General features: G+C 42.7%; 1 protein-coding gene across 1 annotated transcript; it reads right to left on the bottom strand.

Annotated features, from left to right (window-relative positions):
• Positions 1 to 18,022: 18,022 nt before the first annotated feature.
• PIR (pirin) lies at positions 18,023 to 113,754 on the bottom strand. The gene is made up of 10 exons (XM_060002671.1): positions 113,479 to 113,754; positions 112,012 to 112,152; positions 94,500 to 94,592; positions 73,971 to 74,054; positions 71,853 to 72,059; positions 47,907 to 47,991; positions 40,382 to 40,426; positions 31,341 to 31,423; positions 28,247 to 28,313; positions 18,023 to 18,292 (listed from the first exon to the last, which is right to left on the bottom strand). Exons 2-10 carry the CDS (start codon positions 112,105 to 112,107, stop codon positions 18,180 to 18,182), a joined length of 873 nt encoding a protein of 290 aa, XP_059858654.1. The 5' UTR covers positions 112,108 to 112,152; positions 113,479 to 113,754; the 3' UTR covers positions 18,023 to 18,179.
• Between the last annotated feature and the right edge of the window lie 6,350 nt (positions 113,755 to 120,104).

The raw sequence follows: 120,104 nt of genomic DNA, 5'->3' as shown, positions 1-120,104 counted from the left end.
ATATCTGGAGGAATATACATGAAAATATAAACAATGGTTAATTTTCTAGATCAACGGTTGTCAAACTACAGCCCCCTGGCATAATTTAGTCTGCTGCCTGCCTGTCTTTATAAATAAAGTTTTACTGGAACACAGCCATGTCCATTTACTTACATATTGTCTACAGCTGCTTTTATTCTAGAATGGGAGAGTTGAGAAGTTGCAATAGAGACTTTCATAGCAGTTTCAATCTGAAGCCACCTGTCCTTTTCTGGAACAATTCCTTAATGCTCTCCGTTGTTGTATTTTTCATTATTCCATGTATTATATTGTCTCTATTCTCTTCTTTGAAACATTTATCAGACATGTATTGGAGCCTTTTAATGACCTTACATGTGCTTTCTTATTTATCTATTTTTTCCTCTTCATGTTTTTAACGTGACAGGTAATTTAATTGGTTTCTCTTCCCAATCACCAATTCTCCAATTGTGTGAGTCTAGAGTTTAAGTTTTTAATTTCAATGACCACATTTCTAATGTCAAATATTTCTACTTTATTCTCCTTCCCGTCTGCTTTTTGTTTCATTTCTGTACGTTTTTCCTAATTTGTCATTTTTGTTTTATGAATATTAGTCCTTTATCTCTTTGAGGGTTGTAAATAGACTTAAGTATTCAAATTGTTTTATATTTTAACTTCATATATATGAGTTCTTTCCCGATTATTCATTTTATTGGCTGTCTTTCTCAGTAATCATTACCTCTACGTGCTTTGGAATTTTGTTTAGTAGTTCATCTTCATCGGGGGATTCGTTTTTTCTTTCTTCACTTAAAGGTCTGTGGGGCTTCCCTGGTGGCGCAGTGGTTGAGAGTCCGCCTGCCGATGCAGGGGACACGGGTTTGGGACGCGGGTTCGTGCCCCGGTCCAGGAGGATCCCACATGCCGCAGAGCGGCTGGGCCCGTGAGCCATGGCCGCTGAGCCTGCACGTCCGGAGCCTGTGCTCCGCAGCGGGAGAGGCCGCGGCAGTGAGAGGCCTGCGTACCACACACACACAAAAAAAGGTCTGTGGTTGCGTCCCCTGACACTCAGGGCCCTGGGTCCAGAATCTTACTGAGTGCTTATGACTCAGGGGTCAGCTCAGTTCAAGCCCTGCCTCGTCCTCTGGCTCATGTTAAGCAGTTTCATAGACGACACGGCTCCAGGCAGCCAAGAGCAGTAACTGTTCCTCTTTCATGGATCTGCTGGACTGCACTCATGGAGCCCATTACCCACTGGAACTCAACTTGTGGTGGCCTCCACCTTCCAGAACAGTCCATCAGTTCTGTAGCTTCAGCTTCATGGTTTTTTTAAAATTTATTTTTCTTGAGATACAGTTGACAGCGTGGTGTAAGTTTAAGGTATACGACATGTTGATTTCTTCAGCTTCATGTTTTTGGTACCATTTCTGCAAACGTTTGCCATTTGCAGATGTTTACCATCCTGTGATAAATTTTACATTTTATCGATCATTGCTACGGACTATAAACCATCTCAAAACATGAATGTAGACGGTCATCTTGCTTGGAAGTCCAGATGTGAATGTGAATGTGTGTGTGTACATGTGTGCATGTTTTAATAAAGGTGGGGAAATCTTGAACATGTTTATGACCTGAAGGAAAGAACCAACAGAGAGGAAGAAACGGAACATATGCATGAGAAAGCAGGGACCTAGAGGGGTTGGTGTGACATAAGTTCCAGAGACAGGTGGACAGAAGATGAATGAATGAGAGGGTCTGGAAGAGGAGGCTCATAGAGATGATGCGGGTCTGTAGATCGCAGGACTGCTTGGGACCTATGATTTCTCACTTCTTTGAGAAGCTGGAATCAAGGCAATTTTCTGAGAGCAAGGGCTGGAGGAAGCTTGAAGAGCATAGACAGGGTTTGGGGAACAGGCACTGAATCTCAGGAGCGTGCCACAGCTGCTTCATCTAAGAAATCCGGGGATGAAATTGAATAACTGCCGATCTCTCCAGTGACTCAAATTCAATGATGTGCCAACAAGGCTCGTTTTTCAATAGTTTCTCTTTTCATGATTATTCATTCCCTCTTCTAATTGGACGCCACGACTACTTCATATTCAATCCACTCTGCGAAATAAAATTTTGTTACAACACTGCTTCCCCATCAAAATAATGAAAACAATCAAATGGCTTTTTATATGTTTTAAAAATTGTACTCTACTGAGAGGATTTTTATTGAGGCAAATCCATAAATACGGAATGATGAGGCTTCACAGCTCTTACAGGTTTCAATTCAATCTGAGAAATATTCTTACACTATCCAACCATGAGAGCTCAGAGGGAAAAAAACCTCTGGATTGAATTTAAGCCATTGAATGGCTCATACGACTTACCTCATCATAAAAAATGAAGTGTTTACTGAAGTACAAGTTATTTAAGCATACTTTAAGCCTCATAATTTAAAACCTAGTTTGAAATAACTGAGAAATTGCAGTTTATTTTGCTCTTACAAGTGGAGGTATTGAAAATTCGGAATAAGCAGAGACCTGACAACCAATTCATCCCGGGGTGGGCGTATGTTTACAAAGGGTCAAGAATAACTGTTCGTTTCCAAGAGGCTTTCTGCACTAGTTGATTTCTGTATAATTAACTTTATCTACTTGAGCAAGACGAACATTAAAATTAGAAAGCGTAAGTATAGGCCCCAGTACATATTTAAACCATGGATTTCAACGGTTTTAACTACCAAACGTTTGCCAAGTAAGTTGCTCCTAATTTCTTCCTATATTCTAATGGAAGTGCTAATCAAAACTAAGATAATTAGAAAGCACTCAGCAAAAGGAAGTGAGGCATGGTTACCAGATCTCTGCTTTTTGTTACAGCAACATCTTTTTATGTGTCTGTGGTAATGAATCCAAGACTGTTAGTAATTTCCCTCCTAAATAACAAATCATTCTCTGACGTCTTGACTGCCACAAGCCAGTTTCCAAATTGTGAGGTTGAAGGTCTTTGTAACAAGATTTTGCCATTATTTCAATGCATACTGCTTCCTGAGGTACAGAATGAAGGGTAGCCACTTTCTCTTTTGTTAATTTCTAAGTTCACATGGTGTTCTCCCCGAGGAAGCGTGAGCATCTCCATAGCTCAGGCCCAGACAGTCATCTACACCAAGTGTGACTAAGATATTTGGAAAGGTATGGTGGCTGGGTTTGGAGGAGGAATTTGCAAGTATCCACGCTGTGGGGAAATCAAAGGCCTTCTGTACTCCTAATAATTTGAGCTCTCAATTTGAATGCCCTCTTCCTCCAAAAAATATCTAGTCAAGGAACATATTCAAAGAGTGAACAAAGGCATAATTTGGGGATATCAAGGAGCCTCACTGAAGAAAACAGCAGGAGGTTGGCTTTGGTGGTGGCACAGAGCAGGTTTGAGAGTGGGAGGGCTGACAAATAAGACTTGGAAAAGAGGTTGGTGCAGTGAGGTACCACTCGACATCCACTAGGATGGCCACAGTCAAGAAGACACCACCAAGTGTTGATGGGACTGTGAAATGGTGCTGTCACTTTGGCAAAGAGTTCAGCAGTTCTTTAAAAAGTTAAACATAAACTCACCAAACAGTCAACCGATTCCACGCCTAAGGATTACCCAAGAGACAGAAAATCGATTATTGGCTGCCCGGGGCTCGGAGTGGGAATGAAGGTTAATTGTGAAAGGGCACAAGGGATCTTATACGGAAGATGGCTGCACCACTCAGTAGGTTTACTAAACACCACTGAATTTTACTTCCAACAGGTGAATAGGCAAATTTTACAGTATGTAACTTGTATGACAATGTAGTTGTTTAAAACAAAAAAGAGGAAGGACTGGAAGCTTAAAGGCCAGGCTACTTATTTCGGAGGCAATGAAAAATATCAGAGAGTTGAACAATGGGATGTCACTGGACACCCATTTCATTGGTTTGCTCTTTTGTTCATTTCTTTTTTTAAAAAAAAAATTTATTTATTTATTTTTGGCTGAGTTGGGGCTTCGTTGCTGTGCGCAGGCTTCCTCTAGTTGCGGCGGGTGGGGGCTACTCTTCGTTACGGCTTCCCATCGTGGTGGCTTCTCTTGTTGTGGAGCACAGGCTCTAGGCACGCGGGCTCAGTAGTTGTGGCACATGGGCTTCAGTAGTTGTGGCTCGCGGGCTCTAGAACGCAGGCTCAGTAGTTGTGGCGTGTGGGCTTAGCTGCTCCATGGCATGTGGGATCTTCCCGGACCAGGGCCCGAACCCGTGTCCCCTGCATTGGCAGGCGGATTCTTAACCACTGCGCCACCAGGGAAGCCCTGTTCATTTCTTCTTGCTTTGGCCTTAGTCCATGCTGTTCCCTCTGCTGGGAATGCCCTCTACTCTGTCTAGCTAAACCTTTCTCAGCCAGGTGTTACCTGCATAGGGAAGCCTCCCCCACTACTCCCACCCTTGCCTAGGTCTGATCTGTCAGTCACATGGATTCCAAGCTCCCCACCCTTCTCCCCAGCGCTTATCACCACTGACGCTAATGAATTATTTGTGTCATTACTTACTAAATGCTTGTCTTCCCCACTGGGTCCTTCAGGACCACTGGAGTAGTAATGATATGTTTTATTCAGATAGCAGTAGTAAGAGCTATGAATTAGGAGGTTGGGATTAACAACATATACACACTACTATATATAAAATAGGTAACCAACAAGGACCTACCGTATAGCACAGGGAACTCTACTCAATATTTTGTAATAACCTATAAAGGAAAAGAATTTTTAAAAGAATATATATATACATAGGGACTTCCCTGGTGGTCCGGTAGCTAAGGCTCCACGCTCCCAATGCAGGGGGCCCGGGTTTGATCCCTGGTCAGGGAACTAGATGCCACAGGCCACAACCAAGAGTTCGCACACCACAGCTGAGATTCCGCACGCCGCAATGAAGAGCCTGTGTGCTGCAACCAACACCCGGTGCAGCCAAACGAATAAATAAGTAAATAAATATTTTAAAATAAATAAGTAAATAACTTAAAGAAAGAATATATATACACATATATGTATATATATAACTGGATCACTTTGCTGTACACCTGAAACTAACACATTATAAATCAACTATACTTAAATTAAAAAAATAGTAAGAGCTAAATATTTATTAAATGTAAGAATAAATAGATTCATCAAATGCTATAGAAAATTTAACCCTGAGATTATTCACTTATTCAAACTGCATCACTTACTTTTCAAGGATCTTCCTCTGAGTATCCTCCTTCCAGGTCCAAATGAAATGCCACTTTTTCCATGAAGCTTTCTATGAAGTCCCTAACTTAGACTATATTTTTAATGAGCACATTGCAGTTCCCTTACTATACTGTGATCTCCTTGAGGGTAGATCCTCCTAGAGGGTCAGGCTCACCTTTTTACGTAATAAGTACTTAATGCATATCTGAAGAAGGAATTTATGAGTAATAAATTAACACATACACGCATTTGAAAAGGAGTGATCAGGGCCAGGTTTGTGCGGTCTCTTTAATCTTTTGTATAGAGCGATGCTTCTCAAAACTTCCTGTGCATACCAATCACCTGGCAATCTTGCCAGGATGCAGATGCTGATGGAGTAGGTTTGGGGTGAGACCTGGGATGGCGCATTTTTAACAAGCACCCAGGTGATGGTGATACTGCTGGTTGGCTGGCCACACTTTGAGAAGGGTTTGTAGCAGAGGTTCTCAACCTTGGCCTCACCTTGAACCTGCCTGGGAAGAAGCCTCACAGAGACACTGATGCTTGGATCCCATCCTCAGAGATTCTCATTTTCTGGTTCTGGGCTACAGCTTTGCCATGAGGATTGTGAAAAACTTCGTAAGTGGTTGCTAGTCTTAGGAGAAGCTGGGTGAGAGACATACAGGCTATTCTCTCCGCTTGCTTTGCAACTTTTCTGTAAATCTAAAATTATTTCAAAATAAAAAGTTTCTTTAAAAAATCTATATACACTACCAAATGTAAGGTAGATAGCTAGTGGGAAGCAGCCGCATAGCACAGGGAGATCAGCTCGGTGCTTTGTGACCACCTAGAGGGGTGGGATAGGGAGGGTAGGAGGGAGGGAGACGCCAGAGGGAAGAGATATGGGAACATATGTATATGTATAACTGATTCACTTTGTTATAAAGCAGAAACTAACACACCATTGTAAAGCAATTATACTCCAATAAAGATGTAAAAAAAAAATCTTTCCAAGCGATTTGAATGAGAAACACTCATCTTGGGAATGGTGCATGCTGGTTTAAGTTCAAAAGGCCGGAGTGAGTGCCTGAGCCCCGTACAAGCCCACTGAGTGGGGAATAAATGGTAGATGTAAGCTGAGAAATAGTCTTATTCTTTAAACCCCTCTGAGTTATACCGTGGATTCAAAACACTTGGATGAGTATCTTGCTGAACTGGATTTTCTAAGCCTTTTCTTAACTCAAGTCACCGGACTGACTGTTTGTGGCCCACTTCCCAATCTGTATGACTTTTTCAAGATTGAAGACCAACAAAACTGTTTTCCAGGCTAAACAGCACGAGGAGAGCAGCTGCCTCATGTGAGACCATCCTAGATGACAGGAAAAAAATTCCCAAGGAGCCAAAACAACCCACTTCTCCCAAACAGAATTAAAGATAATAGGTACTGCTTTAACTTACTGGGACTGAATTGGGAAGAGTAAATTCTAATCCTTTCACACGGCAGTCTAGAAAATATGTGAAGGCACACAGAAATTAGGACAGAAACACAAGGCCAAGGGGAAGGGGCGTGGCTTAGGAGTACATGGCTCAGATCCATCCTGCCTCTGAGCTGTTAGAAGTTACGAGTTGCAAAAAGCTGTTCTTGGGTCATTCAAGTCCTTTGCCCTTAAGAATCCTCCTGTTCTAGACATGAAAAAGGAGACCAGCTTTGCAAAATTCCCCACTGGACCTCTCGAGAACTGTGGGTCGATGTTTCCAAGCCTTTCAAAACTGATGATTCTATTCTGTCAAACTGTTGGCAATGTGTCTTCAGGAAGTTTAGTGATAAGGGGGTGGGGTGAAGAGAATTTGTGTATCTGGAAGATCCAGAAGCTTCGGCGTGTGCGGTGGACGGAACACATTTCACACAACGTTCCCTAGATTTGCTTAGGGATTTACAAGTGTTGCCTGGGGAACCAGTCCTCTGATTACTGGGCCCTGGAGTTCAGGAAACCAGTCAGCAATTTGTTTCCCTTTGCAGTGGGTCTAGGGAGTGGATCATGTTGCAAGACAAATAATTCCATGCTCCCTCTACCTCTTAGCAACTTCTGTTTCACTGGAAATGCATTTTGCATTTCATCTTTAGCTGGATGTTTAAGGCTGAGCCCAAACCACCAACTTTTCCCTGGTTTGGGATCCAAGTTGTACCGCCACGTTCCCAGCTGTCCACAGATACCGTTCCCCCACCCCTGCTTCCCCTTTCTCACTCTCCCACCTGTCAAGGAACCCGCGCAGGCCATGTTAGACTCGCGAGGCCAAACTGAAGTTTTGTGCCTTTGCCTCTTGTGACTCTCAAGTGGAAATTACATCCCCCGAAAGGAAGCTTTGCCCGATACTGGAAACCACTCTGTGGTCTGGACAGACGGCTGATTGGTGCGGGAAGAGCATGGATGAGAATTGTCCAAAACTGGTTTTGAATGGTAGAGCATTCTGGGAAATGTGTTGGCGGTTTCTTATAAAGTTCAACAGACGCTCCCCACGCGACCCAGCAGTCCCACTTCTGAGAGTTTACCCTTGATAAGCAAGGACTTAGGTTCATTCGAAAACCTTGACGTGAATGTTTCTATCAATACTAGCTTTCTTCGTAAGAACTAAAAACCTGGAAACAACTGTCACGTCATTCAATATATGAATGGTTGCTTAGGCAAACCGTGCCACGTCCATCCCATGGAATACAACTCAGCCGTCAAAAGGAATGAATGCCTGGTATGCACAGCAACTTGGGTGGATCTCAAAGGCATAGGGAGTGAAAGAAGCCAATCTCAAAAGGTTACTGACTGTATGATTCCATTAATAACATTCTTGAAAAACCAGAAAGATAGTGATGGAGAACAGAGCAGAGGTTGCCAGAGGCTGGGAGGAGGGTGTGACTATAAATGGGTAGCAGAAAGGAATGTTTTTTCTGTATCCTGATTATGCTGGTGGTTACAGAAATCTCTGTGCTAAAATTCACAGAACTGCACATCAAATGGGAAAAATGATAATTTTACCGTATAGTACCTTTAAAAAAATAAAGTAAGCTGGCTTTGAATCCAGGCACTGCTCCCTTTTAGCTATTTGACTGTGGGCCAATTATTTAATTTCCTTAAGCCATGGTATCCTCATTTCAGAAGGCACTGCTAACAATACCTCATAGAGCTGCTGTGGAGATGACCCAAGGTCATACATGGGAACGGGTCAGATATAGGGGAGGCATTCAATAATGTTCATTTCCTTTCTTTCCTCTCTCAGGGGTGGAGCATCTGGTCCTGGGTTGGGGTTTAGAGGTGCTTTACGGCTTTGATTTCCCTTAGCAACCAGAAAGGTGAGTTTGAAAAGAGCAAGATAGGACACCTCCAACCACAGTAAATAAAAGTTAATGAGAAAACCTTTTCCAGGGTAAATCAAGGACAAACTTTCTCTTTTTCTTCTTTCTTTTTCTTAACATTTCTTGGAGGTATTTTCAGATGAAAGGCCAATTTTAAAGTGTCTACCCAAGCTTTACATACGTCTTTATAGGTGGGTGAGGGAAAAGCACCCACTTCTTCAACCTTTGTGTTTTGTCATTAGGGTCCAGCCATCCCCAGAACAGATGGTACCTAATAGTATGGGCCGTACCAACTGAGGGCAGGGAGGAGAACACACGTTGCTGATGATGATTCACATGGAGCCAACCGAGGGCCTGGTCCTACTGCTCTGAAATCCAGAAACGTGGCCATCTGGGGGCCCTCACACTCTCAGTGGCTCTTCTACTCAGGCAGTTCTATGTTTAAATGTGTATATATGAGAAACTCAGGGTGTGGGGTTCATCTTAAGACTAAGGAAAGGAATTAGAGATGCAGAGAAAGTGTGTGTGTGTGTGTGTGCATTTGTGTGAGTGTGTGTGGCACAGCTGTCTGGGTATTTTAAGGGGATACTAGACGGCTAGGATGTCTGGGACCTCCACATGCTCTAATTTGATGAATATTGTGGGTGGGTTTCTCCCCAGCCAAATTGTCTAGCATGTGGGGAGAGGTCTATGCCTGCCTTTATGTGTTTTAAATCCGTGCTCCACTCAAATGCCTCTGCTCCCGTCGGATGCATCTATGCTTAGGAAATGTGGGGACAGATGAGTGGGGAATGGGCTCGAGCGGCAAAACTCTAAAAGGATGCTCTGAATAACCCCAGGAGAATATATTCCTAAGGTCTGTTACAGTCTTTTTTTTTTAAATTTATTTATTCTCATTTTTATTTATTTTTGGCTGTGTTGGGTCTTTGTTGCTGCGTGAGGGCTTGCTCACGGGCTCAAGAGCACAGGCTCAGTAGTTGTGCTGCATGGGATTAGCTGCTCCGCGGCATGTGGGATCTTCCCGGACCAGGGCTTGAACCCGTGTCTCCTGCATTGGCAGGTGGACTCTCAACCACTGCGCCACCAGGGAAGTAAGCCTCTGTTACAGTCTCTTTAACACTGATCTCAAAGATCAAGGGCCCAACGTCTAAGGAAACCATCCAAAGCCTTTATGGTAATTAGGTTATTGTTAAAAACAATTCCACCGCCTCCATGCCTCCACCCGTCCTCTCCCTGCCCAAGACAGGAGTGTATTTCTCAGTCCCAATGATGTTGGGCCACGTGGCCTGCTTTGACCAATGGGATATTATGACATGATGCAAGCAGAGGACTGAAATGTATTAATGACCGCACAGCCCTCCATCACCGTAAGCACCTGCCCCTGCTGGCTCACTGATCCGAGGCAGATGAGAGGCATGTGGAGCAGACCCAGACTCAACCTATGGCTCCAGCCTTGACCCTCTGCCTTCCAGCTGACCAACAGGAACGTCAGTGAAAACAGGTTATCGATGTTTCGAGCCACTGAAATTTGGACTGGATTGTCATACTGCATTATTGTTGTAATAGTTAACTGCTACAGCCCTATCTCAGCCGAAGTGTAACACAATCCATTGGGTGGACAGAGGATCTTTATGCCAAACCTCATCCTCTTTTTTACAAGGCAACCCTGCCGTGCCACTGGCAGTCAGCCCAGAACGCCCGTTTCCACCTTTCTTCCTAAAGATGCAGTGGTCCCGTGCCAGCATCCACTGCTCTCCTCTCCCTCACCCATAACCACTGCACTGTCTAAGATGCGCAATGATCCCCAGTCTTGCTGTGACAGTATCGTTATGAACCAAGTTATGAACTGTTCTTTTCGGAGGGTGTCTTATATAGGATGAACTCAGGGTATTCCTTCAATCAAAATCACACTCTTCCTAACTCCCTCCAGAATGGAACAGTAAGTAACAACAAAACCTTTGCCATAGCAACATTCGACACATGTCATTTTCTTTCTCCAGAAATTAGTTTAGGCAAACCTAGATTTCAGGAAAGCAATACTTTTCTCAAAGATGTGAGTGGTATAATTATTTATATGACAATGAAAGACAAAAAAGAGACTCATTGGGCTTCCCTGGTGGCGCAGTAGTTGAGAATCCACCTGCTGATGCAGCGGATACGGGTTCGTGCCCCGGTCCGGAAAGATCCCATGCCGCGGAGTGGCTGGGCCCGTGAGCCATGGCCGCTGAGCCTGCGCATCTGGAGCCTGTGCTCCGCAACGGGAGAGGCCACAGCAGTGAGAGGCCCGCGTACCGCAAAAAAAAAAAAAAAAAAAAAGAGACTCATTAAAATTTTCATTATTACTTAAAGTTTCAGGCATTAAAATTATCCTTCTCACAGGCCAAGCTGAGCTCCTTGGCTGCTGGTAAGATATGCAAATAACTGAGACATCTTTATTTTATAAACATGTCATTTCCACTCATGTGCCCGGCACATGGTGGACATTCCACAAATGTTCACTGAACTGAATGTACAGCTTTCCTTTTCCCAAGAAAAAGGAGCCTCCTGAGCAGCAGAAAGAAACCCGAATGCCTTCCTTCCATGATTCTACCCCAGTGTCCAACCACAGTCACCTCCCATCTCAATGGTGAGTTCAGAAACATTTAGAAGTGACCAAAGTTGTGTGTAGTATAGTCATTAATTCTATTCACCAGAGTTCCAGCCTTCTACCTTCCGAGCACATGGAAGGCTTGCACTTCCTGGCCCCTGGTGGTTGGATGGGGCAGGGGGTCAAGGGGCTGTGACCGGAAGTGATGTGTGTCACTTCCAGGCCAGAGAATTTAACTGCCAGGGTGGGGCTCTCCAGGGCTTTCCTTCCCTCTGTCATGGTGACTAATGGCATTCAAGAAGGAGATGCCCAGCCAGCTTCATCCTGATGTGGAGCTCACCCTGGACAAACCAGGAGGGTCACGTGGTACAGGCAATAACTACCCCTTCTGCTGTTTAGGAGCCCCCAAGAGATATGGAGTTTGTTTGCTACCTGTTACAGCAGATCCTGGCCTAGCCTGACTGACTGAGCATCTGCCCAGAGCCCTTTGCCGTAATTTACCACATCTTCACAAACCACGTGGTGTAGGATGGAAACACAGCACTTTTCAAGGATCTCAAAGATGAAGGAAGTCATCCAGGTGTCCAAGTTTTATCCATATCTGCTGTGTGGCCAGACGCTGCTTTGCCAACTCTTTCTGTGACCACCAAGCTGGAAAAATGGGCTAAGGTGACTTCCTTCTATAACTAGCTCCTAGAAGTAAACACCTTCTAGGATAGCTTATGGCTGAAAAAATACTGCAGGATTCTTTGATACCTCCAGCCAAATCCTGTCTAATCTCCACAGGAAAATAGCACAGGGGGAATATACTGCCTGGGTATCTCAAAGCCTAGATGCCCAGTCCATCAGTCAGTAACAAATACTTTTTTAGTATCCATTCTATTCCACCTTTGCACTAGGTGACTGGGAAGCTGAAGTAAACAATGAAAATCCCTGTCCTCAAAAACCTTTCATGCTAGTGGACGGTGACAAAGCAATAAACCTATACACAAGCAAATAAAAAATGTCAGGTACTGATACGTCCCATGAATAGGATAAAACAGCGTAACGATACAGATCAGGGTTGGCCAACTCTGACCTGTGGGCCAAATCCAGCCTGCGGCCTCTTTTTATATGGCCTGTGGGCCAAGAAATCCTTCCTACAATTTTAAATGGTTGCAACAAATGGAAAGAAGCCTATTTCGTGATGCATGAAAATGATGCACAATTCAAATTTCAGTGTGCAAGAGGTTTTCCTGGAACGCAGCCACTCTACGTGATCTGCCCTGGCTATTTCTCCAAGCTCCGGAAGTACAGCTCTGGCCTCTGCTCTCCCTACTGCAGCCACACTGGCCCCACCGCACGGCCACTGCACAAAGTAAACGGAATCAGAGGGGTCCCCCGCACCCATCCCTCTGTGTCTCCGCCCCCTTCTTGATCCTCTTCGTGGCACTTTTCACCCGCCACACGTGGAATATGAGTTCCATGAGGGCTGAAACACTGCCTTATTTCCTGCTGCATTCGACACGGTACGTGCTCAATAAATAAACAAATGAACTGTCAGATGTTGGGAAGTTCTAAAGAGAGGCAAGGGAGAGCCTTTAGGAACAGGACATCACAACCAGTCAAGACTTTCATGAGGCACGGGGGCCTCAGAGAGGCTTTGCTTTATAATGTCCTAGTATCTTGGTAGAGACTGTAAGATCGAGTGGTAAGAGAGAGAAAAGAGGACTTCCGGACTTCCCTGGTGGCGCAGTGATTAAGAATCCGCCTGCCAATGCAGGGGACACAGGTTCGAGCCCTGGTCTGGGAAGATCCCACATGCCACGGAGCAACTAAGCCCACACACCACAACTACTGAGCCTGAGCTCTAGAGCCCACGAGCCACAACTACTGAAGCTTGCACGCCTACAGCCTGCGCTCCACAACAAGAGAAGCCACCGCACCGCAGTGAAAAGTAGCCCCCGCTCGCCGCAACCAGAGAAAGCCCACGCACAGCAACGAAGACCCAACACAGCCAAAAATAAATTAATTAAATAAATAAATTTATATAAATTTTAAAAAAGGGGACTTCCCACCATAAAAGCAACCTAAGAAGAAATAGGGAGATTGGGATTGACATGTACACACTGCTATATTTAAAATAGATAACCAACAAGGACCTACTGTATAGCACAGGGAACTCTATTCAATATTATGTAATGACCTAAATGGGAAAAGAATCTGAAAAAGAATAGCTATATGGATATGTATAACTGAATCACTTTGCTGTACACCTGAAACTAACACAACATTGTTAATCACCTATTCTCCAATATAAAATACAAAGTTAAAAAAAAAGAAATGTCTCATCTCACCTCATCTCAATCACTTTCCCAATTGTGGATAGTTTCCCGCCCTCTCTGTTAATCTCAAGTGGTGGGAAAGAGCTGAGCTTAGAAAGGTGCTCAGAAACAATTTACTGTCACTTGTGTCCCTCTTCCTCTACTACCTCTAGGCCACTGTGGTAATGAGAAAGGTGCCTGGGAGTTCCAGATCGTCCTACGTTACCTCCTACATGGAAGCATCTGTGTGTCCAAATACTGCATTTTCATTCCATAAATTGTCTTTATAAGACTGTCCGAAGAGCAGTTCCTTAACGAAACTCGCTCAACATACAGCTTTAATGTGATCTTTTTTCTAGAGCTTTTAGGGGTCTAAAGGCTAATCCGCCAAGTCCAAATCAGGTGGTTGTTTTTTTTGGCCACACCACGCGGCCTGTGGGATCCTAGTTCCCTGACCGGGGAGTGAACCCGGGCCTTGGGCAGTGAGAGCGTGGAGTCCTAACCACTGGACTTCCCGGGAATTCCCCAAATCAGGGGTTGTAAATTAAAAAATAAGTCATACAAGGAAGTAGTATATTCAAGCTATAAGATACAGAGGGTCCTACTGTATCCTGAATAGCAATAATAGGCTAAAGTGATATAAGAGCTTCAACCACCAGTTAAGGATAGAAAAGATCTGTGTACAGAAGCACGTAACGCAACGCATTTACCTATAAGGTCATAAATGAAGAAGAAATTAATGGAAAACATTTCAAATGTATTGTGTGCCAAGGATGGTGCCTGATACGAAAGTGGGCACGAGCTCGTTGGGCCATCTGACTAGCAACGAAGTCAACGGACTTCCCTGTGCACGACCGTAGGGAGAGCAGTGGGGGCGGGTCTGCTTCCTGGAATTAAATATGGAAGGTGCATCTTAGTCCTTGTTATTCAATTCCCTTTAGAGACAATTTCAGGAGAAGGCAAGTGACACAAAGGTTATGAAGTCTCGTGAGCCATGTGGCTTCTCACGGTACTTAGAGGTGTGGATCTTGGATTTATTCCAGTCCCAGGCCGAGTTTGAACGACTCCACCACTCAGCAACAGTCTTCCACCACTGAAGTGATGAAAGAGGGGGCTGAAAGGTCGTGTGGGGAAGAAGGAGACAAATTCCGTCAGAGAAGAGTGGGGCAAGCCTACCAGGACCCGGAATTAATCCTTCGTCACTCTCCTGGTATGTCTGCATCAGTGACTTTGAAGAGATTTAGGGCAATGGCTTCCCCTAGTGACTTAAGGGGGTGCCAGGGTTCCTGGTGACAAACAATGCTTATCAAATACACCAGAAACAGTGCTGGTCAGAAGGTCGACGTGAATGACAGGACAGTGAGGTTGCAGGTATTTATTTATCAAACGCCCAGAATGTCTACGCCATTGTACTCAGGGCTGTCACATACAGACGTGAGACTATGTGGATGGAGCATCCTAGAGTTGTGCAGTGCACGCTCTGTGCAACAGTATATGATTACCCCAACATATATAAAAGCTGGATAAAACAGACACAGAAATAAATCCCATATCTAGGTGGTTAATCTGATTATACTAGTGAGCCAGAAAGAGGCACTGGGTTTATCTTATTTCTAGAAGAAAACACATTCTGCTTAGATGATTGAAAAACTTAGCAGCTAAACAGTACGCACAGTAGATCTGAGTTGAGATTTTCCAACAGATTTATCTCAGTTCACAAATTCCATGCACTACTGACCCCAAACAGCTGTCCTAAGTACAGCTGGCAAGACTAATGAAATCAGGATGCCTTACACTCAAATGGCTTTGAGAGCAATTCTGCAGGGTATTGGTAGCCTTTTGCATGGTTACTGCAGAAAAAAAATGTTCACAGACTTGTGTAACTGTACTAGAGGCACTACTAGTCTAAGCTGAAAAAATAGGAGGATGTTCAAGGCTAGAAAGTGACCACTGTGGGGGAAGGGCAACCTCGTGATAGAATTGGCATCATTGCCATCCTTTTGGGAAAAGAGGTGGTTAGAAGAGGGGAGGGTGGAGAGAGGAACACGCTCACGAACCTACCACCATGGAGGACCCTGGACACGTCTTACAATAAATGAAACACTTTTATCTCAAAATGCACAAAATACATTCATATCCCAGTGTCCAAACCATTACCATCTTGAATATGCTTTCATACTCAATTTTGATTTAAACAAGAAGAACATTAAGAAACACATATCTTCTTGGATTTTTCTCTTAAGAGAAAGTTACGGGGGAAAAGAAAATGTATAATAACCAATATGATATACCTCCTTAGCCCTCACCACCCACTCGTATCTACACCCGAACTTCTGTTTAACTGTATGCACGTCTTTCCTTCGCATCGGAAAGATTTAATTGAGCCAGGGGTTGGGTGGACTTAAAGACAGCTGTACAGCCTGAAAAGCCTTACTTACTTCAAACAAGTCTGATTTTTTTTTCTCCTGTCCCCCAGGCTCAAAATGAGATTCCCTTTTCCCTGCGATCTGGCATTGAGATCCCACATCCAGGCTGGTGGCAATGAAGTGGAGCTGAACGACGGTGATCTCTCTCGTGTCCGTTTGGAATTTGGAAAGTTAGAAAGGTGTCGCTTGCTGGACAAGGTGACTCTCTACACCTAACACAGAGTTCAACCTTCGCAGAAATACTGTGTATCTCTTTCTGTAGTGTAAGTACATCTGTGCTTTATACATAAGAGTAAGACGTTTTCACCCCCAAGGACCAATTTTCCCCTGTTGGGGGCGATATCAACCTTGTTGAAAATGCATTTCCTAACGACAGCTACAAAATCTCAAGTCCACTTTGATTGCTCACGGCCAGAAATTCCAAAATCAATAATGATTTCGCACCACTTCAGTCAAAACAATTATATCTGAATCATTTTCAAAATCAAAAGCTGAGAAAAACAGTACAGTCTATGAAATACAATAAAACTGGGCGAAACAGTGCTCAGACAGTAACATCCCAGTTAATCCTTTTTCATTACTCTCAATTCATTGGGCTCTGACGCCTGCTCACAGAATCAAAGATTTGATTATGGTTGAGTTTTACACACGTTTCAAAAAGCAAAGGACCAAAACGACTTCAGAGAAAAGATTTTTCTAGATGGTGGCAATGGGTAATTTGGAAAACCAGATAGAAAACATCTGTAGAAAGCATGGCAGTTTTCAGTTCCCAGAAGAAATTAACTAACTAAACTAGCTCACAGATGACCTGAAAATAAACAGCCCCCAAAGTTATCTGTGTCATAAAAACAAGTCAATGCTTCATGAGAAAATCACTGTGGTACAGCAGAAAGTAACACAACCCTGTAAGTCAATTTGTTTCAAATAAAAAAAATCACTCTGCTATCTGCATATACAGTTGAGGGGAAACTTTCATGTCCTTTTACATCTCCAAAAGCCCCCACCCCCAGCGTTTTCAAAAACTCATGGCAAGAATCTTAGTAAGCCTAAGAAACAGAATACTCATTAACAAGTACAGAATATATCCTGCCCACTACGAGGAGTGTTATGCATTTTTATATTGTCTCAAAAACAGTGGCGGCAAAGAAAGAACATCCTCTGTATAAGCCAACTTAAAAATCTGCATCACATGAAAAATTGAGCTCACCTACCTTCACTGGTCCATGTTCATAACTGGAGCTCTGCACCAACTGCAGAGAAGACATCATGAAAATATTCACCACTGCCCACTGTCTGTACATTTTGAATATTCTAATATCCACTGATTACCAAGCAGTTGACCTCAGGCAGCTAGAGCAAACTGGTTCAAAAGGCATATTCTCCAGAAGGAAAGTTCGAAACCCCAGGAGTTCACAGGGAAAAACAAATAATCAGTTGTGATCAAAATCAATTAGTCAAGGTACGTTTCTGCACAATCTTATGGGGGGGAGAGAACTGAAAAAAAGTTTAAATGTTCGAACGCTCCAAAAATAATCAGGAAGTGGATATGTCTTCTACTTGAAATAAGAAAGCCTCTAAGTCCATTTCATTTCCAGCAAACTAAAAAAAAAAAAATCTTCCCCCCCTGTGCCCCAGGTTTGAGTTGTTTTAGAAGGAGGTGGTTTGGCCACCAATGTTTGCAGCTACAGAAGGCTGGGACCCAGTTGTGGATTCAAACTTTTTTCACAACCCTCATGGAAGCTTGCAGGAGCATGTGTCTTAAATCCGACACACATTTTGGCAGAAAAAGCAGGGAAGTCTTGGCCGTAATCCTGTCGTGTCCCTACCAATAGCAGGGCAGTTTTGAAAACTGACTGAAACGCTCAGAACTGCTGTTACTTTACCCACGGAGATAACCTGTAACATGAAACCCCAGCACATAGGCATCGAAACTGCGTTGCTCAGAAAGAGACCTCAGATGCTCACGCACCTCCATCAGTGACACACAGAAAGTAATCAAACGTGCTTTAAAAAACACACAGGCACAAAGACGACAAAATGTCCACATGCCCATGAAAAGGAAAACATAGACAAAATAATTTAACAGAAGTAACTTAGATTGAAATGAAGAACACTGATTTTTAAAGAAGCAACAATTAGGTTTATTTGCTTGGGCCAGGAAATATCTCACAGACGTGGCTATAGAAAACATGTCATCACTTGAGTGTGGAATTCTTGAGAGCACTGGCGAGGTCAGCTTTGGAAACTGGATGCACTGAACGGGTGGATGCCACAAAGGGCAAAATTCTAGAAGGCAGCCAGACCTGCCCTTGCCCTTGTCACTAGTTTCCAATCTTTGATTTCCAGGTTTTGGCTCTTTCAAAGCCGTTTTTTGCATTTCTGAAATCAAGAATGGCCTGAGAAATCTCTTCATCTGTGTTCATCACAAATGGACCTAGAGCAGAAAGAGACATTCAGAAAGTTCTGGGTGATGAGAGTAATTTCTTCTACCATGAAAATGGTATGTATTTCTGTAGTTCTTAATTTGAGACAAACTCAGGCATATCTGAACAGCAGAAGGTTATTTTTGCAGCATCCAATCTCCGAGGACTGTAATACAAGTTTCTTGACTACGATTGTGTATGATTATAAAGACCAAACTTCAGATAAACAAATGCAATTATATCTCACTCATCCATTGCAGGCTGCCATCAGCAATGGCAATCTCTTTATTCAAAACATTCTTAAGTTTGGTTCTATTACGACCATTTTTGTAGCTGTCAGTTCTTTTTTTTTTTTTTTTTTTTTTGCGGTACGCGGGCCTCTCACTGTTGTGGCCTCTCCCGTTGCGGAGCACAGGCTCCGGACGCGCAGGCTCAGCGGCCATGGCTCACGGGCCCAGCTGCTCCGCGGCATGTGGGATCTTCCCGGACTGGGGCACGAACCCGTGTCCCCTGCATCGGCAGGCGGACTCTCAACCACTGCACCACCAAGGAAGCCTGCTGTTTGTTAGTTCTTTTTATCGTTACTTTTTATTGAGGTATAAATGACTTACAACCTTATATTAGTTTCAGGTGAACAATATAATGATTCAGTATTTGCATATATTGGGGAATGATGGTCACAATAGGTCTAGTTAACATCTGTCGCTATACATAGTTACAGAACTTTTTTTTCTTGTGATGAGAACTTTTAAGATTTATTGTAGTTGTCAGTTGCACTAGCATTGGTTGATGTCAAGAATTTAACTGATCTGATTTTTTAAATTGGCAAATCTTGTCACAGTGTTGGTATCTCCACAGTATATGAGGCTGTGTCCTTGCATGAGGGGTCTAAGTCATTTTTGACAATTAGTAGCATCTCACTGACAATAAAAAGGAGATTATAAAAATGTCAAGTCAAGAAAGCATCACATTTTGGATTCTCTAGGGGTCAGTGCACTTTTCCTGTAAAGGGCCAGACAGTATATATTTTAGATTTTGTGTGTCAAACGGTGTCTGTCTCAACTACTCAACTCTTCTACTGAAGCGCAAAGCAGCCACAGACAATACAGAAGTGACTAGGGATGGCTGTGTTCCAATAAAACTTCATTTACAAAGACATGCAGTGGACAGATTTGGCCCATGGTCACTGTTTGTCTAATTCCTAGGGCTGAACTTGGCATTTGCTAAAAGTGTAGAAGAAGTCCTCCCCTAATCGACCAGGAGGCAAAATGTCTGTGTCTTCCCTCTCTTCACATACTGTAGGAGCATCCACCTGTTGGATAAACAAGGTCAGCTCTTATATGCCATTGGCAGTGTCTTGAAAGCGGTTGACAGATTTGTCCATTCTGTCAGTATATTTCTTCCCCCAGTCTTCAGAGGTGCCGTCAGGAACCTTTTACAAAGTGCCTCCTCTAAGAGGCTTTCTCTGAGAGACCCGGATTAAAATATAACTTAAAACTTGGAATAACACAGGCAAACTTCTTAACTACTCTTGGTGTATCAGCACAGATTCGGCACCCACTTTAGTGCTTGAGAAGGAAGACCCAGGATCACATGCTTTGATGACGCTGACGCCTTTTGGGAGATTTCAGGGAATAGGATGGCAAGAGAAAGGGAAAACAGGTAGCAGGTGTGTAAATTCATTCATTCACTCAGTGACCTATCTATCCAGGATTTATTGCGTGCTTACTGAATGACGAACATGGTGCTAGGAGCTAGAGACATAAAGCTGAAAGACAACTTAATGACAGACTCCCTCCCCTCAAGGACCTCAAATCTATAACACAAACAGATATGAAAACAAATTATTACAAAACAGTGTGATACACAGAACGATAAAAGTATGGAAAATGCAAAGAATCAGCACAGAAGGGGAGAAGGAGGTAATGTCTGCACAGGCAGACGTGGCAGAACGGCATTTTCAGGACCGGCCTGCAGGAGGACTTGAGGGTGCGGAAAAGGAGGAGGGTGGAGTCTGATATGTAGCAAGGGGCCTGAGCCCTCTGGGTTTTGGACGCCATCTATGGGAAGAAGTTTGGACATAATTCTGCAGGTGATCTGGAATCACTGAAGCGTTAAGGACAGAACAATGTAATCTGATCTGCAGTCTTTAGAAGAAAACTTTGGCATCAGGCTAGAGAAGACGCCTGGCCTGGGAGGCTGAGTTGATGGTGGAATTGTTTAAGGGTAACTGAGACACAAGACACAGGAAGCTGTGGGTAGAGCAAGGAACTCAGTCCTGGATATTCTGACATGAAGGCGCTGGAGACAATCAGATAGCTGCCTGGCAGAGGTGCTCGGTATTGTTGGAAATAGGGGTCTGGGGCTCGCAAGAGAAATTTCAACTGGAGATGGAGATGTGGACTGTACTAGGTAGGAAACAATGAGAGGGCCCTCATATGCAAAAAAAAAATCGTAAATTCAAGAGGGCATCCTGGAAAAGCCACCTTTTTAAAGGACCCAGAGAGGAAAGGGAGACGGAACAGAGAAAATGCGAGCAGGTGCTGGGCCAAGGACTGACTTCCTGCGCGTCATAATTTTGCTATAGATGAGACTTGCGGAGCACCTCTCCCCTCCCTCAATTACTTTTCTGTACAAACAGTACACTTCTGGGCTTCCATCTTGACACTTCTCTGGGGTATTCTGCTGTGATTCTCAAATCATAATGTGCACATAAATCACGTGGGAATCTTATTAAAATGTACATTCTGAGTCAAGAGGTCTGGAGTGGGGTCTGAAGCTCTGCATTTCTAACTATCTCTCCAGTGATGCCATTGCTGCTGGTCCATGGACCACTTTGAGAAACAAGGGAAGCGCTGGAAGTGTGAGTCCTCCAAAGCCAGGGGAGGAAGCTCATCTCCTCAGATCCTCAACAAGAAGAAAACCCAAACCAGAAAGTATATGTTTTTGTTTTTCTTCTTTTTGGGGGGGGGGGGTAATATATAACCAAATTGATTTATTTTTTTTTGAAATTGAGGTATAACCGACATACAGCATTATATTAGTCTCCGGTGTACAACATAATGATTTCGTATTTGTATATACTGGGAAATGATCACCACAATAAGTCTAGTTAACATCTGTCACCATACACAGTTACAGAATTTGTTTTCTTGTGATAAGAACTTTTTTTTTTTGATGAGAACTTTTTTTTTTTTGTGGTACGCGGGCCTCTCACTGTTGTGGCCTCTCCCATTGCGGAGCACAGGCTCCGGACGCGCAGGCTCAGCGGCCATGGCTCACGGGCTCAGCCGCTCCGCGGCATGTGGGATCTTCCCGGACCGGGGCACGTACCCGTGACCCCTGCGTCGGCAGGCGGACTCTCAACCACTGCGCCACCAGGGAAGCCCCCGATGAGAACTTTTAAGATCTATTCTCTTAGCAGCTTTCAAATATGCAGTACAATGTTATTGACTATCATCACCATGCTGTACATTATTTCCCCCAGAAAGCATGTTTCTTAATTGAATAAGAAAATTATTTGCTAGTTATCAATAATCCCACAAACCCTCTTTTAAACTACACTATTCATCCCTTCTCTAATTAAAGCTTTGAATTCCCTCCCTCTCCTGTAATAAAAATGGTGTGAGTTGAATCTCTCATTGTGTAGAAACTTCCTATAGTGGAGAGAGCACAAGACAAGGGTTTAGGAGACTAGGGTTCAAATCCCAGCTCCACCACCACCAATTACTTCCCAGCAGAGAAGCCACAGGGCAGAGCAAGGGGCAACCGGGCACGGTGAGAGGCGGAAGGGCAGGGTGGGTAGAAACCAGACAGCCTGAGTGTGAACCCAGCTATGTGGCCAACGAACCTCTGCACCTCCGCTTCCTCATCCATAAAGTGGGGATGAGAGTACATACCTTGTCAGGTTGTTCTCAAGCTTAAATGAATCAATATTTGGAAAGCACTCCGACCAATCCTAGTAGACAGTATATGCTACCGAGGTATCTGTTAGGTAAATAAGTGGAACATCTGGATTCCGTTTTCCTCAACAACTAGTACTGGTTCCCAAATAGTCGAGAGATGGCTGTGGTGGCCTTCAAACATGCACAGGTAAAAGAAAAACTTAAACGTCTGGGTTTGAAAGAGTTAGCAAAATAAAATTAATAAATAAAACAAACAAGCAGAATGCTTTGCCTCTCATTAGCTGAGGTTTCAGGGGCCATCTCTATGTTGTCTGGTTAATCCGAATTTGTGTGTGCTGGCACACCCAGTGTCCCCGAGTTGCAAGCCTCTGGGAGAAGATTCACAGGGGATGAATGTCGCCTATTGTAGTTGGAGTCTTGGTTTTCATCACTGATGCAGAGGACATCGCTTAACTGAAAAGGTTTCCATCCCACACATCTTTTTCCCACCTAAATTCTAGCTGCTATTAATAAAGATGATGACCCTACTCAATCTGTCGGCAGGCTTCTTCCAGAAGAACAAACTACTTCAGGGCTGTTCAACCAAAAGAAAGTGACAACTATGAACCTCTGGAGTGGAAATCAGAAGTCTGCAAAATGGAGGCAAACGCTATGGGCTAGGTGGAGTATAATTTAATGGTTTTCCCTTAAGCTACTAATAAAACAAAAAAGACTATTTTAAAAATAATCAGTGCTCTATAGAGCAGATAGATCTAATTGATATTTACAGAACATTCCACCCAAAAGTGGCAGAATACACTTTCTTCTCAAGTGCACATGGAGCATTCTCCAGGACAGATCACATCTTGGGTCACAAATCAAGCCTCAGAAAATTTAAGAAAACGGAAGTCGTATCAAGCATGTTTTCTGACCACAACGCTATGAGAATGGAAATCAACTACAGGAAAAGAAACTATAAAAAACACAAATACATGGAGGCTAAACAGTGTGCTACTAAATAACCAAGGGATCACTGAAGAAATCAAAGAAGAAATTAAAAGATACATAGAAACAAATGACAACAAAAACACTACGACCCATAACCTATGGGACACAGCAAAAGCAGTTCTAAGAGGTAAGTTTATAGCAATACAATCTCACCTCAAGAAACAAGAAAAACCTCAAATAAACAACCTAACCCTACACTTAAAACAACTAGAGGAAGAACATATGTATATGTATAACTGATTCACTTTGTTATAAAGCAGAAACTAACACACCACTGTAAAGCAACTATACTCCAATAAAGATGTTAAGTAAATAAATAAATAAATAAAAAGGTCCAGCTAAAAAAAAAAAAAAAGAACAAAGAAAACCCAAACTCAGTAGAAGGAAATAAATCATAAAGATCAGAGGAGAAAAAAATGAAATAGAAATGAAGAAAATAATAACAAAGATCAATAAGACTAAAAGCTGGTTCTTTGAGAAGATAAACAAGATTGATAAACCCATAGCCAGACTCATCAAGAAAAAAAGGAAGAGGACACAAATCAATAAAATTAGAAATGAAAAAGGAGAAATCACAACTGACACTGCAGAAATACAAAGGATTATAAGAGACTACTACAACTATATGCCAATAAAATGGACAACCACGAAGAAATGGACAAATTCTTGGAAAGGTACAATTTTCCAAGACTGAACCAGGAAGAATTAGAAAATATAAACAGACCCATCACAAGTAATGAAATTGAAACCGTAATTAAAAATCTTCCAACAAACAAAAGCCCAGGACCAGATGGCTTCACAGGCAAATTCTATCAAACATTTAGAGAAGAGCTAACACTGATCCTTCTCAAACTTCCAAAAAAATTGCAGGGGAAGGAATACTCCCAAATTCATTCTATGAAGTCACTGTCACCCTGATACCAAAACCAGAAAAAGATATCACAAAAACAGAAAATTATACACCAATATCACAGATGAACATAGATGCAAAAATCCTGAACAAAACACTAGCAAACAGAATCCAACAGCACATTAAAAGGATCACACACCATGAACAAGTGGGATTTATCCCAGGGATGCAAGGATTCTTCAATATATGCAAATCAATCAATGTGATACAAAACATTAACAAATTAAGGAATAAAAACCATATAATCGGGTTTCCCTGGTGGCGCAGTGGTTGGGAGTCCGCCTGCCAATGCAGGGGACATGGGTTCGTGCTCCGGTCCAGGGAGATCCCACATGCCGCGGGGAGGCTAGGCCCACGAGCCATGGCCGCTGAGCCTGCGCGTCCGGAGCCTGTGCTCCGCAACGGGAGAGGCCACAACAGTAAGAGGCCCGTGTACCGCAAAAAAACCAAAAACGCAAAAAAACAATAAAAGAAAACCATATGATCATCTCAACAGATGCAGAAAAAGCTTGTGACAAAATTCAACACCCATTTATGATAAAAAAAAAAACTCTCCAGAAAACGGGCACAGAGGGACCCTACCTCAATGTAATAAAGGTCATATATGACAAACCCACAGCAGGCATCATACTCAATGGTGAAAAACTGAAAGCATTTCCACTAGCATCAGGAACAAGACAAGGATGCCCACTCTCGCCACTATTATTCAAAATAGTTTTGGAAGTCCTAGCCACAGCAATCAGAGAAGAAAAAGAAATAAAAGGAATACAAATTGGAAAAGAAGAAGTAAAACTGTCACTGTCTGCAGATGACATGATACTCTACATAGAAAATCCTAAAGATGCCACCAGAAAACTACTAGAACTAACCAATGAATTTGGTAAGGTTGCAGGATACAAAATTAATGCACAGAAATCGCTGGCATTCCTATACACCAACAATGAAGAAACAGAAAGAGAAATTAAGGAAACACTCCCATTTACCATTGCAACAAAAAGAATAAAATACCTAAGAATAAACCTGCCTAAGGAGGCGAAAGACTTGTACTCAGAAAACTATAAAACACTGATGAAAGAAATCAAAGATGACATAAACAGATAGAGAAATATACCATGTTCTTGGACTGGAAGAATCAATACTGTGAAAATGACTATACTACCCAAAGCAATCTACAGATTCAATGCAATCCTTATGAAACTACCAATGGCATCTTCACAGAATTAGAACAAAAAACCTTACAATTCGTATGGAAACACAAAAGACCCCGAATAGCCAAAGCAATCTTGAGAAAGAAAAACGGAGCTGGAGGAGTCAGGCTCCCCGACTTCAAACTATACCACAAAGGTACAGTAATCAAGACAGTATGGTACTGGCACAAAAACAGAAATATAGATCAGTGGTACAGGATAGAATGCCCAGAGATAAACCCATGCACATATGGTCACCTAATTTACGTCAAAGGAGGCAAGAACATATAATGGAGAAAAGACAGCCTCTTCAATAAGTGGTGCTGGGAAAACTGGACAGCTACATGTAAAAGAATGAAATTAGAACACTACCTAACACCGTACACAAAAATAAACTCCAAATGGATTAGAGACTTAGATATAAGACCAGACACTATAAATCTTTTAGAGGAAAACCACTCTTTGACATAAACCATAGCAAGATCTTTTTTGACCCACCTCCTGGAGTAACAGAAATAAAAAGAAAAATAAACAAATGGGACTTAATTAAACTTAAAAGCTTTTGCACAGCAAAGGGAACCATAAACAAGACAAAAAGACAACCCTCAGAATGGGAGAAAATATTTGCAAATGAAACAAATTAATTAATCTCCAAAATGTACAAACAGCTCATGGAGCTCAATATCAAAAAAACAAACAATACAGTTAAAAAATGGGGTGAAGACCTCAATAGACATTTCACCAAGGAAGACATACAGATGGCCAAGAGGCACATGAAAAGATGCTCAGCACCACTAATTATTAGAGAAATGCAAATCAAAACTGCAATGAGGTATCACCTCATGCCGGTCAGAATGGCCATTATCAAAAAAGCTAGAAAAACAATAAATGCTGGAAAGGCTGTGGAGAAAAGGGAACCCTCCTACACTGTTGGTGGGAGTGTAAATTGATACAACCACTATGGAAAACAGTATGGAGGTTCCTTAAAAAACTAAAAATAGAACTGCCATATGACCCAGCAATCCCACTACTGGGCATATACCCTGAGAAAACCATAATTCAGAAAGAGACATGCACCACAATGTTCACTGCAGCACTATTTACAATTGCCAGGACATGGAAGCAACCTAAATGTCCATCGACAGATGAATGGATAAAGATGTGGCACATATATACAATGGAATATTTCTCAGCCATGAAAAGAAATGAAATTGAGTTATTTGTAGTGAGGTGGATGGACCTAGAGTCTGTCATACAGAGTGAAGTAAGTCAGAAAGAGAAAAACAAATACTGTATGCTAACACATACATATGGAATCTAAAAAAAAAATGGTACTGAAGAACCTAGATGCAAGGCAGGAATGAAGATTTAGACATAGAGAATGGACTTGAGGACACGGGTGGGAGGGGGAAGCTGGGGCGAAGTGAGAGTAGCATCAACATATATAGACTACCGAATGTAAAATGGTTGGTGGGAAGCAGCCGCATAGCACAGGGAGATCGGCTCAGGGCTTTGTGATGACCTAGAGGGGTGGGACAGGGAGGGTGGGAGGGAGACGCAAGAGGGAGAGGATATGGGGACATGTGTATGCATATGGCTGATTCGCTTTGTTGTGCAACAGAAACTAATACGGTATTGTGAAGCAATTATACTCCAATAAAGTTCTATTAAAAATAATAAATAAATAAAATAAAAATAATCAGTGTTCTTTAAATTTATGATCAGCCAGGTTTTTTTTTTTCCGAAATCACTGTGCATACCTGTAGGCAAGGCAAGGTAGTGTAATGGGATTTTAATGCATGTTAAATTTAATAATCAGATAAGCGGACATACACTATGTTTTGTAGCATTTATCTAAGTAATAGGTTGGGTTCTGGATGCTTTTAGACGTTTTTCATTCAATCAAACAACAGTATTTTGAGGAAGTCAAGACAAAGAATTGAAGTGACTATTATGAGTCCTTATTCCAGGATTTTCTGCCTCCAAGTACAGTTATCTCTATTTGTTTTGTTTTTATTGACATATAGTTGATTTACAATGTGGTGTTAATTTCTGCTGTACGGCAAAGTGATTCAGTTATACATATGTATACACATACACCCATGTATATTCTTTTCCATTACGGTCTATTATAGAATATTGAATATAGTTCGCTGTGCTATACAGTAAGACCTTTTTGTTTACCTGTTTTACATCTTCGGGTTTTTTTCTTTTATTTTTTTTGGCTGTGCCATGCAGCTTCCGGGATCTTAGTTCCCCGACCAGGGATTGAACTCGGGGCCATGACAGTGAAAGCACCGAGTCCTAACCACTGGACCACCAGGGAAGTCCCTCTATTTGTTTTTTAAAATAAACTAAGAGTGACTCAAATATTTTAGAAACTTCCAAAGAAATATTCCTAAGAGGTCGCCAGTTTTCACTAAAAATACAATAGACTACAAGGACAGTACTGAAATCACTGTTATTTATGGGAATTCCCTGCAGTCCAGTGGTTGGGACTCGGCGCTTTCACTGCCATGGGCCTGGGTTCAATCTCTGGCAACTAAGATCCTGCTAGTAGTACAGCGTGGCCAAAAAAAAAAAAAGAAAGAAAGAAAGAAAGAAATCACTGTTATTTTTGGTAAAAATAAAAACTATATTCAAGTCCCCAGTAGACCACAAAATCTTTTTTTAAGTTGAAATTCCCTATGACACTATGTAAAAAACACTATTTTTGTTTTCCCCACAGTTCAAACCTCAATGTCCTACATGTGGTAGATACTCAAGAAATGCTTCCTTAAAGGAAAGAGAATGAATGTAGAAGTGAAAACCACATATATATTTTCCTTTCACAATGGAGAAATGAAACAAAATCCTCAACTTTGTAGATGGAGAGAGGACAGAAATCCAGCTTTCTTCCCGGTGACCCTATATATGGACACTACTTTCAAAGGAAAGGAAAACCAACCAAAGAACTCGCCATCACGTGGGGCTTACCATGTTGGACAACTGGTTCTCTTAATGGCTCCCCAGCAATCAGGACGAAGTGGTTTCTCTCAGGATCCTAAAGTCAAGAAAGAGACCATCAAACAATAAACAGCCTTATTTTTGAATGTCTGATTAGGAATGAGTTGAAGTTGACATTCGGGCCAAAGGGATGATGCCCCTAATTCTAAAGATAAATTCCAGAAATATTTTCTGTGCAACGCATGATATGGAAATGCTTATTCTTTAAGACGTTTGGTAGCAATCAGAACTCAAGAATATGTCCCGAACACCAAAATAATAACCTTCTCTAATAAAGACGGAGAATTTAAATTAAGATTTTTCTTTAACTAGAAACATCTTTATGACAAACTATGTGATTGACTTGGCCTATTATAGAGCTTATAATTTCCTGCTAAAAATTTAATTTTTAAAAGTGAAGATTATTTATGCAAATCCAAAAGTAACATTTTATTACTTTTGACATTTATTACTATTAATGTAAAATATGCCCCAGAAATGTTGCACTAAATGGAACCTTACAAAAACATCCCAGGAGGCTTCCGTGGTGGCGCAGTCGTTAAAAATCTGCCTGCCAATGCAGGGGACACGGGTTCGAGCCCTGGTCCGGGAAGATCCCACATGCCGCGGAGCAACTAAGCCTGTGCGCCACAACTACTGAGCCTGCGCTCTAGAGCCCCCGAGCCACAACTACTGAGCCCACGTGCCACAACTACTGAAGCCCGTGTGCCTAGAGCCCATGCTCTGAGAAGCCACTGCAATGAGAAGCCTGCGGACTGCAACGAAGAGTAGCCCCCACTCGCTGCAACTAGAGAAACCCTGCGCACAGCAATGAAGACCCAATGCAGCCAAAAATAAACAAAAAAAATAAATAAATTTATTTTTTAAAAAAGTCCCCGAGATACCTGCTCAGGCAAATTTCTCTCCAAAAGGGTCCTATTGTGTTAAAGTCTCTAAAAGTTTTTGTTTAGAATTAAGATTAGGTTTTTTTTCCCTGAAACTGAAAAAAAATATTAATTATTAAATCCAGTGCTAGTGTGGATGCAGGGAAATATACACTTTTCTATACATCATTTGGGAGATTTTAAGTGGGTGCTGTAGTCCTTCTAGAGAGCACTTTGACAACATGACTTCAAGCCCTCCTGTCGCTGACGCCCTCTGACCCAGTAATGCCAGAGAAACCAGCAGAAGAACCTCCCATCACACTTGTGATAATATAACTATGTGATAATATATTATATGCTCCTACTCATATAAAGCTCTTTAATTAGAAATAATTCTAATGTTACTAGTACCAGAAGATTTATCACTGGATTCAACTAACATGAAGCATATGAAGAACGAAGTCTTTAATCTTCCATGTAGTTAGAAATATTTGTATCTTACAGAACCGACATTTATTTCCCCTTCTGCCTCTAACTTTAAAAAATTAAAAGGGAATTTAGGGTCGAATGGTTTCTGCAAAAGCCTTAATTTACTCCCTACAGTCCCAGGGCTGTCCATTTAGCACATCCACCCAGTGGATGCTTTAATCATTTCTTCATGTTTAAAAAACATCTGTTTAACCATTCCCAGGCCTGTATTTATTTACACATCACCTTATGTATCCATAACCCAATTTGCTGTCAAAATATGCCAATGTGAACTCAGCTGAGACTCAGAGTAAGCTAAAAAACCCCTCTCTGCCAGTCACCTGCACGCCAACATAGTTTTCATCCCTACTTTTCAAAATTCATCTTTGCAGGAGCTTCTGCACAACTGTCTCTTCAGTTCTCCTTATTGGAATGTCACGAAGTGGCCAGACGGGTTTAATAGGCTCACAAGATGGTAAGCGAACAATCCAAGGGAATGAAGGAAGGAACACAAGGAAGAAACCTGGCAACCTGGATTAAAAAAAGCTCCTTGGACTCCTAAAATATCAGAAACTTTACTTAAAAAGCAAGGACTCAACACAAAAGGACTACAAAATGGATCATATGTTCCTCTCAGTTCAACGTGGGGCTGACTTTCAGAGGGCTCCATGGGAATATGTGTGTAGATCTATATTTATACCCCTAAAGGGCTGATGCATTTTCACTTATGCTAACGATAAAATCAATCAATTGTATAAAGAAAGAAAAAGTGAGAGACAAGGAAGAGCTGCCTTCAGATTCAAGTTTCTAGGGGTAAACAATACGGACTTTCAATGATTCCTAAAGATGACGAATCAGTGTAGATAAAACCTTAAAATAAACCAGTAGAAATAACAGAAGCTAATGAAAGGGGCTGATAAACTTGTGGCATAGTTTCTTTCCCGGAGGAAGAGAAAAAATTTTCCACGTACACAGGAGATTTTGGCATTTTCCTGGGAACTAGTAGAAAGTACAAGTTAAGAAAATTAAAGCAACCTAAGTGTCCATCAACAGATGAATGGATAAAGAAAGAAGATGCAGTACATATATACAATGGAATATTACTCAGCCATAAAAAGAAACAATATTGAGTTATTTGTAGTGAGAAGGATGGACTTGGAGGGCATTATGCTAAGTGAAGTAAGTCAGAGAAAGACAAATACTGTATGATATCACTTATATGTGGAATCTAAAATATACAACAAACTAGTGACAAAAAAGAAGCAGACTCAAAGATACAGAGAACAACTAGTGGTTACCAGTGCTGGGGGAGGGGCAAGACAGGGGTGAGGGATTAGGAGGTACAAACCACTGGGTGTGAGATAGGCTCAAAAGTGTATTATACCACACGGGGAATAGAGCCAATATTTTTTAATAACTGTTAATGGAAAGTAACCTTTAAAAATTACATTAGGGCTTCCCTGGTGGTGCAGCGGTTGAGAGTCCGCCTGCCGATGTAGGGGACGCGGGTTCGTGCCCCGTTCCGGGAAGATTCCACATGCCGCGGAGCGGCTGGGCCCATGAGCCATGGCCGCTGAGCCTGCGCGTCCGGAGCCTGTGCTCCGCAACGGGAGAGGCCACAACAGTGAGAGGCCCGCGTACCGCAAAAAAAAAAAAAAAAAAAATTACATTAAAATTTTTAAATGCAAAAAAAATGTTTGAAAAAAGAGAATTAAAGATTTTTAATACTTAACCTTGTTCTCCACCTGGACACTGTCATCTTCCCCCAGCACGGCTGTGTGATGAGGTTCTATTTTTTGTTGCATGTCATCACGTCCTACAAAAAAGACGACCCACTCAATTCAGTCCTCATGGTAGTACATTTCTCATACGATTACAAACTTGGTTAACTACACGGCACCATAATATGAATTTCAAATTCAGAAACAACCAACTTAGGAATCTCCTGAAATCTCTTGTTGATGGTATTTGCTACTATTAAAGTCCAAAACTGGCTGCTTTCCAATGTAGAAAAGGACAAGGAAGTGAATCCTGTATTATGTTTCCACTTACACTTTCAATGTCATGCCTAATAGGTTAATTAATAAGCAAAGTCCTTGGCATTACATGCTAATAAGAGTGTTTCCTTGGGTCAATTATAAACCTCAAAAGATTTAAGCATGCTTAGGAAAATTAGTAAATTCCATCATTAATTCCTTTCCACAAGTATTTACTGAACACCTACAACTAACTGCCCAGCACTGTGAGAAAATGCAAAGAAGTGCAAAGCCGATTCCTCACATACAAATAACTCAAAATCTCACTGAGAGAAAGTAAATATATATTCATAAAACAGAGACTAATTCAACTGGGAAGCAGGTAAGTTGGAGAGCTAGTGAACAACAGCTGTGGAACTATGTACAAGGACCTCTGCTAAATGCTGCGGGAGTGGGGAGGTTTCAGGATAGATGTATTTCCATCCCTCCTATATTAAGGCTCACAGATGAAACAGAAAAAATAATACAAATGAAATTGTGTGTTAAAGGCAACAAGAAAGAAATAAACAAAGTTCAAAGAGAGAACAGGGACTGCAGAGCTCTGCAGGATCAGATAGACGGATAAAAGGCAAAGCTAGGATAAAGGGTGCTCTAGACAAGAGGACAGACTGTGCAAAGGTGAGGGGCTGGCAATGTGCAGGGCATGTCCGGGTGAACCTTCTATCATTGCTGGAACATTCTTCTGGGAGGAATGATGGCAATGCACACTTGCTTCAGGTCAAGGGAAGACATGAAGGCCATGCTTATCCGTATAAAACGGAGGACCTCTGAGGAGAGGGTGTGTGTGGGAAATGGTTAGATCTGTGTCTTGGAGAAATAACTGAAAGCAGAGCACAGAATAAATTGGAGAGGGCACGACTGAAGTTAGGATGACCTGTTAGGAGTTTATTCTAACAGTCTCAGCGGAAATGAATTCCAGTCTGAACTGGGAGAGTGGACACAGAAAGAAAGGAATGGGTTTGAGAGGTGGAGTGGAGAAAGAAAGATTGGGCAACAATGGGAGAGAGAAGAGCCGAAGGACACGATTCTCCCTAGAAGCAGCATCATGCAGTGGCCTGAACGGCCACAGCAGGCGGCGGGTGGGACGTGGCTGGGCCTTTCAGCTGACTGAAAACCAGACACGTGAACACACAACAGAGAGAAGACTCCGGGCAGGCTGAGAAGCCCGTTAACGATGTCTGCATGACATTCTGGACTATAAAAAAAAAGGGCATTCACCTGACACGATACAGCTAAAGCTGAATCATCAACGTGGAAGCACTTATTTAAGCAAAAGCAGTAGCTTGAGGAATTACCATGTAAACATAACTTGTGAATTTTGTGAATACTGACTGGAGTTCAAACATAGTCATATTTTCTAGAGAAGGCCTCCCTTTCACCTCCACTTTGGAGATAACCTACACGAAGCAGCAGGGTTCATTCTGATGCTTGCAAACGTGAAATAGGATTCTAACAGAGAACTCCTTAACCTGGAGTCAATGTGTTCCCAAGGGGTCCATGCATAGAATTCAGAGCAATCATGGACTTGCATGGGAGACAAATGACATCTTTATTTTCACGAACACCTAACTGAAACGTGGCCTTTCTTTCCGTCATGACTGTAGCCAGAAAACCACAGCCGTATTAGCTGGACCAATGATTTTGTTTCCAGTAGAAATCATGGATATTTTCATACCACATTAGCATTGTAAAGATCTCAAAATAAGTTTATGTTAATCACTACTTAACAATTTAAAGTAGATCTGCTTCTGGATCATGTTATTTCAAATGTCATCAGAGAAGCACACGTAGAACTGTATCACAGACTTGTTCTTTTAACCTTTTAATGACACCATTGAATTAAAAAAAAAACCAAAAAACGTTGTTCAGAGGTGGGGCCTTGGCAAATGTCAAAAGGGTTCATGGCACAAAAAGCTTAGGAACTTCTGTCTCAGAGGCAGTGGTGTGCTGGTTAATGTTTACCAACCGGCTTTCGGGGACAAGGGGAAAAACAAACCTGATTTGTACTGTGTGCCAATTTCCATGGTTTAAATGCTCCCGTTGTGGCCAATTTCAAGCTACCAATCTGAGGCCAGCGAAGAGGTACACAACCTGCTCCAGCAAGAGCGAGCCCCAGCACGTCGCTGAAGGCTTCTTCTCCCCCAAGAAGTTAGGTTAACAGATGTCACGGCAGTGAATGATAGAACTCCGCTGATTTTCCACTCATGCAAGGATGTGGCCATAGAAAGAGGGGTCTCGGAGTCTAAGAATAATCTCATTTAGATTGGGGTAATATTTTAAACTGTGAGATAAAGTAGCATTAAGTGTGCTTTACTGAGATTCCCTGGGAGCAATGAACCATGTCTTTATCTTCAATGAATTCATATGTAACACCCATTACCCATGTGGTCTACCCCTGACCCCTAATTTTATCATGTAGGATGTTTTATGATACAGAGAGCAAAATGATTTATAAAACCCCTTCACTATGTTTTAATGGAGTGAGCTGGCAAGAGACAGCTCTCAAAAATCATGCTGAACTGGGATTTCTCTGCACCTCCTATCAGAGTAGCTTGCTCGACTGCCAGTCATTGTCTATGAGAAAATCTTAATTTAGAAACAGAGTTCATATTTCCCTAAGAGCTCTCATTCTAATTTTATATGGAATGCAATTTCCGCTCATTCTACTTGCTGATCTAGGAGAGGAATCACGGTATTGATTCTGAAGAGGCCATTTGAAATGCTGCACCATAAGGCAAACTTTTTTTTTTTTTTTTTTTTTTTTGCAGTACACGGGCCTCTCACTGTTGTGGCCTCTCCCGTTGTGGAGCGCAGGCTCCGGATGCGCAGGCTCAGCGGCCATGGCTCATGGGCCCAGCCGCTCTGCGGCATGTGGATCTTCCCGGACCGGGGCACGAACCCATGTCTCCTGCATCAGCAGGCGGACTCTCAACCACTGCGCCACCATGGAAGCCCGGCAAACCTTTTTTATAGACACTGGAAAGTCAGGTTTTTAAGATTAATCATTCTAAGTGTACCTTTAGCTTCTATATTATTTTATAAAATGTTTAAAGCAGGATCACATAAAGCAAAGATTGATTCCATCTTCATGTTATTTCTATGCTGTTTCACCCATCTGGTTATCTCCTGAACCTAAAATAAGTCTCAAAGAAAATATATTTTATTGGTTCTGACTACTTTCAATTATAAATCGAGCCAAATCAGATAATAAATAGTTTCCACTGGGAAGCTTCGCCAAGATATCTAATAGCGCAGTTAAGGAAAATTTAACTGAAAACGAATTGCAAATATTTTTGTTTGCGTAAACAGTCATAAAAGGGCAAAATACTTTAAAACATTTTAAAGTTAGTGCTGCATCTTCAGTGTGCGGTTTATTGCTGTGAAACTTCTCCCCATACACAAGATTTCCTTTTTCTTCTTCTCTTTACAAGAACTACTGTCCCATTTACCCTCTGTTCTGTACATTCTGGTACTTTTATCACAGATTTTGATATCATCAATTTTGTATGTATAGTTGAAGCCTTCTTATCTGATGCAATCCGGATCATTAATTGAAAAAGATTAAGCTGCCTCCAACATTGTACTTTAAATTAAATTGTAAATGTGCATCCATTTGCCAATTTTTAGAAATTGGATTGAAGCACTGCCTTTCTTTATAAAGCATACCCATAATGCACCACTGAATTCCTTCTAGATTTTCACAGTTTCCCCTAATCTTTTACTGTCATCTCTGCCATACTAATTCTAAGAGTTTTCTTTAGCAATATACTTTTACAAAGCATTTGACTTCGGTTGCTCTAGAAATACAAACTCTTTTCAAGCTTATTTCGTTAATTTAAATATTATTTAATTAAATCGCATAATTGCAATCACTGGTGCAACTGGCATAAACAGGTTAGAGAACAATCACACCTGCCTTTAAGTCCGCTTCAACTTGCCAGGGGGAGTAGCAGGGGGCAAGTGGACCGGGGGAGCCGATCATCCTGGGCGTTCAGGCACCTCATTCAACGTATTCCGCATGGAATGAGGCGCACTGCTTAGTCCAATTCATTTTGGGTAAGTGGAGGTCAGCTCGGAGGGCTCCTAGTGTGTTTCCCCACCTTTATTGAGATCCAGGGGCTGTGTCAAACTTTTTAATACCCCCCAGAACCAGAAGCAAAGCGCGGAGCACAGTGAGCATGAATAATTACTTATTCAAATAAGTTTGAAACATTTTACTACCCACATAAACCAGTTAGTTGTCATCTCAATAACCACAAATATTTTTAGATTTCTAAATATATTTTCTAAGCCCCAACAGTATATTTGATACTGGTTCTTCTAAGGGACTGGCATGCAAGCTGATAAACTGCCCCAAGCTTCAGGGACACAGGATACAAACTCCTGTAACCTGTTGATCTCTGTGTTGATGTGTAATATCATTTTCATCTCAGCTGCAGGGAAGGGGTTTAGAGCTAATATCCTTGGGATCTACTGATTTTCTGACCATGTTGTTTTATTTTGTTTTTTTTTTAAATCATATACTGCATAAGATTTCAGCCGGGGGCTGGTCAAAGGACTTGTTGCCTCAGAAAAAGACTGCTGTCAAAGATCTTTCTCCTGCACAATTTTTAAAGCTACTATTCAACAGTCAGAAGGCTTGAAAAAAAACACAATGTATCAAAAATTAAGAAGATCCTGGAAATCCATAAAACATCTCAAATAAGTACTCTTAAATAAGGAAGTACTAATTCTATTTGTCTTATTTTAGTTCTGTTAATTCCTTCTCTTCTTCAGGGTGTCGTTAGTGGGCAATTACATGACTTCACTATACTCACCATGAACTTTAAAATATCTAACTTAGGCAAATAGTTAACGTCCAGCATTTTCTAACGTTCAAAACTCCACCTGTCCTTACAAAACTAAATCTACTGATGTCCATCTTTTAAGTACTTCCTGCGTCAATTAATATTTTTTTAAATTTATTATTTATTTGGCTGCGCCGGGTCTTAGCTGTGGCACATGGGATCTTCATTGCCGCGCGGGGGACCTTCATTGTGGCACGCGGGATCTTTAGTTACGGCATGCGGGATCTTTTTCTTTGTTGTTGTGGCGTGTGGACTCTTAGTTGAGGCATGTGGGATCTAGTTTCCTGACCAGGAATCGAACCCAGGGCCCCTGCACTGGGAGCATGGAGTCTTAACCACTGGACCACCAGGGAAGCCCCGATTAATATTTTTAACAGTCATCCTAATCTCCACTTATGGAATCTCCCCAGACTACTTTCTCAAGCCAAATTGCAGTCTCTTTATTCCAGCCCCATACATTAAGTACATATTTATAACATCTATTTCAACAGAATGGAGGTACATGACATTTAAGACAATTACTTGCTTATCAGTTCCTGCCATCTGTGGTTGCCTGCTGCCATCCTGGTTTTATAAGCAAGATAAAACTGAGGCAATAAAGTCAGAGAGCATTTTTTGGATTCTCTCTATAGATAGGTCAGTACACATTCAATAGCTATTTCTGCTTTGTTGTTTCTTTTTTTCTGGTGATGTGTTCTTGCCCTTTTGTTTTTCTCATTAATATCTCCATTCGGGGGTCAAGAGGAGGAAGGGAAGGAGATGAAATTCAAATGAGGTCACCTGGCCAGCTATTCGTTGGCTGAAGCAGGTTCCCAAGAGGGCAGTTTCGCGAGCTAGATTCTCTCCATGGTCCACTTTACCCTGGACAGATGCAAGTTCGCTCCAGCACTACAGACCGTGACCCCATTTCCTGCCAGATGTTTTGCACTTGTGGCTCATGGTCATGAGAGGTGACCAGGCCAGTGAATAGGGATGACTCAGGAAAATCCTGCCTCACCTCGAGAAAAACAAGTGGATGTGTAAGTCATTCTTACCCCTCGAACCACTGACCTTTTCACTTGTTAAATTCTTGGACTAAAGGTCTGTCAGGAAACAAGGCTCTAACTACTGATTCAAAGAGGGTTTGAAGATTATTTGTTAATCTTTCTCCCCTTCAACCTCTACAATGTCATTTAAACTGAAGGGGTTCAGAATGAGACTCCCCAAGATGTGCCCCTTTGGCACGCAGATTGTTTTGAGCTGAAGACAGTCAAGGCCCAAAAGACTCAGGAAGAGCTTCCAACCACTCTCTTAACTACCTTAAAGAATTTAGCTAAGGGGCCTGGTTCAAAGAGAGAGCTATTACCAGAGATAACTTTCATCTGAATGACCTACCTGGATGGCAGGGCAAACATCTAATTACCAAACATCTGCTCTTCTTATCGTCCTGTGAATTACTCTCCTCCCCTTTGAAGCCTCAGGTTCCTATCTCATTCTTTGGCTCAGGATGGCATCTGCCCAACTTGCCCTTGGGTCTCTCATTTTACGGGACCCCTGTGCCTATGTAATTAAGTTTGTTTTTCTCCTGTTAACCTGTCTCATGTCAATCTAACTCATAGCCCAGCCAAAAAGAACCTAGAAGAGTAGAGGAAAAATTTGTCCTTGCCTATAAAACCAAAGTCAAATGTGAGCTTTTGTAGAGCCCAGAAGCTAAGAAAGGTTTTTATGTTTTCAAATGGCTAAAAACAATCCCAAGAGTAGTAGTTCATGACACGTGACAAATATATGAAATTCACATTTCAGTGGCCATAAATCAACTTCTTTTGGAACAACCATCCCAATTATTTATGTATGACCTGTGACTGCTTTTGTGCTACAAAGGCAGGAATGAGTCACTGCAAGAGAAACCGTACGGCCCGCAATGATGAAGAGAGCTGCTATGTGGCCCTGTCCTTTCTCATTCTACACATTTCTGGTATCCTTAGCACCTCAGAATCCATGTGCTTTATTACTTTCCATTTGTGCAGATTATTTTATTTCTCCTGAAATCCTAAGTCAGGGGTGCTACCTCCATAAAAATGGCTTTTACTCCATTTTAGAAAGTACTATGTGATAACCAAGATTTTCAAAAGATCATAAAAACAAATGACGCTTCATCCCTTCCAGATGGTTAATATAGTTTAATGTGTGTGCCCACGGACTTGTGATACGACTACTAAATTGTTTTCACACTTTCTCAAATGCTGAAATAAATGAATTTTGCTTCTGAATCATAATTGAAATGCTAATCAGTGAAAGAGGAACTAAGCCCATTTCTGTGGTACAAAATCAAAATACACGAGCTTGTGGTACCACTATTTTTCAGAAGATTAATTTCAGGCAATTAAACTGCCCTTCTGGAGAATATAAAGAATGCTTTAAATGGCTTTGGGTGTAGCCTTCAAGCCCTCAGCAGACAGCATCAGTGAGCCAGCTGTCTGGGGCTGGGAGTGTGTTGTCCAAGGAGTAGCCGTGCTAGGGCAGCAAGCTCACTGCAGAGGAGGCTACCCTACAGGTTGGGGTAAAGAGCTCCAACCACAGAGGGCCTCAGAAATGGGATTCTTGGCCTGTAGCTTGGAGCGGTCAGATGCTCTGCTCCATCCCCCTCACCCCGTCCACACCACCCATCAGGGCCATGAGGGGCAGGGAAGGGGAGAAGGGAGGCTGGTTCTCCTACTGTAGGTTTTCCCAGAAGCACTGCCTGAGGTGCATATTTGAGTCCAAGGAGTCTATCTGGGAGGCAGTCCCAGGAAACACCAGTCCAGGAATTGGGAGAGTTAGACAGGAAAGGGAAGGCAGACGATGAAGGATGTGTTACCAAGGACGCTCACATGGGTTGCTTGAACATAACGCCTCCAGGAGACTCTAGGAAAAGGCGTCACACACAGGCCTCAGCGCTATCCCACCTGAGGGGCAAGGCAGCTTCCTTAGCACTTTCATCCTGCCCTGACTGGGGCAGAGTAGCCTTCCCAGGATTCAGAGAAAGCCTCAGGCCAAGAAACACAGGTACTACTGGCAGTTGGAAGTTGGTCAGTGGGCCCTGACAAACCTACAGCGACCTTTCCTGGCCTCCATGCTGCTTCTAGGAGGATGGGGAGAGTGGGAGTAGATACAGGCAGGAGCCAGCCTACTCTACAAGCTCCACTCTCCCACCACTCCTGGCTCTTCTACTACTGGGTTGGCTAAAGGCTTTAGACTGGAAAAGACAAGTTAGATGGTGTGGTTCCTGTGCTGTCACTGTACAAAGGATATGGGGTGGGGCACAGGGAGTGGAATTGACAAGCCCTTGGTTCTGGTCCCAGGTCTACCAATGCATAATTCTGGCAAGTTTAATAGCTCTCTAGACTTTACATACCTCATCTATAAAATGAGAGTTGATTGGGTCTCACACATCCCTTCTAGACTAGACTCAACAAGTGACACATGCACAGCCCCTCGGAATAAAAGAAAACCGACTTAGACATTTCTCAGAAGCACCTGGGACTGCAAATTCACCTCCTTCCACCTCCCAGGAGATAGTGTCCTGCTCCCCTTGCAGCCCATTAAAGCTTTATCAGTATGGGGCTTGCCAACATCCTAGCAAGGTGTCAACCCACATAATTGCGCCTGGACCTTACATTTGCACACAGGCCACAGTAAAATGGCTGCTGTCATGTCTGGTGTTCCTGTTCTCCTCCCTCACTGAATATACTGGAAGCTGAGAGGTGCCCTGCCCTGGGTGTACCAGGATGTACCAGGATGTACAGGGGGCTGGTGCCGAACAGGAGGAAACACAGTATTCAATTACACGAAAGGTTTCATCTTACCTTTCCTTCCTGGCAGTAGTTTAAATGATATTGCAATTGAACCCAAAGCAACAGACTCATCACTTACCAATATACACATTTCCAGATATGGTATAAATGAAGCTTGTCCACCCTGAAAAAGGACCAGCGACATTAAAAGGTTAGTGTCCATAATGCCAAAAGGAACAAAGAGATAATGATATCAAATATTTAATACTCTACATATGACATACAAATATATAAACTTATATAAGTTACAGATACAAAAGGTTTGAAAATGAAATCTCTTAGATATAAATACATTTTAAAACTTAAGTTCTGTAAACAGTTTTAAGCACAGTCCCACATGCATGCATTCACACACAAACACACACACCCCCCAAAACCTAAATGAACTGGCCTCAAGTATTTAATAGCCACCCAAGCAGGCAGTGCGCTATTCACTGGCTATATATCTATATGCCAACAGCTGTACTAACAAACAAGCTGTTCCTTCCGGGTTGAACATCATGTTAAGAACTACAGCACACCAGTCTGGCTTATCTTCAGTTCCTTGGGCCTCCAAACAGTTTTTTTGTTTTTTTTGTTTGTTTGTTTTTGGCTGTGTTGCGTCTTCGTTGCTGTGCGCGGGCTTCTCATCGTGGTGGCTTCTCTTGTTGCGGAGCACGGGCTCTAGGTGTGCGGGATTCAGTAGTTGCGGCACGCGGGCCCTAGAGCACACAGGTGGGATTCAGTAGTTGCGGCACGTGGGCTCGGTAGTTCTGGCTCGTGTGCACCAGAGTGCAGGCTCCTTAGATGTGGCGCACGGGCTTAGCTGCTCCATGGCATGTGGGATCTTCCCGGACCAGGGCTTGAACCTGAGTCTCCTGCATTGGCAGGCAGACTCCTAACACTGCGCCACCAGGAAAGTCCCCTCCAAACAGTTTTAAGTGACAACCCACTATCTGCCCTCTTGGACCGAGCACTGGATTTCCACGGATATTTACGTATTGTCCCTATGGCCCACAGGGGACGCTGCAGCGCCACTGAGGGACATGAATGTAGGAGTGGCCAGCTCAAAACAGAATCAGAACATCACTCCGTGTGCCTCTGGGAGAAAAGAAGATCTGCGAAGGGAATGCAGGGCCGAGCCCAAGGTACAAGGGCAGGACCCACACCGGAGCCTGTGAGAGAGTCAACGTGGTGGCAGAGTAAACAAAACCAAGGCAGGCATGGAAGAATCACAGAGGACAAAGTAGACTCTAGGGATGTGGCTGTGCTGGCAGGTGGGTTGAAAAGTGCAAGAGAGGCCCACGTGATAAGGCATGACTGATCAAACTTAACATAAACTGAGTCTGGTTTGGAAAGCCTGAAGGATGGCAAAACAAAGACAGACACTCAGGTGGACGCCAGACGATATTTTTTTCATCCTCCTATTTCACACTTTTTCCTCCCCGAGATTTTACGAGAATGAGTGTAAGGGCTCTGGAATTAAGTCTAACTGCTCAGAGCACACTCGCTCTTTTGCTCCCTTACTGACCCACTTGTTCAGTCTTCCGAGCTCGGCCTCCCATCATCCAGTGACCAGCTACCACTCAGGTGTACTTGCTGTGGGTGGAGACAGAAAGACGAAGGCACAGCCAGGGGTCTTCACATTGTCCAATCTGGGGGGACGGAGGTTCGTGCTAGATGCTGAAAACACATGCTAACTGTTCCCGGCCCATAAATATCATTAGCAATTCGGTATTTGTGTTTTCAGTTTCTTTTCTCTTTTATGCACTATATATTATTTGCTTAAAAACTAGAACTCAGTGTTCTATTTTGGATAGCTTTCCAAAACACAGAGAAATAATTCATCCTTGGGAAAGACTGCAAAGCATTCCATTGCAAGGACGTGTTGTGATTGACATAATCGATCCTCTCCTCGTGGTTGAAAGGTATTAAAAAATTAATGGTTTCCAAGTTTGACAGAACGTCAAAGCTCTCAATTGTTCAAGTGGGTTTTTATTTGGAATCATTTTGATTGTTCTAAACTCATTTCTCCTCCACCACCTTTGCTTCATTCCTACTCACCCTGCAAGCAGAAAACTAGTCTACACATAATTGCCTCGGTCTGTTTTCTTTCTCTTTTTATCTTTTGAAATCTTTTATCCAGAAGGACCAAACGTTTGCTTAAAGGAATGGCCAAGTCAATGTATTATGTGCATTCCCCTGTTGTTGTTCCTTGCGAAAGTCTTCCATTAGGATACAGACTCCACCTTCACCATCAATAACACAATTCATGCTACTGGCTAGAAGGCACAGTGTTACAGGGAATAAAATAGGAACAGAGGGCAATTTCCTTTTTTCCTTCTTTTTATCATGTTGTCTATCTGCACTGCACTTGCTTCTACTGAACCTAGTTTAATTCCCACTAAGCATTTTTTCTTAAAACTATAGCAAAACAAGACTCAAATCGTGTGAATGCTTACTATATGTTTATGAACTACCACATTTTTTTGGAATTCCTTCTCTGCCAAGAGCAGGATTGTATCATCAAAGAGTTCTCTTGTGAGATTTTCAGGTCCCTCTCATCTTTCTTTGTTCCCCTATCTTTCCCCCCACTTTTCTGTCCTGCACCAGGAATGGATACCATCCTGGCATTTTTATTTCTGTCTGAGGTCACAGGCCCTGCAACTGTGGTCTCCAAGCTACTGGCTCTTCACAGCTGGGAAGCTCTTTCCCCTCCCTCCCTCAGTCAATGACAACGAACAGGAGCTGGGATGAAGGTCACATTAACCCCTGGTCCTGTAGCTTGGGTTAATCGGCAACACATTTATGTCAGCCCTTCTTCAGTCCAACAGAAGACGTGGAAAACTTTTCTTTTAAACACAAATCATTTTCTGTGGCATTTGCTCTCATTTCCAGGGAGGTTCCCAATTCTTGCAAACATCCCTAGTGAGAGCGTTTCTTGGCCTACATTCCTTGCCTTAACCCAGCTCATTTTCCTTCCCCCTCAGTCTTAAGTTCATTATTTCAAAGAACTTTCCAATGGCTGCTTATACATGAATGTGTAGAGAAAGTAGAAAAACATGACTTGGTGGCATGCCACATCCATGACAAAGGTCAGCTCTGGGTTCGAAAGGGGAGAGGGGAACAGGGCTAAGGAGAGAAGAAACCTCTACCCAAACTCTGGGTCACACCAGATGCCACACCTCAAAGCAGTGCTGGTTCCTAAGAGCCTCCCCCCAGATGGCTCTGCATTCAGCTTGGGTAGGCAGCTCACTCACCATGGACCTCATGCCTGGCCTCCTGGACAGGAGGCAGACCCACCGGCTCTTCCCTTCCCCCTCCTCATTCCACCAAATTATTTGTTAATTTTTCCTTTGAAATAATTTCAGACATACAGAAAAGTTACAAAAATAGTATAGAGAATTACCATACACCACTCACCCAGATTCTCCAAAAGCTAACCTGGTATCACATATGCTTTAACATTCTCTCTAGAAATATACATCATTCTTTACTTTCTGAAATATTTGCGAGTAATCTTGGAGACATGATACCCCGTTACCTTGAAATAATTTCCTAAAAACAAGGATATTTTCCAACGTAACCCTAGTGCACTTATAAAAATTATGAAATACAGTATCAGTTTAAAAATTATGACCATTAATACAATACTATTAGCTATGTACAGATATTCAAATTGAGCTAGTTGTCTCAGTAATGCTTTTTAGGGCAAAAAGAAAAAAACATGTCTAGGCCAGGATGGAATCCGGGTTCACATGCGGCATTTAGTTGTCATGTCTAATCTCCTTTCATCTGAAATAGCTCCTCAGTCGTTTTCTTCATTAAAAGTACAGACCCATTATTTTGTAGAATGTCCCTCAGTTTGGGTGTCTGTGATGTGTCCTCATCATGAGACCACATTGTTTGTTAATCCCTTTCCCTCTCAACTTTAGAGACTGGTTTTTGTTTGTTTTCTATACTTTAATATTTTAGTTCAGAAAAGCACAAAGGATGAAACAATGAACATAGGCATTGGCATATTTATTTCATATCTTTCTTCTCTTTTAGGTGAGAGAAACAGCCCCTAACTGATACCTCCGATCAGTTTTCTACACGCAGAGAACGTGACTTTGTTGCAGGAGAAGGGGGCACGAAAGAATGGTCACGTCCCAGGTCTCATCCGAGCCCCTGGGACGGGCTGCCAAGTGAGGGTCCTTGGCTTCACAAAGGAAGGAATTCAAGAGGAAGCTGAAGTAGAGTGAAAGCAAATTTATCCAGGGAGATATGTGCTCCATAGACAGAGTGCGGTCCATCTCAGAAGGCAAGAGAGGCCTCTAGGGTGTGGGGACGTTAGATTTTATGGGCTGGGTAATAGGCTAACGAGTGGGAGGAGTATTCCAGCTAATTTGGGGAAGGGGCGGGGATCTCCAGGAATTGGGCCACGGGCCATTTTTCTGGCCTTTTATGGTCCGCCTGGGAACTGTCGTGGCAACTGTGGGTGTGTCATAAACATGCTAACGTATTACAATGAGCGTATGATGAGGCTCAAGGTCTACAGGAAGTCAAACCTTCAGCCATCTTGGGCCTAGTAGGTTCTAACCAGTTTTTGTTGTACGTATCTGCTTCGACTGTCACATCTCTCTCTCTCACTCTGACTCCCATCTCCGTCTTTCATTTATACAGATCCTTAGGATTACATCAGCCCACCTGGATCACCCAGGCTAATCTCCCCATCTCAAGATCCTTAATTTAATCACACCTGCAGCATCCCCTATACCATGTAAGGTAACACATTCAAAGGTTCCAGGATTAGGTCGTGGACATCTTCGTGGGGCCATTATTCTGCTTACCACAGAATAATGCGATAAGCTATATGTTCTCTAAAGAAATTTTGTGGACTGATGTACATATACTCTAAAGAAAAGTTAAAAGTTGAGGGAAGCAAAATTAAGTTTTTCGATACCATAACATCCTCCATTTTTTAACACTCCAGATCATGCTTTTAAATGCCGAGTAGCAGGGATACTGTGAAGGAAGATGGAGAAAACAGAGTGCTTGTTGAGGGCCCAACTTTGATGCAGTCAGTCAGAAGACAAAGGGGACAGGAGGACCAGAAGGCGCAAGTTTCTCGGCAAAGATTGATATTTTCCTAGAAATACAGATTTACGTCCTTCTCAATGAATGGTAACACATGGTGCTATCTGTATATCAGTTTGCAGCGAGGGAAATCAGACTGCTTTGCAAGAGATGGTAAAAGTCACTGCAAAAAAACACAAAACACGAAACACAACTACTTATTCTTACTTTAGCCAAGAACCAACATGAAAAATGTGAGAGGAATCTGGTACCGTCAGGGACTCAACAGATTGGATTCTTTGTGAGTGATGCACCATCTAGCTCAATTTCTGATATCAAGTGCCTTCCAAATCATCACTGCATGAAACATCTGTTTTCCGCAAGATTAGCACAGCCCCACAGAAATGTGCCTTGCCCAAAGGAAATAAAGAGATGGTAAAAATCGATTCCAATATTATTTATGGGATGGAATTCAGATAAAACCTGTCCGACTCATGAGAAATGTTGCCAGTCTCCCTTAACTGGATGTCCCTTGGGACATATGCTTTTTTCTGGTGTCAGAAATGGGATGGTAGCAGTGTATGCCTCTATTTCTATCCCTTTAGTTTGGTGATGATACAAGAAAGTCAACATTAAATTAGTTAGATTGCAAAGCTTATGCCAAAAGCCAAACAAAACCCAGACATCCACGTCAAATCCCTTTACCGTGAGTAGCAAAACAATCAAAATATTATAAACAAAACACGATCAGGACCCAGCCAATGGGCTACACATTTCAAGGAATATTTGATGCAACAAAGCACTCAAATAAAATGAATTTAGACAGTCCTTGAATTTTATACTGGAATTTGACTTGGAAAGGCGGATAAAAAAAAAAAAGACAAAAGGTGAGCTTGACTTGAATGGTTTGATAATAAAACTTGTACAGTATAATTTTACTAGCCAGTATGTTGGATTACAGGCAGCCAGTACTATTGAGTCTGTAAATAGTAAGTGCTTTATAATACCTGAATTAATTGTTTGTCTGGCACTGGACAGGGAAGCCTCAAACGTTAGACTTGTCACCTAACGCAATGAAGGCGTGTATGACTGTATACGGGGGTGAGGGCACGGTGGGGGGGAGAACACACTGTAACTGGAAGTGACATACTGGAAAAGAAAGGTTCTTCTGCATAACTGGGTTTATAACAGACTCGTTTAAAGTGGGTTTAGAGCGACTCAGTGATATACATGCATTTCTAAGCTACTTGTTTTTGTATGCATTCCAATACAGTTTTGAAAACAAATCTCAGGTTTAAAATTCATAATGACAAGATAATCTAGAAGTACAGCTTTGTAAACTGACAGATACACATTCTCTTATGAGGCAATATATAGGGTGGCAGCGGAGTGCAGAGTCAAAATTAACATGAACCACACATGCAAGTGTTGGTGGGGTCATGGAGAAACTGCAGACCACTGTGCAGTAGCCAGGCGCAGGGAACAAGGGGAGCAGCTGCTGACAGGGAAGAGCTAAATGCATCGTAGTCAACCCATGGCGTAGAACGTCGCCGTTCAACCAAGCCATACGAGCAGACTCGGAGGAACTTCCATGAGGTATTGTCTGGTCACAAAAGCAAGATGCAAAAAATATATTTCTGGTATGATTCCATTTTAGTAAAACAAGGACAAAATAACCGTGTATGTGTGTATATTTACATGCACATAAATGAAAGTGGAGAAGAGTAAGCGTCGAGAAAAACACTGTAAGATCTAATTCAAGGATATATCTGGCATCTACTGCAGATCTGGGATATACAGGGAGGATACTGCTATGGGTGGATGAGGGACGGAAAGGGTTTAGAGGAAAGCGAACTCGAAAGTAAAAGAAAAACCCACAGCACTAAAACTGCAAGCACACGTGCTATCACATTTATTGTTATAAAAATTATGTATGAAGGTAGACATATGCATTCATGTGAAAAATCTTCCTGTACTTAAAAATGCCCAGAATGAAAGAAACCAAAGAAGAAAACAATGGGTCTGAGGTTGATGCCTAATGACCTCAGGGGTGGCCATTTTTAAAAATAAAACTGGCCTTAAACACTTGGGAGTTTTCTAACTGTTCTTTGGATTTAAACGACGACTTAAAAGTAAATCCTCCATAACCAAAGCTGTACCTCAATCAAGAATGCACTTGTTCATAACTAACACAGATCGGATTGCCCTCCAGGAACTCTGTGAGTCAAAGGTGGCCTAGAAGTCAGGAGACCTGGGTAAACGTCCTGCCGCGTCCAGTGAGTCCTCACGTGGCCTTGAGCAAGGAGCGCATGTGTTGGGTCTCAGCGTTCACAATGACAAAATGAGGGGCGGCCCCAACGGTTCAGCCCTAACATTCTCTGAATTCCTCCTGATTTTCTTAACTTGAAAAGCTCAAGCAGTATTTGCTAATTTAAACATAATTAAACGTAAACAAGGTTCATAGAACTTTGTGTTGAGGTTCAGAAACAAGTCCATTCCAGAGAAAGCAGCCCCTTGTGGGTTTTTTTCCCCCTGAAATGATCACTAAACTGCAGAGCCCATCATACCTTTAGGAATAGGCTGGGAATGCTTTGCTCCTTGGCCCAATCTGAAGTCCAAATATAAAGTTGGTGTGTGAGTGTAACTCTTGGACTGCAAAGAAAAAGGAAATCATCACCACCTTTCCAAGAATAAGATTCATCTTTACCTCAGCTGGACCCTCTGTCATGGGCCTGGAGTCTGGATCCATTAACATATACAATTCCTCCTTGGGAGATGCTGTTAGAGCAGGGAGGATGGGCTGCCAATATAGCCCCCTTCTTAGGGTCGCAGTCTAAAAGTTAGCCCTCCTAGCTTGACAAGCTGATTTCCAGATGACAGCTGTCTCCCTACAGCCATTTCTCAAATATGATCCAATGTCAATAGTTTACTGCCTAATAGCTGCTCCAACTTTCTCACTTCTACCCTTCTACTGAATGTGGTAGGTTAATGCACATCAGATGCATCTTTCTTCCCCAGGTCTCAATAAAGCCATGTCTATTTTGAAATTCAAAGAGGGCAGCCTGTAAATATTTTGATTTGTTCTAACTTGGCCCTCTTGCATAAAAAGGTGGTCCAACACTGCTGGTCTGAAAAAGCCACAGCTCAAAATGTAAGAAAGACCCACTTTTGCAGGATTTTCCATTGTAAACAGTGGCTTTGATTCGATCAACAGTTCGGCAGAGTTTGTAATTCAATATAACACCATTCTGAATCACTGGCACAGACCAAAATCTGAGGGATTATCACTGTTGCCATAAACTTTATGATGTTTCATTGTTTACCCCAAAGTCCCAGTGGTTCTGTTCTACTTATTTTTTTTAACTTAAAAAACACACAGAGATGAAAAAGTACGTAACGCCAGATTCGGCAAGGATGTGGAGTAACTGGAACTTTCATACGCTGCTGGTGGGACTATCACTTGATATAAACACTTGAGAAAACTGTATGGCAGTACATAGTACAGATGAATACATGCATAATCTATGACCCAGCATTCCAACTCAATAGGCGTGTCCCCAACAGACATGTCCACCTGAAGACATGTACTCAAATCTTGATAGTGACACTGTCAGCAATAGCCCCAAGCTGGAAATATTCCCAATGTCTTTAATGATAGAATGGATAAATGAACTGTGATATATACAAGGGACTACAATACAGCAAAGAGAATGAAGGAACCCAGCTATATGCAACAACTCAGATGAATCTCACAAGCACAATGTTGAACAAACGAAGGCAGACACAGATTGTATAACATATGATTCCACTTCTATAAAGTTCAAAACAAGGCAAAACTAATCTATCGTATCAGAAGTCAGAAAAGTGGTTACCTTGGGAAGGTCAGTAACTGAATGGGGTTTAAAAGGGTGCTTCTGGAGCCTGGCAATGTTCTGTTTCATGATTTCACGGATGAGTTCACTTGGTGAAAATCCTCTGAGCTGTACACATGATTTGTGCACTTTTCTGTGTATGTTATATTTTAACAAAAAGCCTACACTCGTTAAAAACATGCAGTGTAAATAGACCACAAAAGAAAATCCAGAGCCCAGAATTATTTACTATCCTTGATAAAGGCATCATTTGGCAGAGAATAACTATGTAAACTCCATGAGGACATGGACACATCTGCCCTTTTCACCCGGGGCCAATGCACAGGGCCTGTCACATAGTAGGTGTTGAATAAATATTTACCAAATGATGTTTCATAATGGAAAATCTCATGTATAATAACAAATTTATTTTAAAAAAATAACCAATTTATTTACAGTATACATAGCATATTCATCAATTGCTTTACCAACACGTAGCAAAATGCCTCTCTTCAGGACAAGTGACTAGGTATGGCCCAAGTGTATGTCTGTACTTTAAGTTTTAGAATAGAGAATTGTAAATAATGCTATCGGAAGATTGTTCCCTTTCCTGTAAAAGTCTCATGTATAGAAGCTTTGGGCTTTAAGTGGTCTGGTACGTGGTTTTATGTGGCTTAGGAGGACAAGCTGCATCTATACAGCTCCAAAAGCTGGAAAGGCAAATTCCCCTGCGCATACATAAATGAAAGCAGAAAGACCTGTGACATCAAGGGCAACCTGAGGCCAAAGATTCCCAATCAACCTGAAGAGCCTGGATCACACATGAAACGAGGGCAGCACCCGCGGGATGCAGGGTCTGATCCTCTAGCATCATGAAGTGTGTAAGGCACCATCTGGAAAGGATCTGGTTTTGCCTGATGAAGACTTCTAAAATTACTTCTAAAAAGATCAAGGGGAAACTTCACTTAGTATCGGATGACTCCTCTTCCTGGGCAATATTTTGCTCTCTTCCAGAAAAAGAAGGTTCAAGCATCTTTCCCAACCTCTGCCTCCAGGGCCGCTGCAGTATCCCTGCCTACAGCAAGGACATGAATCAAAAAGAGGCTCTCGGTTTAACTTTTACTAGAATTCTCCCAGAACGTAGTCATAAAAATCATTCCAACCTGGAAACCAGGAGCCTCTGATGCTGGTATTGCTTTTCCTGCTGACTAGCAAAGCCTTTATCTTCTTCTGGGCTTAGTTCACTCAATCTGAAAATCTGGTGTTGGGACTTCACTGATGTTGAAGTGTATTTCTGCTTCTGAAATCTGAAGTCAGAAAATTTTAATGTCTTCCTCCACTTTTTAATATTGTAAATTCCCTTCTGATTTCTCAGACTAGAGCTGTAGAGAAGTGAGAACGTGGCTGGGGCGAGGGAGAGCCATGAGGGCTGTGGGGAGTGAATAGGGGGCTGCTGGCTAACTGCACTACTCTTGCCCTCAAGCTCGGCCATCAGTTTTGCCCTCCTGGTGAGCTCTTTTCTTCCTGCCTCTAGCTTCTCAACCTAATCCATATTGTCCCCAAAACAGTAACCTCTCTCTCTAACGCTGCAAGGACACAGATATGCGTATGCACACACAGACACAGAATTCTGTACTTACGTATTCGTTTACAAAATTGTAAACAAACCAACGAGAGACATTATAAAGCCACAAATATATCCTCCTGCCTTACAGTGTGAAAAGGGCTACAGGGAAATATGAAATTCATTTTGAAGGTGTTTTTCACAACATCTATAGCCAAAAACAGAATTCGGATTCTACTCTCCTTTTTGTACTGAAAATCAGATCATTGACAGTTTCAATATAACATGTCCTGAATAAGCAACTACCCAAAACCTATATTATTCTATATACATATTTTATGTACATTATTCTATTTCAGTTAATCCATCCTGAGATAAAATTCAATTTGAAAGCTGTTCCCATGAGTGTGTGTATACATATATGTATGGATACACACACACACACACACAGTTTTTGAAAAGCAAAAAGGTATTGCTTTTTAAGATTTTGATCTTCCTTGGTAACTGCTGGAATAGCAAATGTAAATTCTGTTCATTTAACTCAAAGATGATAATGCCAGGCTCAAATGCACTTTGAGCAAATCTGGACTTAATTTTTCCATCACACACACTGCTGCTTTGCAACTATAAAGAAATGTCGCCATTAGGCACACTCTTTCCTGAGTTCTGTTTTGTTTCTTTTCATGTATAGTATTAAACTATTAATAGGCCCTCAAAACAGAATGAAACTTTAATTAAGCAAATCATTCCTTTTTGTCCTCAATCTATCCATTTCCACAGGATTAAAATAAATTGGTCCAAGGCAACCCAGAATAAAACATTTCTCTATAAATCTGTTTCAGCATGTACCGAACTAATGCACCTGAATTCCATCAGTGAAATTACTTTCTTTTCCCTTTTTCTTTTGGTCCTGATTAACATGCCTGCACACGTACTAAAATCCCAAGCTATTCCTCTCTTGTCTTTCTTTTCTTCTCATTTCTTAATTCTCTCTTTAAAGCATTTGGGAAACTTATCTTTAAAGGTTTTAGTCTGGGGCTTCCCTGGTGGCGCAGTGGTTGAGAGTCCGCCTGCCGATGCAGGGGACGGGGGTTCGTACCCCCGTCTGGGAAGATCCCACATGCCGCGAAGCGGCTGGGCCCGTGAGCCACGGCCGCTGAGCCTGCGCGTCCGGAGCCTGTGCTCCGCAACGGGAGAGGCCACAACAATGAGAGGCCCGCGTACCGCAAAAAAAAAAAAAAAAAAAAAAAAAAAAAGTTTTAGTCTGTATTTTAAAAGCCCAACGGCTTAAAATCTTACAGTTCAAATACCATGTAAGCAAGCCCTCTAGAAGTGAAGTAACAGAACTCTTTATGAGATGTGAAGGGTAAATTTTGGCTAACCTCTAACAACACGGGTGCTACCAAACCCAGACAAGCCCTGTCTCTCTTCATAAATATGTCAGAATTAAACCCTAAATGAGTCTAAGACACCACTCCAATAATGACCACAGAACAAGCAAGACAAAAAAACAAGGTCTACAAAACCACTTCCTTCTGAACCCGAACTACCTTCATCTTCTATCCTTCAAAGACCTCCCGCTTCCCCGGGCTTTTGGTATGATACCCGTGTTAACCTGGTTTCCTTCCTCTGCTTTTATTCTTAAATGTGATCTTAATTAGAAGATGAAATCACTTCCACATGGAAGCTATGTGGCTTAGTACGTCTTCCCAAGAAAAAGAGTGCTATGTTGCTTGCTACGTATAAGCATGGTAAAGAAAATAAAGTCTCTTTCATCTTGCCGCTGCTCCTTTCACAGATAACTGCCACCCGTTTATCCCTGAATGCTGCTCATTTTGCCATCATGCTGGCTTTCCCTAAAAGCACGGGGCAGCAAGTTGTTACATGTCAGAGCTGTAATAAATACTTTCACATCTTTTTGAGAAGTATTTCGAAAACCCTTGATGATTCAGTGATTTATTCAGGAAATGCACTTGAATTCTCAATCTTACTAGACGTTGCTTAAGCAAATTACTCTAAGGTAACAAGTGCAAATCCTCAGTATTGTATAAAAGAAAGAAACAGTGCATATACCTATTCCTGGATCCTTACTCTCATGTTGGATCATGCCCCTAACGTTGGGCATTTCGTTTTACAGTTGTTTTTTGGCATCACTGTTAACTTTTTTTTTTTTTTTTTTGCGGTACATGGGCCTCTCACTGTTGTGGCCTCTCCCGTTGCTGAACACAGGCTCTGGACGCACAGGCTCAGCGGCCATGGCTCACAGGCCCAGGTGCTCCGCGGCATGTGGGATCCTCCCGGACCGGGGCACGAACCCATGTCCCCTGCATCGGCAGGCGGACTCTCAACCACTGTGCCACCAGGGAAGCCCCCACTGTTAACTTTTGATGAATATCTTTGCACATAAAATTTTGACCACATTTCTATTTTTTTCCTTCACACTGAAATTGTACATCTAAAAGTCCAGACATTTTAATAGGGCTCTTGAGATATCTACAGGTTTATGGCCAAATGCAATGTGGCTAAAAGTGAGCTAGCTGGTCAACACGATGACATGACTGAACAGCAATTTTCCTGAACAAGTCTACTGCTAGTCATTGGCTTTTCTGGTCTCTGTAATTTTGCTATACCACAGGGCCGTTTTCCAACTCATTAGGTTCTCCAAATAGTGACTTTTTTTCACTCATCTAATCTCCTATTGTTAGAAAGTTAACTCATTCCAACAAATTCCCTGTTGTTACACATTAAATTTTTTTCCCCCAATACATCCTTGTCCAAAAATAGAATAGAGGGATTAATTGCTGGGGGAAAAAAAAGGAAAAGAAAAAAACATACCTGGAAATGCCTGAAAAAAGACAAAAAGAAAAAAAATCAGGAAAAAATTTAACCTAAAAAAAGTTTAAAGGCACAACCTCCACAGTACAGATACCAATATTTGAACAACCAGCGTCTAGCAGCATGTTTCTGAACAAAAAGATCACTTTTATCAATTGTTACACTAACTGAAATGCTTTCATCCAAATTGTTTTTGGTCATATCAGTTGGTAATTACCTGTAAAAAGTGCCCATCTCATCAAATAAGTGACCATCTTATCTTTTTTTAATCTTAGCTTATTTAAGAAGCAGAAATCGATATCTCGTTACTCTTTTAATTTGACTATTAGTTTGGGTCATATTATTATTTTAACAAGTGCTACTAAATATTATTAACACAAGAATAACAATAACTAAATATATTGAGGGCTTAGTATATACCAGGCACGATTCTTTTTTAATTTATTTATTTATTTTATTTTTGGCTGTGTTGGGTCTTTGTCGCTGCGCGTGGGATCTTCTCTAGTTGCGGCGAGCAGGGGCTACTCCTGTGGTACGCGGGCTTCTCATTGCGGTGGCTTCTCTTGTTGCAGAGCACGGGCTCTAGGCACGTGGGTTTCAGTAGTTGCAGCACATGGGCTCAGTAGTTGCGGCTCGCGGCTCTAGAGTACAGGCTCAGTAGTTGTGGCGCACGGGCTTAGCTGCTCCGCAGCGTGTGGTGTCTTCCCGGACCAGGGCTCCGTGTCCCCTGCACTGGCAAGTGGATTCTTAACCACTGCGTCACCAGGGAAGCCCCAGGCACTATTCTGTATGCTTCATGTGTATTAATTTGGCCACTTGTATTTCCCGTTTTATAAAATATATAAACCTATTTTATATATATATTTTATATAAACCTATTTTATAAACCTCATTAACCTATTTATGTTTTCATTCATTACTTAGCTCCCTCATTTAAGAAATACTGACTGAAAGTCTGGAGTGTGCTAGTCATTGGATACGTATATCGGTGAATAACAGATCTGCTCAGCCTTTGTGGTTTACATCCTAGTAAGGAAGACAATTTAACAAATTAAATATAAAATTACACATGCCGTAAGTGAAATAAACAGGGCAGAGGGGAGAAAATAAAATGGGGGAGGAATGGAAGGCATCGAACGAGAAGAGTTGGGGGTAAGAGGTTTCTGGGCAGAGAACGGAGCACAGCATGTGCAAAGGCCCTGAGGCAGTGAAGAGCCTGGAGGATCTGGACACTGACAGGAGAACCACGTGCAGACAGCAGGAGGAGGCTGCAGAGAATGGCATGAGATGAGTTTAGAGAGTTAGAAAAGACCCAGGCAGGATTTCTTTAAAGTACAATGGGAACACATTGATCCAATTTTTATCGTGAAGAGATGTCTCGAGCTGCTATGTGGAGAGCTGGAAGGGAGTAAATAAGAGAGGGGAGACCCCTGAAGAAGCTGCTGCAGCGGGCCTGGCCAAGGCTGGGCAGGGGATGGGAGAGAAGTAGATTTAAAATATATTTCGGACTAGATGTAGGTAGGGGAGGAGATGGAATAAGGATGACCGCCATGTTTCCACTCTGAGCAGTGAGTGGTGGTACCATTCACTCATTCAGACGGAGAAGCCTGGAAGGGAAACGAGTTTGTGTGTGTTTGCTGTCAAGGCAGCTGTGGGTAGGGAAGCAAGACTTCAACTTTTGCCATTTTAAATTCGACGTGCCTGGGAACCATGCAAATGGAGATGGCAAGTAGGTAGCTGAATATATGAGTCCACACAGAGCTCAGAGGTGAGGCTTCTGCTATAGATATGAATGTGGGAGTCGTTCGAAAGTGGGAGACATTTGAAACTGACCAAGAGAATAAAAAGCCTTATCACACACACAAAATTCTGTAATTCTGTACGGTGACGGATGTTAACTAGGCTTACTGTGTATCGTGGTGATTATTTCACAATATACAAATATCAAACCGCTATGCTGTACACCTGAAACTAACATAATGTTACATATAAATTACAATCCGATAAAAATATAAAATAAATGTGGGAGTTGTAAGACTATAAATGGTATCTAAGTCCATGGGATGGGCGAGATCATCCAGGGAGACGACACTCAATGAGAGAAGAGGACTCAGGACTGAGATCCAGGGAAGCTGGGTGTTTAGGGGTCTAGTAGAGGAAATGGTACCTACCCGAGAAGTGACACTGAGAAGGAGCAAAGAGCATCCAGAGACACAAGAACGTATTATCTCAGAGGCCAAAGGAAGGAAAGACAGTGTGGAGGAGGAAGCGTGCAACCCGTGCAAAGGAAGGAAAACAAAGACCTCTGGGTTTGGCCACATGGAGTAGTGACTCAGTGCGCTGATGGGGGTGGCCGCCAGGCAGAGGGCCTCGACGAGGTGGGGAAGTGGAGAGAACACGTGCCGACAAATCTTCTGTGCAGTGTGACTCAGAGAGGGGGCAGAGAACTGCAGGGTGTGGGGTTAAGGGAGTTTGGCGCTTCTCTTCTCAATTTATATGAGAGGGTTTCTTAAAAATAAATTTGAGCTATTTGTCCTTAATACTATTTGTTGGAAAAACCTTGCTTTGGCCTTTCATTTCATTTATGGCATTTCTGACATGGATTAGATCTATCCAGCTTTTCCTTCCAATGCTTTTAAACTTCGAAAGTCTTTCCCAAGCAAAGATCATGTTAAATGTTTGCCTTTTTCTAGTTCAAATTTTTTAACATTTAATTCTTTGATCTACGTCAAATTTATTTTCCTACGAGGGATGGGATCATGAGCAAAACTGGTTTCTTTTTATGAATGTTTAACCAATTGTCCCAGTTGACTCATTCTTCTCTTTTCCCCAGTTGTTGACCATCTTCTGTATCGCTAAGTTCGCACCTATACTTGCGTCTATTTTGGGTAGGTTCTCCTTCTGCCAATCACAAAAAAAGAGGCTCAGTGGAAAAAACTTCACTGACGAGCTCAGGAGACTCAACTAAGAGAGGACGATCTAGTCCATAGGAGTTCTGGGCATCACCCAGGCCATGGCCCACGGGGCTTCCCAATCTCACCTTCCTGCTGCCACTTTCCTGCTCTCACAGACCCATTCTCTCCACCACTTACACCTCTGCACACACTCAAGAAACTCACTGGCAGATCCATGGTCCCAGTGTGGAGAACCATACCTTCCCCTTTCTTCGGGAGATCTTACTATTTGAGGAAATGAAAAGTAGATTTACCACGTTATTTAAAGCCAAGTTCCAACTCTTGTTGACAATAGGCTGATGCTCTTCAACCAAAGGGTAAATGTCTTCTGTCTCCAATCCAAAGCACTCTGATTTCTGAATTCTTGATTATTTTAAAGAATTCTGATAGGGATCGGGAGAGATTAGTCTCCATCCTCAGTGCCAAAGGCATTACGGGAAGGATTAAAACCCTGTAATCACATTTAGACATATACATGAGGTGCTACGCAAAAAGAAGACAAGAAACTCTTGTGCAAAATGCCACTGATTCTGTATAGGGTGAGAGCTAGAGAGGGCCAGACCACATTTTTTTTTTTACATCTTTATTGGAGTATAATTGCCTTGCAATGGTGTGTTAGTTTCTGCTTTATGACAAAGTGAATCGGTTATACATATACATATGTTCCCATATCTCTTCCCTCTTGCGTCTCCCTCCCTCCCTCCCACCCTCCCTATCCCACCCCTCTAGGTCAGACCACATTTTTAACTTCTATCTGCCATAAAGGATTGCGGAAAATCTTGACCATCAAGCTGTCCAGCTGACCAGAAATTGTGGACATTTTAGCCAAATTATTCTACAGTCTAGTCTCAAGAGTATCCTTTTTCAAGAAGCATTTTAATCAATAGTAACACTTGAGTCCCTCTCTTCTCACCTTGTATTTGGGGTACAGGTAGTGAGGAGAGAAGAGCTAAGGGGGAAGGGAATAAAGATGCTGACAGGACTCATGGGCCTGAAATTTAATCAGAGACATGTTAATTGTGAAAGTAGAGACTTTGATTTCTTCACCCTTTGAGTCAGCATCCTTGCCTGAAATTGGGTTACAGATGTTCAATTTTTTTTTGGAAAATTAAAACCAGAGAAAGAACAAATGCCCACCCCTTATATGAATAATTCATCCATAATCCTACAAAGGCAACAGTACAATAAAATCACAAATGACCCCCAAATATGCCAACTGGGAGCCTTCCGGTCGTTTATCTCCCATCCATGGGTAATGTTTTTCAAGGCTGAGTCAGTAAATCTAGTAACAGATGCTAGAATATTCCTTACAGGGCTTTATAACACTTTTAATCTCTAATAGTTACCCTTGGTATTTACTAAGGGTCTTTAAGAGTTCTTGGAAGAAAGTGCATCGACATGGGAGACTATTTGGCAAAGACATGATTTCACAGGGCTCTGGGGACAGACGATTGTGTAGACATGAACCTTCTATTTCATGTCTAAGGGGGAATCTATTATGGCACAAGGCTTCTCCTATGTGATTGTCTGCAGGATGTTCTGACACAGTCGAGGCATCTGAAGACAAATAAGTGGCTGAAGGTACCCTTTTGGTGTAGAAAGAGATGGAGGTTCATTCTGAAGCTTCCTTCCATGAAAATGAGCTAAGGCATTCCCAAACTGGAGAGAGACATACTCGGCAAGTTTATGTACAAGGGCTGAATGGTGTGATAAGGCAGAGCTACTGTGCACATCAAATGGGACAAAACTCAGGAGACCTGAGTTTCGGTCTGGGTTCTTTCCACAACGAGATGTGTGACCTTTGGCCCAGCTGAGTTGCCGCGTTCTCATCTACAACGTGGCGGAGGTGGAGAGCTGCTCTCTCACGTCTACTGCTGCCTGACGCTCTGATTCAAATCATGCCAGAAGAAAAAGGGAGAGTAGGTCTTGCCTGGCTGGAAAAGCATCTCATACTATCAGGAATTCTAGACTCTTGCTTCCCTAAGAACTTCACTCACGTCTTAATAGCTCATAACAGCAATGAAAGAGGTGAATGAATGGAAAGCTTCCTGTCCAGCTGTTATATAAATGGGCCTGACGTGGCCCCTGTGTATGAAGTAAAAAGGGCACCCATCTTCTTTACTTCTTCACAGCAAGCTAGGACCTTTAGCTCAAAGCCCGCTGGAGCCCAACTCAAATTTTCACACATCCAATCACTTTAAATATATTCCAAAGAAACACATTTTTAGCCACTTAGAGCCTACCTACTTTCCATATCCTGTGGAACTGCCCCCAACATCTGCCGCAAATAAGGACGAACTCTCCAGCTACAAAAGACCCCGCACTGCAGTTGCCTTTTGGAGCTCTCTGACCCAGAGACTCTCCACCCTGTTGCTGAGTGACATCACCTAAACACGTAAGCCCCCTCTCCAATTCCTCTGACTCCCCAGGGAGCTCCCTCATCCTAGCCCCCTTCTGGGTGGTGGCCTTGCGCCACTGTCTCTGGAAGGTCTCTGACCGTGATGGACTCCCTTCTCATGCCACCCCGTCCAAGCACCACCTAAACAGAGCCTGTGTGTTACTGCGTCTCAGGAACCTGTCTCTTCCTTGATCAACCCCCAGGACCCCAAACTTACTACACCAAGCCATCCGACTGAAGTAAGTACACAAACAGGCTCCCAAAGTATCAGATGTGGGTCTCCCTTCTACCCAGAAATAAGAAGAGTGTAAGTTCCCTGCTACTCAGCAACAATTCTGAGAAACTGAAGAGTTGACAAGTCTGCTGAAGGGCTGGAGACCTAGGGAAGGGTTGGCACTTATCCCCCATCCAGGGCAGGGGATTGTTCATGAATTCCTGGGCGAGGAGGAAGGGGTCAGCTCCTTAGCAAAATGACTGATGGGTCAAGAATTCCCTTGTCAACGTCCATCTCTCCTCTTAGGCCCTCTCTGTCTTTAAAGTTTCCATGGGAAAGAAAGCCGCTCTCAGCAGAAAATCTCATTTCTATTGGGTTGTGCTGAACTGGTAAGGACGTGTGTAGGCTTGTGGTTAAGAGCACAGAGTCAGGGGCCAGACATCCAGTTAGAAGGCCAGCTCTGTCACTCACTACATGCATAACCCTGGGCAAGTGGCTCATCTCGCGATCTCAGTTCTCTCCCTCAGCAGGCTGTCGTGAGAATCTGACTGGACACAGTCAGCTTCCCTGGCTTCTGAGGCCTCGGCCACTTATGGAGACCCCTAGGTGCCATGGCTGCTGCCGCCTCAGCCCCTCCTGGCTGACTGTCAAGTTCTGAATGGCTTCCATCACCCCCCCAGAGTGGCGGGAGCTCCAGGAGCTCCAGAGCCTGGCCTGACAGACCTCCACGCCCAGACAGGAGAGAAGATCCGAGCCACCAGATGTGGTGTGTGGCCTCCACAGAGGCTGCCGCAGGGGGCTGGTGACACAATCAAGAAGGGCAGGGAATTAGCGTCCACAGGATGACTTTGGCCAAAGCAGGATGGAAGGTGTAGGATGACAGAAAAATTCTTCCCGTTTCTTCCTTCGTTAGAAAGTCCTGAGCCACAGTTTGCTGAACAGGCCTCCTGTGTCACCAAGCATCTGTCTTGCTTCCCCTCTCCCTCACTCTCACTGCCCGGGGGTGCCCTGCCTTAGGCTCTGTTTTCCAGAGAACCCAAGTGAAATCACGAGTAAAAGAACCGATACAGGTAAAACACTCAGAACTTCACCGTCCAATACAGTTGCCATCACCCATTTGTAACTACGGAGCACAGCAGATGTGGCGAGTGTGAACTGAGATGTGCTGTGAGTGTAAAAAAAAACAAAAGACACAGTGGATTTTACAGACTTGGTACAAAAAATATTAAAAACCTCATTATAATTTTATATTGATTATATATTGAAATGATAATATTTTGGATAATTGGCTGAAGTATACTATTAAAATTAATTTCAGCTGTTTATTTTTACTTTTTGAGTGTGTCTACTGAAAATTTGAAATGACATACGGCTCCCATTATATTTTCACTGGACAGCTCTGACTTAGAATTTGGTACCTTGTAAACCTACAAAAGATGTCAGCCATTTTCAATTCTCATCCCAAGAAATTCTAGAGATTTACTGTCAGTAAAGTCTAATGATAAAAAGGGAATGTGGGAGCGGAAACGGAGACAGATAAGGGAAAGGGAACAAATATTTATGAATTACACTCTTTGTTGCTAGGCCCATTATACACCATGCACTATGCGTCATTCTCCCTATTCAGCAGATGAGGAAATAAAGGTGCAAAAATAAATTTTCCTAAGGCCACAGAGGTATTAAACAACAGAGCTGAAATGTGGACCCGGGTCTACTGGACTCCATAGTCCATGCTCTTTTCCATCTATAGTACTGTCAAAGGATTGACTTTCTTTTTTTTTTTTTCATTTTAACATCTTTATTGGAGTATAATTGCTTTACAATGGTATGTTAGTTTCAGCTTCACAACAAAATGAATCAGTTATATATACACATACGTTCCCATATCTCCTCCCTCTTGCATTTTGTCGAAAGCTTTCTCTGAATCTATTGAGATGATCATATGGTTTTTCTCCTTCAATTTGTTAATATGGTGTATCACGTTGATTGATTTGCGTATATTGAAGAATCCTTGCATTCCTGGAATAAACCCCACTTGATCATGGTGTATGATCCGTTTAATGTGCTGTTGGATTCTGTTTGCTAGTATTTTGTTGAGGATTTTTGCATCTATGTTCATCAGTGATATTGGCCTGTAGTTTTCTTTCTTTGTGACATCCTTGTCTGGTTTTGGTATCAGGGTGATGGTGGCCTCGTAGAATGAGTTGGGGAGTGTTCCTCCCTCTGCTATATTTTTGGAAGAGTCTGAGAAGGATAGGTGATAGCTCTTCTCTAAATGTTTGATAGAATTCGCCTGTGAAGCCATCTGGTCCCGGGCTTTTGCTTGTTGGAAGATTTTTAATCACAGTTTCAATTTCAGTGTTTGTGACTGGTCTGTTCATATTTTCTATTTCTTCCTGATTCAGTCTTGGCAGGTTGTGCCTTTCTAAGAATTTGTCCATTTCTTCCAGGTTGTCCATTTTATTGGCATAGAGTTGCTTGTAGTAATCTCTCATGATCTTTTGTATTTCTGCAGTGTCAGTTGTTACTTTTCCTTTTTCATTTCTAATTCTATTGATTTCAGTCTTCTCCCTTTTTTTCTTGATGAGTCTGGCTGATGGTTTATCAATTTTGTTTATCCTTTCAAAGAACCAGCTTTTAGTTTTATTGATCTTTGCTATCGTTTCCTTCATTTCTTTTTCATTTATTTCTGATCTGATTTTTATGATTTCTTTCCTTCCGCTAACTTTGGGGTTTTTTTGTTCTTGTTTCTCTAATTGCTTTAGGTGCAAGATTAGGTTGTTTATTCGAGATGTTTCCTGTTTCTTAAGGTAGGATTGTATTGCTATAAACTTCCCACTTAGAACTGCTTTTGCTGTATCCCATAGATTTTGAGTCGTCGTGTCTCCATTGTCATTTGTTTCTAGGTATTTTTTGATTTCCTCTTTGATTTCTTCAGTGATCACTTCGTTATTAAGTAGTGTATTGTTTAGTCTCCATGTGTTTGTATTTTTTACAGATCTTTTCCTGTAACTGATATCTAGTCTCATAGCGTTGTGGTCGGAAAAGATACTTGATACAATTTCAATTTTCTTAAATTTACCAAGGCTTGATTGGTGACCCAAGATATGATCTATCCTGGAGAATCTTCCATGAGCACTTGAGAAAAATGTGTATTCTGTTGCTTTTGGATGGAATGTCCTATAAATACCAATTAAGTCCATCTTGTTTAATGTATCATTTAAAGCTTGTGTTTCCTTATTTATTTTCATTTTGGATGATCTGTCCATTGGTGAAAGTGGGGTGTTAAAGTCCCCTACTATGAATGTGTTACTGTCGATTTCCCCTTTTATGGCTGTTAGTATTTGCCTTATGTACTGAGGTGCTCCTGTGTTGGGTGCATAAATATTTACAATTGTTATATCTTCTTCTTGGATCGATCCCTTGATCATTATGTAGTGTCCTTCTTTGTCTCTTCTAATAGTCTTTATTTTAAAGTCTATTTTGTCTGATATGAGAATTGCTACTCCAGCTTTCTTTTGGTTTCCATTTGCATGAAATACCTTTTTCCATCCCCTTACTTTCAGTCTGTATGTGTCTCTAGGTCTGAAGTGGGTCTCTTGTAGACAGCAAATATATGCGTCTTGTTTTTGTATCCATTCAGCCAATCTGTGTCTTTTGGTGGGAGCATTTAGTCCATTTACATTTAAGGTAATTATCGATATGTATGTTCCCATTCCCATTTTCTTAATTGTTTTGAGTTCGTTATCGTAGGTCTTTTCCTTCTTTTGTGTTTCTTGCCTAGAGAAGTTCCTTTAGTAGTTGTTGTAGAGCTGGTTTGGTGGTGCTGAACTCTCTCAGCTTTTGCTTGTCTGTAAAGGTTTTAATTTCTCCATCAAATCTGAATGAGATCCTTGCTGGGTAGAGTAATCTTGGTTGCAGGTTTTTCTCCTTCAACACTTTCAATATGTCCTGCCACTCCCTTCTGGCTTGCAGACTTTCTGCTGAAAGATCAGCTGTTAACCTTATGGGGATTCCCTTGTGTGTTATTTGTTGTTTTTCCCTTGCTGCTTTTAATATGCTTTCTTTGTATTTAATTTTTGACAGTTTGATTAATATGTGTCTTGGTGTATTTCTCCTTGGATTTATCCTGTATGGGACTCTCTGTGCTTCCTGGACTTGATTAACTATTTCCTTGCCCATATTAGGGAAGTTTTCAACTATAATCTCTTCAAATATTTTCTCAGTCCCTTTCTTTTTCTCTTCTTCTTCTGGGACCCCTATAATTCGAATGTTGGTGCGTTTAATGTTGTCCCAGAGGTCTCTGAGACTATCCACTGGAATGTTCTTCCTAGGTGATTGGGTCGACAGGGACATCTTGAAGGCATAAGAACATCTGGCACCCTTCGTGCGCACCAGGAATGGTATTTCTGGGGTGAGCAGGCTGCCCTGGGCAAGAGCAGCCTTCTGTAGAGCTGATGTGAGCAGATCCTGACCACTGTTTATTTGAACATTCCTAACTGCAGATGAAGTGCAACTACGGCTGCCAACTCAGGACAAGGACAAGCTCTTTGGTGTCTTCCTACTTAGTGAACGACACTAACAGACCTAACTGTGCCTGGTCTCACACTCAATCAGAACCAAGATTTGCACTCGTCTGTGCAACGAGGCTGATCATTTGCTCGGGCTACCCAGCCTGTGATGGGGCGGGTCCTATAGAATGAACTGCTTTGTGAAATTCGAGATGAGACAGGGCTGCACACAGCACCCCACCTGACCTTACCCTCAAACTATGCTACTGAAAAGCCCTGGGAGAGAGAGGGATGCAGGAATTTATATACAACCAAGGTCAGCCTTAGGTAAAATCCAGGAGTAGGCAAACTTGGCCTTGGGTCTCCCTCCTCCCCAGTACTCTGCATCATCTCCTTTCACGCTGTCACAACCCCACCAGCATCTGGTTGCTTCTGCTTGCCTACGCAGCCCCCCATCATGATCCCCAAACGGCCACTGCACCCCTACTAGCCAAGCCTTTGTATAAGCCATTACAACACATGACCCCTGTCCCCATCTCTTTTCTTTGTTTCCTTTCCTACCTCCATCCACACAAGGAAAATTACTTCTCCATCCTCCGGACCACCACGGAAGTTTTACACAACCGCTGTTTTAGCATTTCTTGTATCACAGGATACTTCTAACATTGGCCCGTTTCTCCCCGCCCCCGGCTAGACTGTGACCTTATCTGAGGACAGAGGCTGTATTTTATTCACATCGTATCTCTAGGGCTCTGCACACTGTACCCACAGCAAGTATCTAATGACTGAATGAAAAGAGCTTGTAGAGAAATGGGACGCGTGAATCAAATGATAATTGTCAGTCCAAAGATCTCATGGATGGTGAAGACAGGATGGCTTTGTGGATCTAGGGCAGCTGAGAAGGCTTCACTAAAGAGAGGGGACTGGGCTGGGCCTTGGTGATGACTAGCAAGGAGATGCAGATGGTGAGTTCCTCGGCTCCACATTTCTACAGGACTTCGCACCTGACAATAACCTTTCCTCCAACTGCTCTGTTTCCCTCTTGCCCTGTGTCAGAGGAAGACCAGGAGGCTCTCTGCCTTGTGTGATATTTCCCTGCCTCTCGCCCCACACCCACCCATTAAAATACATTTATTTAAAATCTGAAAAGGGAAATTCAGCGTGAATTCGTTTGGGTGATTGTGAATTTCTCAGGAGGGACTTTTTAAAAGCATTCCTCATAGCATTTAATTAAACATGGACCATAAAAGAAAAATCAATGGAAATAAAACCCAGTGGAAAATGACATTGTTGTCACAAAGAAAGATAAAATTGCATCATTAAAAATCTTGAATTCCTAAAATGATCAAATTATATTAGGTTTCCAGAAACTGCCTCTTAGAGACAATGGCCATCCATTAAAAAAATATTTAGGGGCTTCCCTGGTGGCGCAGTGGTTGAGAGTCTGCCTACCGATGCAGGGGACACGGGTTCGTGCCCCGGTCCGGGAAGATCCCACATGCCGCGGAGCGGCTGGGCCCGTGAGCCATGGCCGCTGAGCCTGCGCGTCCGGAGCCTGTGCTCCGCAACGGGAGAGGCCACAACAGTGAGAGGCCCGCGTACCGCAAAAAACCAAAAAACAAAAAACAAAACAAAACAAAAAATTTAGTATTTAATATAACACTGAATACTCCAGTATTTTTTTAAGCTCTTTTATATTTGTACCTATTTTTCTTACACTGAAAAATCTTGATTCCTAAAAATGTTAACAAACTTACTCATTTGTTTTATTTCATAATATGTACAAAACTGTTTTAAAATTGTAGTGCCAACATTAACAATACAAACACAAGATGAAGTTTAAAATTTTATGTTTTTGCCTGTAGAATATATCCCACTCAAACTGTACAGTCAGAGAACTATGTTTAAAAGCCCTTAAAATAAATATTTTCTCTGTATGGTTATGATGCTGAGATCTTTACACGAATTTTTCGGTTCTTCATTTGTTTCCGTTCGGTTTTCATTTTAAGCTTTGGGTTTTTTTTTCCTTTTCTGGTTTTAAATACGTAAACATTTACATCTTTCAAAATTAAAAATAAGAAGACATAGTGAGAGAAGTCCCAGGTCCATCCTTATCCCCCTCCATCCCAAAGGGAATGTTTTTTTAAATATCCAGTTTTAAAATCTATCACAGAGCGCTCCGATTTATAAATAGAAACAATGAACAGAGAGGCCTTTGGAAGAGAGGAGTCCTTTCTGAGCAGGTGCTGTTTTCCCTCTGCTTGCTCTCGGGGCCAGCTGAAGCCTGTTACCCGAGCTCCCTTCGTCAGAAACCCACGGCTCCACTCGCAACCTCTGCCACTGGGAGACTAGCCATGATTCTTTTTCAAGCTAGACTCATGAACCTGCTGGAATACTTCAAAGGAAAAACAAGTGTCTGTGCTACCTGCTTTCAAGATTTATTGTTTTTTAAATGCTACCTTGAGAAGTTGTTCTTCTGGGCTTGGGAAGGAAAGAGAGGCCTCCTGTGGGAGGGGGTCAGCTTTCCGCACATCCCCAAGTGAACAGAAGCCAGCTCAGAAAGGCCAGGGAAATGGCGGGGGGAGCGGGGGAGCGGAGAACCTGGAGCCAACTGTAAAGTCGGCAAGGTCCAGTTCACATTGCCAGATCCAATTTAAAAAAATTCAGACTGCCCCTGAAAGAGCAAAATGGGTACAATGTAAAAATGTTCTAAGTTTACTGTCCAATGTCACTGCCAAAAACCCACTGCCATTTGGACGTGCTGTAAGAGCATTTCCTCGAAAGCCACATAAACTACATATTTTTTTCATCAAATTAAGGTAGGGGGATACTGACAAAATTCTATATTGATGATAAAGTGTTTCAAATGACATTTGGCCCTTGGAGTTTCCCGGATAAAAACAAAAGCTGCGAAATGTGGTACAGGCAGCTGTTTCTCTAGTTCTGGTGTAAGAAAAGGCGTGTGTGGGTACCAACGACCTGCCACAGCCTGGAGACACCCCCAGTTCTCCGAATCGGAGGTGACAATCACAGGCTTGGCTACAAATCACATGCTAGCCCACAACCAACACAGGCTGATTAGTGGGCACGTTGGGTTTTGGTGCAAGGCACACGAGCTCTCCCAATGCCTGCTGGAGCTAAATCGGGGCGAAGAAGGGGGACGGCCCACAGGGACGCACTGAAAGCCAGTATGTTCGCTACTGCAGATCAAGCCACGCCCTGAAACCCACAGGAAAGACGCTACCAAAGACAAGGAGACACTTGTCTGTGGACCCCCAAAGGGAAGCACGAACCTCCAAACCTCTGCTCAGTGGTTGGTGTCACTGCTTGAATTTAAGAAACCTGCAAGGAACAATGTGGGTCTTGAAAAACAGCCTAGTATTCATATTTAAAGAAAAGAATCAATCTGGTTTTTATTTCCCTGCTTCCGAATCCCTTATAGTTTATTTCATTTGAAAACGGAAATTAGCTAATTCCATTGTTCTCTCAACTTTTTAGTTAGCTTGTATGAAGCTTACTGCAGTCATTCTTAATCCCTATATTGTCGATCTTATTACTTCACCCTACTTTCTTATTCCAGCATTCGTTTACATTTTAACGATTTCACTTATCCACCCAGCAAATATTTACTGATTGCCCTGTATGTATCAGCCACTGTTTCAGGTGCTGGGGGCACAGTGGTAAACAAGATCTGAGCAAATTACATGACACGCTTGGCAAACTCTTTTGGAAACTGAATTTTTTAAATTTTGGTTATCCAATACATGAATATACAGTCTGCTCATCAGAAGGAAGCTTCTTCTTGTTATGACTGTGGGACACATGAACACTGCACAAAGCTTCTGCAAAGAAGTAAAAGTAGGACTTCCCTGGTGGCGCAGTGGTTAAGAATCTGCCTGCCAATGCAGGGGACACGGGTTCGAGCCCTGGTCTGGGAAGATCCCACATGCCACGGAGCAACTAAGCCCGTGCACCACAACTACTGAGCCTGTGCTCCAGAGCCTGAGGCCACAACTACTAAGCCAATGTGCTACAACTACTGAAGACGGTGTGCCTAGAGCCCATGCTCCACAACAAGAGAAGCCACCGCAATGAGAAGCCCGTGGACCACAACGAAGAGTAGCCCCCGCTCACCAAAACCAGAGAAAGCCCGCGTGCAGCAACGAAGACCCAATGCAGCCAAAGATAAAATAAATAAAATAATTTTTAAAAAAAGTAAAAGTAGCAACCACTTATAGAGGGCTTACTCGACGCCAGGGATTGTTCTAAGTTCTTTACCCATATTAACCAAGTTAATCCTCCCAATGACCCTCTGGGTCATTATAATTATCTCCATTTTACAGATGAGAAAACTGAGGCCCAGCAAGCTTACATGACTTCTCTAAAGGCAGTCAGTGGTGGAGCTGGCCTTGAACTCAGCAGTCTGGCTCAAGGTAGCCTTTTTCTGACCCCGGTGGGGCTGAGGCCTCCTTAAGGTTTGCTTCTGACATAATGTAATTTAAAACAGCAGGAGGCAAGAAGAGGCGTTTGTTGGGAAAAGAATCATGTTGCAGAGAGAACTGGCAATAAATATTCCTGATCGGCTGCCTGATAAGGATGGAATGGGGTTTGGAGAATTTCATACTCTCATGAAATAAACATGTGATTTTTGACCTTCCAGAAGTGACAGAAACTATTCAAAGTATCCCATTTTTATCTTTTCCCCCTTTCAGCCTTCACTTTACACTGTGCTGTCCTGGCAGAATCTTGCTCACAGTTGGCTGTGGCTTCCCAAGGGCTAAAGAAATGCCCAGACACATATAACCTGGGGAACAGGGACACATCTAGCTTTGGGAATATCAAAGGTCAGTCGTGCTGCGTGCAAAAGCTTATAGCGTTCTGCACAAAACCCCCTCACTACATAAAGGTTGAAGATTTGCCAAAAGCCACAGAATTGGACCTTAACATCTTCTATAGGTACCTAATCAAACTGTCCCTCCTGATAAGTGAACTCCCATGTCTTGAATCCCAGGAACATTACACATATTACAAACTGTGGTCCCCAGACCACAGCAACATCATCACCTGGGAGCCGGTTAGAAATGGAGACCCTCAGGCCTCACCCAGACCTGCTGAATCGGAGTCTGCATTTTAACAAGAGCCCCAAGTGATCCATGTGAATATTAAAATCGGAGAAGCGCTGGAATGGTCACTAATTCCATTTTCCAGCTATTTAAGGTGCTGGGAGGGGAGCTGTTGGTGACTCTCTATTGGTTATAAACACATCAATCTCTTGAAAGGTATATTCTCAGCCTCACCTCGTGATTTAACTTAAAACTACCTTCCTGATGCAATACAATCTTCAGTTCGTTTTTATGGTAGATCTAGACTTTTTACAATCCAATCATTCCTGTGTGAGCAGACATTAAGGCTTCAGATGTGCAAAACTACGCTTCTTATGACACCCAGAAAGAAATGGTCAAGAGCCCCCCGTGTGGACAATGACTCACACTGGTGTCTTTTCTTCAGAGCAGGTTAATTGCCTTTCCCAAATCCCAGCAAGTCCCTTTAGCATAGACCACAAACATAAATCTCAGCCCAGCTCCTGCCCAAGTTAACACAAAGTAATCAAAATAATAATAACAGCTACCGTTCGTGTGGTGCTTACAACACGTCTGATGCTGTTTTGACAACTTAAAGTGTAAAAAAAAAAAATCACTTAATCCTCACAGCAACCTTATTTTACACATGAGGACAACGAAGGACAGAGAGGTTCAATGGTCTGCCCTAAGCCACACAGCTAGTTCATGGTGGTGATTCTAATCCAGGCCAGCTGTCTCCAGAGTCCACACTGGTAACCACAGCACCACATGGCCTCTCAGAGCCCAAATTAATGCTGCCCAGGCTTCCAAGAGTCCCTTATTCAAATGCTCTCATAATAAAGACTGATCGGGCTTCCCTGGTGGTGCAGTGGTTAAGAATCCGCCTGCCAGTGCAGGAGACACGGGTTTGAGTCCTGGTCCGGGAAGATCCCGCATGCCGCGGAGCAACTGGGCCTGCGCGCCACGACTACTGAGCCTGGGCTCTAGAGCCTGTGAACCACAACTTCTGAGCCCGCGTGCCACAACTACTGAAGCCCGCCCACCTAGAGCCCGAGCTCCGCAACAAGAGAAGCCACCGCAATGAGAAGCCTGCGCACCGCAACGAAGAGTAGCCCCCGCTCACCACAACTAGAAAAAAGCCTGCGTGCAGCAGCGAAGACCCAATGCAGCAAAAAGTAAATATAATTTATTAATTAATTAATTTTAAAAAATAAAGACTGATCAGTTATTTAGGAGAATGTAATTCACTTCAGAGGTTTCAGTTGACAAAAAGAGAGAGGCTGGCAGCTACTAAGACATTATTTCACTAAGTTAAAACATTATTAACCTCTGGTTTCTAATTCTTAGTTGAGATTGCAAAAGCACGTGGTCTGCTGCTTGGAAGTGCTTTAAAATGTCCTCCTGCCTGTAACTGGTACCAGCTCTGACATTAAAACTGCACTGTATTTTCTATAAATGAGAAGCAGTTCTAAATGTTAAGGATTCATGATATTGCTGGCTTTGATTATGCATTAAATCAGTGGTCTAATTTCTCTTTTTAGCTGCAGATAACTCTTTTTGTAAGTGAAATCTTAAAGACAATACCAATACATGTGACTGGGTAAAGCCTTGGGCTTTGGTTGAAGTGGAGAGAAGGAAATCTCTTGACCTTTACCATCTGCCTCAGTATCCCAAGAAGACCCGTCCCTAGAGTCCTGAAAACACAGAATGAAAAACGCCAAGGGCAACACAGTGAGCCGCCTCTCCTCTGCACCAATTCAGCTCTCCTTAGACCCTCCCTGCCTGACTCTGCACAAGGTGAGGTCCTCTGCCTTATACCTGAAAGACCTCACAGGACCTGTATTCTCCCCTGTGAAGCTGAAGAGAAGGAAACTAGACGCACAGTTGAAAAGCGCACTGCCCAATGCTTGGCAAAACACGAATGGGTCACAGAAACAATGAAGGGTGACGTTTCCAACTGCAAAGTAACGTGGAGGCCTGCCAGGGCGTAGATAGCAGTCAGCTATATATGCTTATTAGGGAGTGAATTTTGATATTTTTTTTCTTCAATCACTTCTGTTTGCACTGGAAGCAAAGCAAAATAACACATACTCCTAGGCACAGTACAGGAAAAGAACTGCGGGTTACGGTGCAGGAAATACAAAAACCAGTGAAGTCCTAACCAGTAATCATGACCAACCTCTTAACCATGAATGCATCCCACTGCCTGGCCATCATCCCTGTGGGTGCATATAAACAAAATTTAAATTTACATAAATTAGTATTTAAAATAGTTTTAAGTGCTCTTTGCACGAAGAGAATGGCAAAGTGGTTCCCAATATACTGATACCACTCAACAACAGGTAACAGACAACAGGTAGCACGTGTGGAACTGGAGGTGGGGGGGGCCCTCCCAGATCCCCCCTTCCCATCCCTTTTGATCATTTCCGCCTAAGAGACCACATTACCGAGCTCACCACCAGAAGCCTGGGCTCCAGGCAAGCAGTTCTGGTGCGCAATTAACACAGTACTGGCCATACCCTTTTCCTACCAAAATCTCTTCACAAAGTTTAGCCAAAATTGATCTCATTTGATTAAAAGGTGGGACCTGGAACCGAAATATTATAAAGTCTCAGTTAAGAAGAATGTACAGGGCGTGGCGTGTATGGATTAAATACATGTTCAAGTTAATTTTTTTAAAAACCTCTCTATGACGTCGTAGTGTGCTGTCCTTACTAAGTTGAGCATAAATAATTAAATCAATCTTCGGGGAGTGGAGTCAGTTCTGGTTTTTGTTTCTTAAACGAGGCACTCTAAAACTGCACGATAAACAAAAGGAAACAGGCTCAATCTGCACACATATTAAGATGAATCTTGAAAACTGCTTTTTTACCAAATTCTTTACATGGGCTTGCTTTCCTGTAATTTTCCTAACTCTAAAGGTTTGCACGTGGCAAAATAAATTCTGGGTTCCCTTAGGTTGCATTTATTCTGACACCTTTGAAGCAAGTCCATCCCCTGGGACTTGAACCGTGACAAACCCGGTGAGAGTTGTCGACCCAGAGCGGGCCAGCCTCGTGTCGCCGCATACCTCAGCTTTCACAAACACACCACAGCGCGGCTTACCTTGACTCCCAGGGCTTCTCCAGAAATGACAGCAACGGTCACGGCCTCCTTACTGGGTTTAGGGATTTCGCTGCTTTTCAGTTCCTGGTACCGAGGCTCCACCATCTTCTGTGGGCTCCTCAAGTTAATCCACAGCTGTAGGCCGTGGACTGGCTCCTCCGAGCAAGGCATCTCGGCGTGCACGATGCCCCGGCCCGCGGTCATCCACTGCAAACACCAGACCGGCAAGAAGGAAGTGCGACCCGGCCTCTAATGAGTCCACAGGTGGGACGATTACCACTTGGTAACTAAGTCAGGCACCTTACAAGTCTGCTTTCCGAGGAATAACAAAACGACAGAGACGACTGCTGCGGCCCTTTCCAGTTTTCCAAACATGTCCCATGCTTCCGCGTGTGCGATCAAATCATCAGCTCTGGAATTCACACAAATGGAAGAACCCCCTCTTTGGCATCCCTGAGTCTTAGATTGCGCCCCTAGATGGGGAGTTGCGGGCAGAGAGTAAACTGAGAAGTGCTCTCGGGAGACGCATCTTAACAAGTGAAGAAAGCAGGATTGGGCAGGGGGAGAAGCCAATCACCAATGCAGTTATTGTACAACGGAGGCCTTAGCCGAGCCAACAGGGAGCTCTGGAGTCGGATGAAACTTCAGAATTGTCCCAAATTGAGGCTTTCCTATCCCCACATCAGCAAACCCTTGACTGTGGGCCACCCTGCAGTAGCGAGCACAACCTTGGGAGAGGCGGTTCCCGGGACAGAGGGCAGCGCCCAGAGTGGGATGCAGCTGAGAGCCATCAACAGCCGGTATTCGCAGCAGCTGGAGGACACGAGGTGGGCCTACTGGTACCCGTGGAGGCCCACGGGACCCACCACACCATAGGCAGCTGACTTCAACACGGGGAACGGAGCCCTCACCACTTGGAGGAAGTTACTGCCTCCGCTCTTCTGCAGACTTTTCAAGCGTTCATTTATTTCTTTACTAAGAGCACATGAGGGGCCAGCCCCAGATGCCAACCTCGGGATCTGAGGATAAAGGGATAGAACACAATAGGTAGGTTTCTTGCCCGTCTCAGCTTGGGTTCTCCCACAGAAGATGCTGAGACAAGGGCTCGAGTGCAGGGAGTATATTTGCCAAGTGGTACAGAAAGCACAAGTAGGGAAGAGCAGGAAGGGTGAGCCAGGCAAGGGAGAAAGCCACAAAGGGGGGTTAACGAGCAGGTTACACCTGTGGGCATCTGGGGCTCAATCCTACTGGGAACCATGCCGAGGCACGTTAGAATTGATGCATGGAGGACGGAAGAATCCACTTCCGGGGTCACAAGCAGTCGAAGCTACGCTTTACACTCTGCTCCGGGGACAGGTTACTGTTGACTTTTGGGCACGACTCTTTGCCCTTTTGCTTTTCTGTCTCTCAATCTCCTGTTCACTGAAACACCACGGTTCAAATATTTGCAGATGTCATCCCCCCAAATATGTAAATGATCCCAGAAACTACCTGTACAGAGTCCACACTTATAAAAACTGGCAAAGATGAACCAAGCACTTCCTGGGGATTTTAATGGTAACACGTCTCAGACAGGGCTAGGATGGTGGCCGGGTTTGGGTCATGCTCTTTAAGTCACAACACCTACCCCTGCAGATGGACTGGAAGATAAATAGAAAATTGTCTCAAAGGCAGCAGAGAGATCTAGAAAGATGAGGCCGGAAACTGGCGCCGTGAATGTGGCAGCAACTGGGACATCATGAGTGACCGTGACCTGAACAGCTTCAGGAAAGGTTTGCGGGGGCAGTGCTGAGAGGCCAACCCTGATTTCAGTGACTGAAGGATGGGACGGAAGAGAAGGAAGCCGAGACAGTGACTTGTGAGTACTTTTTTCAGAAACATCAGGAAAAGCCCTACGTGGGAGCTAAAAACTGATTGTGAGGGCCCAGGGAAGCATGAGAGAGGAATACAAGGGACCTGTGCAGGTTTTCAGGCGGAGTGCAAGAAGCCATAGAAAAGGACAAGTCCAAGGTGTAACAGACAGAGCAGGGGACGCGGGAAGCTACCAGAAGTGGGTGGGACGGAGCAGCCTCACCCAAAGACTATGAAACCATCAGCCATTCCTCATCTCGGCCATACCTGCAGGTCTCCTGGGTTCAACTGACCAGTGTGTCCACAGAAGTCTTCATGGGCCATGCTGCCCCCTTCCAGGAGGTAAGATACCTTTGGGAAAAAAAAAAAAGAAAAAAAAACAGAAGAAAAAGTAGGTGTTGGAGGGCTGTGAAGAGTTGTTCACTTTTTCCACTGAAAATGTGTTGACCAAAGTGTCGGGAGCAACTAAGATGGTTGAGCGAGCTGAGGGGATGAACCTCAGTGACAGGGCCACGCTAGCCTGAGCAACATCTTTGAGAGAATTTCAAGTGGGAGCCCCTTCCTCCGGGCAGATGCAGCCCTGAGCAAGCAGAGCTCCCAGCTGGGTGAGAGGGACCGCCACTCATACCCTCAGCCCGCCGGGACGAGGCCCTGCCACGGTGGGTCCCAGAGCCCAGGGTGAAAGAGAGGCAGCTCCTGTTGAAACAGCAGGAGCCTTGTTACCAAGGCCACGTTCACCCAGGTGTGTGGGACGACAGATCTCAGGCCTCCACACCTTCCTTCACAGGCTGATAGGAGAAATCCAAAGGACGTATGTCTTTCCAACACCAGGCACACACACTCCTGAGGTGCTCAATAAATGCTGGCGAGATGTATCAGATGAATTCACAGAAATTAAAGTCAACTTTTCCAGAGGCAAGACCGTACTAAATCTAAAAGCATTGTCCGTCCGTGTTGACATTCTGTGTTGTCCGTCACAGTAGCCACTAGCCACAAGTGGCTACGTTTAAAATAATGAAACAAAATAAAAAATTCAGCTGCACTAGTCACATTTCGCAGGTTCAACGGCCCCATGTGCCTAGTGGCCACCGCAGTGGACAGCGCAGATTATGACGCATTTCCATCTTTAAAGAAAGTTCTATTTGACGACACTGATCTTGGTAAATAAATCTGCGCAGCAGCAGCCATCTATGGGAGGCATTCTGTGCAGGGGGCAAAACCCTCCTGGGAGCGTCTGCAATCACAGTACCTCTTGGCAGAACGAAATTTCACCGATTCTAAACAGCACTAGAAAATCGAGCCCTTCTTATTTCATGATTTCACTGAACGGAAAAGTCAAGCAGCTCTACAATTCTCATTTTAAAAACGACTGTGATTATCCTAACTAACAAAAACGAAAAAGACACCCAACTACTTAGCGTTTTAAACTACCCCAGGGACATGGTAACATTTGAAATGTAAGGCTTAACACCGAAAGCTTAAGACGCCGTTCGTACGTTGGTGCCGGGGTCCTCTCTGTACCCCTCTATTTAGATTCGACTTTCCATTTTGCTCATTTTGTACACACTTATGAAATTCATCTGTAATGCCAACAAGAAATACCAATCAGCCACAACAGCTCTGAAAGGTGTCTGCAAAACCATGTTTACTGGCGAACCACGCGTGGCTCCCCGCCTCAGGCTTACGGGTGACAGCTCCGATCGTTTGCATCACTGGATGAAGTTTTCACATTCTAGCTATCCAAATGCTTTCTTTAAAGCTTAATGTGTTTATCCGTTTTAACCTTGGAAACTGTACTTCAAAACTCTCTTTAACCATTATTAAACGAGCAAACCAGAAAATGCAGTCTGCAATTAAAATCCCAACATCTCTTGTAATTATGTAAGCCAGATCTAATTTTTGCTCAAAGACTCATTCCACCAAATATAGCAATTTAAGTCACTACTTAAAAAGAGTAAATAATACTTTTTAAGGAACAAATCACGAATCTCTAAAACCACAAAAAAGAAAGAGTAGAAATATTATATTTCAACAGGAAAGAAAAACAAAAAAAAATACACCCAAGAGGTAATAAGAGAAGAGAAAACATCTATGAAGGTTTCAGCATATATATCAGATACTACTGTTTTACACAAATAAGATTATTTCCTCCTCCATACAAGAACGCATTATATATGTCTAGGCCAGATTGTTTTTGCAGTCTGTTTTTGCTGTATCCTAAGGCATAAAAAGTAGATCTAACTTTTTTTAATATGAAAATTCAAAAAGTTGTTTCATAACCTATAAGTGGCAATGGGTTTCTGATCATTCTCCTATACATTTGTGTATTTAGGAACTAGCCAAAAGATTATCAATTCATAGATGTAAAACTTACAACAGAATACTTTTTAAATAATAAAGATTTATGAATTCATTGAACAAATAGTCATTGAGGTCTTCCAATGGAAACGACACAGAAAGTATCAGTCATTGTTTTCATGAAGCTCATATTCTCATGCAGAAGAGAGTAACTGGGAATAAAATACGGAGTAAGGGTCCTGCTGGGTAAGTACACGGTCGTGTGAGGAGCACAGGAAGGATTTAGCTCACACTTGGGCGCCAGATAAAGCTTCTCGGAGGAAGTGAGTCCTAAGGAGGGAAGGGAGTAAGCCAGACAAAAAAAGATGGCAGTGAAGGTGGGCCAGGAGTGTGTTTCAGGCACGCGTGAAGACCAAGAAGTGAGGGAGATCATGACTCACGCAAGGAGCACGAATGGCAAGACATAAGCCTAGAGACAAGAAGGGGCCACAAAATAAAACCAAGATTGCACTAACACTAGATTCAGCCATGACCTTGGTGTCCTATATCAGTGTGACCCCTGCTCCATCAGCAGGGCAGGACCTTCCACACAGTGTTAGGGAAAACCTCCGCTGCCCTTGGTGATATCTTCCTCCCCATGGAGGGTACTCCATTAACATTAACACTCCTCAACTCTTGCTGTATCTCACCCACCCCTCCATAGTGGGAAGGAAACAGCTTGATCTGATTGGTGGACTTGAAAGAAGCAGCTGCGCTCGCATAGCTGAACCCCGCTTCTCCTCTTCCTCTTTGGGAATCAGCCTGCCACAGGTCAGGGTCCTCTTCCGCTCTTTGCCTCTGTGAGAAGGGCCAGCCCCCATGGCAGTGGCCTGCAGGGCTCCAGCACAGCCAGTGAGGTCTGAATGGAGTCTGCCTCAGTTTCAGGTGCTGTATTCAGAAGCCCAGCTGCCTGCAGATATAAGCCACATTCGACAGTATCAGCTTTATTGGAAATAAAGGTCTATTTTTGTCTGCTATCTTTCTTACTCTTTCATCTCAACTGGTTCGGAATTCAGGCTAGGAAAGCAGGCCATCGTTTATTCTGCCTCTTCATATTCCCACCTCAGGGCAACTTAAGACCTGGTCCTGTCATGCTCTTGAAATCTTATACTACAGCCTTATAAAAAACCCACCTCTTCTGGAGCAAATTTTATTTTATTTTATTTTTATTTTATTTTATTGAGTGCCGGATCTTGAAACCAAGTATTTGTAGAGCACTTACTCCAGCGCAAGTCAAGCTGGCTGACACGAGGACGCTTCGTGTGTCATCCTGCAGAACAATGTCACCGAGGTATACTGTGTACAGAATGGCCTTGGTAGCAACCTTTATCCCAGCAAGTGACAGGCAGATGGCTACAGACACTGGAGGGTCTAGACTGTGGTTAACTTTATGTATCAACTTGGCTGGGCTAAGGGATGCCCAGATAGCTGGTAAAACATTTCTGGGTGTGTCTGTGAAGGTGTTTCTGGATGAGATTAGTATTTGCATCAGCAGACTGAGGAAAGAGGATCCAGCATCGCCAGTGTGGGTGGGGCACGATCCAATCTGTTGAGGGCTCGAATAGAACACAAAGGTGGAGGAAGGATGAGCCGTTGCTCTGTCTTCTTCAGCTGGGACGACAATCTTCTCCTGCCCTCAGACATCAAAGCTCCCGATTCTCAGCCTTCCGATTCTGGGCCTTGGTCTGAATTATACCGCCACCTTTCCTGGTTCACCAGCTGGTAGACAGTAGACTGTGACATTTCCCCACCTTCCTTAATCACACGAGCCAATTCCTATAATAAATCTCCTCTCACATAATCTCTATATATCCAATTGGTTCTGTTTCTCTGGAAAACCCTGACTAGATTTTAAGTCTAAAACCCCCTCCTGGAAACTTGCTATCGTAATGGCGACAGTGCAACATTGGCTCGGGAACAAAGGAGATCCATTTGTAGGGGAAATTAACATATAATGACAGCAATTTCACATCGGTGGGGCAAGGATGCCTTTTCCAATAAACGGTATTGGAACAAGTGACTCACCAAATGAGACATGACTAAAAGAATGTTCACAACCTAAAAGTTGAGAGCTATATTGTATTCGGCGGGCATACTAAGGACCTCAAGCCCGAGAGGCAGCATCTCAAGTAAACCTGAGAAACTGCTCCGAGGAGGCCAGGGGGAGGCAGGATATATAGGGGTTTTGCAGCAAAGGGCAGGTAGTCTGTAGGTCGAAAGATTACTGTTAATTAAAGAAAACCAGATATCTCACGTTAAGGAATTTAGGGCTTTTCTACGAATGGGAAGATGCAGGAGTCTGGGCTCACTGAAACCATTCCTTTGATATGGACCTCAGCTATCTGGGGCCAGGATCCTGTGTTTTCACATCCTGAGTCTCCTCAGGGCTCACTGTGGGGAGTGGCTGCAGTCTGACGGCTGCTAGATGGCAGGTATTCTTTCATCCCTGAGTTCCCTCAGGGCTCTCCAGCTCACCAAGTCGGTGGCTGCAATCCCTGAGGATTGTGACATCCTTTGTTTACAGATATGGCAGGAAGTATTTTATTTCTCAGAGAAAAGAGAGTAAGCCCCCACTACATGCAGAAACGTGTTCCAAATGGATTAAGGATTTTAAAAATACACTTAGAAGATTTAAATCTAAGGAGACAACAAAAATCCAAAATGTCTGCACAAATCTATCTCAGCAATGTTTATTATGATGGCAAAAAGACAGGAACAATCTGGACGATGGGTTAATGGGGTACACTTAGCTAAATAATGGTACAGCCATACAAGAGGATATTATTATGCACCTGTTAAAAAGTGATACAGATCTCTATTCACTGATACAGAAAAATGAAATATTATTTAATCAAAAAAGCAGGCTACAGAGCAGTAATTGTATTTAAAGGGTCAAAGGCAACGATGCATTTAAATGGGTTCATTCAAATAAAACTGTAGCCCGTCATGCTGTCTACGCGTGTAAGTGCCTGGATGGACACGTGTCAAAATGTGAACAAAGGTCATCTCCAAAGGGTGGAAATGCAAGTACGTTTTATTATCTGCTTTCTCTTCTGCTGGTCTACGTTTTCTGCAATGAGTAGTTTACTTTTTTACGATGGAAACTTTTTTTATTTGGGGAAAATAAAAAGATGTTGCCACTAATCAGGGAATGAAAGTAAGTGATATGCTTTATTGTGCACAGATGCTGGCGAATATTGGCTCCCTGTGTGCGTAAACTGGGGCTGGAAGGAAGGCAATAAGACATGAGGCAAAACACTAAGAATCAGAATAACTCCCTATTACCTGTGAGGACCACATAGGTACCTCTGCCTTTAATATGCTGCTAGATGGGAAAGAGCTGGAATTCTTATAGGGGGCACTCATGCCAAAATAAGAATTAAGCACTTAGGACTCCATACCGAGCTTAAGAATTTCAGAGGACAAATAAAAAGCTTCCAAACTTCATACAACCAGCCAAACTACACTGAGCAGTGTCTAGAATTGCTTTCCTTTTCCTGTTATTCATGTACTTTTAATTAAAATAACTGCATAATAAAGGCAAATTTCTTTCTGTTTGGGCTGAAGCTCCCCTTTGGCTTCTCAAAGGAGTCTCTTTCAAATCATGTTCTTTCCCTCCCCCAAGATCTTTCAATTATCCAAGCCTAGGGACTTTCAAGTTGTTTATCATCTAAAACTATGTCAGGCAACTTGCAAAGGTAAATTGTCGGGAACATGAGTCACTTAAAGATGAAAATTTACATGGATATCAAAAGAGGGTTTTGGTTTTTTTTTTGCAAATTTTATTTTAGGGAGCAGTTCCAACACTGTTTCTAAAAGACTGACGAGACCATTACTGCTGCCTTTTTCCCCTACCTTTGCGGTGTGGATGTGCTCTTTTCTCTGGCAGTACACAAGTAAACAGCATCTCCCCTATCCTAAATAAAATCTGAATTAGAGAAGTCTGGCCAACGACGCTTTACTGAGTCTGTAATGCCAACCTTTTACTACTTAAAGCAAAAAACATGCTTTTAGCCTTTGGGGAAAGAAAAATCAAAAACCCAGGAAATTTTATTTACTATCTTTTATTTATTTATTTATTTTTGCTAAGTGCTGTAAATGTTACACTGAGACCTTAAGGATAAATTAAGGGCTGCAGAGGATTAAAAAACAAACAAACCTCAGGCAGTACTTTGAGAACTGACATGATCCAGATGATTTTTTAGGCCATTACATAATCGCAAACACCTGGAGAATTGCCGTGGGTGGTTGAGGGGATTGGGAGTGTTATGTTTAAACTGGAGACTTGCATGTGTCTAATTAAGTAAGAAATCTGTAATTTGAAACAGGTGTTTTCTTAAAGGACTTGCCGTGCTTCCTGGTCCTGCTGCATCCTTTCCTGGTCCTAAACTTTCCACGGGTCTTTACGAAATATTTGTGCTTCCTTGTCAGTTCTTATTTGTTTCTGTGTTTGTATTTGGAAAGAGAAAGACACAAACCCGCAACAGTAATGAAAGTAAAGCATTACCTGCAATATGAAGTTTACAGAAGGTGTACCTCAAGGAGCTATAAATTAATCCTGAAGAACTACAGCACTGAACAGAGTTTGTTGTTTCTGGTTGGTATTTAGGAAGAAGAGTGTCATGACCTCATTCCCTGTTACAGATGCAAAACACACTCTTTAAAAGAAAAAGGTTATATTATAGATTAAACTCTGTTTTCTTTTAATTTCCATTTGCCCTAAAATGGTGCCCTTTTCTCTATTGGTAGCTGAGTAGGAAAAAGAGAAAAACAAAACAAAAACACGGGTTGAGGTCATGGCTGATGAGAGAGGCCGGCAGGGAACATCTTGCGTAATCGAAGCGGCTAACTGGTCTTCAAGGACAGAAACAGCATGTTTGAATCCATACAATCCAGGACCCGACTTATTTTATAAAAATGTCTTAATTTCTTGAGTAATCACTGAGAAACCTAGAAATTCACACCCCGCCCCCAAGTTGGCTCATCCAATCACGACCCCACAAAAACACCTTCACAAGTGCCAGAAGGTCGTTTGCACAAAAGAGGAAAAGAGAAGCAACATGGTTTAGGTATTCAGCCAAGGGGCAAACCCAAACCTTTTAACGCTCTGCCACAACCCCCGGAGACGCCCCCTGCTGGTGAAGCCCTGCCTCGGGAGCCACTCGGGCACTGGAGCCTGGGTGGGAACCTGGGCTTTGCCACTTACTTGCCAGGTGTGAGATGTGGGGTGAAGGCCTTAACTTCTCGGAGGCTCAGTTTCTTCACTTACAACAGGGACCTAGGCAATGAGCTCACCGAGCATGGTGAGGGATAACCCAGGTGACGTGTGCAAAGCACATAACAAGTGTTCGGTAAGTTCTAGAATCAGCACGTTTGCCACATTCCTCGAGCAGAGATCCTGTTCATGGGTCCTCCCTCTGGTCCTCACTGGAGCTTCCTGGAATGATTTCCCCCAATATTCTCATGGTTTGCGTCCTTACTTCGTTCAGGCCTCTGCTCAAATATCACTGCCTAGAGACTTCCCTTGCACTCCAGTGGTTAAGACTTAGCCTTCCAATGCAGGGGGTGTGGATTCGATCCCTGGTCGGGGAGCTAAGATCCCACATGCCTCACGGCCAAAAAACCAAAACAGAAAACAGAAGCAATACTGTAACAAATTCAATAAAGACTTTAAAAATGATCCACATCAAAAAAAAAAAAAAAAATGTCACTGCCTAAGAGAGGCCACCCCCAACCAGGTCATCTAACTGGTCAATCTATTCTCAATCCTCTGACTCTGTTTCTTCTTCCTAGCTTTTTCATGAAGGGCACTATATTATGTAATTATTTGGTTATTCATTTATTGTCTGTCTTCCCTAAGAAAATGCAGCCTCCCTGAAGGCTAGAACATATAGCTGACACTGAAGATGGATGGATGGATGGATGGATGGATGGATGGATGGATGGATGGAAGGAAGGAAGGAAGGAAGGAAGGAAGGAAGGAAGGAAGGAAGGAAGGAAGGGCAGCATCTTGTATTTGCGTAGCATTTCAGCACTTAAAAAGCATATGATCCTGGGAATATATTATCACCTACACGATACTGATGAAAACATTGTGGCTTAGTGTGATTAAGTTTACACCATTAATAGTAGCAGAGAAAGGACTTAACATTTTCTGTCTCTGAGAATAAAACTATTTTCACTCTCCCACAATGTCCCACGGATGCTGGCGCCATCTTGGCAGTAACACAGGTGTTGTGAGCACAGCACCTGCCTTGGAGGAGACGGCTGATGGGAGCTGCAAGGGGAGCCAGCGCTGCCAACCGCGAGGGCTTCAGGCAACCTGGCACCTCTGGCAAAGAAAGGGTCCTTGCTATTGTATACAAAGCTGAAAACAGGCCTCGGGATTCCCAGGTGAAGTGGAGAAGAGGTTGATGGAGGGCCAGGCAGCCCCGTGATCCCGCGATGAGGTGATCACGGGATCCTTCTTTGGTGTGGACGTTGACAAGTTCTACCCAACAACGTCTAACTACAGAGCAATGAACAAATGACTTGAAAGCAACTCTCCTTTTCTATTTTTCTGTTGCTCCCCTCACAAAAGTCTCCCAAATTTACTAATTTTCCTTTCACCCTGAATAAAATTTCAGACATGCACATCGAGGTTCTATGATGATCACATTCCCAAATCTACTCAGGCTGAATTGCAAACTTCCTGAGAATCTTCCAGCTGCTTCTAGAACCCCAGATTCAGACATGCCCTTCCTCTTCAAACTCCACTCAGGAGTCAACCCTTTGGGGGAATCTCTTCAGACAAACTAACCCTGGCTCCCCATGTCGTCAGGCCAGCCTCTTAACTGATACCACCTACATCTTGTAAAACTGTGGTCAAGGCGTTCACGTCCATTGTTTCATTTCCCATGTTATACTGAAGGGGCTTCTAGGGAATGGTGTGCCAGCTTCTACAATTACCCCAATTTCCCACATACAAAAGCACTATGTCGGGCTTCCCTGGTGGCGCAGTGGTTGAGAATCTGCCTGCTAACGCAGGGGACACGGGTTCGAGCCCTGGTCTGGGAGGATCCCGCATGCCGCGGAGCAACTAGGCCCGTGCGCCACAACTACTGAGCCTGCGCATCTGGAGCCTGTGCTCCGCAACAATAGAGGCCGCGATAGTGAGAGGCCCGCGCACCGCGATGAAGAGTGGCCCCCGCTTGCCACAACTAGAGAAAGCCCTCGCACAGAAACGAGGACCCAACACAGCAAAACTTAATTAATTAATTAAAAAAAAAAAAGCACTATGTCTGTACCCAGCGGGAAAGTGGGTACTTCGAAGCACTGTTGCTTAAGAGTGCCCTCTGCTGCTCCTTATGATGTGTGCTCACTGTTTTTCTAAAATCAGTTCTCGCCAAACCAGGGAGCTGTCTGGCTAAAAGATTCACCAATGACTAAGTATGTCTTCCAGCCCAAGCGCGTTGTCTCTGCTCAAAGAACACGTGTCCATGGGGCAGGCTGCCCTCTATTCATCAAGGGAGGGGATGTGCTGTGGTGTAGAAGTGAGTTTTCCTCTAGTTAAAAGCTGTCAAGGTCAACACCCAAGAAAGAAAGGCCTGAAACGCTCCTCCGCACACATGGTCCTAGGCAGGCTTGGGGCTCACAGGGCTCTTACAGAGACAGAGTTAAGGGAATCATGTCGATTTCCCTCGTTTTAATATTTTGTTAAAATTTCATTATAATAATATTTAATTTAATTAAGCAGGTGACACCTTTTGGTGGGTGATTTCTTATTATTCCTGATTCAATTCATTGTAAGGATCTAATTTCTGAATGTTTCAGTGAATGTGTTCATTGCACTTGATGTTATCGGGCCACAGTTCTCGGGATTTTGGACTTCAAGAAGCAATAAAACACTTTATAATAAGGGGGTGTGATACAGGGATGCCAATTTTTGTCTTTCTTTTGTCTTTTTTTTTTTTTTTTTTTTTGCAGTACGCAGGCCTCTCACTGCTGTGGCCTCTCCCATTGAGGAGCACAGGCTCCGGACGCGCAGGCTCAGCGGCCATGGCTCACGGGCCCAGCCGCTCCACGGCATGTGGGATCTTCCCGGACCGGAGCACGAACCCGCGTCCCCTGCATCGGCAGGCGGACTCTCAACCACTGCGCCACCAGGGAAGCTCTTTCTTTTGTCTTTTTAAATAATCCTTTAATTTTGGAATATTTTTAAATCTCATTTTCTTTTTATTTCATTTCAGCCTGCACAAGAGAAAATGTCATCACAAACTCATAAACAGGAAGTTAGAAAGCACCCAAGGGGAACACAATGATTATCCCTTCCCTACCTTCAGGGAGCTACTGGTAATTCCAGCAGAGAGGACACTACGAAAACATGTAGCTAAGAGAAGCGAATGCTGCAGAGAAGTACAATTAGTGCCACTGGACACAGAAGAAAGATCAATCCTGATGAGGATGAATCTAGAGGAATGGGGGAGTAACTCATGGAGAAGGCAGCCCCCTCAGCTGGTCCCTAAAGGACTGAAATATTGGGGAAAAGCTGGGGTGGGTGGGGCAAAACGGTACAGAGAAGGAGGAAAAGAATCTTTAGGTTGTAATAAAAGGTCATAAGCAACTAAAGCACCATTTTGTTAATTATCATGTTATTCCTCATCATGAATGGTCTCCTTGTGGCTACAAGAAGTTCAATGATTGGTCCTTAAATATCCCAGCAGTCAACCAACCCAATCCATTTCCTCATTATACTGGAAGTTCAGAGAAGTGAGAGCATTACTTTGAACTTATGGGCAGGAAAATCCAGGTCCCTGAACCATGAGAGCAGTGGGCCCCACACTAAGTTACAGAAGAAGTATGAGGTGCTCACAGTTTGAGCATCTGTGCCACCTGCGCAACCTCACTTCAAATGCTATGAACGTGTCTATGTTTTGAAACACCATCAGATGTACAGAATGGGAACTTTGTTCCAGGAGTGGGAGCATGGAAGAGTGGACCGGTGTGGGCCTGGGATCAGAGGGGCCCACCTGCCGTGTACGGGCCGTGAGCTTGACAAGTCACCACTTCTCTGGCCTCTGTTTCCTCATCTGTATAATGGGGGGTGGGCATGTGTGCGAACAATTCCTGCCTTTCAGGGTTGCTGTGAGGTTTAGAGCTAAAGCAGACACAGCACGTGAAGCGTCTCATACAACAGGGAGCTAATATTACCGCGCAGCAAATTTCCTTTGCATTTACTCCTGCATGTTCAGGCATTTCACTTGAAAAGAGTGTACTGACGGGTAACTCTGAAGAAGCTTTGCTAATGGTGCTCAACATTTGGAAGAAGCTTTTTGTCACGTAATCATCTATGTTAATTTATTTTAGACTTATCTTTGGTCTCACTTAAGAAGCATTATTTTATATTTGGTAACATAAAAGAATGTTTAACGACTAGTATATAGTCTTTATTACATCCCGCTTCAATTTGTCTACTTAAGAACTCTAGGAATGTAGTCTCTCAGACACGAATGGTTTCTGTTTGTAACTGGAATCGGGTGGGGGAGTGGGGCAGATGGGGAAATTGGTTGGGAAAATATTTTGACTACTTTCAAAGAATATTTCCATTAAACTGCTTCTTTCCCTCATATGACCTATGCTGGGAGCCGTCCTGAGCACTGCAGGGTATTCAGCGGCATTCCTGGCCTCTACCCACTAGATAGCAGTAGCACCCTCCAGTTGGTATAACCAGCATGGTCTCCAGACATTGCCACAAGACCCCGTGCGGACAAAATCACCCCCAGTTGAGAACCACTGACACAGTCTAAAAGCCAGACTTTTAGACTAAAGATCTTCCCTGAAACCCTCCCAGACTTGTTAGAAGTGCTAGCTTCTCCCTCAGAATGCAAAACTACATCAGTTGGACCTCTCTGGTTCCTCCTTAATCATTTTCTAACTTTCTTACAAACTGGAAGTCCTCTGCCCCCACTTGTAAACTCATGCACACGCATCCGTGTATACACACACACGCAATTATAGTTTCCTTTCGGACAGGGAACACGTTGAGGAGGAGAAAGTTATGCTTTTTAATTTGAGGCCCTTTTAAATTTCATGGGCACCCCAATGGTGCATAAATGTTTCCTAGAGGAAGCTGCCCCTAGATCACACCCCACCCACCTTCCACTCTGGCGTATGTTATTAACTTATCTGGTTGACTGGAACAGAACACAAACGAGCTCGATTTCATGTGGAGAAGGCCGCCCCAAGGTGAAGGCCTCAGCAAGAGTTCCTGGAGAGCAAGTGAGCGCCAGGACCTTCATCGACCATGACAGAGAACACGGTTTATCTTCAAATGTGGCGTGTGAAAGGGAATTTTGAAAATATATTTTAAACAACCAATATACATGCTCCAAATTCTAATGGTACAAAGAGAAAAAGAGGGTTAGAGTGAAAATTAACTCTTTCCCACTCTCCCTCATCACCCAGTAACCTTCCCTGGAAGGTACATTATCAGCTTCTTGGGTGTCCTTTGAAGAGAGAATCTAGGCACTCCCAAGAATCAAAGTATGAGTGGAAACAACCCGAATGTCCATCATGAGATGACTGGATAAACAAAATGTCACACAGCCATACAATGGACTATTAGCCATAAAGGAATACGGTTCTGACACATGCTACAACATGGATGAAGCTTGAAAACATTATGCTAAGTGAAAGAAGCCAGTCACAAAAGACCACATACTGTAAGATTCCTTTTATATGAAGTGTCCGGAACAGGCAAATCCATAGAAACACAAAGTTTCAGATGTTGTCAGAGGTTGGGGGACATGGTGATGCGATTGACTGCTAATGGGTGACGGCTTTCTTTTGAGGGGTGATGAAAATGTCTAGAATCAGTGGTGAGACTTGCACAATCTTATGAATACACTAAAAACCACTAAATTTTCAAAAAAGCTTTGTGAATATATATTTTTATCTGCCGTTATATGTCTTCTCTCTAAGCACCATCTTCTTTCGGTATTGTTACATGAATTCTGTAATTCTGTTTTCTTTGCATCAACGTAATCTGTGGAAGTCATCATTCATTCAGAGAGTCCCCCTTCCCCACAATAAATAATAAACCATTTTGGGGAAAGAATAAAGGTACAGCCTTTGCTCTTTATACAAATCCCACATTATGCCGTAACAATTTTGTACCTTGCCTCTGTCACTTTCCAACTATCATGGAGATGATTCTTTATCAGGACCTATCAAGCTGTGACATTCTTCTACCAGCTGCGTAGTATGTCATCATATGCACACATGTATGTAAACCACTAGTTCTCAACTGGCGGCAATGTGGTGGCCTCCCTGCCCAAAGTGCACAACTGGCAATAATACCTGGAGACATTTTTTCTTGTCGCCACTGGAGGTAAGGGGGGTGCTATCGGTATCCGGTGAGAAGGGGACGGCATGCAGCGGAACCACCTACAATGCACAGACCCCCACAGCAAAGAATGATCCAACCAAAATGTCAATAGCGCCAAGGGTGAGAAACCTTGATTTAAACAGACCACGATTCATGAAAATTTAAATTATTTATAATATCTGCTTTTATACATAATGTTGCATAATATTCCACCTTCCAGACATACAAAAATTTCCTTACGTATAATCTCCACATATATAATCATTTCCCTTTTATTTTGGATACTTACTCTGTGCCTTTTTTTCTTTTTTTGACTTTTTAATATTGCACTGGAAGAAACATTTGTGTAACAAGCCTCTGTTCTTATGTTGGTTTTGTTTTTGTTTTTTTCAGGAAATTATTAGACTCCTAGAAGTAGGATAATTGGATTAAAGGAGAAGAACTTTCTACCCTGGAATTATAAGGGGTCTTATTGCTACTATGAATGGGACTGCCCCCCCCATTATATCTGGCTATTGCCTTTGGGCAGGAAAGTGGGTGATTTTTGCATAGTTATTTTCTATCCATTTCTATCCATTCTATCTATTAAAAAATTAATATTTTCTATTAATAAGAGGTTTTGGTTGATGTTCTTAGCATGGTGGTGCTGAGGGGTGTCCTGGGGGTGAGGGTGGCTTTAGCTTCCTTCCTATCATCTGTTAGTGTCACCCCCAATTCACGCCAAATAAACGTATACGCTAAAATCCATACGCTGCACTGTAACGGTAACTTCAGAACAAGTCCTGTGCCCTCCAACGTGCTCCAATCACATCACCACCCAAAGCTGGATGCAGCCACCGTGGGGTTTCATTTTATTAGCATATTACCTACAAATAAATAATTTGTCCTCCTCCTTTCCAATAGCTCTCTTATTAATAGCGTCAAAGCTTCCAGAACCATATTCAATCGTGGTGGTGCTGGTAGACATTCTCATCTTTTTTCTCACAGTGACAGGAACGTGTCAATATCTCCATGTTAGAGATGAAAGAGGATGTTCCTTGAACAACAGTCTGATGCTCAGAAAATATCCTTCTTTCCTACCTTTCCTAGAGTATTTTTTTTTCTTTCCAGAATGGATTTTTTTAAACGTTATGTTTTTATAATTAAATTTATTTACTTATTTATTTTTGGCTGTGTTGGGTCTTCTTTGCTTTGCACAGGCTTTCTGTACTAGCAGCGAGCAGGGGCTACTCTTCGTTGCGGTGCATGGGCTTCTCATTGCGGTGGTTTCTCTTGTTGTGGACCACGGGCTCTAAGTGCACAGGCTTCAGTAGTTGTGGCTCGCGGGCTCAGTAGTTGTGGCGCACAGGCTGTAGAGCGCAGGCTCAGTAGTTGTGATGCACAGGCTTAGTCACTCCACGGCATGTGGGATCTTCCTGGACCAGGGCTCAAACCCGTGTCCCCTGCATTGGCAGGCGGATTCTTAACCACTGCACCAGCGAAGTCCCTCCAGAATGGATTTTGAATTCAATCAAGCTTTTTTTTTCCCCCAGCTTTGATTCAACGATGGTATGGCCTGAGTTTGAAAGTGCAACGCAAACTAGAAAAAACAGGCCGCGTGGGAGACGGGAGGTTTGGGTCCAGTTTTAAGTTTTAGGTGTGAATCAACAGAACCCTACCCTTCCTCTAGAGGTATTGTTCAGAGGTTGCATGCAAACGCTGCTGGCTGCCAACCAGTAAATGCCAGTCTGGCTTTTCTGATGGGCACACCCTTGGAAACAGAGCGGGTTTGTTCTCCTGAACAAAATCAAAGAATCTGCTGAGGCTTGTGGTGAAAAACTTGATAAAACATTTCTAAGCCCAACTAAGGACAGAATGGAGACCATCCTAAAACATTCCTGCGAAGCAGGCAGGACGGTTCCTCCTAACGTTCTTCAACTGAAGCAGAAATGGTCAACCACGTTGGTTTCCCCAGGACAGAGGGGTTCCTAGGAAAAGGGGCCTTTCAGTGCTAAAACCTGGAAAGTCCTGAGGCTATAATTTAAAGGATGATTTTGAAAGGTACAAAATGGTAGGTGAAGGGTTCATCAACAGTGTGTGAACTTGAAGCACTTCTCTTTCAGGCAAAATTAAACTTGGGCAGGGCGTGGATTAAAAAGGAAGAGTGTTGCGCATTTTTTCAGATGGTTCTTTGTTCTGAGCATATAGAGTTGCCCTAAACAAATCAAGATATCAGGCCTGACCAGAAATAGGTAACTGCAAAATCATTCCACCCTTTACCACTTGGCCTTTCAAAACAATGCTCCCCGGAGTCCAAACTACAGGCAGGAAATATTGCGTGCATTTTCCCCTTTGTCTTGGTACCACCAGCTGTGCCTCCTCCAGGGCCTTCCTTCTTCCTCAACTTTTATGCAAGTTTTTAACAGAATATATTTCGCTATCTAAACCGAAGAGTTAAGTTTTAGAAAATGATTAGCCATTAACTCAGTAAAATCAGGTTCTTGTTCCTAGCTCATAGAGTTATAATATTTCTTGGATAAAGAAGATGTGGTACATATATACAACGGAATACTACTCAGCCATAAAGAAGAATGAAATAATGTCGTTTGCAGTAACATGGATAGACCTAGAGATTATCATACTAAGTGAAGTAAGTCAGGAAGAGAAAGACAAATACCATATGATATCACTTATATGTGGAATCTAAAATATGACACAAATGAACTTATCTATGAAACAGAAACAGACTCACAGATATAGAAAACAGACTTGTGGTTGCCAAGGTGGGGGTGGGGGAGGGACGGATTGGGAGTTTGGGATTAGCAGATGCAAACTACTATATATAGGATGGATAAACAACAAGCACCTACTGTATAGCACAGGAAACTATATTCAATATCCTGTGATAAACCACAATGGAAGAGAAAATGAAAAAGTATATATATATATATTTATAGACACACACACACACATATATATATATAACTGAATCACTTTGCTGTACAGCAGAAATTAACACAACATTGTAAATCAACTATACTTCAATTAAAAAATAATATTTCTGGTTTGGAGGGTCATCTAGATAAGTGACTCCTAGGTTGAGTTGGCACCTGAGGTTCCAGGTGATACCACTGCTGGTTCACGGATCACACTTGGGGTAATAAGAATTTTGCAGGATAATATTCTCCACATTTCTTTGATCATGTATCACTATTAGTTTAAAAAATTATGAGCAGGGACTAAACAACATATATTTAGTTCTATTTTATATTCATGTGTTAGTCCAGCATAATTTCAGTTTTCTTTAAAAATATAAACATGAGTTCTAATATTTTATTTCAGCACAGCACTGACTCATCTCGCACAAAGCCTATTTTGAGGGCCGTTTATCTTGATAACATACCCATTATGTTAACATGCAGTGCATGCTTGTATTTCTCCAGGCATAAAAAAATCACTAATCCAGGGGACCTATTCCATCTTTGCATAAGGAATTGTTAAAAAGGGCTTCCTTCTATTGGGTTGTATCTATGCTTTGTAACTAAAGGTCTACCTTTGGGGGCGTGCAAAACAAGCCAAATCCTTGTTAACACTATTTCAACTCCTATCATCGAAAAGGGCCTGATTTCCTTAATATGCAAAGAGCATTTATAAAGCAATAATACCACCAACCCAACAGAACAAAACAGGCCAAGAATATAAACATGTATGGTAAAAAGATGCTTAAAAATGCAAAGAAGGGCTTCCCTGGTGGCACAGTGGTTAAGAATCTGCCTGCCAATGCAGGGAACATGGGTTCAAGCCCTGGTCTGGGAAGATCCCACAGGCCACGGAGCAACTAAGCCCGTGCACCACAACTACTGAGCCTGCGCTCTAGAGCCTGCGAGCCACAACTACTGAGCCCACAGGCCACAACTATTGAAGCCCGCACGCCTAGAGCCTGTGCTCCACAACAAGACAAGCCACTGCAATGAGAAGCCCATGCACCGCAGCAAAGAGTAGCCCCCGCTCACCACAACTAGAGAAAGCCCACGCACAGCAACGAGGACCCAATGCAGCCAAAAATGAATGAAAAGATATCCAACCTTGCTCAGATAAGAAAAATTCAAATTAAAACTGATGAAGCATTATTTTTCACTTGTCAAAATGGCAAAGATAAAGAAAAGTTGGGTAAATTTATTGTGTTGGTGATGCTGAAGGAAAACAAGTACCCTCATACATTGCTCTGGCAATGTCAACTGGTGCAATTTCATGGCAGATGCTTAATGAAGCCATCAAAGATTAGTCTTTTTTTAAATATTGGGAAAATGTTAACAGTATAATGTTAGGAAATAAAAAAGACACAAAACATATACAGCATACCAGAAAAAAAAAGTACTGGAAGAACAATAGCAATGCCTATTTCTGGATGGTAAGATAACAGGTGATTCTAACTCTGTTCTTTATACTAATTAGCATTTTCAAAATTTACAACAAGCCTGTAGAAAATGCTCCAGGGAGGAGGTGAGGAGAGCCTAGAAGTGCACCTGGTTTTGAACTGCAGACTATTGAAGTTCACAGTAAGAGACAGCTGGGTCCTTAGCTTACCTCCACTCCTGGGGGAAACTGGTACAGTCGATTCTAGTTATTTACAGTAGCGATGTTCTATAAAGTTGCCATGATCACTGAATGAGCCAACACTGAACCTCTGCTGCTGGGGAAATAAAGGGTTACGTTCCTGCGAGCCTCAAGTCACAACCAAGAATCAGTACGTAACCTCCTGTTATGTGTGCTTCTGTTTAAAGACACCTTACTGAATATATATCACTGATTCATTAACACTGAACTCACGGCCAGCAGCAGTGTAACTCACGCCTGAAGGAAGTGTCTCTGACACACGTATTTTCTCCATGAGGCCCCTCACAGCCTTCTTGCACTTAGGATCACTGGACAGCACTTAAAACAGCGAGATCACCAACAAAAAGCACAAAAATGTGGCACTAAATAGACCTCAAGAAGGACACCTGTTTGCAGTATGAGAGCTGAAACAAGAAGGCAGAGCATCGTCTTGCTGACCCTCAGCTGAGAGCATGTGCACATTGGGCTGCTCTGCGCATGCCCGTCAATGACGGCGCAAGCACCACAGTTACAAATACATTTAGTGAGTAGGTGAATTCACGAATATAGAATCTACAGACGATGAGGGCTGGCTATAGCTACAATTACACTTTTCAGGAAAATGCTTTACTCAAAAGTAAAGAGCCGAAAATCGATATTCTACAGCTGGACCCCTTCCCAGAGTAGTTTAACATTGAGCACTGTACAATTTATAAATTGTAACTTAGAAAGGAAATTAGGGACTTCCCTGGAGCGGGTTTGATCCCTGCTCAGAGAACTAAGATCCCGCATGCAGCGTGGTGTGGCAAAAAAAAAAAAGAAAGAAAGAAAGGAAATTAAATTTTCTTTCAATAATGGAAAGGAAAGCAACGTGTTTCATCATTCATTTTATTTAATATATTTGTCGTCTTCAGCAGAAGCCTTCTCTTTTTACTATTCAATTAAATTCAGCCAGGAGTGACTGAGAATCTCCACCAGGAGAACATGGAGATGGGCGGGATGATGTGAGCTGAAGAAACTTACAGTCCTCTTGGGTGTGGGAGGGGGAGGTTGAGGCAATTCCTCATTTTAATACAAAACAGAATATGATCAAGGCCACCATAAATATCTAACATGTATGAGTGGAAAAATCTAATGCTATGGCGGCCAAACGAAGGAGAAAGGGTATCCTCTCGGGACTGTCTGGAAAACATGATGGAGACAGTAATATCTGAAAAGATCTTGAAGGATTAGTAAAATGGTAGCTGGAGCTGTGGGATGGAGTGGTGAGAATGTCCTGATACCAGAGGCAGAAGAGCACAGTCAGAACTCAGCATGAGTGTAGGCGAGGTGAAAGGCATGCCTTCCATTACTGCTGTAAAGCAAGGCACAGTGGCCCCGAAGTGGTCACAGAGAAGAGAACCGGAAAGCAAATGGCTAAGTGACAAATGGAAACCAGTCCAACAACCTTAATCCTTCATACTGTTTCCAGAAGCTTCCAGGCTTATTCTATGTTCACACTGCAGAGGTTAACTCTTTACCTGTCCATCTTTTACATCCTTAACTAAACCCCATACTGGAGGCAAGCAGGGGTCATGCCTCATTCTTCATTAGCCTCCCCTTCCTCTGCCTCTGCCCAGTTCCCCCAACACACAAACACACACATCCCAACATACAAAAGATCACCTGACACCATGCTTCATGTCACCAGACATCAATAAATATTTGCTCATTCAGTAGTGGACTTGACAAACACACTAAGCCCTGGTCTGTTTCCTTAGAATACAGGTCTTCCTCAGGGAGCAGGTGACTGAACTTGGCTGGGAACTGTCCCTGCATCTTTCCCCACAATATCTGTGTGTGTGGAGAATGGGAATCTTGGAAAGGGCCCCAATATTATATTACACATTCTTATTTTCTCACTGAACTAAAACTGAAAATAAGTGTTCAGCAGAATCTATAGACTTTACAGTTAAATTTGTAAATGTATATATTTGGCCTTAAAATTCTAATTTTTAGGCCACGTTCTGTTTTAGCCCCTTGATTCTGTAACTCCTTAGAACTGAGTTAAATACTAACAGTGTTCTTGGATTGTCTTTTGGGGTGTAAAATATTACACTACATGAGATTAAACATTTCTGAAAATTCTTGAAGAGAAGCAGGTTTTCATATAAAAGTATTTTAATCACACCTTAAATTGTTTCTTCTACCTCCAATAAATTATTTTAATTATATAAATACTTTAAGAAGCCAATTCTTGCCTTTTTTAACTGCTCAGACAGGAATATATCCAGTGGCACAAATTCAAACGAATTCAAAGAAGATTAAACACAGTAAATATTTAAATTTGAGTATATTTCATGTAAAATAGATATTACAATTCTGTTAACAACCAGTCTATAGCCAGGAACTTATAAATTAATTTTTGCCTATTATTCATTGCTCTTAAATTTGAATTTTCTATTAGAAGTGATTACTAATTTTAAGAACAGAGGTAAATTTTAAAATACACAATTCTGTGGTCAAATTCTTTTACTTACTATTTCAAAACCTCGGTGCGGGTGATCAGGAAATCCACCTGGTCTACCGCCTTTAAATTCATCAAACAGTAAAAATGGATCCAGATGTTTTAACTGAAAAAAAAAAAAAATCCAGCAGATTAGATGTGCCTTTTAAGCCACGCTACTCGGGGCTACATTCAAGAAAAGGTCTAGCAAACCTAATTAAAAATGATTTGACTAATGAGCAACTTTTTGCAATGCTAGTTGCTTTCAGGAAAGAACTCCTTACACACCCACACACACATACACACACACACACAAACACGGATTCACTAAGTTAAACAGTTGACATTTTATGAGAAGTGGACAATTTATGATTGTCTAAGATCTGAATAGTCAAGCACAATTGAGATACAGTCTATATATAAACAGATTCATCACAGGGGAACAGACTAGAACATCAATTACTGTGCTGTGATGATAAATGCTCTGGAGAAAGATAACGCATAGGAGCGTAGGGTGGGATCAGGGAAGGTTCTACCAGGGAGGTGTCACTTGAGCTGGGTCTTGAAGTACATGTAGAAGTTAATCAAGAAGTGGGAGAAGGAAGAATATTCTAAATGAAAGAGCAGAGAAGCAGCTCGGCAAACTTGAAAAACTGCGAGGAAACGACTGAAGCAAGAGAAGCACATGGATTTATGATGAGAGATGGGCTGAGGATACAGGCCAAATCTTAAAGGAGTTTGGGTTTTATCCTGAAGGTGATGGGTTTTCATCAGGTTGACACGATCAGATCTAGAAAGACCACCCTAGCATACATGTGGAAGATGGTCTGGAAAAGGAAGAGACGTGAGGCAAAGAATATTCAGAAGGTGATTTCAACAGTCCAGGCAAGGACAAAGGCCAGAACTAAGGCAATGGCAGTAGTGATGGAGAATGGGAAAAACGAAGAGCATGAGGGCTTCCCTGGTGGCGCAGCGGTTGAGAGTCCGCCTGCCGATGCAGGGGACACGGGTTCGTGCCCCGGTCCGGGAAGATCCCACATGCCGCGGAGCGGCTGGGCCCGTGAGCCATGGCCACTGAGCCTGCACGTCCGGAGCCTGTGCTCCGCAATGGGAGAGGCCACAACAGTGAGAGGCCCGCGTACCACAAAAAAAAAAAAAAAAAAGAGCATAAGATCCCTCCCAAATTTCTAGCTATGGGGCCTGGGAGGACAGTAGGGCCATCCAGAAGCACAAGAAACATAACAAAAGCAGCAGCCTTGAAGTAGTCAAGGTGACTTCATTCTAGGTCACGTTGAGTTTGAGATATGTATATAAATATTTATATAAATAGAACTATGAATATTCAGTGTCCAGTATATTGTGCAAAAGCTAGATGGCAACTGAAGATAAATCTTGAGCCCAAATTAGAGGCAGAAACAGATTTGGCTGTCATCAGCGTATCTTTATGTTCATCTTGGTTATTCTTGGCCATTTGTTAGTCTACACAAATTTTAGAAAACTTAAAAACATATACAAACAAAAATGTTAGACTTTTGATTGGACTTGCTTTGAATCTATGGATCAATTTGGGAAGAAATGACATTTATATAATACTGAGTTTTCCTACTCATAAACATGGTTATCTCCATTTATTCAGGTCTTTGAAAATGTCTTTCAATAGGATTTATAATTTTCTCCATACAGATTTTGCATATATTAAACATTTTTTCTAACATACTTTTATAGCATTGTAAATAGTATTTTCATTGAGGTATAACTGACATACAACATTATATTAGTTTCAGATGTGGAAGGTAATTTTTTTTTTTTTTTTTTGTGGTATGTGGGCCTCTCACTGCTGTGGCCTCTCCCGTTGCGGAGCACAGGCTCCAGACGCGCAGGCTCAGCGGCCATGGCTCACGGACCCAGCCGCTCCACAGCATGTGGGATCCTCCCGGACCGGGGCACGAACCCGTGTCCCCTGCATCGGCAGGCGGACTCTCAACCACTGCACCACCAGGGAAGCCCCGAAGGTAATGATTTGATATTTGTAAATACTGCAAAATGATCACCACACTAAGTCTAATTACCATCTGTCACTACACAAAGGTACTCTCTTAGCAACTTTCAGATATGCACTACCATAACCTGTTCAGTTTCTATGTACTAACAACAAACTATTAGAAAGAGAAATTTAAAAAAAATCCCATTTACAATTGCATCAAAAAGAATAAAATTCCTAGGAATAAATTATCCAAGGAGGTGAAAGACCTATACACTAAAAACTATAAGACACTGACGAAACGAAGTGCAGATGACACAAATAAAAGGAAATACATTCTGTGCTCATGTCCTGGAAGAATTAATATTGTTAAAATGCCTATATTACCCAAAGTATTCAATACAATCCCTATTAAAATCCCAATAACATTCTTCATAGAAATAGAACAAACAATCCTAAAGTGGGTACGGAACCACATAAGACCCTGAATAGAACCAAGCTGGAGGCATCACACTCCCTGATTTCAAACTATATCACAAAGCTACAGGAATGTAAACAGCATTTTTAACTAATGTTTTTGAACAGTCTGCTGCTGGGGATTAGAAATGTGAATAGAGGGACTTCCCTGGTGGTAAGTGGTTAACACTCCGTGCTTTCACTGCAGGGGGCACGGGTTCAATCCCTGGTCAGGGAACTAAGACCCTGCAAGCCACGCGGTGCAGCCAAAAAATGTTAAAAAAAAAAAAAAAAAGAAAAGAAAAAGAAAGAAACGTGAATACAAAGGCGATTTTGAACACTGCTAAGCTCTTATTAATTTTAATAATTCATCTGTAGCTTCCTTTGGGTTTTCTTTGCAGACATTCATCACCAGTATATTTATCAATAAGCTTTTGGCCAATAGTTCACAAAGGATTTTTTGCTTGCATTAGATTAAAGCTGAGGCAGGCTGCCATTTCTCTGGGTTTTGCTGGGCCAGGCTGGCCTCTACATGTCTTCTCATTCTGGGTCCCAAGATGAAACAGTGGCCACTCTCTAGGACGTGCTGTTCTCATAGCCAAGGGCAGGAGCCAAATGGTGCACAATCCCAGTTACACTGTCCCATTGGTCAAAGCACGTGACGTGGTCGAGCCCAAAGGCAGACAGGAGGGCACTTAAACCCGCCCTGTGGACTCATGGGTAATGCACCCAAAAGTGGGTGGGAGTGTATAATCTATTACAGGGAGGGAGTGAATATTTGGGAGTAATATTCCAACCAACAGCCATCAGCAAATAACTGTTTTCCGCCCTTTATTTTCAACCCTTATACTTTCTATTTCTTTTTCTGTCTTCTTTCAAGCTGGCCCCTCTACAAGGATGCTGAGTAGAATAGATGGTAATAGGCAACCTTGCCTAGTCCCTAATGTTACACAGATTGCTTTTTAAAGTTTCACTGGTAAGCAGGTTGTTTAATGTGGGTTTTCTGTAGATTCCTATCATAATGTTAAGGAATTTCCCTTTTATTTCTAGTTTACTGATTTTTTCTTTAGCATAAATGGATGCTGACTTCCAGTGAATGCGCTTTCTGCACTGATTGAGACATTATATGTTTTTTCTCCTTTAATCTCTTAGTGTTGGTAAGTTATATAAATAGATTTTCCAACATTAAACCAAATTTGCTTTCTTCAGACAATCCAAACTTGGTCATGACATAATACCTTTTTATACATTGCTGTATTTGGTTGGTTAATATTTTGCTTATGAGTCCTGCAAAAATGTTTCTAAACGAGATGCAATTATCCCTTCATTTGCTGTCCTTGCCTGGTCTTGATAGCAAGGTAACGGGACTTCATAACGTGATTTGAGGACCCCCTGGAGCTTCATCTCCTGGTGTTTGTGTATTAGTGGAATTATCTGTACCTTAAATATCTGGTAAAATCTGTCTAACATCTGGACCTGTTGCTTTGTAATAAACTTTCAAAATACTGATTCAATTACCCTACTAGCTATGAAACTACTCAGATTTCCTATTTTTTCTTTCTTCCTCATTGTTTTTAGACTCTAAGAATTGCTCTAACTTCCTGCCAGCTCAGCTAATTAATTTTTAGGTTATTTATTTGTTTGTTTGCTTCTTTGTTTCAGGGTATCTACTCTGTCCTATTGCTGGAAATGAAGGTACCAAACCCTCCCTGTCTCTTGTCTTGACTCTTATTTTCACTTTCTGTGGAAAAAATATGCATACACACTTGCACACACATGTAACACACATAGTACATACACACACACGCACACACATTCAACAAGTTACTACAAGTTTTTTAGCCTAATCAAGTCTCAATTTCTTCACTTTAAAATACGGGCTGTAAGCCATATATAGCTGGGCCACTTTGTAACCCATCTTAGCCCAGTGTTTCATCCAGTCCAATATTTAAAAGTAACTGGAAAACAATTCAAATATCTATTGAAGTCTCTCAAAAATGCCAAAAGGGGCTTCGGCTTAAAGATTTCAAATCAGCCCTCCTCCTCTCCAATAAATGTCTCCAATATTTCCATCGTCTCTCACTCTAACCCTTCAAATCTCCTCCACCCATGTGGAGGCAGCTCTTCCCTTTTCTCCTTCTCCCCCTCACCTTCTGAATTTATTCTTTTCTCTCCCACCAGTAATTCTCTGTCCTTTCCAGTGAAAATCAGATCTCAGATCCTCTCGGTCTCATCCTGTCTCTCATAATTCCATTTCAGCTCAGTGAAAGCCCAGGAATGGAACTGGGGTTGGGAGGAGGAGAGGCTGAAAATTCTCATACCTTATTATACACTGCTTCTTCTCACAGGATAATACACAGCTTGAAGGCCTGGAAACAATGAATGGAGAACACCTGGTCCAGAGCCTAAAGCAGGGCAGGCTCTACATAGATGGGTGGATCTGTTACGTTGTACCAGTTCCATAAATCTCTGAAACACAACTACTTGCCAAACAAAGGGTCTAGAGCCTCAAGATGGCTTTTTACTTCTACATTATTGTGGTTCTATGGTATTAAAATGTGGGTAAAGATGAGATCAAGAGATGTGCATTGCTTCTTGGGATCAGTTTCCTATGAGCAAATATGTCCTGCTGTTAACTAAATCATGGAAAGAAGAGGTTCCCTCTTTCCAGTACTACCCTCATCACCATCTGCCACTTAAGAGACCAGTAGGTATTCATTGTTTGGAAAGTCCTATTTGTGACATCTGGATCACATATCCAACCCTTCTGTCACCAGTCCATGACATATGGACACACACACAAAGAAAGGCAGCACAAGAAGCCTGCAGAAGCCAGGGGGCTGGATGTGGTGAAAGTCAGAGGGATGAACTGTTTATCTGGCTAAAGGATGGGGCACGTGTGTAAGAGACACTCTTCCTCCGACAAGCAAGAGTATCTGCATCAGACTATTGTCCTAAAGTGTTATTTGCAGGTTAGGTATTAGCCCTCACCAAAGTTCCTCACATTCTCTAAACAGTCAGCATGTATCCAAGAACATGTTAGAGAGACACCTGTTATCTGCAAGACAAGCTCTGAGATATATAAGAACTCTGACTTTTTTAAATGTCTTGACTTGGTCCCCAACTCAGTAAACTGATGATCTTTCAAAGTTTTTGAACGATATGAGAATTTCCTTTCCTTCAAACACTTCCAAATCTTTTAGCTGCCACCTTCGGCTGGCAGCTTCCAAGCTATTTCTTTGGATCTCTTGAGAAGGCCAGCTGAAACCTGTGGCCACCACCCCTCCGGCCTGTGGTGCTCCTGTAACAAAGCTTCAGCAGCCTGGCATTTTACTGAAATCAGGAAGCACCGGAAGTAACCAGGAATATCACTTCCTTGGGGACAGGGCCAACGTTATGCTTTTCTATGATGCTCCACTGAATCTAGAATAATTCTGTGTACACAGAAGGTACTCCACCAACATCCCAAGTGGTACTTGTGCTAGGTCCCTAGCTTCCCTTGTAGGTAGGTGTGGTCATATGACCAAATCTGGCTAATGAGAGGAACTGGGTGGGACTTTTAGGGAAATCCCTTACAAAAGGAGATAGACAGCTGGCATATATCGTTTTGCCTTTCCCCTCCTTCCTCCTTTCTGCTCCCAAGGGCAAATGGTTGCTACTGCTCTGACAGCGTCTTGGACCATAACGGGATACAGTAAGAATGCAGTAAGAAGGATGAACTAAGATAGAACGAGCATGGGTCTCTGGTAAGTGTGAAGCTTCCAGGCCCACCCTGGACCACCTACTTTTGGATTTTCAAAAGAGAAACACAAATCCTTACATACATAAACCACTGGTTTCGGAAGATGCTTTCTGTTATACACAACTGAGCCTAACCTAACTGATATAAGGGCAATGCCTGTTTTTTACATTATTTTTTCTTCTTTTAAATTGTCTCCGGAGAGGACCCCCGCAACCCTCCCAACACCTGACCAAAGGCCAGGCTACATCAAGATAATATGGCAGCAAAAAAAGGCAGAGGCCCCCAAAGGTAGACTCCCAACACCTCAGACTATCCCCTGGGCCTAACTCAGCCTCTAGACTGGAGCCTGAGGGTAACAATGAGAAGGTAGAAGGAAACTGCCAACACGTAGTCCAGACTGAGGTCGAAATATGGCCTTGAATGGACTTGACCTGTGACTCTGTGCTCCTCTACCTTGACTCAAGGTCTAGAGACACTGCTAATGGAGAGCGCCATCTACAAGTCCTGCATCAACTAGGACCAAGGTGGTTTGATATTAAGAGACTCTTACAATTTTAACTGTGATAATGGGATTACAGTTATATTTTTTAAGTAAAAACTGAAATATTTCTGAATGAAATGAAATGATTCACTTCAAAATACTCTGACGGAAGAAATGGATGGGGACCAAGATTGGAAACAAGACTGCCCATGAGTTGATCACTGTGGATGCTGGGTACCTGGAGAGTCATTATACTATTTTCTACTTTTCTACGTTAGAAATTCTTCCTAATAAAAAACATATACAGGCATACCTTGTTTTATTGCACTTAGAGGTATTGCGCTTTGCAGATATTGTGGTTTTTACAAATTGAAGGTTTGTGGCAGCCCTGCGTCAAGTGTCTATCGGTGGCATTTTTCCAACAGCGTTTGCTCACTTTGTATCTCTGTGTCACACTTTGGTAATTCTCACAATATTTCACACTTTTCCACTGTTATTCTATTCGTTATGGTGATCTGTGATCAGTGATTTTTGACGTTACCACTACAACTCACTGAAGGCTCAGATAACAGTTCACATTTTTTAGCAATAAAGTATTTTTTTAATTAAGGTGTGTACATTGTTTTTTTGGACACAATGCTATCGCACACTTAGTAGACTATAGTATAGTTTAAACGTTAAGTAATTTCTGTATGCACTGAGAAACCAAGATAATCACGTGACCTGCTTTACTGCAATATTCGCTTTATTGCAGTGGCCTGGAATGGAACCCGCAACATCTCTGAGGTGTCACTGCATGACAGTGGTCCAAGGAAAATCACATCAGCAAGGACTGTCTGGTGGAAGGGGAAGTGGGGCATAGAGGCAAATGCAGGTGATGGGTGGGTTTCCCTCCTGCTGGAAGCATAGAGGAACCACCCGTCAGCATCATGCTGTGCGATCATTTCAATTCCAGCTTGGGGCTGTCCCGGCCCACACACAACTTTAATGGAAGGTGCCAGGCAGCCCAACTCCATCCTGTTTACCATTCATCACCGAAAGAGCACTGTGAATTCCTCCACCTCCACATTTACAGTCACAGGGAATGTGTCACCTAGGGCCACTAACATCAAACACTGTTGTAAATTCTACACTAAAATAGCTCTGGGCTCCAGATTTCTTATGAGATTTTATTTTCTACTGACAGAGCCTTGGTGCAAAAAGTTTGAAAAGTAACCACCTTGAAGTGAGAGTGATGCTTTCCTCCTCTGCTGATGGGAGGGTTGGGGTCCATCTTTCTGGCAAGCTGGCAGTGTGCGGAGTGCTAACAAATAGGGTAACAATCTAAATGGTCAAATGCAGGGCCAGCATCATCAAAAAATCTACAAATAATAAATGCTGGAGAGGGTGTGGAGAAAAGGGAACCCTCCTACACTGTTGGTGGGAACGTAAGCTGGTGCAGCCACTGTGGAAAACAGTATGGAGGTTCCTCTGAAAACTAAAAACAGAGTTGCCATAAACGTCCCTCGACAGATGAATGGATAAAGATGTGGTACATACATACAAGGGAATATTACTCAGCCATTAAAAATAATGAAATAATGCCATTTGCAGCAACATGGGTGGACCTAGAGATTATCATACTAAGTGAAGTAAATCAGACCAAGAAAGACAAATATCATGATTCCACTTACACGTGGAATCTAAAATATGACACAAATGAACCTGTCTATGAAATAGAAACAGAATCACGGACATAGTTAAGAGACTGGTGGTTGCCAAGGGGGAGGAGGTCGGGGTTAGCAGATGTAAGGTTTTATATATACAGAATGGATAAACAACAAGGTCCTACAACATAGCACAGGGAACTATATTCAATATCCTATGATAAACCATAATGGAAAAGAATATAAAAAAAGAATATATATATATATATATGTATGTGTAACTGAATCACTTTGCTGCAGAGCAGTAATTAACACATTGTAAATCAACTATCCTTCAATAAAAATTTTTTTAAAAATTAAAAAATAAAAAATGTAGGGCCAGGAGTAAGAGAATAATGGTATGCTCATACACTGGAATATGTCATAACTACTTAAATGGTGTTTACGAAGAATTTATAATAACATGGGAAGTCCTTTTGCTACCCTCTTAAATGAAAAACTAAGGACACAAAATTCTTTATTCTGTACAACTAAAATATTTAACTACACACAGACAAAAGGAAACACGCTTTGTCTTAACAGTGATTAAACCAGAGTGATGGCATTAGGAATGATTCCTATCCATTTATTTTTCTTGAGGGTAGAGGCACACCTGGGGCATGGCATTAGTAAAATGCAGAGGTCTTTAAAGCATAGGTTTTCAGCCAGGGACTCTTTTTTTTTTTTTTTTTTTGCGGTACGCGGGGCCTCTCCCGTTGCGGAGCACAGGCTCCAGACGCGCAGGCTCAGCGGCCATGGCCCACAGGCCCAGCCGCTCTGCGGCATGTGGGATCTTCCCGAACCGGGGCATGAACCCGCGTCCCCTGCATCGGCAAGTGGACTCTCAACCACTGTGCCACCAGGGAAGCCCAGCCAGGGACTCTTAACTGGGAACCATGGATACAATTCAGGTAAACTTGGCTGGGGGAAAAAAACAAACACACACACACACACACACATTTTTGTTTTCACTAACCTCTAACTGGAAATTTTTTTCTTCTGAATTTTTTTGTAGTAAAACAAACATAACATGGAATTTACCGTTTTAACCGCTTGTAAGTATACAGTTTAGTGGCATGAAGTACATTCACGCTGGTGCGCAACAAGTCACCACCACCCAGCTCCAAAGTAAAATGTAACATTGCCTTTAATTATGGACGTAGTCAAAGAACCACAGTAATTTACCAGGACCTGTGACTTTGCCCCCAACCGAAATCAAAGCTCCTTTCATATCACATCGTAGCTGTTGCAGGTATACCGAACTACTGTTCATGCCCCTCACAGATTTGAAATTAGGTAGTTATGAGAACTGCCACCAGATCTCCTTATTGAATGTCACTAGAGTTGTTATTTAAGTTACTAGCTTACAGATTTGTTCTGTAATATTTTGCTAACCATATTTCAATACAAAGGTTTTCCTTTGTATGTAATACCATGCCTAAGCCCCACCCCACACAGCCCCCAGGGCCTTTTCCAGCCCTGTGGGTCCTGAGCATTGGCCCCGCCCACCACCCAAACTTTGCCCTTGCTTAGGCCCTGCCCTCCACAGCTAAGGCCTTCCCCCCACCCTGCCTTTTTTTTTTTCTTCTCCCACCTCCTCTTTTTTACTATTGTGGTACTGATTTACCTTCCAGCTGTTGATTCATCTATATTTTTATTTTTACAGTCTTTCTAACATATCTGTTAGCTTCCTAGTCTAATTTTACCTTTTACTTTGTCATTGTTCTTTTTTTGCTGCCCCACGCAGCTTGCGGGATCTTGATTCGCAAGCCTGGGGTCAGGCGGAAGCTCCTGTGGTGGGAGCTCTGAGTCCAATCCACTGGACTAACAGAGAACCTCAGACCCCAGGGAATATTCATCAGAGTGAGGCCTCACAGAATTCCTCATCTCAGCACCAACACCCAGCTCTACCCAATAGCCTACAAACTCCAGTGTGGAAAGCATCAGGCCAAACAACCAGTAAAACAGGAACACAATCCCACTCATAAAAAAAAAATGAGACAGCAAAAAAATATGTCACAGACGAAGGAGAAAGGTAAAAACCTGCAAGACCAAATAAATGAAGAGGAAATAGGCAATCTACCTGAAGAAGAATTCAGAGTAACGATAGTAAAGATGATCCAGAATCTCGGAAACAGAATGGAAGCACGGACTGAGAAAGCACAAGAAATGTTTAACAAAGGTCTAGAAGAACTAAAGAACAAACAAACAGAGATGAACAACACAATAACCAAAATGAAAAATACACTAGAAGGAATCAATAACAGAGGCAGAAGAACGAAAAAGTGAGCTGGAAGACAAAATGGTGGAAATAACTGCTGAGGAGCAGAATAAAGAAAAAAGAATGAAAAGCATTGAAGACAGTCTCAGAGACCTCTGGGACAACATTAAACGCACCAACATTCGAATTATAGGGGGTCCCAGAAGAAGAAGAGAAACAGAAAGGGACCAGGAAATTTTTGAAGAGATAATAGTTGCAAACTTCCCTAACATGTTAGGGGAAGGAAATAGTCAATCAAGTCCAGGAAGTGCAGAGAATCCCATACAGAATAAATTCAAGGAGAAACACGACAAGACACATATTAATCAAACTATCAAAAATTAAATACAAAGAAAAAATATTAAAAGCAGCAAGGGAAGAGCAACAAATAACATACAAGGGAATCCCCATAAGGTTAACAGCTGATCTTTCAGCAGAAACTGTGCAAGCCAGAAGGGAGAGGCAGGACATATTTAAACTGATGAAAGGGAAAAACCTACAACCAAGAATACTCTACCCAGCAAGGATCTTTCAGATTCAATGGAGAAGTCAAAAGCTTTTCAGACAAACAAAAGCTAAGAGAATTCAGCACCACCAAACCAGCTTTACAACAAATGCTAAAGAAACTTCTCTAAGCAGGAAACACAGGAGAAGAAAAAGACCCACAAAAACAAACCAAAAACAATTAAAAAATGGTAACAGGAACATACATATCGATAATAACTTTGAATGTAAATGGATTAAATGCCCCAACCAAAAGACACAGGCTGGCTTAATGGATACAAAAACAAGACCCATATATATACGCTGTCTACAAGAGACCCACTTCAGATCTAGGGACACATACAGACTGAAAGCAAAGGGATGGAAAAAGATATTCCATGCAAATGGAAATCAAAAGAAAGCTGGAGTAGCAATACTCGTATCAGATAAAATAGACTTTAACATAAAGACTGTTACAAGAGACAAAGAAGGACACTACATAATGATCAAGGGATCAATCCCAGAAGAAGATATAACAATTATAAATGTTTATGCATCCAACATAGGAGCACCTCAATACATAAGGCAAATGCTAACAGCCATGAAAGGGGAAATTGACAGTAACAAAATAATAGTACGGGACTTTAACACCCCACTTACGCCAATGGACAGATCATCCAAACAGAAAATAAATAAGGAAACACAAGCTTTAAATGACACAACAGACAGATCTAATCGAAAATTATACAACATTCCACCAAAAGTGGCAGAATACACTTTCTTCTCAAGTGCACATGGAACATTCTCCAGGACAGATCACATCCTGGGTCACAAAGCAAGCCTCAGTAAATTTAAGAAAACTGAAATCGTATCAAGCATCTTTTCTGACCAAAATGCTATGAGATTGGAAATCAATTACAGGGAAAAAAAACTGTAAAAAACACAAATACAAGGAGGCTAAACAATACATTACTAAATAACCAAGAGATCACTGAAGAAATCAAAGGGGAAATCAAAAAATACCTGGAGACAAATGACAATGAAAACACGACGATCCAAAACCTATGGGATGCAGCAAAAGCAGTTCTAAGAGGGAAGTTTATAGCTATACAAGCCTACCTCAAGAAACAAGAAAAATCTTAAATAAACAATCTAACGTTACACCTAAAGGAACTAGAGAAGAAGAATAAACAAAACCCAAAGTTAGTACAAGGAAAGAAATCATAAAGATCAGAGCAGAAATAAATGAAATGGAAACAAAGAAAACAATAGCAAAGATCAACAAACCTAAAAGCTGGTTCTTTGAGAAGATAAATGAAATTGATAAACCATTAGCCAGACTCATGATGAAGAAGAGGGAGAGGACTCAAATGAATAAAATTAGAAATTAAAAAGGAGAAGTTACAACAGACACGGCAGAAATACAGCGCATCCTATGAGACTACTACAAGCAACTCTATGCCAATAAAATGGACAACCTGGAAGAAATGGACAAATTCTTAGAAAGGTATAACCTTCCAAGACTGAACCAGGAAGAAATAGAAAATAGGAACAGACCAATCACAAGAAAGAAATCGAAACTGTGATTAAAAATCTTCCAACAAACAAAAGTCCAGGATCACATGGCTTCACAGGTGAATTCTTTCAAACATTTAGAGAAAAGCTAACACCCATCCTTCTCAAACTCTTCCAAAAAATTTCAGAGGAAGGAACACTCCCAAACTCATTCTATGAGGCCACCATCACCCTGATACCAAAACCAGACAAAGATACTACAAAAAAAGAAAATTACAGACCAATATCACTGATGAATATAGATGCAAAAATCCTCAACAAAACACTAGCAAATAGAATCCAAAAACACAATAAAAGGATCATACACCATGATCAAGTGGGATTTATCCCAGGGATGCAAGGATTCTTCAATGTATGCAAATCAATCAATGTGATACACCATATTAACAAATTGAAGAATAAAAACCATAACATCTCAATAGATGCAGAAAAAGCTTTTGACAAAATTCAACACCCATTTATGATAAAAACTCTCCAGAAAATGGGCACAGAGGGAACCTACCTCAACAAAATAAAGGCCATATACAACAAACCCACAGCAAACATCATTCTCAATGGTGAAAAACTGAAAACATTTCCTCTAGGATCAGGAACAAGACAAGGATGTCCACTCTTGCCACTATTATTATTCAACACAATTTTGGAAGTCCTAGCCACAGCAGTCAGAGAAGAAAAATAAATAAAAGGGATACAATTTGGAAAAGAAGAAGTAAAACTGTCACTGTTTGCAGATGATATGATACTATACATACAGAATCCTAAAGATGCCACCAGAAAACTACTAGAGCTAATCAGTGAATTTGGTAAAGTTGCAGGATACAAAATTGACGCACAGAAATCTCTTGCATTCCTATACACTAATGATGAAAAACCTGAAAGAGAAATTAAGGAAACACTCCCATTTACCACTGCAACACAAAGAATAAAATACCGAGGAATAAACCTCCCTAGGGAGACAAAAGACATGTATGCAGAAAACTCTAAGACACTGATGAACGAAATTAAAGATGATATAAACAGATGGAGAGAGAGACCGTGTTCCTAGATTGGAAGAATCAATATTGTATGTTGACTATAGTAAAATGACTATACTACCCAAAGCAATCTACAGATTCAATGCAATCCCTATCAAATTACCAACGGCATTTTTTACAGAACTAGAACAAAAAATCTTAAAATTTGTATGGAGACACAAAAGACCCCTAATAGCCAAAGCAGTCTTGAGGGAAAAAAACAGAGCTGGAGGAATCTGACTCTCTGACTTCAGACTATACTACAAAGCTACAGTAATCAAGACAATATGGTATTGGCACAACAACAAAAATATAGATCAATGGAACAGGATAGAAAGCCCAGAGATAAACCCACACACCTATGGTCAACTAATCTATGACAAATGAGGCAAGGATATACAATGGAGAAAAGACAGTTTCTTCAATAAGTGGTGCTGGGAAAACTGGACAGCTACATGTAAAAGAATGAAATTAGAACACTCCCTAACACCATACACAAAAATAAACTCAAAATGGATTAGAGACCTAAATGTAAGACTGGACACTATAAAACTCTTAGAGGAAAACATAGGAAGAACACTCTTTCACATAAATCACAGCAAGATCCTTTTTGACCCATCTCCTAGAGTAACAGAAATTAAAACAAATAAATGGGACATAATTAAACTTAAAAGCTTTTGCACATCAAATTAAAACATGAACAAGACAAAAAGACAACCCTCAAAATGGGAGAAAATATTTGCAAATGAAACAACAAAGGATTAATCTCTAAAATACACAAACAGCTCATGGAGCTCAATATCAAAAAAACAAACAATCCAGTTAAAAAATGGGCGGAAGACCTAAATAGACATTTCACCAAGGAAGACTTAGAGATGGCCAAGAGGCACATGAAAAGATGCTCATCATCACTAATTATTAGAGAAATTCAAATCAAAACTACAATGGGGTATCACCTCATGAAGGTCAGAATGGCCATTATCAAAAAAGCTAGAAACAATAAATGCTGGAGAGGCTGTGGAGAAAAGGAAACCCTCCTACACTGTCGGTGGGAATGTAAATTGATACAACCACTATGGAAAACAGTATCGAGGTTCCTTAGAAAACTAAAAATAGAACTACCAAACTACCCAGCAATCCCACTACTGGGCATATACCCTGAGAAAACCATAATTCAAAAAGAGTCATGTACCACAATGTTCATTGCAGCTCTATTTACAACAGCCAGGACATGGAACCAACCTAAATGTCCATCGACAGATGAATGGATAAAGAAGATGTGGCACATACATACAATGTAATATTACTCAACCATAAAAGGAAATGCAACTGAGTTATTTGTAGTGAGGTGGATGGACCTAGAGTCTGTCATACAGAGTGAAGTAAATGAGAAAAACAAATACTGTATGCTAACACATATATATGGAATCTAAAAAAAAAAAATGGTACTGATGAACCTAGTTGCAGGGCAGGAATAAAGAGGTAGACATAGAGAATGGACTTGCTGACATGGGGTGGGAAAGCAAAGCTGGGGTGAAGTGAGAGTAACATCGACGTATATACACTACCCAATATAAAATAGTTGGCTGGTGGGAAGCAGCAGCATAGCACAGGGAGATCAGCTCGGTGCTCTGTGGTGACCTAGAGGGGTGGGATAGGGAGGGTGGGAGGGAGGCTCAAGAGGGAGGGGATATGTGTATGCCTATGGCTGATTGGCTTTGCTGTGCAACAGAAACTAACACAGTGTTGTGAGGCAATTATACTCCGATAAAGATGTATTAGAAAATAAATAAAAGTAAAAAACATTTTTCTGAGAAGGAATGGATAAAACATTATTCTGAGAATGAACTGATGGTTTTCAGCAGACCTCCAAAGGGGTTCACAAGACCAGAAAAATTGAGAACTCCTCAGCAGATGTGTTTCTGACAGATGGAGTAATTAAAGTATTAGCTACCCTCAACATACAATAGTGGGTTTGCTGATGGGTATTCGAATTCCCCTGTTGGCGATATGGCCTAGTATAAAATGACACCATGCCCACCTGCATCTTCCCAACATCCACTGTGCATTTAGCCCTTAGAATAATCCTGTCTGCGTGTGTCCCTTCGGAAAAACCATGTTTGACAGACCTCAAGAGACATTCTCAGATGAATAGGAACCTAACGGTGGGAAGAGTATGAGAATATCAGAGCAGAATTTACGAAGAGGAACAAACCAGCCTCACTTTTCAAAAAGAATCCATTTCCCTAATATACTTCTTCCTTTATTCAAAAATATTTTTTGGAAGATAAGCTCAGCATCACTAATTAGGGAAATGCAAATCAAAACCACACTGAGATATCACCTCACATGTATTAGGAAGGCTATTATCAAAAAGACAAGAAATGACAGTGTTGGTGAGTGTGTGGAGAAAAGAGAACCTTCGTGCACTGTTGGTGGGAATGTAAATTGGTGCAGCCACTATAGAAAACAGTATGGAAGTTCCCCCCAAAATTAAACGTATAACTACCATACGATCCAGCAATTTCACTTCTGGGTATTTATCCAAAGAAAACGAAAACACTAACTTGAAAAGCTGTATGCTCCCCCATGTTCATTGCAGCATCATTTACAATAATCAAGACATAGAAACAACCTAGGTGTCCACCAACAGATGAACGGATAAAGAAAATGTGGTGTAAATATACAACGGAATATTATTCAACTACAAAAAAGAATGAAATCTTGCTGTTTGCAACAACATGGATGGAGCTTGAGGGCATTCTGCTGAGTGAAATAAGTCAGAGAGGGAAACACAAATACTGTATGATCTCATATGTGGAAACTAAAAACAAGCTCATAGATACAGAGAACAGACTGGTGGTTGCCAGATGTGGGGGTGGGGTGAGCAAAATGGATGAAGGAGGTCAAAAGGTACAAACTTTAAGTTACAAAATAAATGAGTCATGAGGATGGAATATACAACATGGTGACTATAGTTAATACTGTACTGCATATTTGAAAGTTGCTAAGAGAGTAGATCTTAAAAGTTCTCATCACGAGAAAAATAATTATGTATGATGACAGAAGTTAACTAGACTCGTGATCATTTTGCAATATATACAAATACTGAATCATTGTGTTGTACACCTGAAAGTAATGTTATATGTCGATCATACCTCAATAAAAAGAAATCTGTTTTTGGAATCTGGGGCTGGGCACTGCATTCCTTGGGCGATAACCACCATTTGATGACCTTTCTATGCGAATAAGATTTTCTTTTCCGCCAAGTCTCATGTCTCCCATAATTTTCAAATAAAACTGCTCTCTAATGTGGAAAGATATCTGCCTCACCTACAATCACCTTCTCTGAGGGAAGCCCCCACTTACCTCCCACCAAGAGGTCCACAAAGTTGGGTCTCAGGGGTCTCTCTAAGAATTCAGATCCCTGGCAATGGCTGACTGGTCCAGGGTAGAGACCTGACCCAAGCCGAGCCGGTCGGATTCTCTCTCCTGGGAATTTGGGATGGGGCCCCAGTGTCTCTCCTTGGTGCTTTGACCTGTGGGCATGTAAACCCGGGGGTATCACGTGGGTGAGCCTGGTGAAGTGCCCACAGAGGCTGACAGATAAACCCAGGATGGGACATGGGTGTGCAGAGAGGGGCACAGAGGTTTCACCTCAGGACCACCGGATCCATATTACAGAAACCCCCTTGGGACTGGGGCTGCTCCAGGGAGGACCCCAATTGCTAAGTTTAGAGTTGGTTCCCAAGGCACCCAACAGGGCGGCTCGTGATTGTCTCATGCCCTCTCTTCCCAAGTTTATCCTCAGGGTCCCACCAGTCCTTTCTGCTAAAAAGCAGGAAACAGCCATCCAACTAGCCAGCGTACCTCAGGTCTGCCGATGCTTCTGCGGACCCGCGCTCCAACCCCTTCCGACTGCTCACGGCTGAGCGGTGAGAGGGTAACCTTTTTGGACCACGCCATGCCCAAGGCTAAAAAGAGAGCGTTCTGAGGCTGAGCTGTAGACGACTGAGGGCAAGAGGAGGAACAACAAAACAGAGAAATCATCAAGGAGGGACCACCCAAGGACTATAAAATATAGGATACGAAATTCACACCTGCCCCAAGTATTAACAGCTACAATCGTTAAATTGCTTACTCTGCACAAGACCTGGGCTAGGTGCTTTAAAACAAGCATAATGATGGTGAACGCGTGGGAGTACTAACTAGCTCCCCAGCACCCTACTAATGATTTACAATGTTTAGCGGGTGTAGTCCTACGACCACCTTTGGCGAGGGTTAGTGATAACAGCTCCGCTGGGCATTGACTAAGGACCTCGAACGCTCACTTTACCTGCTTTACATGATTGAAGTCCCTCGACCTCCCCCCCACCCCGCGCTGCCCCATGACGGAGGTGCTACCTTGAGCTGAGAGAGATCTGTGTGGCGACACAGGGAACACGGAGAAAAAACAACAGGTCTGGGACTCTCACCTGAACATGCCAAAGACCTTGACATTGAAAGGGATCTTTGAGGGTCATCAAATTCAAAGACCCATCTATCCCTGAAGCTCAGGGTCAACTTAAGTAGCAAGAAATCTTGGAGCTTTCATGTGAAGTAGAGCACAGGAAACTCATGGAGGAGGCACCCTTGACAGTGCTATCCGTATTTCGGCCCCCATCCACAGCCCCAATCCAAAAGTGTTTCCTCTTTGTGGGTCGAAAGCCTACTCAACGGCATATCACAAAACAGGTATAATCAACCCCCTTTCCAGTTCAAATGCTTGCATACAATACCCGCAATTCCTAACGCTCTTCTGCAAACTGCGTATAATCCTTTCCTTCAAAGATTCCCACTCAAACCAAGAGAGATGCTTCAGCAAGAAGCATACTCTGGAGCCACACAGCCTGGGTCTGCATCCCAAGTTCACCAACGTACCAGCTGTGTGACCTGAGGCCAACTGCTAAGCCTCTCTGTTCCTCAGTTTTTCCACCTGCGAAATAGGAGTAATAAGACTGCCTACCGCAAAGGAGTGTAGTCAGCGCTCTAAGAACGTGAGCTGCTGCTACTCAGAGCACTGTGCGGGGCAAAGACCTCCAGGCAGGCAAGCGAGGCTCACCCTAAATGTGCCCTCCCCGAGGCAGGCAATCAATAAATATTTACTGGGTGCTGGGCTGTGGGGCACCTAAAATGAGCTCAATCCTCCACGCCGTACATAACTGTCATCACCCACCTACACCCATCTTGAAAGTACTGGTATTTTACGCCCCGCCCCCTCAATTTGGACTATTTCTGGGTCTTTCCAGACTCCTACAATTAAATTCTATGCACGTGAATCACTGATGAGGTACTTACCAGATCAAAGTGGTCTGCAGAAAGAAAAGTTGTCTACCACTTGCACCCAATTGCAGAGGACTATTTAAGCATCTCTGGCCATCTCCCTAGGAGATTCCCCTGGGAGTCTGAGACGGGCCGGAGAGGGCGGGGTCCTGCTAACTGATAGCCGGCACCCGCCCGGCCCCGCGGGCGTTCTGTAGTCCCGCCCGGTGAGGGCGGCTGCTGCAGCCCGTGCGGCGGGGGAGGCGTGGGGAAGGTGGGCTCGGAGGGCGCCGCGCACCTGCCCCACGGTGACTCAGCACTTCGCTGCCGGCGGCCGCAGGGAGGCGGGAGGCGGGAGGCGGGAGGCGGGAGGCGGGAGGCGGGAGGCGGGAGGCGGGAGGCGGGAGGCGGGAGGCGGGAGGCGGGAGGCGGGAGGCGGGAGGCGGGAGTGTGTGGGTCTCTGGAGCCCTGGGCGGGGTTGATACTCCTTGATTGACAGTCCGCCGCCGCGCGGATCCTCTCGCTCCGCCCCCCGCCGCTCCCCCGCCCCCGCCTGACCTCGACGCCCCTCCCGCCCCCTAGAGCTGCGCGCTGGGCCCTGGGAGCGGGGGTTGGACCTGGCAGGTGTTCTGTTCAGGGCGAAGGCCCCAGTCGACCTTCTAGGACACCTGTCTGTACCTGGAGTGCGCTGGTCACGCAATCCGAGGAGCTTGGCGGCACGGGTTTCAATCCTGCCTCCACCACTTCTAGCTGTGTGACCTTGGGCAGATGGCTCAGCCTCTTTGTGCCTCCGGTTCCTCCATTGTAAAATGGACATGGTGATAATACCACCTGATGGGGTTGTGATGAGAATGAAATGAGCTGGGCAGGTGCTGAGCATTACACAACTGTTGGCTACATAAATAAGTTGCTTGCTGCTCTCTCCTTGCAAGGGGGTGAGGGAATTGGAGAGTTCCCAGGGGAGTGCGGAGTTGCAGAAGCCTCCGCGGGTTTCTGTTCTGTAAATACAAGAAAGCTCACTGCCTGGTTTTGAAGAAGGAAAGAAAGTGCTGGATAGTAAATGTTTTCGATTTTGCACGTGTTCTCTGTGGCTACCAAGCCAGTTGGTCTTTGTAGCAACAAAACAGCCAGAGGCAACAAGTAAATGGGCGTGGCTGTGTTTCAATAAAACTTTAATTATGGCTACTGACATTTGAATTTCATGTAATTTTCACTTGTCAGGAAGTGTTACTCTCCTTTTGGTTTTTTAGTTCAAGTACTTACAAGTGTAAAAACCACTGTTAGCTCGCAGGCTCTAAAAAAACGAGGTAGTGGGCCAGACTTGGCTGCAGGCCTAGTTTGCAGACCCCTGCTTTAAGACAACAGTCGGTAGGCATTCCCCCTGATGCCTTATATGTCAGTGGGGCTCAAGTCCCCCCTTCCCACTTTACTCCGATGAGTGAAAGCTAAATGAGAGGGTCCCCCTGGTGGCGCAGTGGTTAAGAACCCGCCCGCCAACGCGGGGGACATGGGTTCGAACCCTGGTCCAGGAAATCCCATATGCCGCGGAGCACATGCACCACAACTGCTGAGCCTGTGCTCTAGAGCCCGCGAGCCACAACTACTGGCCCACGCGCCACAACTACTGAAGCCCACGCACCTAGAGCCTGAGCTGCGCAACAAGAGAAGCCACTGCAATGAGAAGCCCGCGCACCGCAATGAAGAGTAGTCCCCGCTCGCCTCAACTAGAGAAAGCCCGCGCGCAGCAATAAAGACCCAATGCAGCCAAACATAAATAAATAAAATAGTTTTAAAAAAGCTAATGAGATAATACACGTGAACCTTAAAAGTACCATGAAATAATATTGTTGCTCATCATCATTCTACTTAACGTCTGCAGGTGTCTCCAAAGAAAATAGAAGCATGGGCTCTCTGTCTGGCACTTGGCAGACCTGGGTAAATACTTCTGCCTTCCCTACCAAAAAGTTCAATGTTTAGCCAATTGCCTGAGCCTGAAACTCAGGATATCACTCTTCCACCTTGAAATCTTGTGGATTCTGCTCCTATTTCTCTTAAGTAGCAATATATCCAGTGCTTCCCATTTTGACTGCCACCATCCATCTTCTCTGATAGCCAAGCCATTCTCCACGTCGCAGGGAAATGGAATAACCGCCTAAAACCTTCATTGCCCTCAAGAGAAAGTCCTGTGATGTCGTTAACCCAGCCTCACCCTCAGCATGCTGACACTTGCTCAAGGATGGACAGACAGACAGACAGACAGACACACACACACACACACACACACACACACACACACACACAGCAGCAGCCCCTCTTGCCATTATGCTCAACTTTTTTAGGCTCTCGAATGTGCATTCACTCTCTTGTCAACTTGCTGTGCCTCTGCCTGGACATTTCTTTCTCCCTGATCTGGCCTATCGCCATTCATCTTTCAGCTCTCAGTTTCCACATCACTCCCTCTAGGAAGCGTTGCCTGTCTGTCCCCTCAAGTCTGGGTGAGAAGTTTGACTTGGCAGTCATCATGACTACACACTGTTGACCAGAGTCATCATTTCTCCTCCTCTGGAAGATTCTATTTTCCTAAGATGGCTCCAACAGTATCTCCCATATACACTTGCCTTCTTCTTCAGTGTGACCCTGACACTCCCCCCATCACAAGTGGAGTTTACTTCTCTTCCTCTTAAGTCTAGGCAGGGCCTTTGGCTGCTCTGACCGATGGAATATGGTGGAAGGGGCAGTGTGCCACTTCTGGGCGTGGCTCTGAAATGGCCTGCCAGCTTCTGCTTCCTGCCTTTGGGAAACCAGCTGCCATGTAGGAAGAGTGAGGACTCTGAGACCAGCTCTGTGGGAGAAGCCCACGCCATGTGGAGGAGAGGTCCTGGAGGAAGAAACGCCACGTGAGGAAGGAGACAGAGGCCAAGGACACTGTGGCGCCAGACATATAGACAAACAAGCCATCTAGGAAGTGGCTCCTCCAGGCCCAGCTGCCCCAGCTGATGCCCCGTGGCTAAGACATGAACACCCACCTGTGTGCTTCCCAACTTCCAGACCCACAGACTTGTGAGCAGATAAACATGGTTGTCTCAAGCCACTCAGTTTCCAGGTCATTTGTTTCATGATAATAGATAACTGGAAAATATGCTTTTATGCTAGAAAACAGATGAGGTGGATTTTCAAAGCTCTGTGGGCTTAAAAAAAAAACTCTTACAAATATTTACTCTTTCACTTTGAGAAGATAAACAAAATTGATAAACCATTAGCCAGACTCATCAAGAAAAAAAGGGAGAAGACTCAAATCAACAGAATTAGAAATGAAAAAGGAGAAGTAACAACTGACACTGCAGAAATACAAAGGACCATGAGAGATTACTACAAGCTACTCTATGCCAATAAAATGGACAACCTGGAAGAAATGGACAAATTCTTAGAAAAGCACAACCTTCCAAGACTGAACCAGGAAGAAATAGAAAATATGAACAGACCCATCACAAGCACTGAAATTGAAACTGTGATTAAAAATCTTCCAACAAACAAAAGCCCAGGACCAGATGGCTTCACAGGCGAATTCTATCAAACATTTAGAGAAGAGCTAACACCTATCCTTCTCAAACTCTTCCGAAATATAGCAGAGGGAGGAACACTCCCAAACTCATTCTAGGAGGCCACCATCACCCTGATACCAATACCAGACAAAGATGTCACAAAGAAAGAAAACTACAGACCAATATCACTGATGAACATGGGTGCAAAAATCCTCAACAAAATACTAGCAAACAGAATCCAACAGCACATTAAAAGGATCATACACCATGATCGAGTGGGGTTTATCCCAGGAATGCAAGGATTCCTCAATATATGCAAATCAATCAATGTGATAAACCATATTAACAAATTGAAGGAGAAAAACCATATGATCATCTCAATAGATGCAGAAAAGGCTTTCGACAAAATTCAACACCCATTTATGATAAAAACCCTGCAGAAAGTAGGCATAGAGGGAACTTACCTCAACATAATAAAGGCCTATATGACAAACCCACAGCCAGCACTGTTCTCTTTTTTTTTTAACATCTTTATTAGGGTATAATTGCTTTACAATGGTGTGTTAGTTTCTGCTTTATAACAAAGTGAATCAGTTATACATATACATATGTTCCCATATCTCTTCCCTCTTGCGTCTCCCTCCCTCCCACCCTCCCTATCCCACCCCTCCAGGCGGTCACAAAGCACCGAGCCAATATCCCTGTGCCATGCGGCTGTTTCCCACTAGCTATCTACCTTACGTTTGTTAGTGTATATATGTCCATGCCTCTCTCGCGCCCTGTCACAGCATCGTTCTTAATGGTGAAAAACTGAAACCATTTCCTCTAAGATCAGGAAGAAAACAAGGTGGTCCACTCTGACCACTATTATTCAACATAGTTTTGGAAGTTTTAGCCACAGCAATCAGAGAAGAAAAAGAAATAAAAGGAATCCAAATCGGAAAACAAGAAGTAAAGCTGTCACTGCTTGCAGATAACATGATACTATACAGAGAGAATCCTAAAGATGCTACCAGAAAACTACTAGAGCTAATCAATGAATTTGGTAAAGTAGCAGGATACAAAATTAATGCACAGAAATCTCTTGCATTCCTAACCACTAATGATGAAAAATCTGAAAGAGAAATTAAGGAAACACTCCCATTTACCACTGCAACAAAAAGAATAAAATATCTAGGAATAAACCTACCTAAGGAGACAAAAGACCTGTATGCAGAAAACTATAAGACACTGATGAAAGAAATTAAAGATGATACAAGCAGAGAGATATACCATGTTCTTGGATTGGAAGAATCAACATTGTGAAAACGACTATACTACCCAAAGCAATCTACAGATTCAGTGCAATCCCTATCAAGCTACCAAAGGTATTTTTCACAGAACTAGAACAAAAAAATTCACAATTTGTATGGAAACACAAAAGACCCTGAATAGCCAAAGCAATCTTGAGAACGAAAAACGGAGCTGGAGGAGTCAGGTTCCTGGACTTCAGACTATACTACAAAGCGACAGTAATCAAGACAGTATGGTACTGGCACAAAAACAGAAATATAGATCAATGGAACAGGATAGAAAGCCCAGAGATAATCCCACACACATATGGTCACCTTATTTTTGACAAAGGAGGCAAAAACATACAATGGAGAAAAGACAGCCTCTTCAATAAGTGGTGCTGGGAAAACTGGACAGCTACACGTAAAAGAATGAAATTAGAACACTCCCTAACACCATACACAAAACTTAACTCAAAATGGATTAAAGACCTAAACGTAAGGCCAGACACTATAAAACTCTTAGAGGAAATAGGCAGAACACTCTATGACATAAATCACAGCAAGATCCTTTTTGACCCATCTCCTAAAGAAATGGAAATAAAAACAAAAATAAACAAATGGGACCTAATGAAACTTAAAAGCTTTTGCACAGCAAAGGAAACCATAAACAAGACGAAAAGACAACCCTCAGAATGGGAGAGAATATTTGCAAATGAAGCAACTGACAAAGGATTAATCTCCAAAATTTACAAGCAGCTCATACAGCTCAATTTCAAAAAAACAAACAACCCAATCCAAAAATGGGCAGAAGACCTAAACAGACATTTCTCCAAAGAAGATATACAGATTGCCAACAAACACATGAAAGGATGCTCAACATCACTAATCATGAGAGAAATGCAAATCAAAACTACAATGAGGTATCACCTCACACCAGTCAGAATGGCCATCATCAAAATATCTACAAACAATAAATGCTGGAGAGGGTATGGAGAAAAGGGAACCCTCTTGCACTGTTGGTGGGAATGTAAATTGATACAGCCACTATGGAGTAAAGTATGGAGGTTCCTTAAAACACTAAAAATAGAACTACCATATGACCCAGCAATCCCACTACTGGGCATATACCCTGAGAAAACCATAATTCAAAAAGAGTCATGTACCACAGTGTTCATTGCAGCACTATTTACAATAGCCCGGAGATGGAAGCAACCTAAGTGTCCATTGACAGATGAATGGATAAAGCAGATGTGGCACATATATACAATGGAATATCACTCAGCCACAAAAAGAAACGAAATTGAGTGTTTTGTAGTGAGGTACATGGACCTAGAGTCTGTCATACAGAGTGAAGTAAGTCAGAAAGATAAAAATATCTTATGCTAACACAAATATATGGAATCTAAAAAACAAAAAAGTTATGAAGAACATAGGGGCAGGACAGGAATAAAGACTCAGACGTAGACAATGGGCTTGAGGACACGGGGAGAGGGAAGGGTAAGGTGGGACGAAGTGAGAGAGTGGCATGGACACATATACACTACCAAACGTAAGGTAGATAGCTAGTGGGAGGCAGCCGCATGGCACAGGGATTTCAGTTCCGCGCTTTGTGACCACCTAGAGGGGTGGGATAGGGAGCGTGGGAGGGAGGGAGACACAAGAGGGAAGAGATATGGGGATATATGTATACGTATAGCCGATCCACTTTGTTATAAAGCAGAAACTAACACACCATTGTAAAGCAATTATACTCCAATAAAGATGTTTAAAAAAAAATTTACCCTTTCAGAAAGAGATCTGTTCATTTAAATGTTAGTACCAAGGCAAGCAGCCATCCAGTAAGATA

The sequence above is a fragment of the Delphinus delphis genome, chromosome X, assembly GCF_949987515.2.
Source record: "Delphinus delphis chromosome X, mDelDel1.2, whole genome shotgun sequence".
Classification (NCBI taxonomy): Eukaryota; Metazoa; Chordata; class Mammalia; order Artiodactyla; family Delphinidae; genus Delphinus; species Delphinus delphis.
Note: the sequence above shows the minus strand (reverse complement) of the source record. Positions and strands in the feature narration are given on the sequence as shown.

Excerpts from the sequence above, each read along its gene's own strand:
- PIR (XM_060002671.1), bottom strand. The coding sequence starts at position 112,107 with ATGGCGTGGTCCAAAAAGGTTACCCTCTCACCGCTCAGCCGTGAGCAG. Across the intron at positions 72,060-73,970 it reads TGAACCCAGGAGACCTGCAG|TGGATGACCGCGGGCCGGGG; the intron begins GTATGGCCGAGA and ends TGGTGTTTGCAG. Across the intron at positions 28,314-31,340 it reads GTGTCCAGGTGGAGAACAAG|GATCCTGAGAGAAACCACTT; the intron begins GTTAAGTATTAA and ends TCTTGACTTTAG.